This window comes from Rhinichthys klamathensis, unplaced genomic scaffold, assembly GCF_029890125.1.
Source record: "Rhinichthys klamathensis goyatoka isolate OS25496 unplaced genomic scaffold, OSU_Roscu_1.1 h1tg000733l_1, whole genome shotgun sequence".
NCBI classification, from domain to species: Eukaryota; Metazoa; Chordata; class Actinopteri; order Cypriniformes; family Leuciscidae; genus Rhinichthys; species Rhinichthys klamathensis.
In genome coordinates this window covers 70,257-214,435 of record NW_026607146.1, presented here as the reverse complement: position 1 = coordinate 214,435, position 144,179 = coordinate 70,257, and the positions used below count along the sequence as shown (strand labels likewise).

Here is a 144,179-nt window from a genome sequence, read left to right as displayed (position 1 = left end):
AAAAGTGTTGAAAACCTGCTGTTGAGTTACTAAAGTCAGAATGGGTTAAATAAGGGACTGTGGCTCATGTTCTCTATGTGATCCCTACCTTCTGTTTTTTGTATATTTTTTTTATCAACATGAACACAGGTCCACACCAACACATCCAGTACAATGAACAAAGGTACAAACTGTGTTTTCAGTCTTCATCAGCTCATCTGCACTGTACTGATTTATGACGTAACACAGCAAATGAGTGGTGTTAGGATTGAAGATGATAATTTTTAATATTATTTGAACTATTCATGTCACATACTGTTCAAATGTTTTGAAAAAAAGAAAGAAAAAAAGGCCAGTAAGACTTTTTTTTTAAAAATAAATGAATACGTTTATTCAGCAAGGATGCATTCAATTAATCAAAAGTGACAGTAAATACATTTATGTTACACAAGATTTCTATTTCAAATAAATGCTGTTAAATCTTTTATATTCATCAAATAATCCGGACAAAAAAAATATCAACATTGATAATAATAATAAGTGTTTCTAGAGCAGCAAATCATCATAGAATGATTTCTGAAGGATCATGTGACACTGAAGACTGGAGTAATGACAGAGATGGGGGACTCGAGTCGCAAATTTAAGGACTTGAGACTTGCTTGACTAAATCAAAGGCACACTGTGGAATTTTTGGCCACTAGGGTGCGCTCGACCTGTAATTTTCACGTCTAGTGCCCCTAGAGGCCACAAGCGCCGCAGCATTGTCGCGAAAGTCAACAAACAGTCAACCTCCCGTGTCTTTATGTGTGTGCAGACGGCATTTGATTTGTATGTTGGAGAAAGTTAATCGATTCACTACTGATCAAAATAATAATATAAATATAAGATTAATAATATAAATCCTATAAAGAAAACAAATTGAATAAAAGTAGCATACGCAGAAAACAATGTCTGATCAGGTAAGTCGCATTGACAAGGCAAAGGGTTGCCCAATCCTGCTCCTGCCGATCGTCTGTTCTGCACAGTTCATATCCAACCCTAATCAAACACACCTGAAGCAAACAATTAACGTCTTCAGGATCTCTTTGCAATGGGTTGGAGATGAAATCGAGTAGTCGGGAAATCGTGTAACAAAACTGATATAACTCACTACATATTTCCGTTATTTGTAGTCTTCAGTTTGTTTTTCCTTTTACACAAATACAAACATATATGAGCTGAAAGGAAAAAAAAACATTTACATTTACATCTGTATACGGCAGTGTATGTTGTGACTTATATCAGTTTTGTTACACGAATTCGCAGTAAATATTACATTATATATACACTTTTATGCCGATGTTTATTTTAAACTCTCCCTTTTTCTTTTTTTGGTCTCCTCTGACAAAATCTTTGCTTTCTTCGCTTTCTGCCGAGTAGCTGTTGATTCAGCCATGACGACAACATCCAGACGCCGTCAAGCTCTGAGGAAGTTGGGGTGGTGGGGGAAGTGACGTATGCAGTAAAGCGGTCGAATTTTGTAGTTCTTTTTGTGCTCGGGTTCCTACCCGAAACCCGAAGTTACATAGTGCTAGTAAAAGCGATACAGACACCTTCAGGCTTCGGCAGACGTGTCATTCAACATATTGCAAGTCGATGTACCATCTCAATGGGTTTTGGTAATATATTATAAAGGTTGAAAAGTTCCACAGTGTGCCTTTAAGAAAATGACTCGACTTGACTTTGACTTGAGATCCAATGACTTGAGACTTGACTTTACTTGAACTGTATGACTCGAGAATGACTTGATATACATTTTTATATAAATCATCGCAACATTGATAAACAAAATGAAAGCCACGGAACCATTGACGTCAGTCATCAGATTCTGCGCGATTGCGTGACGCTGCACAAGTCCAGAAATAGCCTACATCGCGGTGAGCGCACTAAATACAAAAACATCTCCCTGCATCGTATCTTTTTGGATATAAACACTAGAAAATGACCATATTCATGCAAGAAGATTTGTGGTACGCATAATAACTGGCAAGGGATATCGGACGACCATCACAACCTCGAACAGTCGAACTTCATTCACCACGTCTAAAAGTAAGCTATGGCTTGTAGTTAATTTGACTATCTTTAAATCTAGAGAGAATAATATTGGTCAAAACAGCATGCCTCTTTATACACAATTATGTTTTCAAATTAAGCTTAATGTTGTCAATATTCAAATGATAATTAATGATGGTATATGTTTTGTATAACATTTGCCACATTTCTTTTTAAATCATGCTTTAAAGCCAAAAATTTTGTTCTTTCCAATGACGAAAAACAATATAGAAAACTGTTAGTTTTGTCGTTTATGTTTCTCTTAATGTTATCTGGGGGTTGGTGGCAAAAAATGCCAGCAGAATTAATATGCACCCAAAATTCAAAATGTGGTGGAAAAATGGCCCTAAGTAGCCTATGAGTTAATTTCATAATTATAACATATATAAAAAAATATTTCCAGATTATTGGCGCGATTGCAAATGTGATGATTTTATAAAACAGTTCAGTAAACAAAGAGTGAATATTGTGATGTGACATTTTAGACATAATATTCCAAATATTCTCTGTTTTTGCTCTATTTCTCCAATGACAATAGTTCCAAACAAGCCACAGAAAGAGTTATGCGTATTTGTGATTCAGTGACCTAGTTGCTTAGTTCCAGAACGAATCTGTCATTTTGAACAAATCAGTTGACTGCTTCTATGACTCGTACATTAAGACGGTGATTTGGCGCCACCTATTGGCGGTTTTAACTTCATAATAGGCTAAATGCCAACGGCTGTTATATAACTTATATAAAGGGGATGCCAGTTTGAAGAATGCCATTTGGTGGCATAGGAACCATTATACTTGAATTGTGAATTGTTTAATACCTTTTAATTTTTAATGGTCTTCTGCAATGTTTGAGGCATATTTATTTTTTCATGCTTTAATGTTGGCCTAATTTCAGTTACATTTTAGGCTATGTAGTTTGAAATTGTATTTATTTTTTAGATTTTTATTGTAGTAACCACTCAGCTGTATGTGGAAATGCATATTTAAAAAAAATATGTTGCAAATAAAACCATAGTCCACAACTTATGTAGTTTTAACTTATTTTAATATATAAATTCAGTGAAATCATCAAACGTTTGTATGACTTGCCAGTGACTTGTGACCCAAGCTACGACTTGACTTGACTTGCTTGACATAAGGCAGTGACTTGACTTGACTTGCTTGCTTTTATAAAACATTGACTTGGACTTGCTTGAGACTCGAAGGTTAAGACTTGAGACTTGCTTGTGACTTGCACATGTGTGACTTACTCCCACCTCTGAGTAATGATGCTGAAAATTCAGCTTTACCATCACAGGAATAAATTACATTTGAAAATATATTACAATAGAAAACAATTCTTTTAAATTGTATTAATATTTCACAATATTAATGTTTTTACTGTATTTTTGACCCAATAAAAGCAGCCTTGGTTGACCATAAGATACGTCTTTCAAAAACAATTTCAAAAATATTATTGACCTTAAACTTTTAAAAGGTAATGCCATTTTATCCCTTTTAAATACTATTTAGTGAACAATGATCAAACCTTGTGAATCCAGATTTCTACATACAGTAGGCTACATGCATTTCATATTTTAATCAAACCTTACAATTGAACACTGAAGTTTGAGATTTTTTTGTTTTGTTTTTTTGGCTTGTGGTTCATGTGTGTGCGCTACTCCTAAAGGACCTTTTAGCAAGTAGTATTTAAAATGTCCTTTCTTTTTTGGGGAGAAAAAAATACTGATGAGTAACGCTGAGTAACTTCACAATCAAATGCTCTCTAAAATGAGAAAGTCACTCCACCTGCAGCCAACTAGGAAGTTTCTAATGACACATAAAGTGTATAGTTGCGTGTTGCGTCCAGAGACGTATTATTATTATTGCCATGGTCCATCAGAAGAGTTGTGTTCTTGAATGTGTTTTTTCTGTGTTTCCCCTTTGGCTCCTCCTACTCAATCCATCTGGCAGGTAGCTGATTGCCCTCAGCTGCACCTGCTTACCAGTCACGAGTGAGCCAGCATAAAGGCAGAGAAGAAACTCTCAGATGGAGAGAAACGTTCCACCAAGAGCTTTCTCTAGAGTGCTGTGTTTGTCCTGTTCAGCCTGTTGTTGCAGGTTTGCAATCTTGTTGAACATGATAACTGCTTAACTTGCTTTGTATAACAAATTTATAAAATGTTACATAGTATAAACAATAGTGTACAATAATGTAAACAATAGTATATAAACTGAGAAAGTTCTGTACATTGTGTTTTACATTGTGAGGTATAAATGATGAGATTCAAAGAAGATTAAGGGGGCTTTCACACTGGCAGTTTAGTTCGGAACAGGGCACGGTTCGCATGAAAAATCGCTAATGTGAACGCTGTCAAGCTGGGACCGAGATGGGTCTTGTGCATGTTGCCCTGGGTCCGGCCTAGTACCAAGTGCAATCCTACATGAAATTCATCTGGGCAATTAACATGGGGCCATTATGTAACCTGCGGACAATCCTACATGGGGCCCATTTTTCAGCCCATTTCATACCCATATGGGCCCCACATACAAATGTTGGCTGGGATGGGACCCGGGTGCGCACTGGGGTACCGAACCCGAGACTACCTGGAGGAGGTGGTCTGGGTTCGGTTGCTCCCGAACCGTACCGCGGTTCGCGTGAATGTGAAAGCAGCACGGACTCGGGTGCGCACTTGTTCAGGAAGTAAAGTGACCTGCGCATGCGTTTTTAGCTTATTGTGGTGTATTCAGTTAAATAAAACACTTGTAAGGAATGATAGTGTTGACGATTTACCTTGGGTACGAGCGAGAGTGAGCCTGCAGTGTATTCGTGCATTACGCGTGAAATCTAGGGCACCAAATTTGGAAATACACTGTCTCCTCAAAAGAGTCCGTTTCCAAGCAGCAGAAGGCCACCTTATGTGACACACGCACAGTAAACCTGTATTGTTCACTCAACTGTGCATAATAGCAGCGAATTAATAAAAAACACAACATTGACCCGCGTTCTGTTTTCTATCATGCACCGTGCACGTTTGCGATGACGTAATATGCACGCAAACGCAGCAGAGTTCGATAGAATCAAGTTGAGTGTGAAACCAGACCAACGCTGCGGGGGGCGCCGGGAACAAACGCGCTCGGGCTCAGACCGCAGCAAACGAGCCCAGTGTAAAAGCCCCCTAAGTAAAGCAACCCAAGTGTCTGACATTTATCTTTTGTCTTTATGCACCTCCTGAACAGTGTCATTGTCCCAAGTTAAGCTTTGATAATGTGAACTTATGGGCGACACTATCAGGCTGATTGGATTAGCATCTATGCATTTGAATGACACTGTTATGCTGATGAGATCAGGGCTGGGGAATTTCCGGTAATGAGCTGACTTCGTACTTCATTTACATGCTTTGTTCAGAGTGTCTCCACCTCTATGTAAATCCCTCCCCTTGAAAGGTATTTAAACTACAATGTAGACCGCCTTAGTTAGACTTGATGACTGCAGCTACCGACAGCTCGTGTTCTCAATAAAGAATCCTGCTGAAGATACAACCAAGTCTCCTGGTCTTCGCTTCTGAGTTTCCTAGACTTGCTACTCTGTGGTATTGTATTTTTATTTTATTGTTGTGTCTCCAGCAGTTACTCTTTTCAGTTTAGGTGTGGAGGTTACTTTTATTTACCTTTATCAGTTACTTTCTTTGTTTTATTGTTGTTGCTGTTAAAGTCAAGTTTATTAGGGTGTATTCACACCTGCCTTGTTTGGTTCGATTGAATCGAACTCTAGTTCGTTTCCCCCCTTGGTGCGGACCTTTTGGGCAGGTGTGAATACAGCAATCGAACTCGGGTGCGGACCAAACAACCGAACCGAGACCCAGCTGAAGAGGTGGTCTCGGTACGGTTCCAAACGAACTCTGGTACGGTTCGTTTACGGTGTGAACATGAACCGACCCAATTGCACGAAAGCACTGCGCCTTTGAGTTTACAGGCTTCCGTAGTCGGAGATTTTGGCATAATGGTTTGTGTAATTGTTGTTCAAGTGCGAAAGAGAATTCCATTCCGGCGCGCTGTCTGGCCACACAATACTGTTGCGCGTCTTTCTGCGCGTCGTGTGTGCATCATTGGAATGGAATGAATGAATGAGTGTGTGCATCGGGACATTCACATACAGAGCGTTCTCTTTAGTCTAATCGCGCATAGATGCAAAAAAAGCTTTTGCAGTTCATATAATGTAACGATATACAAGGATGATGCTGCGTTAAACTGGACAAACTTAATCGCAGCGTTAACATTGACAGCACTTGTTATACAATAAGAATCTCATTATTTGAATGTGTGAACATAGCCCCTCTCTATGAATGAAAACTTTATACCTTATCCGTCTTCTGCGCAGTTTCTTCATATTGCGTTTGTACAGAATAACACACAATTAGTAAAATAACAAATATTGCAGTACGAAATATCTCCATGCTGAGCCTTTTTTGCACTTCCTGATTTCCCTACTTGAGAATCCTTGTCCAATGAATGGACGACCTTAGCACACGTGTGGTTTTGTTTACAAATTTTGGTTCACTTGCAAAAAGAGCAGTGTGAAAGCGAACCGTACCAAAAAAAAAAAATTATTTGGTCCGGACCAAAGCAAGTGAACTATCGGACTTTCCTTGTGAATACACCCTTAGTTACCTTATTGGATGTTTATTTGGAAGCTGTAAGGAGGTGGGTGCCATTTGTTGAACTGTTTTCTCCTGTTTTGGGCTCAGGAAGGGAGCTAGGGTACAATTCTGCTATTAATTTTATTTTCTTTGGTAGTTTAGTCAGAAGTTTAAATTCCCCAGTTAGATTGCTTTTTTTATTATTTTGGCCTTTTTCCTCTGAAGCCACTGCTTCCCTTTAAAGTTTATTTTCTATTATAACTTGTTTTGTTCCATGAGCTAAAATAATAATAATAATAAAGAACTTTATAATTTGTGTGCTTGTGGTGCTGTGGCAGGACTCAGATCAACACTCTTAAAATATGAATATTTTGTTGCGTCCACCTTTACCTCTAGACTCATGCGGTACGTAATATTGCTTTCTCAAATTATGCACTTATACACAATGTACTTATACACTATTTACTTATGCTCTATGTACCAACAATGTAGTGTATGAACATTAAAAGGTTATTGATATTTATTTAGGATATTTTATTTAGAAATAAAATATTAATTTCTCCCTCTGCTAGTTAAAGCTGCGACAAATACAAGCTGTGCATAAGTACACAAATTGGGACACACCTTATATTTTATAATTTTATATTTCCTGTCACATGACAAGGGGACTTAATGTAATGTGTCATTTTTACAACCAAACTACAAATGGATGGAGGAGGTTTAAGGAATGGGAGGAATAGGAAGTTTACATACTGGGTGAGAATGGCCGTTTCTCAATACCAAGTACGCAAACTTCGGACTTGCGTCCTTGGTAGTTCGGACTTGCCAAGTTCGACTCAGGAGAACGAACTCCAGAGGACGAGAGGACGAAAGGAAACAGCGTCTTATAATTATTTTTGTTAATGTTAGTTTTTTTTTAGTTGGTGGCACTTATTACAGCAATGTGTAAAATTACCAGCATGTATTACATGGACATTTTAATGTTTAATTTTAATTAGAGCCCGACCGATATGGATTTTTGGGGGCCGATGCCGATACGATAATAAAAAAAAGCCAGATACCGATATATCGGCCGATATTATATATTATAATACAGTAGCAATATTATGTATATGTATTATAGTACAGTACCAGTCAAAAGTTTGGACACACTTTCCTATTGGTGTGTACAAACTTTTGATGGGTACTAGAATACACAGTATACAAACAGAATAAATATATAAATGTTCTGCAATGATCACTCAAATGTGGTGATCAAACACATGTGTGAGTGTGACAAATGTAATGGAGGCAGGGTGAATGATATAATGAGAATGATACATTTGAGCTGTAACCAAAATAGTTTGCCTTGCATGTTATATTATATTATTTTCTAAATACTGTTGCATAATCTTCACTAACGACTTTGTCTTTTAATTTAGTCGCATTATATAAAACATAACTTGTATCAATAAATATATCAAAAGTGTCACTAACAAAACCTTATTATCTTCTATTTTTAGGCTTAATTCCTCTAATCTCTACCAGTGGAGGAAGAACTCAGATCTTTTTACTAAAAATAAATTAATATTCAGACCTGACTCTGAGACATATATCTAAATTGAAATGTTTCTGCCGGTGGGTGCCTACATTTCATAACCCAACCAACATAATCTTTCCATTGTTTTTAATTGGAAACTTTCAAGTGCAAATACTTTACTAACTAAATATCTTTATTCACTTCTGCTTCCATGAGAAAATGATAACTGGGCTAGGCAAGGTGACATACACATATGCAACAAATGCCCCTCTAAACATTTTAACATGCATATAACTCAACAATTAATTATACTTGATCTTAGTTTTTCAAGAGTAATTTTATTTTTCTCTGTGCAAAGCTTTATTGATGAATCTCAATACATTTTTTGATTGGTTAAAATGAATGGAGAATATCTCATGTTTTTCAATGGGTGCTCTGCCATTTCTGTGAATCTGTGCCTGTATGGAGGCATTTTCTCACTCTCTTTTTCAGTGAATTACATAAAAAATATGCTGAAAGTATACTTTCTGATTTTTTAGTTTAAAAGAAGTATACTAATAGCACACTTGAGTAAACGTCTTTTTTCTTAAATTTCAGCCTCTCTGAAATTGCCTACCTTCAAGTGAGGGAACTGGCATAGACGAGACATTCAGCAGTCATATCTGCTGGAATCGTATCAGAAATTATAACATAGCCTCAAGGCATGCTGCTGGATCTGATATAACGGAGGTGTAATGGGTTCCAACAGTAAAGTGGCTTTCTGTTTTTTGATCTCCTTGACATGTCAATTAATCTAATATGCAACCAGTTACACAAATTAACAGTCAGCTCTAGTTAAACTGGAAATCTGCCAATCTTCTGTATTTGCAGGCCCACTCAGTGAAGAAAGTAGGAGAGGTTTGACAGAAATGATGATGCTCTGAAGCATAGCAGAGCGCTTGGGGGTTTATACTTGTTGACATTTACAAGCCTCATGCTGGCTTAATGATGCAGGAACAGAAGCAGCCAGCGCACCTTAGCGATGACCTTTAGCACACTGTGGGAGTGGACCCACAAACCTGGCCAGTCAGATACACCAGACTGTCAGACTCCTCTGAACTAACACTTGGAAGAGGTTAGACCTCGCCAGAGAGGACCTGGTTAAATTGGGATGGCTGGTTTAAGGTCTCAGTGGTTGTTTATGGTGGCCCAGGGTTTGATGGATTTTAGAGAACACCTCTGGATTTGCTGTTAAGGCTTCAACGGTATTGAAATGCCATGAATATACAAGGCAGGGATTTCTGATTCAAGTGCAAGTAATGAGCTATTGATTTCCTGCATCCTATGACATAATCTTGACAGCACATCACCAGATTCGGACCAGGTTTCGCTCACATACGAAAGAAAAGGAGCAATCTTCTCATGCATTCACAAAAGTTACCAAACAAAACATCTAAATCTTTAAACAAGCAGCCCTTATTTATTTTTGGATTTTGAAATGTTTGAAATTGGTAGAATTATTATATGGTAGAATTAAAGGTGAAATTGGTATAATTATTTAGTTAAAGACCTTTTAACTCTAGCAACCTCTCAGTTCTTAATTGATAACCTGCTTTAACCAGCTATGCACTCAGTAAAAGTCTTTTCTTGTGCATGCATTATATTGTATGACTCTTCAATGAAAATCCTGTTATTAACCTCTTTAGGCTGGCCACACTTGAAGATTTTAAGGCCGATTTTGAGCCCAATTTGCACCCCTCAAGGATCTGGGGTGTGTGGCCCGATTTAAGGCTTGTTGCAACCGACTTTTTGTCCAAAAAATCCCCAACTGTGTGGTGTCATTACGATTATTTTACTGCTCCCGATCACGTCAGAGCCTCCACGATATTGAATCTCTTGACCGGGCTGACTCTGACGTGATACCCACGATAACAAATGAGAGCGAGCAAGCTTCACCTACCGGATGTTGCATGCTTCTATAGGCTAACTGAAACTTGGCAGCCACAATCATGCCATGAAGGTTAGTATTGAGATTGAGGAAGATCAGATCACCCATAATCTTTTTTTTTTCTACTTTGTTTTTCACTGTGAAACAGAACGCGCAGCAGGAGAGCCAGCTGACAACGTCAATTGTCCTCCATTTGTTTTTCTTCTCAAGTCACATTTGATCTTGCGAGTCTGTGAGATTTCATCTCACTGTGAAATCATTCCTACAATCAATAAGTGTTGGTCTTTCAGTCCGGCTGAATCATCCAGTGTGTGCGTTCATAGGATTATAATGCTAAAAATCGGTTGAAACTCATGACTGTGGTCTCCCACAGTTTTAAAATCGTTTAAGTTTTGAAAATCGTCTAGTGTGTCCCAGGCTTTAGCGGATGGCCCTCTTTCATGCGGCGGACAGCTGTATCACAGATTCATCTTTTTTTTACATTTTTTAACCAAGATATCTCATGAAGGACCTATATCAGACATCACTGCTGCAGTACTGTAAGTACCTGGTTTCTTGAAGAAATTCAAGGTTACAGGGAATTTTATACAGTTATAAGCCATATTATGCAAGAATATTTGCATATCTCAGTTTTTTTTTTCTTTCTTCTTCATTAAAATACCTTTAAACGTCTTAGACAAGTAAACCAAAGTGAAAACTGCATGTCTTTCTTCAGTAAAAGTAGCCATAACCCAAGCCTCGATCTTTCTGAAAATTAGTATTCAGCAAGGAGCAAGGATACTCTCACAGTATGATGTGTTCTGGACTCAGCGTGGAATTGTTACACTGGAAAAATGGTGAGTGGTCCCTTTAATTGCTATTCACATATGCTCATATGATATTAAAATGCCAATATGCACAAAAAACGACTCGGTTACTAACGTAACCTCGGTTCCCTGAGAGGAGGGAACGAGTATTGCGTAATAGCTTTACGCTATGGGAAAACTCCTTTTCTCGAGAAATATTGAAGTCTTTATGTAAAACGCATTGCAGCTGCACAGCATACAGCAATGAGCGAGGCAGCTCGGTCATTGGCTGTGCTGCGGCAACTTGCACGAAGCAATGACGGGGCGACTCTGAACCCGCTTCCAATGAGCGTGCTTCGCGCCCACGCGCGTCAGAGCCCGCCAAGATGGGCGTGGCCAAGGGCTATATATTGGGCGCCCCGTCGTCTGAGTTCTTTAGGTTCAATCGACTGAAGCAAACTGACCAAGCACAAGCACGGCAGATTACGCAATACTCGTTCCCTCCTCTCAGGGAACCGAGGTTACGTTAGTAACCGAGTCGTTCCCTTTCGAGAGGTTCCTCCTATTGCGTAATAGCTTTACGCTATGGGAACGCCATGTAAAACGCCGTGCGTGCTGACTTCGCTTCTATGAAGCCGGAGGCCGGAGCCTGAGCCTTTGAGCGAAGTAATTATCCAACGAGCCAGCCGAAGGCGGGTTTTATAAAGGACAACGTGGAACGGCCCGATGGGGGTCCAGAGACACACACAAGCACATTTTCATGTACTGTCATGTATGTAAAAATCATCCATATCAGTTTCAAAGATGTGATTCTATGAGGGAGGAGACAATGCTTAGCATGTACACACCCCAGCCTATGATAGCTAGACCGACAGTATGTTAGAATGCAATGAGGGGACCTGTAGGTTATAAAACCTGATAAATGTGGACGGTGAGGCCCAGCCTGCAGCCGCACAAATATCTTGAATGGGTATCCCACTCGACCACGCCCACGAGGAGGCCATGCCTCTCGTAGAGTGAGCTCTGATGCCCAAGGGGCACTGAAGGCCCTTGGCTTCATAAGCCAGCGCTATAGCATCAACTATCCAGCGCGATATTCTTTGCTTTGACACAGCCAGACCTTTAGTGCGGCCGCCAAAGCATACGAACAACTGCTCTGTCTGTCTGAACAGGGCAGAGCGTTCCAAATATACTCTGAGTGCCCTGACCGGGCAGAGTAAATTAGCGTCACTTTCGTCTGCTGGGGACGATAGCGCGGCCAAAGATATCACCTGTGCTCTGAAAGGAGTAGAGAGCACCTTAGGAATATACCCGTGTTTTGGCCTGAGGACAACCCTGCTGTCGTTAGGTCCAAACTCCAGGCAGTTAGCGCTTGATGACAGCGCGTGCAGGTCGCCCACTCTCTTGACCGAGGCGAGAGCCAGCAAGAGAGCAGTTTTGAGCGAGAGCTGTTTAAGGTGCACAGTTCGGAGGGGTTCGAACGGGGCACGCTTAAGTGCGTCCAGGACCGTGGCCAGGTCCCAAATCGGCACCGAGGGGGGGCGTGGGGGATTCATCCTCCTGGCGCCCCTCAGGAAACGAACAACTAGGCAGTTTTTCCCTAGTGTGCGTCCTTCGACCGGTTCATGTGATGCCGCTATGGCAGCCACATATACTTTGAGCGTGGAGGGGGTGCGGCCTGCCTCCAACAGCTCTTGTAAGAAAACGAGCACACTCGGCACTTCGCATGTCTCAGGATTCAGGTTCCTGGATTTACACCAGTCACTGAACACCTTCCATTTCTGGGCATATAAGCGCCTCGTAGAGGGCGCTCGCGCCTCAGTGATGGTTCTCAACACTCCACTGGGGAGGTTCCCGGGAATCCGTTGAGGGGCCACGCATGGAGGGCCCACAGATCGGGGCGGGGATGGAGGATCATCCCGTTGGCCTGCCTGAGGAGATCTAGCCTCAGTGGAATCGGCCATGGGGCAGATTGCGTCATCTGCATCAGTTCTGGAAACCACGTCTGGTTCTTCCAGAGTGGGGCTACCAGGAGCACTGCACATTTTTCCTCCCTGATCCGACTGATGACCTGAGGTAGCATCGCGACCGGAGGGAAGGCATACAGCGGTCGGCTCGGCCAGACTTGGGCGAGCGCGTCTGTGCTCTTTGAAAAGAAGAGAGGGCAGTGCGCATTTTCCTTGGAGGCAAAGAGGTCGACCTCTGCTCTGCCAAAGGTTTGCCATAACCACTGAATCGTCAGGGGGTGGAGAGACCATTCTCCTGGGAGAACTTTGTCTCTGGACAGCATGTCCGCTCCCTGGTTCAGAACACCTGGCACATGCGCCGCTCTCAGCGAGCGCAGGTTGCGCTGGGACCATAGTAGGAGCTCCCTGGCCATCGAGTGCAGGGAGCTCGATCTGAGTCCACCCTGACGATTTATATGCGAGACTACCGTCATGTTGTCCGTTCGGACTAGGACGTGCTCGTCCTTCAGGTACGGGAGCAGGGCTCTGAGAGCCAAAGCGACCGCTTTCAATTCCAGACAGTTTATATGTAGGCGCTTCTCCGGGTTTGACCACAAGCCGGAGACAGGCCTGCCCTCGTAAAGGGCCCCCCAACCTATTTTGGAGGCATCTGTCGTGATCATTTTTCTCCTTGTGTTCACGCCCAAACTCACGCCGGACTGATACCAGTCGACAGCTTTCCAGGGCGTCAGGGCTTTTATGCAGCCGTGATTTGCTCTGATTAAAAAGTGGCCCGAGCGCCATGCGTGAGTGGGGACACGGCTCTTGAGCCAGCGTTGGAGAGGACGCATGTGCAACAATCCTAGCTGGAGTACAGCTGATGCTGAGGCCATGAGACCGAGCATCCTCTGAAATCGCTTGACGGGGGCGCGCGCACCCGCTCTGAACGATGTTGCAAGGCGCCGAATAGTGAGCGCGCGCTCTGATGAGAGGCGTGCTGTCATCTGCACCGAGTCTAGCACTATTCCCAGAAAAGAAATATTCTGGCTGGGGGATAGCATGCTCTTTGCAAAATTGATTTTTAGACCTAGGCACTCTAGATGACTGATAATCCAAGACCTGTGTGTCACTAACTGGCTCTCTGATTGTGCTAGTATTAGCCAATCGTCGAGATAATTTAGTATTCGCACTCCCCGCTGTCTCAGGGGGGAAAGTGCTGCATCCATACATTTCGTAAATGTACGGGGTGCCAGTGACAGGCCGAATGGTAGTGCTGTGTACTGGTATGGCTGTCCCTCGAAAGCGAATCTCAGAAATGGCCTGTGATGAGGCGCTATTGGAATGTGAAAGTAAGCGTCTTTCAGATCCACTGACAGAAACCAATCCCCCGGGCGAACTTGCGCGAGGATATGCTTGGTTGTTAACATTCTGAACGAGCGAATCATTAAAGCTTTGTTCAGATGTCTGAGATCTAGGATGGGGCGGAGACCGCCATCCTTTTTCGGGACGAGAAAATAGCGGCTGTAAAAACCTGCCTCGCTCATAGAGGGGGGCACTGTTTCTATAGCGCCTTTCTCTATCAGTTTGAGCATCTCGGTGCGTAGAACATGTGAAACATCTTTTCTCACTTTCGTCTCTACCACTGCTGTGAAGCGGGGCGGTCTGCGAGCGAATTGGAGCGAGTAACCGTGTTTTATTATGTTCAAAACCCATTTCGGCATGTCGGGGATATTTTCCCAAGCTTTCGCTCGCACAGATATGGGCTGAATGCTGGCCGGGGGCGTGTCGCAGTGACGTATGGCCCCCGCCAGCGAATCGTTCTGTGTAAATACCGAGTTCACAGCTGTCAGCGGTGCGGGCGCGCGCGCGCGCGCTGAGCAGCTTTGTTGAATGACGAGTGCAGGGGTGCGTGTGAGATTACAGGCACGCTCGCTGTAATGCTCACAGAGTGAGATGGGGAAATGTTTAACACTGTGTGTATAGTGCTTATGGGTGGGGGTGCATAGACTGTGGTAGGCACGCGCGCCACTTTCATAAAACTTCCCGCTCGTGGCGGGAGGTTTTTGGCCATATAAACAGTGTTTGTGAGCTGGGGTGCGTGCATAACAGCGGGCACACGCGCTACTCTTATACAACTTCCCGCTTTTACTGGGGAAGTGTTTATAACTGTGGGAACAGTGCTTGTGTGTAGTGGTGCATACGTAACAGTTGGCACACAATCTACATTTATGGGGCGTCCAGCCTGAGCTGGGAAAACATTTGGCACTGAGTTTACAGTTTTGATATGTGGGAATGCGCACTTTGGTGTGGACACGTGACCCTTTAATGACACAGGCAGAAAATAGCTCTTTATGTGATTTCTGTGTGTCGCCGTAAAAACGGCGTTTGTTTGCAGGTGGGCGAGCTGTGTGGCTGGCACATTGGCTGCTGTATAGACATTTCCAGCCGCCCGTGAGGGGACTGGGTAATGCTTTAAACATTTTGGAGAGAACGGTCCGGCTCTTGCGAGACACGCGCTCTCCCTTTTCCTCCCTGTAGCTAGGAGGACTTACGAGGCTCTGGGTTCAGCACAATCCTGGGCCGAGGTCCCCGTCGCTCGGGCGGCTGTTTCCTGTTGGCGGAGCGCGAGCGGCGTCGAAAATCCGTTTCAGGTTTGGGCTGAGAAACGGGGGGCGCCGTCTTAGCTCGCTGCTGCTGAGGCGGCCGTTGGCGGCTCTGCGACGAGCTAGATCGCTTGGGCAGGAAGTGACGCATAGCCTGTGAGTCCTTACGGGCTTCGGTGAAGCGCTCGGCGAACTCCTTCACCGCTGGTCCAAACAGGCCGCTTTGGGAGATAGGCGCGTCGAGAAATGACGCCTTATCTGCATCCTTCATTTCTGTTAGCGTCAGCCACAGATGGCGCTCAAGGACAGTCAGGTTAGCCATAGCACGGCCGATGGATTGGGCGGTGGCTTTTGTAGCTCGCAGCGCTATGTCAGTGGCGCTGCGTAGGTCCTTAAATGCCTCAGGATCGGGTCCAGACTCGTCCATACTGCGGAGAAGTTTGGCTTGAAAAACCTGGAGGACAGCCATAGAGTGAAGCGCTGATGCAGCTTGGCCGGCGGCGGCGTATGCGCGACCGGCGAGAGCTGAAGTAGATCGGCAAGGCTTCGAGGGATGAGAAGCTTTAGCTTTCCATCCAGCGTTGGAGGGTGGACACAGATGATTGGCCACAGCTTCCTCGAGGGGCGGAGTCCCCTCATAGCCTCTTTCTTTCGCGCCGTCCACAGAGGAGAGCGACAAAGAAAAAGAAGGCTTCAGGCGAGCGGAGTGCGGGGCTTTCCACGACTTCGTGAGTTCGTCGTGAACTTCCGGGAAGAAGGGGGAGGGTCTTTGTCGAGGGGCCTGTCGGCGCCCCTGCAGGAACCACTCGTCCAGTCGGCTGCGGGCGGGTTCTTCCGGGGAAGACCAATCGAGCCCGAGGTGTTCCACGGCCTTAGAGAGAATGCGGACGATCTCAGAGTCCATGCTGGAGCCCGCGCTCGTGCCCGCTAATGTCGATGGCGCGGGGTCGAAGGACGAGCCCGGCCAATCGTCGGATGCAGCATCACAGGAAAAACTGTCATCCTTATCATCGTCATCCCCTGACGCGCCAAACGAGACGAGCCCCATCGCTCCGCTGGAGGGGTGCTGGTCCGCCTGTGTGAACTGGACTGGCGGCGGGGAGTCTTCGGGTGGTGGTGAAGCACGCGGGGATTGGCCCGGCGTGACATCACTGCAAACCGCGTGCTCCGGCGGCCTCTGTGAGCGGCGTTTTTTCTTTCGCGGCTCGACTAGAGGAGATGGCAGCACGGAAGAGGTGGGCTCTTTCGCGGTGAAAACGGCGAAGCGAGCGCGCAGCTCGGTGAGATCCGCCACACTCGGGACATCCGCCTCGAGTAAGGGCAGCCTCTGAGTGGTCAGGTCCCAAGCAGCGGGCGCAGATGATGTGACGATCCCCGTCCTGAAGAGGGCCTCGACACGAGGCGCAGGAAGGCATTTGAAACAACGCCTTGGAAATTTGACTCTTTTAGAAAAAGTGTCGCGGGGGCGAACACTGATAGCTTTGTAAAAGGATATAGATGGTGCGCGCCGGATGGCTTAGCAGAAGGGCGATCGAAGGCGGCTAAAGGCGCTGGCTTCCTCGAAGCAGTCCTGCTGTAGGCTTGTCGACGGTGGCGGCGAAAAGACTCCAACAAATCCGGAGGATCCAGCGAAGAGAAGGTTCTTTGCTGAAGGAGATTAAATCTAAAGAACTCAGACGACGGGGCGCCCAATATATAGCCCTTGGCCACGCCCATCTTGGCGGGCTCTGACGCGCGTGGGCGCGAAGCACGCTCATTGGAAGCGGGTTCAGAGTCGCCCCGTCATTGTTTCTTGCAAGTTGCCGCAGCACAGCCAATGTCCGAGCTGCCTCGCTCATTGCTGTATGCTGTGCAGCTGCAATGCGTTTTACATAAAGACTTCAATATTTCTCGAGAAAAGGAGTTTTCCCATAGCGTAAAGCTATTACGCAATAGGAGGAACCTCTCAAAAGGGAACAGTTTTTGCTCTGTTTTTCTGAATTAACGAGTTAATTATCTCAGAATTATGAGAGAATTTTTTCTTGAAAAACATTTCACTCTATTTTTATGAATTAATGAGTTACTCATAATTTTTGAGATAATTAAGTCATTAATTTAGAAAAACAGAGCAAAAACTTTTTCCCATGAAAATTTGTCTTGTAATTCTGAGATAATTAACTCGTTAATTCAGAAAAACAGAGCAAAAACGTCTCTGGTTACTTGCGTAACCTATGTTCTCTGAATAGGGAACGAGACGCTGCGGAAAGCGCAGTGGGATATCCTCTGGACGTGCCGATTGCCTGAAGCCCTATAGAATCACGCCAATTCATTGGCTGATGGCGCTCGCGCAAAGCTAGCTCCGCCCCGACGCTCTTACGTCGTAGCATGATGAACGCGCACGCGCCATCCTCTCCTCAGATTTCTCTGCCGAAAAGAAAAACTGTCGGCAGCACGAGGAGCTTGGCAGCGAACGCAGCGTCTCGTTCCCTATTCAGAGAACATAGGTTACGCAAGTAACCAGAGACGTTCTCTTTCATAGGTTCACTCAACGCTGCGGAAAGCGCAGTGGGAACGAAGTACCAAACTCGCCAAGCTAAGCGCTGCCATAACTGGTACCAGACCAAATAATAATAACAACCATGATCGGTTCAAGCAGATAGAACCTGGGAACCTGGAGTCATGTCAAGATCTAAATTATAGAACCTCACAAAGGTGTGCGGATAGGACCAACCTGCCGCCACACAAATGTCTTCCAAGAGGGCCCCTCTAAAGAGAGCTTGAGAGGAAGCCACACTTCTGGTGGAATGTGCTCTGATGCTAAGAGGTGAAGGCAAACCCCGCACCTCGTAAGCCAGCGAAATAGCGTCCGTTACCCAGTGGGAAATCCTCTGCTTTGATGCTGCAAGCCCGCGGCGGCCAGCACCAAAACATACCAAGAGCTGGTTTGATTTCCTCCAACCGCCTGAGCGATCTACATACAACTTCAAAGAACGGACCGGGCAGAGCAAGTTAAGTTTACTTTCTTCCTCAGAGGCAAAAGGAGGAGGGTGGAAAGCGTTAAGGTTAACAACCTGAGAGCGGAATGCCGTGGAAAGAACCTTGGGTACATACCCCGACCTCGGCCTCAAGGTAACCCTAACCAGGCCAGGAGCGAAGTCCAAGCATGACTCACTAATAGAGAAAGCCTGCAAATACCCCATCCGCTTTACCCCCCTGTCTTCTAACCTCAGTTTCCCCAGGGGAATTTCATCTGATTCTCTATGAGCGGCTATAGCTGCGACATATACTCTGAGAGTGGTAGCAGCCGCTCAGGAAGCAAACTTTTCCTGCAGGAATTCCAGCACTGAGCCTATTGGGCAGCTAATTGGGTTCTTATCATGTGCTAAGCACCATGCCTCGAACACCCTCCACTTGGAGGAATACAGCCTCCTCGTAGAAGGGGCTCTAGCACTCGCAATGGTCTCCTGAACGTCGGTTGGGAGATCAAAGCTGAAAGCTAACGGCCTCTGATAGGCCAAACGTACAGCTTCCAAATGTCGGGGCGAGGATGCCATATCCTGCCCTGAAGCTGGAAAAGCAGGTCCTCCCTGACCGGGATCTCCCAGGGGGAGGATTCCAACAGAGGGATAAGCTCCGAAAACCATGGCTGGGACGGCCAGAATGGGGCTACCAGAAGAAGGCGGACTCCGCTCTCCCTCACTCTGGACAGAACCGCCTGGATCAGCTTGATGGGCGGGAAGGCATAGAGTTTCTGCATCGGCCAAGGGTGGGCGAACGCATCTATCCCCAACGGAGCTGGAGGGCTCAGAGAGAACCAAAGCGGGCATTGGGACGACTCCTGAGATGCAAAGAAGTCCACTTCCGCTTTCCCGAACACCTCCCAGATCAGGGCCACTGTCTGGCGGTTCAACATCCATTCCCCAGACCTGAGTTTCTGCCTCGACAGGAAATCTGCTGCGAGGTTCAGAATCCCTGGGACATGAACTGCTCTCAGAGAGAGGAACTTGTCCTGGGACCACAGGAGAAGGTGACGCGCATGCCTGTCTAGGATGCGCGATCGTGAACCCCCCTGTCTGTTTACATGGGACACTACTGCCATATTGTCCGTTCTGACACTGACATGGTGTCCTTCGAGGAAAGGGAGAAAGTGGCAAAGAGCCAGGAAGACAGCCCTCAGCTCCAAGCTGTTTATGTGCCACGAGAGGGTCTCGCCAGTCCAAACCCCACACGCTGGCCTGCCCTCGAAAACCGCTCCCCAGCCGGTCAGAGAGGCATCCGTCGTAACCATCTGGCGACAGAATACCGCACCCATACCGACTCCTTTCTGAAGGAAGAGGGGGTCCCGCCAGATTGACAGGGCGCGAAAGCAACTGCGCGACACCTTCAATAGACGAAGGGCTGGCCCCGTGGGGAAGGCATAGAGGTAGCACAGGGGAGGCCGCGTCCATAAGGCCCAGAAGTCTGAGGCAGGTGCTCACGGAAACATGCTGGCCTAGCGCAAAGCGGGACAGACATGTCACCAGACTGGAAATCCGTGCAGGAGCCAAACGGGCCTGCATAAGAACAGAGTCCATGCGTACCCCCAAGAAAACCGTGCTCTGAGCTGGAGTAAGAACGCTCTTCTCCGTATTCAACCTCAAACCGAGAAACTGAATATGACGGAGGACAATGTCCCTGTGGTGAGTCACCAACTCTCTGGAGTGGGCTAAAAGGAGCCAATCGTCCAGGTAGTTGAGTATATGGATGCCCTGGAGCCGCAGCGGGGCCAGAGCAGCATCCATACACTTTGTGAACGTCCTTGGCGCTAGAGCGAGGCCAAAGGGGTGGACCCTGTACTGGTACGCTTTTTCTCCAAAGGCGAACCTGAGAAACTTCCTGTGTCGCCGTATGACCTGGATGTGGAAATAAGCATCCTTGAGGTCTACTGTCACGAACCAGTCCCCCAGCCGGATATGAGATATGATGGCCTTCAGCGTCAACATTTTGAATTTCCCTTTGTAAAGAGAGAAATTCAACCGGCGAAGATCTAGTATCAGCCGCAGGCCGCCTCCCTTCTTCGGGACCAGGAAGTAACGGCTGTAGAAGCCCTGTTCGACTTCCCCCGAAGGAATCTCTTCTATCGCCCCCTTCAGCAGAAGGGATGAAATCTCCTGCTGTAGTACAGAAGCCTGAGCGGCGCTGTCGACTACAGTAGGAAAGACCCCGTTGAAGCAGGGGGGGTTGCGACAAAACTGAAGCGTGTAGCCGAGCCGAACTGTGCGAAGGATCCAAGGCGATACCCCTGGTAAACGCTCCCATTCTTGAACGAAATGAGATAGAGGGAGAGGAGTGTTGCAGTGCAAGGGACATACCTGAGGTAGGGTGTCGCGCTGGCTCCCATGGGGAGGCGTAGTTGACCGTGGAGGAGAGCGCTTGGCGTCCTGACACATACTGGGGGGTACCACCACCTGGATAGACGTAACTGGGTCCGCCTGCTCCAGAGGAAAACGAACTGTGCCTCCGAGGAAGCGATTGGCGGGTGTAACGTGCACCGGGAGCGAGGGGAGAAAGCAAGACGCGTCTCCTTCCTCCTGCGCCGGACTGGGTGAAGAGAGTGAAACAGGACCTGCACTTCAAAACACACTGGGTGGCGAAGGTGACAGGGTTGGAGGAGGAGAGCCAGTTGGAGGAGGGCAGAAACGCTTGCGCGGTCTGTCCCAACCTCGTAGATCTGGTGAGGCTCTCCTCCTTTGGGTCAGGAACGGCTCGAGGAGGCTGGAGCGGCCGATTTGTTGGACCGCTTCAGCTGAAGGCGCTTGTGAGGGCGCTGGCGGGGAAATGGACGACCTCGGGCTCCCCAGACCGTAGTTGGTGGGTGGTGAGCCGGGTCACTCCTGCTAGTAGGGAATTAAGCCCTATGAGCAGAGCGTTCTCGGGTTTGTTTTGAAGGGGGAGGGTTGGAGTCTCTTGGCTCTCTAACCCTCCTGGATATAAACTGCCTGAACATGGCCGACTGAGACTTAGCGGCACGGAACTTCTCAACCACCGTGTTGACCGCCTCCCCGAAAAGACCTGAGTGGGAGATAGGGGCATCCAGGAGGAAACTCTTATCCTTGTCTCGGATCTCCGTGAGATTCAACCAGAGGTGGCGCTCTGCGGCAACCGAGCCCGCCATAGAGCGACCTACAGCCCGAGCAGTGTGTTTGGTGGCCCTTAGGGCCAGATCTGTGGCTTTGCGAAGCTCTTTGACAGCTTTGGGCGTCAGTCCCTCTCCTTCATCCATGTCCTTCAAGACGTGCGCTTGGTAGGCTTGAAGGATGGCCATGGTATGCAGGGCCATGCCTGCTTGACCAGCCGCCATGTAAGACTTCCCAATAAGGGAGGAAGTAGTCCTACAATCCTTGGAAGGAAGAAGGGGACGCGACTTCCAGGACGGTGCAGACGACGGGTTAGGCGTGCGGAGAAAGGCTGCTTCCAGGATCTGGAGATCTCGTGATGCAGATCACTGAAAAAGGGTAGCTTCCTTCGCTCTGGCCTAGAATTAGGGCCACGTAGGAACCTCTCGTCGAGTTTGGACGATTGAGACTCGCGGGGCTCATCAGGCCAGTCAATAGAGAGCTTCTCTGTAGCGCGCGATAGCACGTCAATAAGTTCAGTGTAGGCCGGAGTAGGCCGCGCGTCCTGGCCGCTAGGCGGGATAACGTCATCAGTCAAAGCAGGCCCGAAATCCTCGGAGTCGGAAGCTGCAGTGTAAATCACGTTATCCAGACCGAAAGAAACCGATTCGCGGGCTCCCGGGCTGGGGCATAAATAATCATGCGCGAATTCAACCGCACCACGTGCGTGCTCGGGAGAGGGAGGGAGAGAAAGGGCGAGGCCCGTCTGCTCGTACTCAATATCCTCGAGCTCAACATCCGAGCCCCAGGCCGCGGATCCACGAGAGGCCTCAGCAGTCTCGGGAGCGCGAAGGGGGGGAACGAATGACTCCTTCTCAAAAACCACGAGTCTAGAGCGGAGGGTTTTGAGAAGGTGATTGTCACAAAATTTACATTTTGACAATCCTAATACAGCCTCACGCGCATGCGAAAAACCCATACATTTAACACACTTACTGTGAGGGTTGTCGTTCGAAATAAAACGAAAGCATGGCGGAGAGCAGCGTCGATAATCCATGACACTTCACTGTAAGGAGAACAGAGTTCCACATATACCAGTCGCTGAAGTGTCGAGACTAAAGCTGTAGTTGAATTTAGAATTCGGGCTCAGAAAAAAACAAACGAAGGGCAAGATGTGAATCAGAGGAAAAAAGAATTTTGTTGATAGGCCTTACAGTTCAAAAGTTATTAGCATAATGATTTTGAAATTTTGGACAGGTGGTGGCGCTAGAGGCAATGAGTTAGAGACACCAAAATTGGTGCAATTACTGTTGGGACTGTCCTCTATCAGAATGTCAAACCGGAACAACTTTCCCGGATACGGTTCTATGGGCTGCCATAGACGCCCAGTCGGAAGAAGAAGAAGAAGAAGAAGAATAATAATAAGAACCGGAACAGATACAATACAAAAGCTTCGTGAAGGCAGAGAAATCTGAGGAGAGGATGGCGCGCGCGCGTTCATCATGCTACGAAGTAAGAGCGTCGGGGCGGAGCCAGCTTTGCGCGAGCACCATCAGCCAATGAATTGGCGTGATTCTATAGGGCTTCAGGCAATCGGCACATCCAGAGGATATCCCACTGCGCTTTCCGCAGCGTTGAGTGGACCTATGAAAGAGAACTCTTTTTTTCCATGAAAAATGATCTCGTAATTCTGAGATAATTAACTCGTTAATTCAGAAAAACAGAGTCGATTTTTTTTCCCTCAAGTGAATGCAATACGCTTCCGTATTAATGTCCCAAAAAAAGTATACAAAAAAGGCACATGGCTATTTTTGCTTTACCTGAAATGGCAATCTGTTTTAAAGTGTTTATTCTTGACAGATTTTGTGTAATGTGCATGTAAACCGTATTCAAAACATGGAAAATGATGTGCATGTAAACCTGGTCAGTAGCCTATAGGCTATTCAAAAGTGTAGCCTACTTATGATGTCATATTGGTCTATCAAACTAAATATCAACAGTCAATGTGCCCTTCCCTGAAGGGAACATATGACGAATTATTCTCATCTGGGATCATTATTTGGAAACAATCTGTACAGCAGTATTGCACCCTAATTATTCCCTAATAATTTCATAATTAATTAACCCTAATTATTGTACCCTAATCAATGGAGTGAGCTGATTGCTGAATCTATACACCTCTTATCATTGATTGCTGAGTGCACTCCATTCGTGTTAATTAACTGAACGTGCTCCTCCCGAACTTTGTTAATAAAACATAATTTAAAACCAACAACGAACAAACCTCTAAAACACACGGACGCGCGCGCACGCACACGCACACACACGCACACGCACGCACAAGCTGACGGGTACCGGAGTGATTTATATCAACGCCTACCTTTAGCTTGAGCTTGCGGAAGAGCCGTTACCTGGTTACAGGAGCGGAGTGATGGAGCATTGAGTAATGTAATGTTCAGGACTCCACAGATATGAGTTTCTCTCTCGCTCGCCGAGTCAAGCCACCACGCGCTTTTCCTGCGGCATCTCCGGAGCGCGCAACCAACAGCTTGTCCAGGAAAAACTATCTAACCTGTAAATTAAGTTGAAAAATATCTCCACGAAGAGTCTTCAGTTTGTCATATAACCAATTGTAAGGACCAAGTTGGCCGACAAATCTTGTTTTAAGGTAGGAAACTTTGCAAAGAGCAATTTTTGGGATTTGTTCTTTTAGTTTTTGGTCGGTGTATAAAGAGTTATGGATATTCGTCCAATTTAAAATGTTTTAAAATAATAATTATTGTATTATATTAGGCTAAGAGATAAGTACTGTGTGATAGATTCTAGGCTACTTCAGGGCTCATCCGTGCTGCAGTAAACACCGTTGTTTTCCCAGTCAGTGTGAAAGGGGTATTAGAAAGACGGGTGAAGCGCAGGTGCTATTTACAGTAATTACCTCGTTATTAGAGCGTTAATGTTACTTGGTAACATCTTAGTAAAGTCTGCGATTCATATTGTAGCAACTGCCTTGTGGGCAATGATGATTATGGGATATGTAAATACTTTGTAAATATTCTTACTGTTTTTTTAACGTGCAAGGGATTTCAGTGACATGATCATTGCTCCTTCATGGTGTGAAAAACATGCCAATTCTTTATCTAGTTTTGTTTATTCAGATGTTTTCATGACCTATAAATTCGGTATGCAATTTAATAGTTAGTAGTCTATTTAGAAACACATATTATTTGTACCCTTTCCACATCTCTCTCTCTCTCTCTCTCTCTCTCTCTCTCTCTCTCTCTCTCTCTCTCTCTCTCTCTCTCTCTCTCTCTCTCTCTCTCTTTCTATGGAGTTATCAATACGTCTAAATACAGTTTTAAACCCTTATTTTTGTGATTTTTGACATTCTTGCAAAAGTATTAAATGAACAGCAAAATTAGAATAAAAAAATAAAAAGAATAACAAGGTTTCAAATTTTGTGTAAATAAGCTTTCACTTAGTATCTGGTTTAGTAACATTTGGTTTGTAGTAATTGATAAACTTGTATTTGCTTATTGATTAAAGGGGTTATATAATGGTACATGCACTTTTTCAAGTTGATTGTACTGAAATGTGTGTTGGCAGTGCCTGTACACAACCATCATATAATGATAAAAATCCATCCAGTGTTTTTGTTTTAATCTCCTTATATGACACAACGCACGTGCAGTGTTGCCTTGACAACAGTTGAGGGTATATTTTGGAGAAAGAATGGCAGCGGGAGTCTCTGAGGACACATCTGTGCAACCGTATCAGCTTGTACCGGAGTCGGACCCGGAACAAGATGACGGCCGCAAAGAATTTCGACAATTAAGGCTTGAACAGGATGTTTCTGAATGGTTGGTTAACAATGTCACTTTGATCTATCTTTGTGTACTGGCAGGGTAGAGTAACTTAGTGAGATGTACGAACGCTATGTGTTTACTGATGTATACGTACTCAGTTTGACAATAACCAAAACGCGTTGTTCATTATAAACGTGGGATTATGAATTATATTGAGAACGTCGTACATAGAAAACATGACGTAATGTACCCTGAGTGTAAACCTTAGCCGCATTCATCGTGAAGCGTGCAAGCGATTTACAAAGATTAATATAAAGGTTAATAAAACTTTACACTCACTTCTTCTGGAGGTGCAGCAGGGACATGAATAGTTGGTACCGATTCTTTTTTCAGGAGCAGCTTCTTAGCAAAACCAGCTTTATACTGATCCTCGTTTATAAAGCAGTCTGGTGAGAAAAGATTCGCGAATCACGCAAACATGAAAGCATTGACGTTGATTGTGGGGAATATTCCTCAATATATATCAAAATATATATTTGATATATATCAAAACATATAAGGAGATTAAAACAAAAACACTGGATAGATTTTTATCATTATATGATGGTTGTGTACAGGCACTGCCAACACACATTTCAGTACAATCAACTTGAAAAAGTGCATGTACCATTATATGACCCCTTTAAAAAGTAATGTGACAACCATATTTGTGGAACCATATCCTTAAATTCCTATACATTTGGTCCCCAAATCCTGAATATGAGAATACATATGAGGTTGAGTCTTGCATTGAGCTGGATTACTTATACAGTAACAGAACCCCCAACTCAAAAACCCACTGAGTGTAAGCAAAGTATATCGCACCTTTTGCTAGGAGAAAATGCAACTCATGGCTATGACAGCAGTCAGTGCTGTTCACAGAACAAGCCTGCTAAGAAAGGCAGGCATACTAGCCAGTGAGCCAGGAGAACCAGTCTGTTCGATTCTCATTCAAGATGTGTCAGTTTTAACAGCCTGCATAGTGTAACTGGTGAACTGGCTCTGCTTACATGAAGCTATTTGAGAACATCTTGACCACGATCTTTCACAGACTGATAATTCCAAATCTTAGCATTGCAAATGTTTATTGCTACTTAAATGGATGTGCCATTCTTAGTCTTGTGTCCTGTTAATTAGTTAGTTGTTGATAAAGATGACATTTTGTGGTTTTGCCTGGCTGCCAAGCGGGTATATATCCGTTGTCTGTCTACATGAATAAAACAGAGAGAGAGACTGATTAAAAAAAAAACAGAGACCGAGTGAGAGCAGAAGGGCAGGAGTGATAAATATGTGCCCCCATCCACTACCTAATTAACAGCTCCTAGTCCTGTTCCCCTTTAGCTGACAGCCCTGACTGCCTGTCTCTTTAAATCAAATGTTCTCCGGGTATAGCTGTTCATTCCACAAGTCTGTGGAGCATAAGTTTTTGACATGTTTCAATAATACCAGGAGATTTGCACATTCTTGCACTGTTGTATGTTGCATGGTCTGATGTAATCCATTGTGATCTGCTGACTTTCACAAACATGTCTGGGTGTATCGTGTGTTAGTGTGTTATGTTTTATTTTTACCCACAGAACATGTCAGCGCCTCTGTCAGTAGCCTTTCAACTTCTCAGTGAGAGTGTTACTGTGTGAGTAACAGTAGAGCTACATTGTCTCATCACATGCTTCTCTCCATCCTAACACTGCTCCAACTGTTCCACCCACATGCTGCACACACTTTACCATCTATCATATAGAAAGTTAATGCAGCAAACTAAACATCTACCACTTATTTTTCTGCTGGCAGATTTTCTTTTTTAAAGATGTGCTTCCAAAGTGTGAAAAGCAGGGCTTTCAATTTAACATGTTAATTTAATCCCCCGGTCTACAAATCGGGGGATAAGGAAATATCAAGCAATTACAGGCCTATTGCTATCCTTCCTAGTCTCAAAAGTTCTGGAAAAGATTGTCGCCGAGCAATTAGCGGAACATTTAGAGTCTAATCAGTTGCTTTATCCATTACAGTTTGGATTTAGAGACAAATATTCCACCGAAACAGCTAACTGTTATTTGATCAATAAAATTAAAGAATCACTGGATAAAGGAAATGTTGTTGGGGCAGTGTTCCTGGACCTAAAGAAGGCCTTTGACACTGTAAATCATAGTATCTTGCTACATAAATTAAATCAATTTAAAATGTCTTCAGAAGCTTTGCAGTGGTTTAGGTCTTATTTGGGCAGGAGACAGCAATGTGTCAGAGTCAATGGGGTAAAGTCACCTCTGCAAGCCAACAACATGGGAGTACCGCAAGGGTCTGTACTTGCCCCTTTGCTGTTCACAATGTATATAAATGACCTACCAAAATGCTGTCCAGGCGTAAACTGTCAGATGTATGCAGACGACACTGTGGTCCATGTTTCCACTAAAACACCCAGTCTGGCAGGTGAACACCTGACAACAGCATTAAAGAATATCTCTAACTGGCTCGAGTTATCTCATCTATCGCTAAATGTTAAGAAAACAGTCTCCATGTGTTGCTCTATACGAAATAGGCCGGTTAGCGATATGTTTGAGGTACAAATAAAAAATGAAGCAATAGAAGCAGTCAATGAAGTCAAGTACCTTGGGATTATTCTGAATACAAATTAAAAATTTGATAATCATGTTAAGTACATCTGCAAGAAGGTCAGACCAAATATAAATTGTTTTCGGTTTATAAGAAGGGATTTGTCCTGTCACACTGCAAAACTATATGCATGCAATGATATTTTCACACCTATCATATTGCGTCACATCATGGTCACAAATCTCACCAAATAAATTAATACCGATTCTCTCACTCTACAAACAGGCAATAAAAATAATGGACCGGAAACTCATGAGATGGCATCATTGTGATGTTCTAAGAAAGCATAAGCTTCTTGGTTTTGACAGTTTTATTGATTTTAATTATATTAAATTGGCTTTCAAATGTCTAAATAATCATGTTTCACTGCAGTTTTCTATATTAATCAGTATACGCCAAAGCTCTCAGGGGGCGAACACACGAGCCACTATCAGAGGTGACTGTTTAGTCCCAAAGTGTAAGACCTCCTTTGGTCAGTCTGGCTTCTCAGTAAAGGGGCCAAAACTCTGGAATGCTTTGCCTACTGATTTAAAACTAGAGACCGATGGCAAAGCTTTTAACAGAGGACTTAAACAATGGCTAAAACTAAACAGCAGTGCTCGCATGAATAACTAATCTCTGACTCTGATGCTTCTGCTTTATAATTTATGTATGCAATTTTTTTTTTTTTTTCTGTAATTATATGGTATATTTCAGCTATCCTTCTCTGTTAGTATTTTTAGTATTATTTTGCTTACTAGTCTTGTTATTGTATTTTATTTCCAAAAGCCTCCCGTGGACAGGTGTTGAAAATTAGCATTTGTGCTAAAATACTTAAACAAATGCATATGGTTCGTCCAAAGTAATTGTATGTCCATGTAAAAAAAAAAAAAAAATTAGCTATTAATCAGTTATACTTTAAAAATGCATAACAACATTAAGGATACTCCCTGACCCATAATGAGGGATTTTCCTATCATCATAGCAATCTAAATTTACTATAGGCCAGTGACAGGCTTATGTTCATTGATATGGAAATAAAACAAATAATATTTTGACCTGTAAAGCTACTTTTTGTAATGCCTATTCAATGCTTTCATCTGGCAAAATAATGTAAAATTTTATCTTACATATACATATATTACATGTACATATTAAAATAAAAATATATTATAAATTAAATTAACTCAGTTAAAGATTTTAATTGATTGGCAGCCCTAGCAAAGAGTAACATAAAGTACATTCAGATCAATGCTGTAGTGATGCATAGATCAAATGTCTGCTGTCATATATGATGAATTTCTCTTTATTTTTGTCGGTCTATGTCTCTTTTTTGTTCTCTAGCGTACTCATATGCAACCTTAATCTCCTATTTTCTGACAGTGGGCAAAGTTCATCATTCCTTTTGAATTGTGAGAGGCTGATTAAATACAGGGCTGATATTCAAAGATTTGCTTATTCTCCGAGAGGTACAAATAATGCAAGGACGTCAGCTCTTGACGTTAAAAGAGAACACAACTGTGCAGGTGATTGAATGTCTTTCTATGTCTTCAAGGCTGAGATTGTTTCAGATAGGTTCAAGATATCTAATGCTATCAAGGGAGGAACTAATCAGAGCAGTGTTAAAGTAAGCAGGTGGATTTTATCTGGTGATATGGAGTCATTTTTGTTTGAGGAGGTCTTTAGTGTTTTAAATCTGCAGCATTTCAGGGGAGATAACTGTGTTGTTTGTTGGTGCTACTGAGCTCTGAGAGGAGATTGTAAATCTTTTAGAGATAAGTTTAGAAACAGTCTGGCAGGCGTGAACAGGGAATGTGGCCCATAAGATCTAACTGAACCAGCCTACTGGGAGTGATAGAATCTCTCTTAGGACTGGTAACAATCAGTTACCACAGCTTTGGGGTAGGAATTTAAAAAATATCTAGTTCAGTCATGCAACTCTAGAGGGCACAGGCTGAAAGGTCCTTTTAAATTCTATCTGCAAGCAATCACATCATTATTGCACAAGCTGATTGGCCTCTTTGATCTTGCAGCATATGAGATTGCTTGCTCAACATTTAAATAGTCTTTAAGCGACGTAAACACAAATTAATAATGAAATTAAAAGAACCATCTGATCATCCTCCATAACATGGTCGCTATTGACATCTCAAATTGTCTGTAAACTCTTGCGTTACCAAGTCAACGAATGACAGATTTGTATTCAATTCCAAAGAGATTCGAAATCAGCCCCACAGTGGAAAATGAAACCATATGTGTACCGGAAGGGTCAGATCAGCAAGGAATGGAATGGTTAAGCAAACATAATGGTTTGGCCCGATGGTGGAAAAGCTGCTATATTTCCTCAGAAACCCCCCAGCTACCTGCCTAGATCTGTTAAGGGATTTATGTATGTCTATTTATGCAGCAGCAACAGCATATCTTACTTGCTCACAACAGCATGTCTGTATTTATATATTAGCTGTAGCAAGTCCATACTTGCTCTGCAGCAGCAGCAATAATCAACTGCAGCAGCAGCGTAGTAGATCTAGTCCACCAAAACCAAATGCATTAACATCACAATATTCGGTAACACTTTAACTAATGTTAACTAATGAACATTATTGTAATGTATTAACTGAAATGAACTAAGAATTAATCTTTATTAATGTTAGTTAATAAAAATACAGTTGCTCATTGTTTGTTCATGTTAGTTCACAGTGCATTAACTAATGTTAACAAAATTAGAGGTGGGCATAGATTAATTTTTTTTAATCTAGATTAATCTAGATTAATATTGAAATTAATCTAGATTAATCTAGATTAAAATGGCTCATTTGAATTCTCCCGAAGGCATTCAGAATATGTGTGCTACCCAAATAATGACTAAAAGTAAGTCTTTGAGAATAGTTTGCCTCGCGTAGGGATGTGCATTTCTGCCAAAAATGCCATTCGACAATCGAGGAGCAAAAGTCGAATATCGTAAAAAACAAAAAACAAAAAAAAAACGCAATGACAGAAAGGGAGGCCAATTTCATCTTTAGCGATTTGTCATCAAACAAACTGTTTATTAATTGAACAAGTAACATGTTTTCGTCCTTTTTTTAACATAGTAGGCTAGGCTAATTGGAAGAAGAAGGAAAACAATACGCACGACAGTCCGTTTTTGCATCGCCAATGCTCGTTAGATCAAAAAATAATGTCATCATATGTCATAAGAATTTTATGTGAACCTGCCTTGTTACTGCAATAGCCTCATTTTTAAACAAATTAGTTTCAATCAATGTAAACTATTCGTGTGATTATGCCACTGCGCAATACACGCGCAATACACACACAATGTATTACCTGAATGAAATGAAATCGAATGTATCGTCCTGTGGAATCATTCATTCACAGACAGCTTACGAAGATGTTCAACTAATAAAGATCTTCATCGCTGGCAAAAATATGATGCATTTGCAGATTTGCATTCACTAGACTAGACTGTAGATCGGCCACTTCATCCAACGCTCTTGATGCTCTTAAATCTTCCTGTTTCGACTCCGAGTGTGAATTGAAAGCGCTTCAGACGATTCAGTGCGCGAGGAACTGAACAGATCAACTGATTCGCGAACCGATTTAGACAGATCATCTGACAACTTGTTTGATGAAGTCTTTGAACAGAATCGACTCAAACGAGTGATTCATTTGTAAAAGAGCATCACTCATGCCCATACAAAGGACACAGCGCGCTTGGAATAAACTCATTTAACAACGTATTGCATTAAAATAAAGTAACGAGAGGAACGTCGCCCAACGTAACAAAGTAAAAGTACACCTTGTGTCCCTGACAGGAAAATACCCTACTGCGCGATCTGTGACAGTAGGCGCGGCGTCATACTACACATTAGAATTGCGTGAAAATATAACGATATTCGAAAAAGCTATTTATGATCCCAACCCAACTTTGATTAACGGCGATATTTTTTTTATCGCCCGATAAGAGTCTCACGTTAACGCAGCACGTTAACGCCGATAACGGCCCAGCACTATAACAAATACAACCTTTGGTTTTAATAATGTATTAGTAAATGTTGTAGCAATTCTTAGCTCAAATAAAGGGAATATAATTTTAATAACTGGTCATGAATATGTCCAGTAATCGCATACATAGATTAAAATTACCCGGAAAGGGAATAAGTTACCAACGGTCTGTATGGACAACTGAATACAGCGAATTATAGTCAGTTCTCCATACAGGTAGGCAAAATTAGATCAACTGTATATATCAATAATCAAACACAACGAATTATAATTAAATATGAATATGTCAATTGTCTAGGATAGATCGATTCCAAGGATAACCTTTCATGAGGTCAATTTATTATCGAATAATCTGCTTTGTCCAACAAAACTGATCGTCCGATCTTCATCAACCCTCATGAAAGTTATTATAGACGTTCAAGAGAAGTTATTCTCTGGCCATGAGTATTAACTTTCCTGTTCTATAAAAGTACTATTTAAGTATCAACAAATTCATAAAGCTCGTAGCTTGATTGAACATTTAAGGGACCTCGTAATATGAGCAGCAGACAGAGTCAATCAAATGAATATAATGTATTTAATAAAGGAAAAACTATGTATACAGGTGAAGTAAAGTTACACGGAATAAATGTATACACAACAGATTACAGAACAACAGAACAATGAAAGAAAATGAGAGGTAAAAGAGGTAGAAAGTGGTCAACAGTATGGCAAAATCACAGAGACAGGAACCTTGAGAGAGAGAGACCAAGATATCAAATCACCCTAAATGGGGTAAACAAATCTTAAACGATTTGAAAGCTCGATAAAACGAATACTTGCACATATGGTTCTCTTGTGTTGCTGAGTAAGGAAGGCGCGTGTGGTCGTTCCTTCTGAGCGTCACACCTTCTCCGTGGTTCTTCTGGTGTGCGGAGGAGCGGCGGATTTAAAGGTCCCTTGAAGTGAAGTTACTCAAAGAAAAATAATTCAGGCTAAGTTCATTCCACTCGTCTGTGGAAATGAACAAAGTAGAATACGAAACGGGAAACAAAAGAAAACTAAACTAATGGACTGAAGAGGAGATCTTGAAGAAGTTGTTGAAGAGGGTTGAAGACTGAGGACTGAAGACCAGGAGGAACTGGCGTTCCATCCTTTTGAGGACAATGGAGTTCACACCTCCTTTGGGGTGAACGGCCAATCACCTTCGAGAGTTGTGAGCAGGAATATGTTCCTTTGTCTTGTCAGGGCAGTTCATCTGCGTAGTTTACGGCCTTGTTAAAAGATGCAATTTCTAACCAGAAAGCGGTTGCACATAGACTCATACATTTTACTGTAATTTCCTGTATGTGTCTAACTCCGTGAGCTAGAGAGGTTTAAAACGATACCAAGAAGATATACACACATAATAGGAATACAAAGATACACCTAAATGTATAATTACAAGCACTTAGAGTTCCATTGATACACTAGGAAATCATAACTAGACTAATATGAACTGGGAAACATGCATATACACAGGAACGTATCATATACAGTTGGCAATGGCTCATATTCTGAGTTTAATGGAAAAGTCTGTGTGTGTGTGTGTGTGTGTGTGTGTGTGTGTGTGTGTGTGTGTGTGTGTGTGTGTGTGTGTGTGTGTGTGTGTGTGTGTGTGTGTGTGAGTGTGTGAGTGTGAGTGTGAGTGTGAGTGTGAGTGTGTGTGTGTGTGTGTGTGTGTGTGTGTGTGTGTGTGTGTGTGTGTGTGTGTGTGTGTGTGAAGAGAGGAGCTTTCTCTTCGATGACCTGGCATTCCTTTCTCACAGAAATGGGGTGTTAAGGAGATACTGATTTCTTTGAGGCTCGGGGCGTGCTCTATTTTATTGGTGTTTGGGTAAACACTCATGCCGTAAAGGTGTCAATGGGCAATTTTAACTCAGACTCTATGGTGCCAGGCCAGAGTTACGGATAAGAGTAAAGGGGTTAAAAGCATTTTCACATGTAGATATGAAAGAGTCATCCTGACACAGTCCAGATACGCTACAATGTTCATATTAATATTAACTAAGATTAATAAATGCTGATGAAGTATTGTTCATTCTTAGTTCATGTTAACTAAGGTAGTTGTAAGGAATGTTAACTGTAAGGAACTTAGCTATAGGAAATATTAATAATCGATAATAACTTTGATTTATGAGTTATGATTAATTATGCATATTTGGGTCAGTTAATTGGATTAACTTGACATGGCTAAATTAATATTACAATCAATTAATCAGTTCGTCCAACGAACTCTTTTGATTATTAATTTATTCTAAGAAAAGGGTATCTTCCATGGCCACAGAAGAATAATTATTTCTTAGCATGTACAGCGCTTTGAGCATGTAGCAAGATCAAGATCGTAAAAGAGACTTTGTTTGCAAGCAGTGAATCTGAACCAAATACATAAAGTGCACAAGTTTTATTAACTAAATCATAAACATGAATAACTAAACAAACATACATAAATACATGTGTAGGAAAAAGGAGTGAGAGATGGAATGATGTAACGATGGATAAGATCCATCTAACTATGAGAAGAACCAACAGCATTTCATTTTCACATTTCATTGAATTGAATACTTGCATTTGTAGTGGGAACAATTCTTGAATTTGTGGAAAATTGAAGTCGTTGAGGGTTCCAGCAGTGGCAAGTGGAAGTTGTTTGAAAGTTATCTTTCTCCATGAGTGGATGGCTGGTTTGGTCAAGGCCTGGGGCCCTGGGCCCTGTTGAGGCCACGCCCAGCACCCAGGAGAAGTGAGAAAGTCGGAAGAGTGGGTGATTGGAGTCGTTGTTGGTTGGAGTCGTTGTTCCAAAACTCCTGAGATTGTCCTTGGTTCTTTGTGAGAGAGTCTTCTCTCTCCTGCCTGAGCCCATATCTAGTTGGATCAGGGCCTGCTGGGCCCTGGGCCCCCGTGGAGGGGGTTCCCCAGTATCACCAGAAACAGTGTTGCGGCTGGATGAAAAACTAAGAGAGGGAGGTCACATGTGGACTGTCTCTAATAAAGCCTGAGAAAGATCCAACCCCTGAGGGTTGACTGGACCAATAAGCAAGGTGAAATGTCCGAGTGGGAAGGTTGCTCTAGTTAATTTATGAGTCTTTGTCCCAAGCGTGGTTATACCTTCATTAATGCTCAGATAGATATAACACATCAACACTGCATAACTGCATCCACAACCTCCTTCATATTCATGACATGTGTCATGTAGCAAATAAGTAGCAAATAAATAGCAAATGTTATGTTCGTCTCTTTGAAACTACCTACAGATTTGAAAATTCCGTTGGCTAATTACCGGGCCTAACGTAACCCAACTGAAGGAAATAAAAACTGAACAGTTTTGTTGCAAAGCACAATATTATGGTGAAATTAGATCTCGTGTTTGTTGACTTAAAGGGATGGTATAATGCCCCTTTCACAAGATGTAAATTAAGTCTCTGATGTCCCCAGAGTGTGTCTGTGAAGTATTAGCTCAAAATACCCCACAGATATTTTTATATATCGTGTTAAAATTGTCACTTTTTGAGGGTGAGCAAAAACGCACCATTTTTGTGTGTGTCCCTTTAAATGCAAATGAGCTGCTGCTCCCGGAACAGGGGGCGGAGCTACAACAGCTTGTCTCCTTTTACCTCACACACACATGCACTGAAAATTTCTAAAACTTTTAGCCTTTTATGTTCAAACCGGAGTCAGACAATGATGGAGAGACTCAAGAAGAAGTGACAACATGTAGAAGCAACAGGACATTTCTGAATGGTTAGTTTGATGAATTTATGTGTCTATCTTCTAGTCATTGATTATTCTGTCACGATAATCTATAAATCGTACTCACGGGGGTTTATGTAAATTTTAGAGTTAGTGATGTCACTAACAATAATGTTAGCAATTTCTGTAAAAGAAAATATCTCCTTTTGCTTTGCTTTGAGCGTTGTGACTTTGCAGATGTTATTTATGCTAAACCAACAACATTACACACTAAAGTTAGAAAAGTGAAATCATAATCAACCACCCCTTTAAAAACGAATTATTGTTGTATAAGCATAGCAAGCAGCATAGCAAAAAGGCTAACAAACATAATAGTTACTCACAAGTTTTCCTTATGTATGGTTTGCAAAAATGGGAACTGTTACGTCTGTGTATGAGAAAAGCAAAGTGTATGCGCGTTGTGCACACGCTACATTATGGCCAAGCATGCACCCTTAAAATAGTATCTGAATAATGCGCCACTGACTTTAGACTAGGTTTTTCCTGGTCTGTGGCGGAATTGTTTTCTGAAACTGCAAAATAGCACCAGGGAACGTTTGCGCCGGAACACGCCTCTTCTTTTCAATGAACCGCCCCCGGAAGCGCAAGTTCATTCCCTAATTTACCGACGTGCGTCTGTGGAAGGAAAAATCAGCTGTCCGTCAGGTGCAAAATAGGAATGATACATGCGTCGATGTACAAAGTCAATTGCGCTGGGTGCAAGATAGGGCCCTAAGTTTGATACTTGCATGTCTCTCCCATTTGAATTAAACTGTCCTGATGCAATTTGTTGAGGCTCCAGTGTATCTTTGCTGATGTTGTCTTGATGAGAGAGAACCAGTGAGAGTTAGAGGATCTTTGGTGAATGGAAAGACAAGGCCGCAGCCTGGCACAAGTTTGGGGGTCCTTAGAAAACTTCTAGTTCAGCATCATCTTCACATCCGGATTTCAAAAAGGGACTAAGACACTAAGAGAGTAAGAGGCTAAGAGACCAAAGAGGGCGTGATCTTGTGATCAGTGATTTTTAAAGCGTGAAGATGTCACACCCTCTGGAGGGTTGTGAGCCAATAAGAAGTTGTTCCCTTTGGAGGGAATTTCTTTGCGACCTTTTGTTCAAGCAGGCCTTTGAACAAGTAATTTGATTGGGTGTTTAACAAAAGAATCTTCAAGGTTCTTATAATACTAATGCGTCACAAAGTTAGCAAAATGTAATGTAAATTAATAAATGGGGGACGTAGATTGGAGTTTATAGAGACTAAACATGCCACACATATGATTTTGGTTAACCATAGTATGCAAGTCTGAATCATTAATCCAAAAGAGTTTAAAAGAGTACATAGGCCAAACCACATAAAAGGAAAATCATGAGATGGGAAAATTAGATACATGTTTATACATTTCTTAAGTGGTTATATATAGAATATATAGGATTAAAAGGGTTTATTTCTTCTCCTCAGCAAGAATTAAGTGAGATTCACAACTCTCTGCAAATTCCTTTTGGGGTCGTAAAAAGTCTTATCAGTCTTAATGTGTCCTGTAACAGGACACCGGGTTCTGCCAGTGTGTTAGCTTCATTTGGGATGTTAGTTTTGGGGGTAGTTTCATAGACCTTTGTTGGGAGAGTGAGTTTTCTGGATTATTCATTAAATATAATAAATCATTTTTGTGTGTCTGATTGTAAGAAGAGGGATCCATGACCTCTGGAAGGATTTCTTTCGGTAGCTTCTAGTCGGTATAGGTTCTAAAATACATGTTGTTGATTTAGATGATTTAAAAAGTTTAGACAATTATTCCTCTCCTATTGCAACGAATGAATGGAATTTTTCCTCTGGGACACTACAATGCACTGCCTGATGCGATACTGTAGTAGACGGTTGCATAGTTATAATTTTCTCTCTAATATTATCAATCTTGTAAGTAAAGAAGGTCATAAAGTCAGTACTGCTATGCTCTTTGGAAACTTCAGAAGTGGAAGCTTTATTTCTTGCCACTGTATCAAATAAATACCTAGGGTTGTGTTTGTTTTCTTCTAAGTGAGTCGAAAAATAAGCAGATCTAGCAGTTTTTAAGGCTTTTCTGTACACAATCGTGCTCAATCGTTTTGTTTTCTTTCAGTTGTGCTCCATTTTTCTGGCTGCTCTCTTAAAGGGATACTCCACCCAAAAATGAAAATTCTGTCATCATTTACTCACCCTCAAGTTGTTGCAAACCTGTATGAGTTTCTTTCTTCTGCTGAACATAAAGGAATATATTTTGAAGAACAATTGGAACCAAACAGTTGTTTGGCACCATTGACTTCCATAGTAGAAAAAAAAAATACTATGGAAGTCAATGGTGCCAAAGTTCCAATCGTTCTTCAAAATATCTTCCTTTGTGTTCAGCAGAAGAAAGAAACTCATACAGGTTTGCAACAACTTGAGGGTGAGTAAATGATGACAGAATTTTCATTTTTGGGTGGAGTATCCCTTTAAGGCCCCGAGTGTGCTCGTTGTACTACGGCATTAAACTATTTTCTTTAATTTTCTTTAAGCGCAAAGGAGCAATTGTGCCTAAAGTGCTGGAAAAGAGAGACTCAAACGTTTCTGTCGCAATATCGAGTTCTTCTAAGATATCTGGGATGCTGAGGAGATGAAACTGATCAGGAATATTATTAATCAAGCAATCTTTAGTGGCAGAAGTGATTTGTAACACGGAGTCGGCTTTTCAACCTTGGCTAAATGGAGTATACACAAGACTAGATAATGATCTGAGATGTCATCGCTCTGCTTCAGAATTTCAACAGCATTAACATTGATTCCATGTGACAATATTAGATCTAAAGTATGATTATGACAATGAGTGGGGCCTGACATGTGTTGTCGAACTCCAATAGAGTTCAGAATGTCTCTAAATGCCAATCCCAAATTCGTCCTTTTCGTTATCTACATGTATATTAAAATCACCAACAATTAGGACTTTATCTGCAGACAGTACTAACTCCGATACAAAATCAGTAAATTCTTTGATACAGTCTGTTTGGTGTCCTGGTGGCCTGTATACAGTAGCTAGCACAAATGTCAAGCGTGATTTATCATTTACACTGAGCACCAACACTTCAAAAGAATTATATATGAAACTAGACTTCTCAGTAATTCTGAAGATATTACTATAGATTACAGCAACACCACCCCCTTTTCCTTTCAGACCAGGTTCGTTTTTATAACAGTAATCTTGGTGGACTCATTTAAAGTAATGTAATCGTCTGGTTTTAGCCAGGTTTCTGTCAAACACGGCTACTCGGCTAGGTTATAATCTGTAATCATATCATTAACAATAAGTGCTTTATTGTTAGTAAGGGATTGAATATTCAGCAACCCGAGCTTTATCATTTGTTCATCTGTATTATATCTATTTTTTATTTGTAGAACATCAATACAAATTTGACCCTTTTTTTGAGAAACAGTGAACCTTGTCCAGTACGGGTAGGCTACTGTCTGTGGGTTCATTGTGCAAAAACAATTTGCCTTGTGCTATTACTTTCCCCTTAGTCTAGCCTATTGTAATGCAATTATCTAACATTACTGTATTATATGCTGTTGAATACATTTGGTTGAGCTGTAATAAATTGCATTTAAAATACACTCACCTAAAGGATTATTAGGAACACCATACTAATACTGTGTTTGACCTAGGGCTGGACGATTTTGGCTAAAATCATAATCGCGATTAATCGAACAAATTACCTCGATTACGATTATTGAACGATTATTTTAAAAAAAATTCTTTCTCATGTCACTGGCAAGGCTTATACTGTAAATATGTTCACGGTTATTTTTTTCTAATGAAAGAGTGCATAATCCTATCTTTGTGATTCTAAAATAAGGAAACATATTTTTCAAACAATTGAATCAAACAAAGCATACAATGCTTGAAATAAAAATGTCTTATAAAAAAGTCTTAAAAAAAGTTTTAATGTAAAAAGAAAGTTTCCTAAAAATGTAGAAAATAGTTCTTTTTGTAAACAAAATTAATTATTTTAAATATTGCCATCTTAAAATTAAAATATAACTTGTATAAAACTAAAAAACTAATCCTTTTCATATTGTGTAGCATTTGTAAACGCTTGTTATCGAAACCTGCTTTGTGGAGTGGAGGCACTTGTTGTGTGAAAGGGGCTCATGTTGCTTCAGTGTCGCAGACTGGACGGGGCGAAGTTACGTGACTACACACGCGGTAATATGTTTTAAGGGGAAAGTACATTAACACACAGTGGGAGGAAATATTAATAGGATTAAAAAAACGAAATAACCGACATGGTAAAATTACGTCGGTTATAGGCTCTGAATTTCGGTTTAGATTTTTTTTCGATTAATCATCCAGCCCTAGTTTGACCCCCTTTCACCTTCAGAACTGCCTTAATTCTACGTGGCATTGATTCAACAAGGTGCTGAAAGCATTCTTTAGAAATGTTGGCCCATATTGATAGAATAGCATCTTGCAGTTGATGGAGATTTGTGGGATGCACATCCAGGGCACGAAGCTCCCGTTCCACCACATCCCAAAGATGCTCTATTGGGTTGAGATCTGGTGAATGTGGGGGCCATTTTAGTACAGTGAACTCATTGTCATGTTCAAGAAACCAATTTGAAATGATTCGAGCTTTGTGACATGGTGCATTATCCTGCTGGAAGTAGCCATCAGAGGATGGGTACATGGTGGCCATAAAGGGGTGGACATGGTCAGATACAATGCTCAGGTAGGCCGTGGCATTTAAACGATGCCCAATTGGCACTAAGGGGCCTAAAGTGTGCCAAGAAAACATCCCCACACCATTACACCACCACCACCAGCCTGCACAGTGGTAACAAGGCATGATGGATCCATGTTCTCATTCTGTTTACGCCAAATTCTGACTCTACCATCTGAATGTCTCCACAGAAATCGAGACTCATCAGACCAGGCAACATTTTTCCAGTCTTAAACTGTCCAATTTTGGTGAGCTCTTGCAAATTGTAGCCTCTTTTTCCTATTTGTAGTGGAGATGAGTGGTCCCCGGTGGGGTCTTCTGCTGTTGTAGCCCATCCGCCTCAAGGTTGTGCGTGTTGTGGCTTCACAAATGCTTTGCTGCATACCTCGGTTGTAACGAGTGGTTATTTCAGTCAAAGTTGCTCTTCTATCAGCTTGAATCAGTCGGCCCATTCTCCTCTGATCTCTAGCATCAACAAGGCATTTTCGCCCACAGGACTGCCGCATACTGGATGTTTTTCCCTTTTCACACCATTTTTTGTAAAACCTAGAAATGGTTGTGCGTCAAAATCCCAGTAACTGAGCAGATTGTGAAAAACTCAAGACCTGCCCGTCTGGCACCAACAACCATGCCACGCTCAAAATTGCTTAAATCACCTTTCTTTCCCATTCTGACATTCAGTTTGGAGTTCAGGAGATTGTCTTGACCAGGACCACACCCCTAAATGCATTGAAGCAACTGCCATGTGATTGGTTGATTAGATAATTGCATTAATGAGAAATTGAACAGGTGTTCCTAATAATCCTTTAGGTGAGTGTATATCGGTTCCTGTAATAATAATTCTTTATTCGTGTTCTGTGATATTTATTAATCAGGATGCGTTTTTGGTTGGAATTCTATGAAACTTCATGGTATTACCTGGTCTCCACTGTTTATTGTCGCAGCTCTACAATACAGCGAACACCCATGATTTTAAACTATGCTTTTATCTAATAATTGCTGACTCTATTACTCCAACTCTGAACGAACTCTCTGCTCCTCATCATGGTGCGTCTCAGGTGCTGCGGTAATCACTCCGCCCAATTAGCAGTGCTTCGCCTTCTGAGAATATAGTTCCCAATATTTATACGGTTAAAAGATGGCTGTGTCTCATATCGACCTTGTTATTTGTACACTCTGTGACTATACAAATCACAACATGCAAATAGGAAAATGTTTGTGTTATTTTGTCACTTATTGGGATTAGTATGCTAGCTGAAACCATTTACATCCAGTCTTTGTGCTAAGCTAGGCTAGCGGTGGGAGCGTCAGACAGAGTTACAGCACGCACAGAGATGAAAAAGACTTATCTAACTCTGGGGGATACGGTGAATAAGCTAAAGTCCCAAAAAAGTCGGCGTGTTCCTTTAAGGAGGACATACTGCTCATCAGCGCAAACACAGACTTTAGCTGTAAATGTGCTGCAACCCTTCAACAAGTGTTATGTGATCTACTTTAATATGAATAAAATCATGCCTGTGGTGATGACACACACAGTGTAGATTAGCATGCATCTGTGCAATAACAATGCCAGAACCCAGTTACACTGAGTATTTTAACAGATCATGTCATCAGCAGTCTAAATAGCATGAGAATGGTCTCTTTAAGTGTGCAATTTTTTTTAATAAGTAATGCACACAAGGCGGAATGAAAACACTAATTACCAATGCATTGTCCCTTGACACAGAGAAAAGAAACAGAGAGCGCATGGCCTGACATTTAACACAAGTAAAATCCTCCTCCTCATCTTATTTCACAGGGAAACAAAGGTTGACACCACACAGCAGATGTTTATTAAACATTCATAGGCGATCTTTAGTAATATTCATCAGACTTGTTTTAGTAGTCCTGTTTTTCACTGTAGAGAGATCACTTCTCTGTTACTGGGTCTATTTCTCATTACCATTCTTTTCATATAATGAATTATTCTTTTTTGTTCCCCTCAAATTCATTTGGTAACACCTTTTTTTACAGTGTCCTTGTTGCATGTAGTTATTATAGTAATAAAAATACATTTTGCATAATTACATGCAACTAACCCTAAACCAAACCAAACATCCTAAATATAATCCTATAGGTGGTACATGTAGTTAATTAAAAATTACATTTTAAAAAGGGTGGATAAGATCTCAATAAATAAACTGTCCGCATACTCAAATCCTTAAAGCAAATTTAATAGACCAAGCTTTCGGTCAAAAGACCATCCTGTAACCATGGCGTGCTGTAATTTTGCATATTCCAGTGTTGATCAATGCAATATTGTTGTAAAGTTTATGCATAACGTGACAAAACAACATCAAAATAACTGTCAAACTTATTTCAAACTTAATAGTAGGATCCTACAGCAATCTCTCACTGTCTGTATAATGCATGTGCATCTGTTTGGGAATTGGAAATGTTCTTTATTAATGAGGCAGTATCCAGCAGAGATTTTGCTTCTAGGAAAAATGCAAATAGAAATATTTGTAAATATTTTAATTGTCACATTGTGCATGTATGCAAAACTAGGAAACAAATGTTAACTGATCATGTTTACACTGATACAACATGTTTCCACGCCAAAGTTTCTGTCATTTTTTTCTGTCTGACTAAATGTACTCTAGAAGAGGGAACGAGTATTGCGCAAGTTGCTTAGTTGCTTGCCCTCGCACAACTGTATGGGGAATAGGCGGCCAGCAACGCGGGCCAGCACAAGTACACAGGCACGTCATTGGGAAATACAGAGCGGCTCAGCCGGTCTATGTATTGAGAGTCTCACCTCACTGACATGAGAGTGGCCTGCACATGAACAACTGGGCAGAATATACACATCGCTTAGACTGATAAAAGTTTAGCCTGCAAGGCAGGAACTTCCAGGTTATAAAACCTCACGAATGTAGGGGGGAGGCCCAGCCTGCCGCCATACAAATATCGTGAATAGAAATCCCGCTGGACCAAGCCCACGACGAAGCCATCCCTCTAGTGGAATGGGCCCTGATGCCCATAGGGCACTGCATGTGTTTGGACGCATCAGCTGCTGCGATAGCGTCCACTATCCATCTGGACAGGCTATGTTTCGAGGCAGCGAGACCCTTGGTGCGCCCTCCAAACGAAAACAAAGAGCTACTCAGAACGCCTGAAGGCGGCGGAACGCGTGATGTACACTCTCATCGCCCTGACGGGGCATAGGAAGTTATCACTGTCCTCGCTATCGGATGGTGGTAGAGCCGATAGGGAGATAATCTGCGCTCTTAAAGGCGTGCCAATCGCCTTGGGGACATAACCATTTGTCATTTGGTCCGAACTCGAGATACGCGGGGCTAACAGCGCGTGTAGATCCCCCACACGTTTTACTGATGACAGAGCTATCAGAAAAACGGTCTTGAGCGGGAGGTATTTTAGGTCCACGGATTCTAACTGTTCAAAGGGAAAAGCTTTCAGGGCCTCTAAGACCAAAGAAAGATCCCAAATAGGAACCGAAGAGGGCCGCGGGGGATTCATCCTCCTGGTTCCTTCCCATCGCACGGCTGCGCGTCGACTCCGCGAATGCTGCAATAGCCGCAACGTACACTTTGAGCGTGGAAGGGGCCCTGCCCTTGTCCAGCAGCTCTTGAAGGAAGGAAAGCACCCACGAAACCCCACACGTGCGTGGGTCCAGGCTCTTTGTAGCGCACCATTCGGAGAACACTGACCATTTAGACGCATAGAGTCTTCTCGTAGAAGGAGCTCTAGACTGTGTGATCGTGTTCAGGACCCCTTCTGGCAAAGCAACAGGTATCCGTTGATTATCCACGCATGCAGAGACCAGCGCTCTGGATGGGGATGCCAAATTGATCCACCGGCTTGGGAGAGAAGATCTTTCCTCACCGGGATCGGCCACGGGGCTACGTGCCACCAGCCTGGGAACCAGGTTTGGTTCTCCCATCGCAGGGCTATGAAGAGCACTGAGTGGCATGTTTCCCTGATCCTCTTGATTACCCGAGGTAACAGCGAGATTGGAGGGAAAGAGTACAGCGGGCAGCTGGGCCAGGTTTGGGCCAGCGCGTCCTCGCTCTTCGAGAAGAATCTCGGGCAATGAGCGTTGTCTTTTGACGCAAAAAGGTCGACTTCCGCTTTGCCGAAAAGGCGCCATAGTGACTGGACTGTCTGAGGGTGCAGGGACCATTCTCCCGGGGGAATGTCTGTCTGGGCTGACATTCTCGTGGCCCGGTACATGCGCGGCTCTCAGCGAGCGATGGGCCCACACGAGAAGGTGTTCTGTCAGTTTGCAGAGATTCCTGGATCTGACTCCGCCTTGGTTCAAAGTTTTATTGAGTTTTATTGCCATTTGCACAGGTACGTTTCAGTACAGGTACGTTGGAATTCTTGTGCGTTTCTCAAAGTCAGGTTTTAGATTTAAAAAGAATATATATATATATATATATATATATATATATATATATATATATATACACACATATACACACATATACACACACATACACACAAACATATACATCTTCAGGTAGAGCATAGAGCAACAAAACATTTAAAAAATGCAAAAAAAAACTGTATATAAATAACCTTTCTTAAATAGATACACATTATAATAAATAATAATAATATTGTACATACAAAATAAATACTCTGAATATAATAAAATACTCTTACACTAATCATTACAATGTTTAAAAACATGGAATAGGGTACTTTTTGCCCTCCTTAATGTCCTGTGCCACTAGCCTAACAGTGGCTGGAAAGAAGCTCTTAAACAGACGGGCCTTGTGGGTACTAATGCTCACAGGCCTCCGGTGTCTCAGGTTATAGCCCGTGTCCACCCATTTAAACAAAGGATAAGCTGGGTGGTGTTTGTCCTTAAGGATACTCTGTGCTTTCCTTCTGCAGCGCTGGGTGTATAATATCCATGGAGGGGAGGTTAGAGCCGATAACCCTCTCTGCAGTTTTAATGACCCGTTGCAGTGATTTCCTCTCAACCAGGGTGGTGTTACCATACCACACTGTGATACCACTGGTGAGGATACTTTCAACAAGGCTTCTGTAGACATGGGTTAGAGGTTGACATTGAAGTCCAGCCTTCTTCAATACTCTGATAAAATACAGCCTCTGCTGAGCTCTTTTCACTGTTGCCATAGTGTTTTTAGTCCAGCTGAGGTTTTCTGAGATATGAAGTCCTAAGAACTTATAGCTGTCAGGAGAGGGGTTCTCCTCCTAAAGTACAGAATGAGTTCCTTTGTTTTATCGATGTTCAGAACAAGATCATTGTCCTCTCTATTGACAGTGACCTCGTGAACCATATCCCTGTATGATGACTCATCACCCTCTCTGATGAGACCAAGGATAGTTGTATCATCTGCATATTTAATGATGATATTATTATTGTCCGAGTTGGTAACACAGTCATATGTATACAGTGAAAAAAGTATAGGGCTGAGACACCAGCCCTGTGGGGCTCCTGTGCTCACTGTAAGCTCAGCTGAGACCTTCTTTCCCATCCTCACCACCTGTGGCCTGTCTGTGAGGAAATCTGTTATCCAATTACAAGTGGATGTTGGTACTCCCAGTTCTATCAGCTTACCGGTCAGCTTCATCGGCCGGATCGTATTAAAGGCGGAGCTGTAATCCAGAAACAATAGCCGTACATATGTATTATGAGTGTCCAGGTGCTGCAAAATATAGTGAAGTGCCAGTGCCACAGCATCATCCACTGACCTATTCGAGCGGTAGGCAAACTGAAGAGGGTCTACTGTGTCTGGAACCACAGAATTGATATGTTGAAGGACCAGCCTCTCCATACACTTCATGGCAACCGATGTGAGCGCCACTGGTCTAAAATCATTCATTGTCGTTGCGTTTGTTATTTTCGGAACCGGCACTATAACAGAGGACTTAAAAATACGTGGGACTGTTTCTTTGAAGAGAGTGTTAAAAATGTCCGTGTACACCTCCGCCAGCTGTTCAGCACAAACTTTAAGGACTCTCGGGGCCACACCATCGGGTCCCATAGCCTTACGGGGGTTCACCTTCCTCAGAGCTTTAAGGACCTGTGAGTGCGTCACCTGCAGTACAGTCTCCTCTGAGTTATAGGGGATTTTTCAGGGTGTGTCTCTGTTGTTTTGGTCAAATCTGGCATAGAACGTGTTAAGGTTGTCCGGTAGAGAGGAATCTTGAATCACAGTTCTATTTGCATCTTTACTGTAGTTGGTGACTGACTGGATTCCTGGCCACATCCTTCTGGTGTTATATTCCATATAACAGTTCTCGAGTCTCTGGGTATATGCCCTCTTGGCGGCCCTGATGGATTTTTGGAGCTCATATCTGGCATGCTTATACTCCATGATGTCTCCTGATTTGAAGGCTTTACTCCGGTTTCTAATTTTGATACGTACATCCGTATTAAACCAGTGCTTCTGATTAGGGATAACTCTAATGGTTCTGGAGGGGATGCAAATGGAAGTGGACCAGTCAATATAACTGCTAACAGTATCTGTATATTCATGGATATTGTCTGTGGCTTCCCTAAAAATGTTCATATCTGTGGCCTCCAAACAGCCCTGCAGTTCCACCAAAGCATTATCAGTCCACATATTCACAGTTTTAACTGTGTCTGGGTCTGCTTTAAGCCTCCTGGTGTAAATGGGCTGAAGCAGAATAGCAAGGTGATCACATTTCCCAAAATGCGGCTTGGTGGTTCACGTAGGACACCACGGACATGTTGTCCGAGCGGACTAGAACATGGTGGCCCCGTATGTGTGGGAGTAAGCGTTTCAGCGCTGTGTCGACAGCCGGGCCGTCTTTGCCACAGAGTCCAGTTCTATACCCAGAAAAGAGACTGACTGACTGGGCAGTAAGGAGCTCTTGGTCCAGTTAACCGTGAGACCCAGGCTTTCCAGGTGGCTGAGAAGCACCGTTCTGTGAGAAATAAGTTCCTCCTCTGACTGTGCTAGAATCAGCTAATCGTCCAAATAGTTCAAAATTCGCATGCCCTGACTTCTCAGGGGAGCGAGAGCCGTGTCCATGCACTTCTTGAAAGTACAGGGTGCTGAAGACAGGCCGAACGGCAGGACGGTGTATTAATATACCTGACCGTCGAAGGCGAATCTCAAGAATGGCCTGTGACGGGGTATTATCTGAATCTGAAAGCAGGCGTCTTTCAGATCGAGGGAAATAAACCAGTCCCCCGGGCGAATTTGCGTGAGGATCTGTCTGGTTCTCATAAGAGCTTTGTTCAAATATCTCAGATCTAATATCGGTCTGAGAGCTCCGTCCTTCTTGGGTACAAGGAAGTAATGACTGTAAAAGCCTGACTCGCTCAGAGAAGGAGGTACTGGTTCTATGGACCCCTTGCACAGAAGTTTAGCTATTTCTGCACGAAGTAGGTGTGCTACTTCCCCATTCACTCTCGTCTCGATTCGTGCTCGAAAGCGCAAGGGACGATGAGCGAAACTGCAATGAATAGCCCTGCTTTACTGTGCTCAGCACCCATTCTGACGCGCCTGGAATAGCTTCCCATGCTTTTGCATATAAGGCTAGGGGCAGAATGGCCTCTGGGTTCTGATCGCCGCATTCTGCGGGTTCGAGAACCCGATTCGGAGGCGCGGGCGCAGCGCGCGCTCTCGGTGCTCGAATACGGCGGCTCGCAGACAGCGATGGCTGGCCGTTTTTTTACACGATGTCCCGGTGGCTTTGGACGGGGAGCATATTGTGCGAGGAACGGGGCGCGAGAGTGTCGCCGGGGGTAAAGTGCTTTTCAGTAAGTGTGAGCGCTGGTGAGCGGGCACAAGACTTACATCTGTAATGCGACCGGCAGGGAGTGGCCATGAAACAGAGCAGGCAGTGAGTAGGTGTGGGCACCGGGTCGTGGGCACATGTCCTACATTTAACACTCGAGCGGCTTTTGCCAGCTTTATGAGAGTGGGATCTTTGAGAGACGGGGGGTATAGTGCTTGTGTGCAGGGGTGAACACTGAGACGTAGGCACATTTTCTACTCTTAAAACACATGCGGCGTGAGCCGGACAACCAGACATTATGCTCTTTTTGAGATTTCTCTGGGTCGCCGTGACAACGGCGGTTGTGTGCAGGCGAGTGGGTTGTATCACTGGCTCGTTGGCTGCGTAATACACATCTGCAGTAGCCATGACTACGGAGACTGGCAGAGCGGAAAGCTTTGACGCTGGTCTGGCCGCGGCGGGACTTAACCGTCATTTTCCTCCTTTGAGCTGCTAGGAGGACTTCGCGTGCTCAGGTTTCAGCGCGATCTTAGGCCGGGGTCCCCGCAGGGGAAGCATCCTGTGACGGCTGGTCGAGCGCGATCTAGGGCGGCCACCCTGTCGTCGCTGCGAAGACGGAGGCTGAGCTGGACGCTGGGTGGAGCTTCGTGCAGGCTGGTCCCAAGGACGCCGTTCGGCTGAGCTCGATCGTCGAGGCAGGAAAAGGTTCATAGCCTGCGTGGTCTTTTGTACCTCCGAGAAGTGGTCTACGATCCCGCTAACCGCTGGGCCGAAGAGGCCGGTGGGGGAGAGCGGGGCGTTTAGGAAAACAGCCCGCTCGGACTCCCTCATGTCGGCGAGCGTCAGCCAGAGGTGCCTCTATGTGACGGTCAGAGAGGACATGCAACTTCCAAGGGCCTGGGCAGAGGATTTAGTAGCGCGAAGGGAGAGATCCGTTGCGCTGCGCAAATCCGTGATGGAGGCAGGATCCGAGCTTTTCTCATCCAGCTCACGGAGGAGATCGGCTTGGAGGATCTTTAGGACTGCCATGGAGTGCAAGGCTGAGGCAGCCTGTCCGGCGGTGGTGAAAGCAAGCTCTTTAGGCATTGACCACTCGAGGCCAAGTTGGTCGACGGCCTTTGTGAGGAGGTGCCGAGTACGGCCGGCCTCCTGGACTGAGGAGGAGTGGTGTGAACCGGACCATTCCTCGCTGTCAGAAGCCAGGATAGAGCAGCTGTCAGCGTCGGCGTCCTCATCCACTTCATCCCGAGGCGGCGGCGGCGCGGGTGGGAGCCGGCGGCTGCGCGTCCAGGAGGGGGGGCGGGGAAGGAGAGAAAGAAGCACAAGGGAAGGGTTCCTGCGAGCTTCTGGGCGCCACGTCGGTCTCCGGTGGCCTCTGGGAGCGGGGCGCTTCTTTCTGTGCGGTCCAGCAGAGACAGGCAGAGCGACAGCGTCATCGTTGAAGACTTCAAGTCGAGCCCGCAGAGTCGACATTGGAAGCTCCTCGCAATCAGGGCAGCCGCCCGAAGAGAGCGCGATGGCTGCGTGCTCACGGCCCAGACAGAGAGCGCAGATAAGATGGCGGTCTCCGGTGCTGAGCGGGGCTCGGCACGAGCCACAGGAAGAGCGAGGCATTTTGACAAAAACGCCTCGTACTCTTTTAGATAGAGAGTGTGTGTCACAGTGGTGAACACACACAGCAGAAGAAAAAGGATACTTTGTCATCGGACTGCGTGGCAGGCACGGATGGCTGAAGGCAGCGAAGATTGCTGGCTTCTTTAGACGCTTCCTAATCTTGCTGGTCGCTTGTTTTGACGGCGGCAGCTTCTCAAGATCCAGCGATGCGAAGAGTTTCACTGAGGAAATGAAAATCAGACTTCAGCCTGTTGAGCCCCTCTTTATATACACTAGCCACTCCCATTCTGGCGCGCTGTGACGCGTAGAGGGTGTGAAGCGCCCTCATTGGGCGTGACGTCACGCAGGGCTCACCGGTAGGCTGCTGCAGTTGCCGCAGGACAGCCAATGAGCACGCTCATACAGCCTGCTATGGTCTGCTGTCTGCCGCACTGCGTTGACAATAAATACAAAATTAAGGATAATTTTTGGCTTCAGATCTCGAGAAAAGATGACTTTACCTGTAGCGTAAGCAACTTACGCAGAACAATATAAATTTTTTACAACAACATATGCCCTATTTCAAATGCATCCCTTGCTGTCCTCCTCTGAGAGACACTTTGTTGAGCTAATGCCGGAGAGTCTGGAGTCCATAACAGGGCAGGGTCAGCAAAAGTGAGCTTGCTTATGAATCATAACCTGACAAATGGGACACCCTGGTTATTTCACCACATTAAGTTATTTCCATGATAAAGATCTAGTTGAAGTGAGTAGTTGAATTGTACCTCTAGGCAGTAATGATTATCATAATCTCCATATCATATCACATTCACTACAGACATGCATTTCCTAAACAATAAACAAAATAATAAATGACATAATTTTACAGGGACACACAGAAAATTGTGGTTGATTTATTATGTCCATGCAGTTATTTTGTTTTTGATGTTAATTAGGCTGTTATGGTCATAAAACATTAGTTCTGCTTTTCAGCTGATAAATTCCTGCTAAGTAATTTATTTGAAATCAATTCAGTCCCGCATAAATGAGTCATATCTGTGGTTCTCTGTCTATGTTAATTTATCTCCATTTTATTTGGGCAATCAAATCCTCAAATGCAATGAACTATAGAAATTATATTTCCCTATACAGAGGTTAGGTAATTCTACACCATTCCTTTTTGCTGAGTTACGTTGACTGCAATTGTAATCTTGAGTATACTTGCGTTAAGTTGCTTAGAGCATATTTAATCATAGAAATGATTATGTCTGAAATGAAAAATGGTGACAGAAAAGTTCACAACAAATTGGTTTCGCCTTCTATTGCACATACGTGTGATTTAATGTTTATTTTTAAATGGCACTTTTAGAATCTTTTTTAGTCATCTATCTGAAAAGACTTGTGACATAATGACATAAAAACATAAATGACTAATGAAAAATACGACACCATAGTGTACTTGGTGACTTATGTAGCAGACATCATTACAGAGTATGATGTAGTATCAGAGAGAGTGAGATACTTTCAGTGCAAATACTGGCAAAACTGACATCGAAGATAGCCACTCATGCTACCCTCCATAGAATCAGGGGGCAAAAAAACGAATAGACAGTTATTGGATTTTCTCACGAGGAGCATGTTGTTATCAAATACAATTGAGCATACAGTGTCCATTTGAAGTCTGATAAAGAAGTTTGATAAACGTTGAAAAAGATCAAAAGTCATTCAGAACATGGAGGCTGCACGATCATGACATTAATATTCTTCCCCTTGAAATTGCAAATGTTAATTTCAATATTTGCAATCAAATATTTATTGTAGGTGGTAATGGCATTTAGATGATTCCATCCCATTATAATCAGTAAAGCTGCAAGTTTCATGTGACCGTTTGAGACCACAGTACATCATGTACTGTGGTCAAGGTACTGTGGCAAGCTAGCGACGCATGTAACATGGTTCAAATCAAATTACTACCAAATTGCTTTTCACTTCGTTTGTACGCCGTTGTTTGACACGTGGTTTCATCTCAGCCCCCATTAAAATCTGCAATGAACTCAGCCGTCAGCACTCTTGAAATCTGTGATTAGATGATCTCTCTACACCTTTGATAAAAACAGCAGCTGCAGTAAAACTGTTTGAGGTTATTTCACTCCGAATCAATGCCTTAAAGGTTATTAGAATAATTTTTGATTACGAATTTATATAATTTGTATACGAAAGTCATTGTTCTTAGCAATTGTCCCAGGAGAAAATGCTAAATGATCAGATGAATGCCATATGCCCACGGAATGGATGAATGGCTCCCATGAGGCAGTGGGTGCGAGAAGACAGATTAAAAGTGAGCATTTTTTCAAACAATACTGACCTCGCTGAGCAGAGCAGGTCTCTGTCTACAAAGCAATGAGATGGAAGGAGAGGAGAAAAGAGAGGGAGATGGGCTGTAAGGGATCCACTGAAGGCAAGTTGTAGAGAAGAACCCATGCAGTTTATTACAAACAAAACTAAACATGAATCAAAAACATGCCATGGCATGAACTCAAAACAAAAACGTGACGCTTACTAACAGTGGTTACAGGGAAACAAAACTTGACAAAGACACATCTTCTTCTTCTTGTTGCTATTTTACGGCGGTTGGCATCCAACTTATTGGTGCATTTCCGCCACCTTCTGCTCCGGAGTGTGGAACAGAAAATAGGTTTACAGACTAAATCCCCCTCTCCCACTCACACACACACCTCCTCCCATTCATTCTGCATGTTAATAATTATAATAGTAAAAACAACAATTTTTATTACCACCACAATTACAACATCAATATTTATACTTTAACCCTCATCCATACTACCTTTATTTATATTCTATTAAAAAACCCTATTTCTGACAAAGACACATGGCAGACATGAGGGATTAAAAACACAGACTAATGACAAGACAAGGGACACCTGTGAACAATGAACAGACGATTAACCAATGACAAGACACATGGCAGGATCACATGACAAACGGAATCACATGACAAGACACAGAAACACGAAATGAAACGTGACCAAGACGAGACCAAATCGTGCCATGGGCACAGTGTTGAATAATGGATTATGCATTGCTCTCACCATTGTCCATAACCTTTCAGAAAAGTATCCTCCCTAAGTTTTAATTTAAAAATATATATATATTTAGCTCATGTTAAAGGTGGGGTAAGTGATATTTCAAAAATGCTGTTGGAGATAATTGATATTTGAAATTAACCCAAGCAAACACACCCCTCTCTTCATTGCTCCGCCTCCAAAACTCACCATCCAATCCTAACCGCCCTTCACTGAGTCGATCTCGAACCCCGATCGCCAGCATGTGAGGCAAATGCACTAACAATGACGCTAAAAAACACAGCATTCCCTAGCAGTCGTCAGCGTGACTCTCACTAGCTGGCCTCCGTTACGCACGCAATCCAAGAGTGAATGTCTGCTTATCATAGCCGAAGCGCAACAAAATAATCCTTCACGAAAAATAAAGTGCAGATGATGAACGAATGACAAGGAACCACAAAAAAATGTACGTACAGTACACAAAGTTTGTTATTAGTTGACAACAGCACAGCAGCTCCAGACAAACAATGACACTCAAACCCAGTGTTACTCACGTGTGGAGAAAATCAAAGCAAGCTACGAGTCTGTTTTCAGGCCTTCCCGCTTAGCTCTCTCAGTGCTGGAAAGCTTTTATAATATTAACGCAGGTCCTAAAGCTCTTGCCCAGTCATAACCCTTCATTTTCCGACGATTTCTTCTGAGCTTTTCTCTTTTGTATTGTGTCTCATATCTATTTCTGCAGTCTTTCTTCAAATCTCTTGCTGGTTCTCTCTCCTCCACCATCATAAGCCCCCTAATGCTCATTGGCTACACACGTTTCTTGTTTGTTCGACTGTCGGTCCGACTAACTTCCAAACAGCGTTTTTCAAATAACGCTTACCCCACCTTTAAGTGATATTAAAAAGAACTGACTTCTGAGTCTGATGGCTTGTCACACTCCATTTCAACAATATAGTAAAGATCATGTAAATAGACAATAAATGGTAGACATCTAAGCTTAAACAAAAAGTTTCTTTGCTTTGCTTCAAAATCAGCCTGTGGTGCAAAGTCATTATAAATCATAAAGTTTTTTTTCTACCTTCATGTCTAATTCTTCATCCATGTAACTTTAAAACACTCAATTAACTTCAAAATACTTCAAAAAGCGCTGCTTGCACACTTCGTCTTAATGAAATCAATCATTTGATCATCTGAGAAGTTTTTTTAAGCAAAACTGGAGCCAGAAAAATGTTTTTGATGGTTTGGATAGCTATTTAATCATGCAGGTTACGCGCGTGGAGCCGTATGAATGTCAGGGACTTAAAAGATCACAGCCTTTCTTCTCTTGCTTTTATCTCTTTTCACTTATTATTCTCTTTGTTTGACCTGCACTTTTATTCTTTTCTACATTCATTTTCAACATGGCACTGAATACTACTTTCATCTGTTTTGGGGGACAAATCTTTGTAACTATATAAATATTTTCTGAATATTTTCTAATATTATGAATTAGCTTTCATTATGACGTCATTAGAAGACTCTATTCTGAAATGTTTCAAAATCTTCTGCTTTCAATAGCAGGGAGCTTTAAAGAATGAAGCACAGTAATTTTCAATGCATATTTTAGACATTTCTCAATTCTAAAAACAAAACAGGTTAATAATTTAATAATTAAAAAAATTGTTGTTTGATATAAAGTGAGTTATTGCTGGTATACAGTGTCTCCCATTTTAAACTTAACTTATGGCAGCCTATATTACTTTAAACCTCAATATAGAGCATGATGATGGCAGTTTTTCTCAGCATGTTTCCCCCTGTCTCTCTGTATGAGTGCTGCAGTGGTCCAGAGTCAATTTATCTTCCATATATTCTCTAGTTGTAATTGGGAAGGTGTGTGAGAGAGATTAAATAGAAATGGAGAGAGGCAGGTGTGGATATCTAAAATAACAGGCTTTTCTATTTCAAACAAAGAGATGTGGAACATTAGACTGCATCACCTGATCCAACCTAATCTGATCTCATACTGTTAAAGACTATAGTATACAGTATAATATGGGCAAATACTCAACCTTATCCTGTTCCAAACCTGTATGCATTTCTTTCTTGAGTGAATGATGAGAGAATTGAATTTTTTTATTGAACTAGCGTTTAAAGATAACCAAGGACAGTATTCAGTAGCCTATATCCTCAGAATAAATATGCACCACGTGCCACGAGCATTGACCGACTGTGAATGGGCTTCTAATCATCTGCTCAGTCAGTTCTGAGTCCCAGTGGGCATGATAGTTAATAAAATGTCAATTATTAGCCGTAGTGCATACGCCACATGTGGGAGTGCACTGCAGTGTTTGAACTGTCTGAAGAGTGAATGTATACACCAAGACAAGCCAAACACAAATATATAGGGCAGAGTCAGTCTCATTGCATAATTGCAATTGTTTCCTGTCTGACATGAAGTGCATCTCTCATCCTTTATTCATTCATTCTATTTTAATAATGTTGTTTTAAATTACTATTCCCAGCAGAGAAAACCTTGCTTCTGTTCCATCATGCTTTGCTTTAGAATTTAGTAGTCACTGTGCTTATTTGTTTTTCCATATTTCAAGTCTATGCAGTGCTAATGTTTTGTGATGCTTCCATTTTAATGGTTCAGCAAGGTACTGCTGAGGCAGACTTTTCTCTACTGAGCATCACCCATACACTGGATAATTGGCATGCCTGATTGCCTAAGGGACAAAAATAACACCATCCAAAACCCTGTGAGTCATGTGAGTGTTTTTACGATGAAATTTCCTCTGCAATCCCTTTTCATGTATTTTGACCAATGTTGAGTCCAGTAGTTCTCAACCAGGGCATCTCTGGAAAGTAACTTTCAAGGTATAGTCTTAAACCTGGAATTATATGGTAATATATAATTGCATTTCCATGATCATTATATACAATAATATTTAATTATAGTAATAATAATAATAATTTCTATGTAATATATCTGATTTAATTAAAATAAAAAAACTCTAAAATCAAGGTGTTCAACATGTAAACTGAACATATTTCTTACTCCGATGAAAATGCACCACTCTTTTTTTCACACTCTCTCATTTTATTTTACACTGCAGCACAGATGTCTGTGAAGAAACCTAAAAACTCCATACATTGACCTCTGACACATCGGACACAAAGTACAGTCTGATTTAGATGAATGCCGATTGCTGTAAAGTTTAGTAAAGTTTAAAAGAGAAATGAAACAACCAGCCCATCTAACAACCAGCCCAAGTCAGCACACAACCTGTGGACCTATCTGGCATTCAACAACTAGCCCAAACCAGCTCACAGTCTGTGGATCAGTCGGGATCAGTCGGGCATTTAACAACCAGGCTAAGCCAGCTCACAATCTGTGGACTAGTCTGGCATCCAACAACTAGCCCAAGCTAGCTCATAATCTGTGGACTAATCCGACATCCAACAACCAACCCAAGCCGGCTCACAATCTGTGGACCAGTCGGGCATCCAACAACCAACCTAAGTCAGCTCACGGTCTGTGGACCAGTCTTGCATTCAACAAACAGCCCATGACAGCTCACAATCGGTAGGCCAGTCTGGCATCTAACAACCAGCCCAAGTTAGCTCACAGTATGTGGATAAGTCTGGCATCCAATAACCATCTCAAGCCAGTTCACAGTCTGTGGACTAGTCTGGCATTCAACAACCAGCCCAAGTAAGCTCATAACCTGTAGACAAGTCTGGTATCCAATAACCAGCCCAAGTCAGCTCATAGTCTGTGGACCAGTCTAGCATCCAACAACCAGTCCAAATCAGCTCACAATTTGTGGACCAGCCCGGCATCCAACAGCCAGCCAAAGTCAGCTCACAGCTTGCGGACCAGTCTGGCACCTAAACAACCAGCCCAAGTCAGCTCGCCATCTGTGGACCAGTCTGGCATTCAACAACCAGCTTAAGCCAGCTCACAGTATGTGGATCAGTCTGGCATCCAACAACCAGCCTAAGCCAGCTCACAATCTGTGGACTAGTTCGGCATCTAACAACTAGTCCAAGCTAGCTCACAATCTGTGGACCAGTGTGGCATATAACAACTAGCCCAAGTCAGCTTACGGTCTGTGGTCCAGTATGGCATTCAACAACTAGCCCAAGTCTGTTCACAATTTGTGGACTGGGATGGCATTCAACAACCAGCCCAAGGCAGCTTGCGGTCTGTGGATCAATCTGGCATTTAACAACCATCATATACCAGCTTACAATCGGCAGACCAGTCTAGTATCCAATAAACCAGCCCAAGTCAGCTCATAATCTGCGGTCCAGTCCGGCATCCAAAAACTAGCCCAAGCCAGCTTACAAACTGTGGACCAGTCTGGCATTCAACAACCAGCTTAAGCCAGCTCACAGTTTGTGGACTAGATCTCAGTGGTCTGCATGTAGCACAAACTGGCTACTAGTCTGTGGACCATCCTAGTGGCCTGCAGTCAGCATAAACCAGCTCTCAGTCTGTGTCCCAGCCCAGCAGTTTGCAATCAGCACATTCACGTTACCAGTCTGTAGACTAGCTCAGTGGCCTGCAGTCAGCATAAACCAGCTCTCAGTCTGTGTCCCAGCCCAGCAGTTTGCATTCAGCACATTCCCAGTACCAGTCTGTAGACCAGCTCAGTGGCCTGCACTCAGCACAAACTCGTTATCAGTTACCAGTCTAAAGTAAAAAAAAAAAAAAAAAAAAGTTGCCCTCCGAAGAGGGGGGGTGGAGGTGAAAAAAAAAAAGAGAAATGGTAGAAGACAAAGAACTTTGCATAATAAATAATGAACTTATTCAATTGTGTTTTCGACAATCAGTGTGTTTCCCCATACTCATCCAGACCTGGAAATTACTCATATCAAATTACTACTACTACAAGTTTCATTCAACACCTGCCCACTCCTGCGGAGCGGTGCACACGTTCCTGCTATGAATTTAATCCTGTCTGGTCTTGCTTATTTTAGGTCTCATTTGCAGCAATCTTGCATTCCCCCCTAATATTTCACATTTTCTCATAAATATATAGGCTACATTTTTTTTTCTTTTTTTTCTAAAAAGTTTAAATCTCAAAACAGATTTCATGTTTAAATGAAATTTCAAAAGGCATCATTGTCATGTTTGGCTTCAAATAAATGTGGTCCTTTGAATATTGTCTTGGGTCTTGAGGTCAGAAATGTTGAGAACCACTGATCTAGTATTGTATGTTTTCACTTAGTAAGCTATATTCAGATTTGCAAAAACAGTGTGAAACAAACTTGCTAACAATGATGCTTTTGTCTGTAGATTATGCATTTATTGAATGTGAGAGTGCATTGAGAGAGAAATGATAGTTTGTGGTTGTTCTCTGTGCAGGACAATGGCCCCCAGCTGAAGGCAGTGACGGCAAGAGAGTGAGATGGAGCTGACCTCAACAGACGCCTCTGCTGCGCTGGGCTTATGGGGCAACCTCTCCATTCCTGGTTTCCTCTTTAACGAGAGCGTTCTCAATGACACCTGTTTCCTCAATTCTTCAAACTGCACCAATGAGACAGATCCGGAGAACCGAGCAGTAACAAGCATGGCAGGAATCCTCATCCCTCTCATTTACATAATCGTCTGTGTCGTCGGTCTGGGAGGAAACTCTCTGGTCATTCACATCGTCCTGCATTACTCCAAGACAGAGTCAGTGACCAACATCTACATCCTGAATCTAGCTATAGCTGATGAGCTCTTCATGCTGGGCCTTCCATTCCTCGCCGTGCAGAATGCCATGCACTCGTGGCCCTTTGGCTCATTCACGTGCAGATTGGTCATGACCGTCGACGGCATTAACCAGTTTACCAGCATTTTCTGCCTTACTGTAATGAGCATCGATCGTTACCTGGCCGTGGTTCATCCTATTCGGTCCTCTAAATGGAGGCGACCACAGGTGGCCAAGGCTGTGAATGGAACAATCTGGGCTGTCTCCTTTTTGGTGGTCTTGCCTGTGGTGATTTTTGCAAACGTGCAACGGGAAGGAGGAATCTGCAATATCATATGGCCGGAGCCAGCCAACATCTGGGGAGCAGCATTTATCATTTACACCTCCACAGTAGGCTTTTTCTTTCCCTTGCTAGTCATCTGCATGTGCTATCTCCTCATTGTGATCAAGATCCGCAGCTCTGGAAAGAAGGTTCATGCCACGTCAACCAAGCGCCGCAAGTCGGAGCGAAAGGTCACACGAATGGTGGTGATAGTGGTGGCTGTGTTTGTTTTTTGCTGGATGCCTTTTTACGCCCTCAACATCATAAACCTGGTGGAATCTCTCCGTGACGAGCCGCAGGGACTGCATCTATTCGTAGTGGTACTTTCTTATGCTAACAGCTGCGCTAACCCTATAGTTTATGGCTTCCTTTCGGACAACTTCAAGCGGGGTTTCCGGAAGGCCCTATGCCGCTCATCTCGAAGGGTCGAGAACCACGAGCCCACCGAACAGCAGCAGCATCAGGAAGAACGAAGAAGAGCGCTGATGCCCAGGGAAAGCCTTAGAAGAGCAGTGAGAAATGAAGAGGATGAGGAAGAAGAAGAGGACAGGGAGGAAGTGACGGAGATGACGGAAATTTGCAGGATTACTCAGAATGGAAACGGAAGCGGACAACCTGAAAGTACCCGAGCCCTATTCTTAGAGCGACCCTCGGGTACAGGGGTTTCTGAGACGTGTTCGCCAGACAGGAGAGGCACGGGTGGGGATGCTGTTGGTAAAGGACCGGGATTTGGGCTTGCTGCAACCTTGCTGAATGGGGCCAAAAATGGGAATGTGAAAACACTGCCAGAGGAACCGGTGGAAAAGAACGCCTCTCTGGAGATCAGCTACTTGTAAACTTGTGATTGGTGTCAGCTGGAAAAATAGTATTATTGTACCTGCCTCCCTGAGATCTGTTCAGTTTGTAGTTACTTTCTTTCCTGGAGTCTATCAATTTGTCTTAATGTCTGAGTTTACTATGAAGTTTCCTTCTAGTAATTAGACTTAAAGATATGGAAGTGCACAACTTTGAAACAGAACATAAAAAAAAAATCACAATGGGTTTTACAATGGGTTTTCACACCATTCCATGGTATCATAACCTATATGAGACCAGCACCACAATATGTGATACATTTATGTGCCTTTTTCTAAATTTATTTGATCAATGCAATGAATCCATGGCTACGACTGGGCACTAGATCAGTAAGTACATTTACATGGACTTTTGCTTGATTATAACTGTGCATGTAAGCGTACTTAGTGAGACTTGTAGCATATTAATATGTGATAAAATAATGGAGATTTTGTACATGTAAACAGGTAGGTAATTATATACCATACAAATTCCTACATCAGATTGTTGTTTTCTGTAAATATATTTTAAAATATGTGTGTTTTTTTTGCCTTACTTGTAAAAGTAGTCTACACTAACTGAAATCTGCTGCAAACAGGTTTTCAAATTCAATTGAATCGCATTGTTATACTATACAGTTTTGTGCTGTCTATCAGTTTAGTACGGAGCCCCTAAACGGACCTTTGCAAAAATAAAAATGTATTTCTCGTGAGCACGTGAAAGTCTGTATATATATATATTTTTTTGCAAAGGTCCCTTTAGGGCAGGGGTCTCAAACTCGCGGCCCGCGGGCCATTTGCGGCCCGCGGGGTGATATTTTGTGGCCCCCTACTTAACATTAAAGTTTAATGTTAGTGCGGCCCGTCGTTGCGTGTGCCGCGAAAAAAAAAAAAATGTATCCCTTATGAGCTACCATAGATAGTCTCGTGACAGCTTACGGAGGGTTTGTTGTCAATAGTTGTCATAGACAACCGCGAAGTACAAACATACTGCGCCTGGAAAAAATGAGCGCGTCGCTTCAATTATGAGCGCGCTTGCCGCGCGCCTACATTTGAAATTACGAACTTGAGCGCGCAAAATATGTGAGCGCGATATGTGAACGGCCCCTTGGCGAGCTACCACCAATCAGGCCACGAGCTACTGGTAGCTCGCGAGCGACGTGTTGGAGAGAGACCCTGCTCTAAAACAATGTGAGAATAATCACTTTGAGCTTGTAATATGTGTCCAACAGGTTCATAAGAAGGTTTGCTTTGATTTGTGCAGTCAGTAATTTGAGACACTATACAAAGAATTCAATAAGACGGGCAGACATGACTGCAAATATTTGTATTTCAAAAGCAGTAATTGTTTTTCTAAGTATAATAAAAGGAAATGTGCCTTCCAAAAAAAACATTCAATATCATTAATGTGTTGTATAAAGAAAATAAAAAGGACATAAGCAAATATAAATATCACAAATATGTGTTATAGACAAAGAAAGTTTGTAAAATGAACTTCAACTGTCAGAAGGACAGCTCATGAAGAACCAATCATGTACAGAAAGGAATGTTCAAATTCAGAGGAACTGTTCAGAAGAAACGTTAATAAATATTGAGAAGATTGGATCAGTTGTGCTCCTTTTTTGGAATACTTGAATACTATTTTTTTGTGGAATACTTGATGCGGCCCAGCCTGACCCAGACTCCACCTCCAGCGGCCCCCAGTTAATTTGAGTTTGAGACCCCTGCTTTAGGGGCTCCGTAGTACGGTTCTTGTTTATTGGCATTTTTTTTAAATATTACACAAATATTCAACATGACATGATCATCTGCCCTAAAACTGAATGTTCATTATCCAGATTGTCATTTTTGATATATTATTATACTGTTAATGCACCACTGTTTGGACTATTTAACCATTGATAAATTCCCTCCCAACCACCCCTTTACCCATCCACCCAAAAGACAAACACACACACACACACACACACACACACACACACACACACACACACACACACACACACACACACAGGTACTGAGAATAAAGGTTATTTTATTCACACCCCCCCCCCCCCCCCTGAACTAAAGGGATTGTTCAACTAAAATGAAAAGTTCATTATTTACTCATCCTCAAGTCATTCCAAACTTATATGCCTTTCCAAAGTTATATGTCCACAAGGTAAAAAAAAAAATCTTACCATAGAGTAGTCCATATGTCTATTTTATGAATCAATATGACAAGTATGTGTGGGGGACAGACCGAAATTTAAGTTATTGTTCACTGATTACTGCTTTTGACACAGTTATTATATAACTTTCCTATGACTTGGAATATAGAGCATGCCATAGACTACTTTTATGATACTTTTTAATGTATTTTGTCATTTTTGGAGTTTGAAAGACACTTTGAACTTCAGTTGGATGGAAAAGAGCTGTGTGGCGATTCTTCTAATATTCTAATGAAAAAATAACGACATGCAAGTTTAGAACAGCACGAGGGTGAACAAATAATGAAAGAAAAAGAGTTTATTCAATATAGTTAAACAACACCAGGTCTTTGAACCTGACCTTAGGACCATTGGTTTTATCCAACATAAGCTAAAGAGGTTTAAGTGCCTCTTTATAATGTCATTTATGCTCTAATTCCACACACAGACTGCATATGCTAAACATACATTAAAATTCCAAAGTGTCCCTTCCCAGTGCCGTATCATGCTCATGTGACATTCAGATACCCTTTTCTGAGTGTTATAAATAAACGTTAACTATTAAGATCATAGCAAGCACTAACATATCAACTACACTCCCCACTGCCCTACGTCGCCTCCTCCTACGCTCGGGCTTACACTCAGATGGGTTTGGAGGCGTATAGAAAGCCATTGCAGACACATTAGAGAGAGAGAGAGAGAGAGAGAGAGAGAGAGAGAGAGAGAGAGAGAGAGAGAGAGAGAGAGAGAGAGAGAGAGAGAGAGAGAGAGAGAGAGAGAGAGAGAGAGAGAGAGAGAGAACTACCACCATTTCCATAATGACTCTGTGGATTTCACAGCTTTCGTTCAGAACTGATTGTTTAAATATAAAAAACTGAATGTGTAAAAAGCTGTGCGACAATGTTATTCTGCTGGTTATTTTTAATTGTTGTGCTATGTGACATTTATTGCACACTGTGTTTACTATCGACCCGCTCAGAGAAGCTGCCGTTTGTGGCTGTGGGAAGAGAGGCGCCCATCCTGTGACCTTATGATTGGACAGCTCTCCGTATCTAAATGAATCTCTATGATTCACTGGACGCTTGACACCCACCGGAGCCCACCCACACATGATATGGATGCACAAAGAGGCAAATAATGCTGAAGGCTGCTTGTGAACGCTGTGATATTATTCATTTCTTGGCGCAGACTTATATGGGCCTCTTGTGCAAACAAAGCCATTTGCTCAAGGATAAAAATACATAGTTGCCCATGTGTCCTTAATCAGTACTTTATCATTTTCATGTGAAAATGAAGTTTTGTTTTTGTTTTGTTTTTAACACCAAATGTATAATCTTCTGTTAGTTTCAGCTCTTTAAAGTAAAACATTGTCCTTTACTGAAGGGTTATTCATTTTAAATTGTTTAAATGTTTGAACCATGTAAGTACATGAACGCAGACACATCTTGCTACAAAAGCTCGATTTCACACAAGTAGGCTACACGTTGCATTCTCAGCGTTGCCGCATGAGGTGCTATAGAGGAAAACCTGGAAACAAGTTAGCATTTTAGTACTTCTGGTTCCCTCGTACTGAAGTTGGGTTCAGGTTTTTGGTTAAACACCTGAAATAAGGTCTGTGGTTTACAAGCTGAAGATATTTTTACGTTTTGTTCTAGAACATCAAAAAAAAAAACATCTGTAATACCAACCTTTACTTATTGCCAACCTACAGAGCTTGTCGGGGACAAAAAACATCATCATGCAGAACAGGTAAGCTCATCTACTTACTAGATTGCTTTCGTAACCTCATTGTGTTTGCAAATTATTTTAATTGAAACTTTATGGCAAAATATTTTTTAAATAAAGACTAAAACAGTTGTCATAAGTTTAGTGATATTGATGACTTAGTGAGTCATGTGACTAGGGTTTAGTTCATGGGTGTCCACTGTCCAGTCCTGCTCCTTGCAGGGCCTGACGGTCCTGAAGAGTTCAGCTCATTTAAACACACCTGAACCAGCTAATCAAGGTCTTATAGGCATAGAAACTTCCAGGCATGTTTGTAGAAGGTAAGTTTGAACTAAACTCTGCAGAACAGTGGTCCTCCAGGATCGAGTTTGGACACCCCTGATTTATAATAATTGATAAACTGTCAAGGAACAAAGGTGGGTTCTGCTGTTATTTATCCTATTCTGAGTTGATTACAGATTGAACTCCACTTGTGCTAATTGGGTTAATTATCTACACCTGCTCCTCCCGAACCTTGTTAATAAAACATAATTTAGACCCCATGTACACCTGGTATTAAAGGAACACTCCGACTTTTTGGGACTTTAGCCTATTCACCTTATCCCCCAGAGTTAGATAAGTCCATACATACCTTTTTCACTGCTACTTGGGCGGAGTGATAACCGCAGCACCTGAGACGAGCCGTGGTGAGAGCGCGTCTCAGGTGCTGCGGTTATCACTCCGCCCAAGTAGCAGTGCTTCGCCTTCAGAGAATATAGTTCCCAGTATTTATATGGTTAAAATATGTCTGTGTCTCATATGACTTTGTTTTTTGTACACTCTGTGACTATACAAATCACAACATGTAAATAGGAAAATGTTTCCGTTATTTTGTCACTTATTTGGATTAGTATGCTAGCTGCAACCATTTACATCCAGTCTTTGTGCTAAGCTAGGCTAGCGGTGGGTGCGTCAAACAGACTTATAGCACGCACGGAGATGAAAAAGGTATGTATGGACTTATCTAACTCTGGGGGATAAGGTGAATAGGCTAAAGTCCCAAAAAGTCGGAGTGTTCCTTTAAAATGCGATCTGTATCCAGATAAGTTATCCTGATAATAAAAAAACGCATGTTAATGCAAGGTGTAAATACTTTGTGATCGGATCTGCCTGACCACATCTGGAGGTAGTCTGGCTCGCATTGTGTTCAGATCTTTACCAGGTGTAAACGCAAACCGTACGACGTGATGGCATTCGTACCTGCCAAACGTAATTTTTTTTGTCATTTTTTTTCTGGAGGACAGAGATCCGAACTCAATGTGGATAACGAGAACGCATTAAAAATACAAGGTGTAAACGCAAAGGTAAGATCAGAACACTTATTATCCGGAGAACTTATCTGGATACAGATCTCATTTTAATAACAGGTGCTGCCTGGGGTCTTAATGTCAGTGACATCTGGATGTAACTCTATCGCCCCCCTTGAGGTTTGTTAAGGTGCACATTAGAGAAATTTTGCAGCAAAAAAAGTCCATTGTCTATTGTCAGTTGTTTAGTAATGTATGAATCAAAGCTCACACAGAAGTCACTTTCAAACCAAGCAGCTTTCTCTTGGTCAACGCAGTGAATTTTGCATGACTAGCTTGAACCCATCACGAAAATCTTTCGCCCTCACGCAAAATTCCCCATCACATGGATTCCTACTGAAATTACTAGATTCTGCCTTTGCCAGTAAATGTGACTACACATTTGTCTGTGTTCACGTACTTGGGTACTAGCTAAAATTTTCTCTTTAAACAGTTTTGCTAACACCGAGGGTGCATTTTATGTAAGATTAAATGAGTCCTTTCATATAAATCACTGTGTGTAGTCTGAAATGTACCAAATTCTAGATTTATATATAAATAAATATTTTGTCTCTGTGACTGTGCTTTGTATGCTTTGTTCATATTGTTATTTGTTTTTATTTCTTCAAATTAGAATTATTGTTGGCCTAAAGGCCCAGACATAGCCTACTATTTCAAAGGATTTTTTTCTTTTTAATCATAGCTGCTGGATTTGTTGTTTGCATTTGATCATATTGCTAAAATAAATCATAATTATGACATTGATCAGAAAAGAAGAGAACTTTAAAGGCACACTGTGGAATTTTTGGCCACTAGGGTGCGCTCGACCTGTAATTTTCACGTCTAGTGCCCCTAGAGGCCACAAGCGCCGCAGCATTGTCGCAAAAGTCAACAAACAGTCAACCTCCCGTGTCTTTATGTGTGTGCAGACGGCATTTGATTTGTATGTTGGAGAAAGTTAATCGATTCACTACTGACCAAAATAATAATATAAATATAAGATTAATAATATAAATCCTATAAAGAAAACAAATTGAATAAAAGTAGCATACGCAGAAAACAATGTCTGATCAGGTAAGTCGCATTGACAAGGCAAATGGTTGCCCAATCCTGCTCCTGCCGATTGTCTGTTCTGCACAGTTCATATCCAACCCTAATCAAACACACCTGAAGCAAACAATTAACGTCTTCAGGATCTCTTTGCAATGGGTTGGAGATGAAATCGAGTAGTCGGGAAATCGTGTAACAAAACTGATATAACTCACTACATATTTCCGTTATTTGTAGTCTTCAGTTTGTTTTTCCTTTTACACAAATACAAACATATATGAGCTGAAAGGAAAAAAAAAACATTTACATTTACATTTGTATACGGCAGTATATCTTGTGACTTATATCAGTTTTGTTACACGAATTCGCAGTAAATATTACATTATATATACACTTTTATGCCGATGTTTATTTTAAACTCTCCCTTTTTCTTTTTTTGGTCTCCTCTGACAAAATCTTTGCTTTCTTCGCTTTCTTCGCTTTCTGCCGAGTAGCTGTTGATTCAGCCATGACGACAACATCCAGACGCCGTCAAGCTCTGAGGAAGTTGGGGTGGTGGGGGAAGTAGGGCTGAGCGATTTTATCGATTCTGCGATATAAATCGATATTTTTTCTCCCAAGAAAGTATCGATTTTTAGGCCGCGAGTATCGATACATAAGTCCCATTCAAATCCCCCGTGTTAAACCCGTTCGCGTTGCATGAAGAGTGATTTGGTCAGCCAGCCGCTAGTGGCCAGCTGCGCGCGTGCATCGATATTGACGAAAATCCAGCTGTATTCAAACAACAACTTAGCTCTCCTTGTTGGCTAGGCTCCTTGCATGCTGGCTAGTAGCTTTTTTTAAAGCTGGGTCTCCGAAATTGACAGCGCTGTGTTGGACAGATTTGTGCAGCGGTGTTCCGTGAGTGAGAAAGTGCGCGAGGTACGGATGAGTGTGTGTGTGTGTGTGAGAGAGAGAGAGAGAGAGAGAGAGCGAGCGAGAGCGAGGTAGTGCTGCGTGAATGCGCTGCGGCGCTCTGCAATCAAATACGATTTTAAATAGGCTTAGTAAAAAAAAAAAAAATGTAAAAAAAATCGTATTCGGTGGTGGAAAACGCCGGCTTTAGGCGCATGGTGAACGCGATGGAGCCCCGCTATCCTATTCCAACCCGCGAACACCTCATCAAGGTTTGCATTCCCAGGCTGTACACTCAGGCAAGAGCACACGTCAAAGCCTCCCTGGCCAGCGCGGAGAGAGTTTCCCTGACGTGCGACGGCTTGACCTCGCGCACAACTGAAGCACGTCACATGTTCAGTGTCAAGCTAAAAAAGCTGTCAAAGAAAAGGCAGTGCAAAGAAACTGTTCACAACAGGCCACTTGCTGCACCTTTTAACTCTCCATTGAAAAGTAAATAAAGTGCAGTATTGCAATTAACAAAGGCTTATAAGCTACAGTTTGCACTGTTGTCTTTCAATAAATAGAACTAATTTTCTCTACACATATTTGATTCATTTTGTCCAGCATTTGCAAGCTGTACTCTCTGCCCAGTCAGAGACATATATTGTGTAAATGATGTTTTCAGTTTTCAGTTCAATTAATTCAATCCAAGTAAATGGAAGACTCACAAGATGTCACCAAAATCACTCTGTCCCCTTTAAATCTTTCAGAAAATGATGTAAGTGTATCGAATTATATCGAATCGTATCGTTGGCTGAATATCGTGATATATATCGTATCGTCAGCCGAATATCGTGTATCGTATCGTATCGTGAGATTAGTGTATCGCTACAGCCCTAGGGGGAAGTGACGTATGCAGTAAAGCGGTCGAATTTTGTAATTCTTTTTGTGCTCGGGTTCCTACCCGAAACCCGAAGTTACATAGTGCTAGTAAAAGCGATACAGACACCTTCAGGCTTCGGCAGACGTGTCATTCAACATATTGTAAGTCGATGTACCATCTCAATGGGTTTTGGTAATATATTATAAAGGTTGAAAAGTTCCACAGTGTGCCTTTAACAAATCAATTCCTCACAAATCTGGCTTCTAAGAACAACACTGCAGGCACAATTGAACCTGTTTTTTTTATTTGTTTTATTATTTAACAAATGACCTACAACTAAATTTAGCTTGACATAATAGAAACCACATACTGAGTACCATGAGTAGAACATAACATATGCACTTGTTTGTGTGTATTTTTTTCTTTTGAGGGAGATGTTTGAGCATGAACTAGCCAGTGATTACACAATGCCAGCCAAGGACTGTTTTGAAGAAAGGTCAGACCTTTTAAAGCTGAAGTAATGATGCAAGAGGAAAGTGAGATCAATAGTCCTTCTAGTGATAGACTCAATAAAAGCAAAAGCAGTCAATCAATGTCAATGTCTTGCTGTTTCTTTTTTTAAACCCAATAATAAACATGTAATAAGTGTTGCAGCACCCCAAGAAAATCTGTAAGTCTGGCCGATGTTAAGTCTTGACAAGTTTTTATATGAAGGTGTATATGGCTAAGAGACACGGTCAAGCTGCTTTTAGCAATGTCTCAGTGCTGCTCAAAGCCCATTTTGGATGCCTTCCTTACTTGATCCACCCATTTAAGGACATTAGTGCTCTAAATGAACTGATTAGTTGAATTAGGTGTCAGCCCAATAAATAAATAAATAACATCCACAGTATTATCTTTAAAAACATACAATAATCCCTGTCCTGGAGAGACAAGCAAGTATTTTGAAATAATTAATGTTGTCATTCATTTAGTGTGGTTGTTCAGATCACATTGTTCCTAATAACACATTTCCTAATTAATTTATCTAGCCATTTTTCAGTGGAGTGACTCGCTGGCCAATTATAGCGAGGATTTCACTGAAATTGAGAATGTGGGCTGCTTCATCAGCCAGCAAGAAAGGTCTAGTAATTTCTCTTTCAATTAAATGTGTACAAACTCCCTGAACCCCTTTCTACTTTTGTGTAATGGTGTTCATTACTCCAGTGCTGGGGAATAGATGAAAAAAAGAGGCGCTTTGCAGGATTTTTGGAAGCCAAGTATACACACACTTCCTGAAGCTGTATAATGACATGAAAGATGGACAAAGACACAAAGCGGAGGAGTGAAGATTCAAGAAACAGGAAAACAGCTGAGCTGGAGGTCAAGCTCTCGTACTGTAAGCCCTGAAGTGTATTATGTGGAGTTTAATGGGTTTAAAACACAAGCATGACGGTTGACATCAAACCGCATATTTCTCTGCAGGGTAAGAAATGGCACCGAAATGTGACGAAAATGTCTCACTATTACAGTTTTTTACAATCACTTTGCTACTATTTTCAGAACCTTGATGTCATTTTTCAAAACTCTAGACACAAAAACTCAAAACGGTTATCACTTGTAACACAGGCTGTCTAATGTTCAAAACATTGCATTGTGCATTCACATCTTTAAAGAAATCTTGCATTTGCACAATCATTGGTTCAAAAAACAAATTTACTGTGAAATACCATTTAAACATAACTATAGAAAACCCACACACAAGCAACCAATAGTTTCACTGTGTCATTGTTCGCACAATCAAAAAATCTTGTAGAACAAAATAGGTGATACAGGTTTCATTATGGTACTACATGTACAGTAAATAAATCTCTGTAAAAGTACTGCAGTAGTAGAGAGAATACAGACATAGTGGAATCATTGAACAAAGTTTGTAATATATTGATGCAAAACACTACAGTACAATCACAACATAGGTTTATTGGAATCAAAGCAAAAATATAAAATATTAGGCTACATCCATGGATATTGTAGTCTTATTGGTTCATGCTCCACGCTAATTGGTGACAATGAATCTCATTATCTTGAAACTTTCATGATTTACTGTAAACATGGAAGATTGTGTGTCTGTTTCCATTCAACTATGCCTACTGCAACAGTTACTTATCATTTTGAGCAGTTGTATCAATTGATAGTTAGATCATTGTAAGGAACAATCTCTTTACGTCTCACTAAATTACTCTACCCTGCCAGTACACAAAGATAGATCAAAGTGACATTATGTTAACCAACCATTCAGAAACGTCCTGTTCAAGCCTTAATTGTCGAACTTCTTTGCGGCCGTCAGGGGCGGGCAGCCTTACCTATGTTTCACCCGTTTCAATTGAAACAGGCCCCGCCCTCCAAGGGGGGCCCCAACAGACTAGCCAAATCCCATTCAATTTCTTCCGTAGGATATTGATTTTCAGCCATAATGTCTAAACCATTCAAGGTAGATTGACTACGAGGTTGTGAAACAAAAGTTTCTGCTCCTATAAAAGCTACAAGGTATGAAATCAACCTTGTTATTCGCGATCTTCTGGAGAAATACTACACTACCCACAATTCTAAGCATAACTTGTATGAAAATGGCATTATATGACCCCTTTAAGTTGTGTCATATTGAACAGGTGATTTTTGTTGAATGAACAAATGATCTAAGTTTTATGTGTATTGTATCCAAGCAATTGAGAAAAGGGTTTTGAAAAATGTGCATTTTGATCATTGGTTGTGAGTTTTGTGTCTAGAGTTGTGAAAAATGACATCAAGGTTCTGAAAATAGTAACAAAGTGATTGTAAAAAACTGTAAAATGTGGCCTTTAAATGTAAATTTTTAATAAAAGAATCTGTTATCTAACATCATATTTTTGCACTTTATTTTGATAGTCCACTTTAGTCTACTTTGGCAGTTTTCCCCGTGATATCAAAAATGTTATCGCATTTTTATATTTTTCAAGGTATCGTAGTGAAGTTGGAAATTCCAGTTTTGTGACAACACTAGTTCAGACTACAAAAAAATGGACCTGATTTGAGTCGAATAGGGAAAAAAGAAGCAATTTTTGCTTCCTGTATAAACAGTGCCTCCGTCATTGGTCTGGGTGCCATAACGTGTCACCCTTCCTGACTTCCCAAAAATATTGCACAAAAATTAATTGCATTTTGTGCTACAGATAGTCCTGTTGATGGGTGTGACTGCAGCAAAACACACAAGAAAAGAACAGGTGTGCTACAGGAAGAAAAGCTTCATGGAGGCCTTTAATACACAGCAGCTGTTGATCATTTCAATCCTTGGACACGGGAGAGCAGCCAACAACTCAATTATTCTTTCCAATCAAGTATAAATTCTTACATTTTATGCTAAAGCAGGTATAATACTTGCAGGATGTCGAGCCCGCAGAGGATGTTACCTCAATCTGAGCTGCATGCTAATTTTTTCTTCATAGTTATCTCAAAGGTTATTTGGATTTTTCTCCTTGGCAGATCCTCAAAAACACTTTGAAAATTGAGGCTGCATTTATATGAATTTATCTTCTATCTTTACCAGGTATCTTTCTTTGTGAGACAAATTACACCAATTATGCCATTATGCTACATTTCTGCACATATATATATATATATTTGTTTTGTTAAGGACTTGCTTTTAGTGAAACAGGTGCTGAAACAGACATGTATCCAAACACAGAAATATGTTTACCTCTCACTCTAAACATTATTCTCATTACATAGTGATACATTTTTAATAAATCCTCATCATGTCAGGGGTGGTAATAACAGGCTCTGAAGCTGCATTGGCTTTTAGCGAGGTACAGCGTACTGCTGTGCGACCTGTGGGCAACCTGGAAATGAATGACAGGCCAAGATGTAAAACAGCTCATCTACCCTAATTGCAATCCTTCATGAGTGCTGCAAGACACTCCACCAAAAAAGCCTAATTAAATGTCACCACCTCTCATTAGCTGCCTAACACATACTGAGATGGCACTCAAGGTATCTTGTCTCCCAGCAGCTTGAGTATTTGCAAGACCACAGCAACCTTAGAGCTGCAAGGATTGATTGATTTGTCCTTCTTTAGAACCGCAGAGGCTTAGTGGCTCTTATGGGAAGGTACGTCAGAAGGGTGAGGGTCTCCACTGCCGTTCAAGAGATTCAGAAGACTCTTACTCCCCACATACGCACTCAGAATGTTTGTTCATTTCAACTCTGCTGTTCTGAAAAGCTTCAATTCAATTTAACACCATGAATAAATAGAAACAAAAATAATAATAATTTACGTGTGCACCGAAATGGAAGTTGAGATAAAAATCCAAATTCTAAATCACATACACTTTGCAACTAGACAACTTCACTCTAGTCTCAGCGGACGTGAGTCATGTTGCTTGGAGACCAAAAGGCTGCCAGCTAAAGACAAGGAGAAAGAAAGAAAGAAAGAAAGAAAGAAAGAAAGAAAGAAAGAAAGAAAGAAAGAAAGAAAGAAAGAAAGAAAGAAAGAAAGAAAGAAAGAAAGAAAGAAAGTAAGTAAGTTTCATACTAGTTAGAGCGGCAGGTAAGTGGGTGGTTGGTTGGAGAATCAAAGTAGTTGAGAAAGTGAAAGATGGAAAGAAGAAAGTGATGATATGAGCCGGACAGGGAAAAAATTTCATGCCGGGAAATCTCTCAGTCATCCAGGCCATGATCCCATACACAACAAATTTTGAAACCATAGACAACCCTATTTTTTGCATAGCCATCACATAAAAAAAAAAAAAAAGTTTAAAGGTTGGGGCTGTGCAAAACAATTAAAGATTACTTATTTTAAACTAAAAATTTCAGTCTACTTTTTTTGTCTTCTCAGAAATGTACTTTAAATTACACTTAAGTATACTTCACTTATACTGACAGAGAAGTCTTAGTATATGTGGCCTATATAAAAGTATAATCAAGTATTCTATACTTGGCTTGTAGTTGTGTTTACTCTTTTGATTGAGTTGCCTATTAAATACATTTTCACAGTATTTTACATAGCCTACTGTCTTATAAACTTACATTGTTTAAAAATATAGATTTATTAAGAAAAAATATGTTCCTAATTCTGAGTATGTGAATTATTGTGTAGTCCACTGGTAGTGTACATAGGAATTTACTTCTAATAAACTTTACTCTTTCCCCTCCATTGACTGAATTTTCCGGCAATCTATGATTTCACTTTTAAACGGTAGGGGGCGCTATTGCCCTTCTTCTGAAAGTGTACAGAATCTCCAGATCAAAACACAGGTTAAGAAGAAGCAGAAACAAGCAACACACGTAAAATAACATCTTCAAAGTTGTAAAGTAGTTGTGTGCTCAAAGTTTACTACTGCTACATATACTTAAAAATGCTCTTTTATACACTAAAAAAGTGGGCTACTATAGTCCCAAGGAGTATTGAAATAGTAGGCTAATATTAGGCTAGTTAGTTACTGTACTAACGTAACTTTACAATGGATAATAGTGATGTCCTTTAGTATTTTGACTGACGATAGTAATGGGGTGCTACTTACATTTGCTAGCATTTCAATACTTAGCTAAATAAATGAAGACAAAACTACAGTGGCCTATTTACAGATGAAACTGACCTACACTTGAATCCATGAACAGGTCAGTAAATTTGCTATTGCCTATTTCACTATTTCTTCTTGGAGACCTTACCCTCTCTGCTCCACCTGACTGCTATGTTCATCCTCGAGTCTGATCGCATTAATTACTTTGTTGGAAACCGATTGGCAGAGGCGTTGAGCGCACATGAGCCGAATCGAGTCAAGACTAACCGATTCATGATTTATTATCGAATGCTGAATTCGTAAATGATCAATTTAGTCAAGAGCTGAATTCAAATTCAGAGGCTGCACCCTTTGAAGGCCGATTGTGTCACAGCGACGCAACAAAGACTGTCCCAATTCAATGCTCCTTCAAATGCAGCCTTGAAATGCGTACTTCATTTCCTGTGAAATGAAGGATACAACAGATGGATCCTTCACGCCCTTGCCTACCCCAGAATTCATTGCGTGCCAGTGACCACAGGATTTTTTTTTTTTTTAAGAAATACACTTTTAAACGTAAGTAGGCTATTGGGTTTCAACTTACTCAAATATCTTTTAAAGCGGTTTAAATGTTGACTTCTTACTAATATGCAATTATATATAATTTATACTCTTTATTATTTACATAAATGGACCTTGGTGAACATATTTAGAAAGGTTATAAACCCTGTTTTGTTTTCAGACAGTTTAATAGAACTTTCAAAAAAGTCCAGTACTAACGTGTTTCATTCATCAACGGCAGCTGTCACAGTTGCTGGGCGACAAGAACAATCCTCCTTATGGATAGACCGTCCCATTTAACAACGCTCAGTCCGACCTTCATGACCTTCAAAGGATGCAGCCTCTGAACTGGGACGCACCATTTGTCCCTTTCAGGCAAATAATTTCACTTGGTGGCCATCTTTGAAAAAACCTCTTAGGCAGCTATTTCAGTCATGCAAGAGCAGCTCCTATCTCTTTGAATGAGGAAACATCAAATTCCAAAGCTGTTCTCCATGCTTACAATTAAATTTCATATTTGAAATCACCAATGAAATCTGACAAAAACTGTATCATAAATTTTGTTTCTAAACACTCAAATCATGACCAAAAAAAAAAAAAAGAAAGAATTTTGTGTGACTGTTTCTATAGCAACCGGGGCAGCTGCAGTGACCAATAACTTTACCAATTATCTATTGGCTCTTTTACTTAGGAGGTGAGACTTATTCCGCCATAGTACAGTATATATATATATATATATATTTATATATATATATGTACAGTATATATATATATATATATATATATATATATAATATAATATCTACATACATAAATATATATATATATATATATATATATATAATAAAAACTTATTGTATTGCTTGTTGTATTGTACAAAATTTCTGGAGAAAGGTATTGAATATAATGTCACAGAAAATGTCAGTAGCCTCCCATTGATGCCTTGACATTATCTCCAGACATTTTGTGGAACAACAAGCCCACTGCCATTAAACATTATATATAAAAGACGGTAATGTACAGTCATTTAAATTCAAATTAAATATAAATGATTTGTTATCACTGTGATATGTTATCACTGTGAAGCGCTTTGATACAATCTGTATTGTAAAAAGCGCTATATAAATAAAGGTGACTTGACTTGACTTGATTTAAATCATTGTTCCTCTTCATTTCACCCAGCTCAGAGTGTGAGCTTTTATTTTAGCCACATACGCAAACCAGACGGACTTTTATTTTGTTTGTGTCGTAAAATTAGAGTGACGCGTTCCTTTACGGCACGGGCTCTCACCGTACTACCTCTGTAGTCGTGCATCCTTGAATCAATACGAATTCGTACTCCAGTAAAGGTAGGTTTTGCGTGAATTTATCTCAGATGCTTTATTATTTCAGTCAGGAACGGAAAACTGAAGCCGCGGCAAATGACTGATCAGTTAACTTACTTCTCATGTAACTTTACGTTAAGGAGAGCAGCATGTGCGCTACTGCTAAATCCATTAGCTCAGCTGCTTTTACGCGCTCAATCCTTCCTCGCTACTGTTTATCGTTCAGACCCAATTGTTCACACGATGTCACCGTTCTTCGTAGATTAATAGCATCTGCTTCTTACAAAAATAACCTACGTCAAAAGGGAGAGGGATGGGTACATGTGTAAGTTGTGACTTGGTTAGCGGGGACGCTTCTCATCATGGCCGCTTGTAAAATGCTCCAGGATGTCGTACTCAATGGCCGTAGAGATGCAACTGCGGTCCGTGGCAATGAATGATTATAGATTTTAACATTCGAGGCTATTTTTCGCGGCATAACACGAATTTAATAGTTCCATTATGAACCTTCCATGCAGGATTTTTAAAAATAAGATTATTTTCGTAGTGTATTTCGATTTTTCTTGTTCGTCTGTCAAAAGAATACTCACCGACCAATGAGAAGGAGACTTAGGTCATGTGTCCGGAACCGGCATTACCGACTTTTTTATTTTTATTTTTTTACTGTTATTATTGCTAAAAAGTAGACTGTATTGTCCATCCTTTGTTACTATTACATATCATTTTTGTTAATAAATAGTGAAATATGCAATAATACAACTATTTTACTTGCATAAATTATTCCTTTAGTGCTTGATATGTTGGTAATTTCTAGTGTAAAGGCAGTGCTCAAATATAAGAGAAAAAAGGGATAATATTTAGTAGATACATTTGGTATATAGAAATGTACTTGAATGGTGCCTTATGTTATAGACAGACATACTTTTTTTCTTTCTTTTTTTAGGCAATGGCAAAGTTTCATGCACCTGTTATTCAGGACAATCCGTCAGGATGGGGTCCTTGTGCTGTTCCTGAGAAGTTTAAAGACATGCCGTACCAGCCTTTCAGTAAAGGAGACCGACTGGGAAAGGTACATTCTTGTTAATTATTCACTGGCCAACCTTATTACAATTTTATTCCCTAAAAGTAAATTGCAATCATTTTTATATGTAGGTGGCTGACTGGACTGGTGCAACTTACCAGGATAAGAGATACACAAGTGAGTGTTTGCACATTAATTTTTATTCACCCACTGTAATTGCTACATGTGAGCAAAATGACCTTTCTTTTTTTGCTCAAGTCACTTATCAGTCAAAATTGTTGTTCTTCTGTTCTGTGTAGATAAATACTCATCTCAGTTTGGAGGCGGCAGTCAGTATGCTTATTTCCATGAGGAGGATGAAACAAGCTTCCAGTTGGTAGATACTGCCAAGACTCAGAAGACCGCCTATCAGCGAAACCGTATGCGATTTGCTCAGGTAGAGCTGCTTTCTAAACATTACATTTTTTTCTCTCTTACACCAACCTTTCTCCAATCCTCTATAGCTCTCTCTTTTCTAAGTGTTTGTTATTCTGTGCTTCTGTTCTACAGAGGAATCTTCGGAGAGACAAAGATCGTAGGACCCTTACTCAGTTCAACATGCAGACCCTGCCTAAGAGCGCCAAGCAAAAGGAAAGGTGAGTTCTGCTTACCCAGTAGGAAAACAACACAAAAAACTAGTCAACACACACTCAGCCTGATCTTTCTCTGAATAGGGACCGTATGCGCTTGCAGAAGAAATTTCAGAAGCAATTTGGTGTTCGGCAAAAGTGGGATCAGAAGTCTCAGGTATCAAATGCATACATTTTTTTTTCACAATACGCAAGAAAACATCTGTCACTACATCCATTTCAGCATGACTTTAAAACAAACTGACTGTATTTGCATTTAATACCCCACCAAGATGGGCATTTTTAGTATTGAGTTTTAATATCAACTTGGTATGAAAGTATCAGATCTTTTCCCTCTTCTATTTCTCAATTGCCTGAATATCGTTAAACATCTACTGTCTCCTCAGGCCCAGCTCAAGCCCAGGGACTCCTCGGTGGAGGTGCGCAGTGACTGGGAGGTGAAGGAAGAGATGGACTTTCCCAGGCTCATGAAGATGAGATACATGGATGTGGCCGACCCTATTGACGTGTGAGCATTCTGACATCACTCATGTCATCGAGATTGTTACTCTTGAGGGAGTCCTTCATTTTCGTTCTTCTCTTTCTCAGTGAGTGCTGTGGAGCTCTTGAGTACTACGACAAGGCTTTCGATCGCATTACCACACGCAATGAGAAACCACTCAAGAGCATCAAGAGGATCTTTCACACCGTTACCACCACTGATGACCCTGTGATCCGCAAGGTACTCTGAAGCACACTTACACTCGCCCACTTTCGTTTGTCATTGATTGCTGCTGGTTTCTGAAAACGTTATTGATGTGTCTGTCTTTTCTAGTATAAATGGTATTGCTAATTGAGCTTTTTCTGAACACAACTCATCCACAGCTGGCAAAGACCCAGGGCAATGTGTTTGCCACCGATGCCATCCTGGCAACTCTGATGTGCTGCACACGCTCAGTCAACTCCTGGGATATTATCGTTCAACGTGTGGGCAACAAGCTCTTTTTTGACAAGAGAGACAACTCTGATTTTGGTAAGCGTGTGCTTCAGTTAGGGATGGGACGGTATGAAAATTTCATATCACGATTATAGTGACCAAAGTTATCACGATTATCAATATTATCACGGTTTTGTTAAAATGAGATGGAAATGTTCAAAAAGAACTGATGCTCACCCTGAAAATATTTGAAAATCAACAAACAAAAAAATACAATTAGCAAGCTAGCAGCTATGCACTTTTTTTAAGCATAAACATTATATTAACATTAACATGGAGCCCTGAGAGTGAGAGGTATAAGTTTTCCTTGTGCAGATTTTAATGAACCCGTCATTAAACCCTATAATTAATAATGATAATAACACTTATGGATGTGTGTAAGTTATTATGACTGAATATTATTATTATTAATAAATCACTTTCTCTCTCTCTCACACTCACACACACACTTTAAATGAACAAAATATGTTGGTTGGGTCAGGGTGACTAAACTACTGGAATACTTATAATGACTGTTGTAAATAGCAACACACTACACAGCGCACATCCATGTCTCGGATCACCGGGGACGCAATCTCTGGTTTCATTCAAATGTGTATGTCTTGCGTCTCAGTTTTGACTGTTTTGAAAATTAAATCAGAGTAATTTAGTATTAATACTACTACAATATTGTTGTAGTGATCACATTTACTTTACGATTGATTTGGACACTGTAACTTGTATAATGGATTTATAAACCGGCAAGATTTAAAAACATTAAGTTAATCACAATTCAATATTTCATGTCCCTTAAATTATTTCTGTGGTAAAAAATAAAAAAATAAAACTGTAATAAGTTTACTATGAATGAATACAATACATTATCCCTTAAATGTCACCCTTAATAGTTTGAATATGTTCGTTCGTCTTGGCTCAAATCCACTTGCTGTAAAACTTTTCTCTTCGCGGAAGCTTTGCAATAATTACAAGTGAGATAATGAAATAATTCATCTCCAATAAATTTTTTCTAATTATTTGCCCAAGTTAGTTGTTGTATTAAGGTAAAAATTAACTCAGTGGGTGGTTGTCACGTAACGTTAGATGTAGGGATGCACGATATAGAATTTTGGCCGATATTCGATATGCCGATATTTTCAAACTAATTTTGCCCGATGCCGATACCGATACCGATATAGTTGTATTTTTTTTAAGTGCAAAAAAAGCTTATTAAAGCTTCTATTATTGTTCTCAGTCAAGAGCAGTGAGTGATTTCCTCTGTGTTTTGTTGTTTTATTAACATTAACGGGATAGTTCTCCCAAAAATTTAAATTGTCATCATTTACTCTCTCAAGTTTCTTTCTTCTGTTGAAATTATAAAAGTTATTTGGAAGAATGTGGCTAACCAAACAGTTGCTGTACTCCAGTGACTTCCATAGCATATTTAAGCACAAGAAAGAAATGAATCCAGGTTTGAAACAACATTAGATAGACAGAATTTTTATTTCTGGGTGCAGTATCTCTTTAAAGACAAGCGGCAGAATATTATTACTGTCTCTTTAAGAACTGCACGCGAGTGACGCGTCTAATATACACGCATTTGACAAGCAGATTTTCTCAGTTTGCTTTCACTTTAGACATAACCAACTTTGTTTATGTAAACCTTGTGTGTATTTGACAGTATCAGCGCAATAAGACTCGAAAGATTAGTCCAGTATGCAGGCGCTGTGACAGGCTTTAGTTCCTGTGAGCGTCGGGTGTAACGCGCTCAGAAAAGCGGATGTTAGAACAGCGCATCAGCACGTGAATGACATGTTTACCTAGCAAGACTTTGACGCACATGCAAACAATGAACTTTTGTGAATTGCGGTGTCCCGTGAGTGTAACTCTACCTCTGCGTTTACATGTGATGTGATGTGAATGTACGTCGCGTTGTACAGTATGTTGAGATGAAGGCGCCAGAATTGAACTGATAGAATGCACGATACTATGATTTTTCTTCAAAAGCAGATAGTGGAGACATTTTAATCGTCCACGATCAAAAACCGTGAGACGCACGGCACACCCCTAGTTGGAAGTTTAAGTTGCTGGCGCTCATGCTTCGTTCACGGTCGTCACGTGCGCATAGGAAACACGCCACCCTATCGGCAAGGCTCATCGGCAGAAATATTCATATCGGCCGATGCCGATGATGGTCATTTTAAGCTTTTATCGGCCGATACCGATGTTGTCCCGATATCATCGTGCATCCCTAGTTAGATGACTTAGCAGATTTGACGTGTTTCCCCCTTTTGCAGCGACTTTCCTCTTGCAAGATTTGCAGACAGGCTGCCCATCCTCGATTAAATTGCCCTCGGGACTCTTGTAATAGCCAAAATACGACCATACCTCCGATTTTGTCCTCTTGGATGGCTGAAAAATCTCCCGTGCGCTGTCACTGACTTCCGCCATGTCTTCTCGCGCAAAAAAACAACATTGCATCTGCGCGCCTGCTGAGTGCTCGCGCCTGCGTCAGACTGATTCTGGCTGGACAGGATTTACCGCGAGTTTTCAAAATCACGATAATCAAACACGGTTTTTATGATAATTAAATTTTAAACGATAATACTAACCGCCAGGACATTTTATCGTGGTTTATCGTGAAACCGGTAATCGTCCCATCCCTAGCTTCAGTTGAGTGCTACTCATTTTAATGGCTGTCAAAAGGCTGTTAGTGTCTTGATGCTGGCCATATTCTGGTTTAACTATAGGGATTATTATAAATTTGCACTTGTCTTGATATGCAGGGCTCAACAATAAGGATTGCCCCGGGGTCAGTGTGAGAGTGCCAGCTAGTATTGCATTAATTTGAATTAATTTACTTTTTATGCCTTGCTAGTTGTTTAGCATTGTTGTTGCAAATTCTGGAGAATTAAATTTGTCACCAAATTAAAAACGTCAAGCTGGTTAACAACAATGAGGTTTTGTTGAAATTGCAGCAGTTTTTTATAGTCTTTGCTAGAGGTGGAAGATATGATCAAAATCTTATATCACAAAATGAGTAATTTTATTTCATGATAATGATATGTATCACAATGTAGTTATATTTGCTTTAAGTAATATTTTTTTGATAACATTTCACAATTCTTGTCACCATTTTGAATATCACAAATAAAACTAATACTAGTCTAAGTAATAAACTCTCAAGCTTACTGAAGACGTAAATGGTGATAAAATAATAACAAAGAAACTCATTACCAGCAGTAGGAAAACAAACTACAATAGAACAAAGACAAATAGGCCTACCTGAAAAACTTCAAGCACTATCAGAAATACATACATTGTATAAAGTAATCAAATATATATAGACAGAAACAGTGCATAGTATTCAGTGTAAATTAAATGTACATTTATTCTTAGTTACAAAAGTGATTCAGTCAAGAGAAGTGAAACTTTCTCTTTTGTTGTTTTTATTAACGGCAGACGGGAGCAGGTTTATTAGGCTGCTGTCACTTTAAGAGCTGCACGGATCCAATATACTAAGGGCCTGTTTGTACCTGGTCACTTAATGCGTTTTTACTGATCAGGTAGCTATCTGATTTGTTAAAACGGTTCCATTTACACATGGCCACATAAATGTGTCTCCACAAAACGAATATAAGTTCGATCCTCAGTTCACGTCAACGAAAGCAACAAATATGAGCTGCATTTTATTTATCATCAGCTAATTTCAAGAACAAAGACAGCAATAGGAGAGAGAGCAGCATCAGCACTGGTAAGATCATTTAGTCTCACTACTTTTAATGAAGATGATTGTGTTTTGAGCGTCGGTGACACCAAACTTTGTTTCGTTTACGTTAGTTTGTGCATTGACTTGCTGAAGAGATACTGCTCTTCTGCGGCGTCGTGTTGCAGTAGCGCTGTCATACCTGGCTATAACGTGTCACATAGCCTATAACTCTCACACGTTCATTTTTTTAACATTTTGGAGGGAGTAAAATGTACAAATATGACTACACCAGTTTTGTCTGGAATGCGTCTCAGACCAGCTCCTGAAGTGGTTTGAGCGATTGGATTTAAATCTGGCTCGAAATCAATTCTAAGGGCATTTACACCTGGTCTTTTCATGATCTGATAGCTATCCGATCAGAGAAAACACATGAAGTGACCAAGTGTAAACGGGCCCTAATTCACATGCGTTATCTTTTTCAACTGTTTATACGTAAATTACAGTTTACGAGGATGCTTGCAAAGACCGACATTTTGACAGACACGCAAGTATGTGTATTTAACCTTTAAAGCCCAATTAGGTAGCAAAAAGAACTGTTCAGTAATCTCACGCTCAATGAGCAGCGGCTTCATGTGCTCGCCTCAGACAGCACTCAGAAACAGTCTCTCAGACATAGGGGTGGTGAAAAAAATCGATTATTGATTAATCGCGATTATGTTATGGACGAGTATGAATCGATTATTACATTTTCAAAAATCTATTTTTTATTATAAAAAAAAAATTGCATTATTTTATTTTGTAAAAAATGTTATACCGGAAGTTGAACGTCACGAACGCGCCCAGTTCCAGTAGCAAGCGCGTGTAACGGCAGCCAGAGCGAGTGAGAGCAGGTGTGCCGGAGACACACTGGCTGCGTGGCGTGAGCGTCTCAGCTGCGTGGTGTGTCCGTTTTTATTTCGGCTCCCATGTTAACAGGTTAGAGCTTGCACACTGCCTGCATGAGCCGCGCGGAAAACGCGTGCATGCTAGAAATAGAACCGACGCCTATTTTTCACGCGACACGCAAGCGTGTTGGAAGCGTTTCCAGGCTAAATAGAATAGGAAACGATGTTTATGTCATTTTGTACACGAATACATATTAATAAATTACATTTTGATGTTTGAAAGTCTAGGTTTTGATATAAATTCAGATATCAATGTAATTTAAACAAATAATAATAATAATTAAAGCTGCAAGCAGCATTTTAGCGGTGTTCAAGCAGTTAAGGCCTTTCAGGCCGTTAAGCACAAAAGCATCAAAATACATTAAGTTTTATGTAGCAAGCATGATTTACCATGATATACTACATTTCAGTGTGATTTTTCATGATTTACCATGTTCCAGTATGATTTACCATGAATCTAACATGATTTTTCCATAGTTTACCTTGATATACCATGTTATAGGATGATTTACCATGATATAGCACATTCTAGAATAATTTACCAGGATTCTAACATGATTTACCTTTTTTACTATGATTTACCATGTTTCTGGCGTTATTTACCATGATTTACCACGTTGATAGCAATTATGTGAAGCATAAGAACAATTGAAGTGATAAACGCTGACAAAATAAGAATGTGTTATAATAGTAATTGTTATATAAGTGATTTTATAGTGTCTATATACAAAAAAAGACTATTAATAAGAAGAGTGGCCAGCAGAGGGCAGTAGAAGACCACTTATTGGCTCACTTTCATTTTCAACTACTATAGCCGCGTTTCCACCGCAATTGCCCGGAACAATTTGTCCCAGGAACTTTTTTCCCAGGAACTTTTTTTGCCCCAGACCGGTAGCTTTCTGCGTTTACATCGCGGTCTAAAGTACCGGGTAAACTGCGCGCGACTGCTCATTGCTTGCTTGTGACGGACAGTAGACTGTAAAAGACAGTAATCAGTTTTGAGCGCCACATTTATAATAAATATGGAAGAGATTCACACTGTGCTGCAGTTGTTTGAGATGTATTGGTTTACTAACCAGGTAATTAACAAAACGGCAGAAAAGAGACGAGCACTGATACTAAAGCGTGTTCAGAAAGCTCGTAATGCTAACGTTAGATCTAAAATTAGACAGCGTATGTTATCAGCTATTGCGGACATTGACCGTGAGAAGGCTGGGACGAACGCGCAGAAAATTTCTCTTCCGCAAATATGCTTAATAAAGCCTGAATCTCGTCGTCGGTCCAGCTGCCTTTTTTATTTTTATTAAATTCCATATTTGCAGACAGACAACTCTTACTGCATGGAACTTCATTACTGCATGAAGCCACGAACTGCAATAGATTCTAAAAATTCCGGTTAAAATAAAATGCTGCGCGGAGTTATCCAATCATAATGCGGCGTGAACACAACCAATCAGCATGTTCAGCGCACAAGCCCCACCCGCGAAAGTTCCTGAACTTTGAAAAAGTACTACCTCGCGAGCAGGGACTTTCGGAGGGGGAAATATCTACCCGGAACTTCATTTAGACCCTGGTTCCTGCGGTGTAAACACACCGAGTACCAGGCCAAAGTTCCTAGTTCCTGGGTAAAGTTCCTGCGGTGGAAACGCGGCTTTTGTTTCTCCAGTATTCTCCACTGAAGCAAACCATTTTTTTCATGTTAACTCCATAATGCCTGCTTACACACACACACACACACACACACACACATTTTTGGGATATGTTATTGTGAAAATCATATAAAAAAAGATTAAAAATATCTAATGCTGCTGCTTCATCTAGTGGACAACAGTGCTATTACAGCCTACTTATACAATAGGCCATGTTTTCATATAATTTAATCTACACACGCTCATTCTGATGTAGATAGAGACATTTGGAACTTCAGGAGCCAATGTGACTCAATTGTCACTTCAATAGACGATTTTTGACTAAATGTTATTGTAAATGTTAAAATAGTGAATTTATAAAGTCTAAATATTAATTATAGTTGAGTAGTGTGACAAAATGACTTTTTTTAAACAGCAGGGGGCAGTAAAATACCACTTATTGGCTGTTAGCCTTTTTTCAAGCAGTTATAGCTGTTCTTGACCTTTTTTTTAAGAAGCTATGAGCATTTATTGAAAAGATATTGCCTTTCGGTCAAGGTTACATATTGAATTGACCCTATTATAGTCATACAAATGAAGAAGTTATACATTTTTCTATAATTATTGTTCTAGAGAGTACAGAGCAATAGATGAATTTTGACAAAATGTGATTGTAAATGTTAAAATAATGATTTAATAAAGTCTAAATATCAATTATATATAAAAATATTAGAGAGTAGTATGATGAAATGACAGCCGGGGGCAGTAAAATACCACTTATTGGCTGTTATAGCCATCCAAGCTGTTATAGCTGTTATAGCCATCCGATTTACACTCTATTATAGCCATCCAAATTAAGTAATTATACCTTTTCTGATAATTATTGATCTAGAGAGTCCAGATAATTGTACTGCACTGGTTTTAAACATTAAGATATGAAAATTATACGATCATAGATGGAAAAGACCATTTACAGCCAATACAGGCAATTTACCATAGGAAATACATGGTTTTAAAGCTTTTCAACAGTTATAGCGCCACCTATTGTCCGATCTCCATGAAACTTTGCATGCTTCTTCACCATGGTATGACACATATGCTCATCAATTTTTGTGAAGTTCTGAGTTTTTATTTATGATTTATAGGCTTTTGAGTGTGTTTTGACACACCCCTTTTATAAATGACCCTGTTATAGCGAAGCAAAGGGCAAAGTTCAACTTTTTTTCGATAATTATTGATCTAGAGTGTCCAGAGAATTGTCCTAGACTGGTCTGGTTCCAATCGGGCAAAAAACCAGGGACTAGTTTGCAAAAGTAGGTTTTTAACATATTCGTGAATATTTAATGAACGGTTTGATTGACAGCAATGGTTCTAGAGGCAAAGTTGTTCAACATGAGGAGATCTATCAAATGATATGCATATTGTGGGGATGTGTGCAACACCACGTGATTACAGAGCCGTAAAACTCGTTAGCGCCAACTAGTGGCCGATTTCTTTCAAAACTCTTACAGACCTCTTGGGCCATGAGTCGAACATGCCCATAGAGTTTCGTTCCGATTGGCCTCCGTTAACCTCGTCTCACAGGTGCTCAAACTTCATTGGCCGATGGCGGCCATGTTTTTTGAGATACGCCAATATCCTTTTACACATACATGGCACCTTGGACCAAGACACTGCATACCAATTTTCAAGTCAATCGGACAAACGGTCAGGTGGCCACACCCCCTTTTATGTTTTTTTAATGTTATAGCGCCACCTAGTGTTAAATCGACGCGGTTTTTTTACTGTGACCCCAAACTGTCCTCATACACAAGTGTGTCAAGTTTGGTGAAGATATCTCATTTACTTCTTGAGCTATAGACGTTTTAGTAAAATAGGCTCCTCCCACAACGTTAATTTTGCGCCCCCTAGCAACCGGAAATCGAAATTTCAACTTTTTTTTGATAATTATTGATAGTCAGACTCCAGAGAACATTTCTGCACTGGTTTGGTTCCAATCGGGCGAAAAACCAGGGACTAGTTCGCAAAAGTAGGTTTTGGACAAAACCGGAAATAGCGGAAAAATTTGCATACCGGAAATGAAATCGGAGATATACATTTTTTAAGTCAAGAGTCCAGCTTTCCAATGATATACGACACTTGAGTCTACGACATAGGGTCTAGGAGTTATGATCACTTTCGCGTTTTTGTTGCTATAGCGCCACCTATGGGCCAATCGGGCTCATACTCTCTCAACCTCTCCTCGATTTCTGTGCTACCTTAATCCCAAATATCAAGTCTCTAGCTCTTACGGTTTGGTCTGCACGATGCGTTTTAGGGCGGAATAATAATAATAATAAAAATCAGCACAAATACAATAGGTTTTCAGCACTTCGTGCTTGAACACCTAATTATCGATTTTCAAATATTGCCATTATTTTTGCCTATATACAAATTTATTTCATTTTTATTTTTTAAACAATCGAGTCCTGGTGTTCACTACAGAGGTCATAGCATAACATATGAATAAAATATCTCTTTTTTTTCATTTGTTTCTTATGGTCTTAACAATGTGATTACATGAAGAAGAAAAAAAACTTTTGAAAAAAAACGTTCTGGGCCTTTAGGAGGATATAATGATAATAAGCTACAATAACAACATAGTGTGTCTTCTGAGTGACGGTCCACCATCAGGCTAAATATAGGCTCTTTAAAGCTACACAAAATTTGTAAATGTTATTGAAATAAACAGACAGCCCACTTCCCTATTTTTCGGATTTTGGAAGATGTGTGATAACAGTTGAAATTGTTGTCGTAAAGGCAAGAGGCAAGAGTTGGAATTGTTGTAGTAAGGATTAACACACCGCTAACCCAAATGTAGACTGTCCCTCTATGTCACCTAGCAGCAGCGGCGCCGCTTCAGACACGTTTCTGGTGTGCAAAGACACAGAAAACGCGACGCAGCTGACACGCAACAGAAACGCCACGCTCACGCCACGCAGCCAGTGTGTCTTCGGCCTAACGAGCGTTGCTTGCTACAACACCTTGTCTTTCTAGAAGAAAATTGTCCAATTTCTACAGTATGTTGGTTCTGATCTACTTCCTAAAGGAAATAAGCCTTTCATTTATTTGTTATTGTTTAGTTCAACTTGAGTCACAACACAATGTGATGTATTCATTTCTGTGTTCTACAGAACATAAGCTACATACAAATAATTCTGAAGTTATAACTACACGACACAGAAAGTGCTTTGAGTTGTTGTTACTCAATAAAAGAGTTAAGTAATTCAGCAGCTGACTTTTTTTAATACTGCAAACACTTTGTAGTGTATTTTCGTTTACTGTTGTGAAATGGAAAATCAATAATCGCTAATCGAGAATCGTTAATAATCGAAAATCGACTGTAATCGAATCGGGACTTCAATAATCGTAATCGAATCGAATCGGGAAATCAGACAGATTAACCACCCCTACTCAGACAGCGTGGCCATATAGCCAAATGTGTTCTCTTTCGCTGCTTATTGTGCTTCAACGGTTTAAAATCACTTGTTTTTAAACCGCAATGCTTGAAAACGCATGCAAATGATAAGCTTTCGTGACAGTGCAGCACAGCAACGTCACGTGAGCGTAACCACGATAGAGACAATAGTGCAAAGACTAGGGGTGGGCAAAAAAAAAACCTAGTGTTTTTAATAGACTTTAAAATGTACTCAACGTTTAATGAAACGTTTCAACGTTTATCTCTAAAATACCAAAATGTTGCTAAAATGAAATGTTAAAAATATATATTTATTTTTAGCAACATTTTTATAAATGACAAAAATAATTTTTTTCAGTTGGGCCATTGAAATTATTGGCCTAAAAACTTCTAACTACTTGTGAAACAATCTAACCGTTAAGCCCTGATATACCAGTTATTTGTGTTTTTGCTGCATAAAGTAATAAATGTAAAGTTTTAAAGCTTAAACTCATTCTCCCTTGTAGACCTGCTTACTGTGAGTGAGACTGCGAATGAGCCGCCTCAGGACGAGGGCAGTTCCCTCAATTCCCCCCGAAACCTGGCTATGGAGGCCACCTACATCAACCACAACTTCAGCCAGCAGTGTCTTAGAATGGTACGCTTGTCTTTCCACAGTAAACCGGCCATTAACATGATACATTAACATCCATATTCTGTTTCAGACAAAGACATTTGTATGAATGCATTTTTGTTGCTTTGGTGTCAGGGAGGAGAGAGGTACAAGTTCCCCAATTCTAACCCATTTGTTGAGGAGGACATGGAGAAGAGTGAGGTGGCATCTGTTGCCTACAGGTATGTCCAGACCTCTGCAAATAAAATAAGTGTGTGTGATATTATTATTATTATTATAATTTGTTTTGTTTTGTTTTGTTCAGACAGGTGAGGCAGCTATTTTTCCCAATTATTTTTTCTTTTCTTGTCTTTTTTTCTTTTTTTTTAATCTTATTTCCATATGTGGATTTACATATTTATACATGTGTATTATTTACATAATACATAAATCAGATTTGATTGAAAATGTATTTCATTCTGATCAGTAACATTGAATTGTTCTCCTAAAATTGACTCGTTCACTCTTTTTTGATACAGTATATACATGTTTTTTGAGTCTTAACATTTTTATTTAAAAAACAAATCATATTTGAGTGCTGTTTGAACAAAACCTAAGAATGAAGAATACATTTATTATAAGGGACATTACTAAATTTTCAGTTACTTGCTGAATTCAAAATAGTGACCTTCCCTGACCGATTCTTAGGTACCGGAGGTGGAAGCTGGGGGATGACATTGACCTCATGGTCCGCTGTGAGCATGATGGAGTGATGACCGGAGCAAACGGAGAAGTCTCTTTCATCAATGTCAAGACCCTGAATGAGTGGGACTCCCGAGTAAGAAACAAAAAGAGAGATGGATAATTGCATTTAGCCATTTCAGAGATACAGGTGATATAATTCTTTGCTCTGTACAGTACTGCAATGGAGTGGACTGGAGACAGAAACTGGATTCCCAGAGGGGAGCGGTTCTGGCCACAGAGCTGAAGAACAACAGCTACAAATTGGCCCGTTGGACCTGCTGTGCTATTCTTGCGGGATCCGAGTACCTCAAATTAGGGTGAGTACAATACCAACGTCTCTACATTTTTTGTTGTGTTATTTTGGTTTCTTATATTAAGTCTTTTCCTGTCTGATTTCTCACTACATGTCCTTTTCTCTTTAGGTACGTCTCCCGTTATCATGTTAAGGACTCGTCTAGGCACGTTGTCCTTGGCACACAGCAGTTCAAGCCCAATGAGTTTGCTAGCCAAATTAACCTGAGCATGGAGAATGCTTGGGGCATCCTGCGCTGTGTGATCGACATCTGTCGCAAGCTGGAGGAGGGCAAATACCTCATCCTCAAAGACCCGAATAAGGTAAAGTGAAAGATGTTGCATTGCAGAATCGAGATATTTGACATACTTAAGCACAGCAAGAAGCTCCAAATGTCTATCAAACTTTTTTTGTTATAAATAGGGCTGGGTATCGTAAAACAAAATTTTCGATACCGATACCATATTGATACCTTGACTTCGATACCGGTTCCTGAATGATACTTTTTTCTATACCAATTTTATGAAATCCGTTTGAACAATATTACATAACCTAAAAAAAACTTGTTGACATTTTTACACTCATATTTTGCGTCTGTAAAAAGCACCAATGCTAAAGTTTTCTGTTTCCTAATCATTTAACAACATGTATTCTTTACTTCAATGAGCTCATTGTTTCTGCCTTAACTTAATGCATTGTTTAACAATGAAACTGAATGAAAATTAATTTAAATGCGTTACACAGTCACCTCTGATAACAGATCACTCTAAATTGTAGTTTAGACACATGTATTTCTGTGAAGCTGCTTTGAAACGATATGTATTGTGAAAAATGCTATACAAATAAATGTGAATTGAATTAAATTAAATATAGGCTACTGGGGTGCGGGACATATGCCTTACGCTTAGCACACATATAGCTTGCCGCAAAGCACTGGCGAAAGTAGCCTAATGATTGTGGATGTGTCGGGAAAAAATAGCGAGGAGATATTTTAATTGTTTATTAATCAATCAAAGTGTTTTCTGAGTGTGTTGGCCGCAAAGACGAGATGCTGACTCGTCATTCCTGCAGTAGTGAACACGTGCACCAAATGGATTACATAATCAAACTATTTATTTCTAATTGTTTCGTTTAAAAGTAGACATATTTTGACCGTCTATAGGCCTATTTCTCATGTATGTGAGGCAAGTATCCTATACGCTGAGTTTCGGTTCATTTGTGACGCGCTCCAGTTCTTGCAGTCGAATACGGATACATTTTCTACTCTGAAGTGTATTCTGTGCACTTTTAAGTGCCTTATCAGATTTATCTTGTTGCCGGTCTTGGCAGCAATTATCTTGTCGAAAATATTGCATCGTGTGCTTCTGGCATTGAGTCTGGTACATTGGTACAGGTACACTTTTGATATTTTCCACATATTTTCACTTATCTGTCTGGGTTGGGACGCTTACACACACACACACACACACACACACACACACACACACACACACACACTACAACCTCGCGTGCGACGAGCCACGTCTCTGGGCAACCGTGTAAACTAGTGTTTTCCGCCACAGCCAATCATGCTGCATGCTTATTGTTTCACTGACGTTGACGAGATTAACCCCTTAGGTATCGAAATTTGGTACCGAAAAACAAGACATGTTTCGATACTCGATAGTATCGAGGCAATTCGGTCGGTACCTAAAAAGTATCGAACTCGATACTCAGCCCTAGTTATAAACGTATCTTGAGTAGAAATGAATTGTACTGTTTTACACACCTGCATGGTGTTAATTTTAGCTGTAATGCTGTGCGAGTAGGAATCACCTTGGCAACTTCAAAGTATTTCTTTGCCATAATCTACGTATATGCATAACTCTTTTTTGTGTTCCTTAACAGCAAGTAATTAGGGTGTACAGCCTGCCTGATGGAACCTTCAGCTCAGATGAAGACGAAGAGGAGGAGGATGAGGACGAGGAAGAAGATGAAGAGGGTGAGGATCACTTCAATATGTTTATCCATATTTTTTATCTGGTTACCTTTTGTTTCTTAAATATTTTTAAATTTCTTCCAACAGATGAAGACAATTAAGGCGTCATTAACTACCACAGCTGCCAGCATTATGTGTTTCAATGCTGTAAGAGCTGAATAAAGATAGTTGATTATTCATGTACTGTCTCTGTCTGTTTAAAAATGAGCATGCTCAGTTTAGGTTGCCTTTGCAAGTTTAATTATTATTATAGATTAGGGCAATACAAATGGCCTTTCTTTTAAGAATTGATTCTGAAAAATCTTGCTATTTAATCTTATTTGTTAAAACATGGTGCAAGGAATGCAGAGGCCATGGGTTAGATTCCCCGGGAATAACATACCTTGAAGTGCCTGTGAAGTGAAATGCATAAATATAAATGGTCTGTAAATGGTCTTTTCATTTTCTCTTTAATGGTTTGCAATTGACAAGTCATAAAAAAAAAAGCTATATTTATTGATAAGGGGGTATAAGAAATAGTAAAGGCATAGATTTTTAATTAGGTTTTCTTTAAAGAAAATAACAGTAATAGTTACAATTTAACTTATTATTTTAGTATATTTTAAAGTGTATTTTATTCCTGTGATGGCAAAGCTGAATTATCAGCATCATTACTCCAGTCTTCAGTGTCACATGACCCTTCAGAAATCATTCTATTATGATTTGCTGCTCAAGAAACATTTCTTATTATCGGTGTTGAAAACCGCTTAATATTTTTGTGAAAATTGTGATGCATTTTTATAGGATTCTTTGATGAATAGAAAGTTTGAAAGAACAGCATTTATTTAAAATATAAATATTCAAGGTTTAACTTTATTAAGATCACTTGGCAATCTGGATGTAGCGTAGTAGACATACATAATATACACACCACAATATAAAACGAGACAAATAAAAGAAATAAGAACACCCAACAGTACATATAAATTTAAAATACGAATATTTACACGTCAGAGTATGCTGTCATTTTAAATCTATTAAATGTCCTTACTAATAAAAGTATTAATTTCTTTAAAAAATAATCTAGTGTATAAACCAGTTTGGGGTGCATAGCCAATGGGGCTCTTCAGAAACCCTGATGGTTTGTTTGGAAGGTTTTAGCATTTGAATTACCATTAAATAGTGTTTGATTTCCACTGGGAGAAAAAAAAACAATTGTTCTGTTTCTTGTGTGACTAGTTTTGCTTTGTCTTGGTGTTCAAGTCCCAGATGAAGCGCAGTTTTCCATCCTTTCTTTGAAGATCTGGTCACACATCTCCTTTTGTGCCACAGTGAATGTGTTCTTCCAATCTCCAACAGTACCTGCAACGCAAAACAAATATAACAACAGCATAAGTGAAGGATACAGCTTGTTTACACATTCCACGATTGTGATCTTTGAACATTGACCTTTGTGCATGATTTGGGGCTTAAGTAATAGATCTTGTGGGATGAATTCATAGTTTGCCTTTGGGTCCTGCTTCATGTTTTTAAAAGTGGCCATCTCCACAATACGTGCGACAGCATTATCATCCAGATTTTTTCCCAAGAACATGCCGAATTTCTCCACTGCTGTCCTGAACGTGGAGCCAAATGCATCAGTATCAAAATAAATCTTTAACAATCTGTATTAAAGAGCATTTTGCAAATACTGAGATATTTTGAGGCTGTGATTACCATGACCATGTCCTCATGTGTCAGGAAAAGGATGTTGTACTGCCCTCTCTCGGATGCGATTAAACCAAGATAAACTGCCAGCTAAAACACGAGGTAAGAATTGATACTTTTACACCTTACACACCCTTTGTGTCACATTAGGATCGATGAGGCAGAAGCCTGAACTTTAGGAATACCAAGCCAATGTCCAAACATTTTTTTTAAAACATACTCTGATGTGCTGTTAGTCTAACTGTTTCCTGTTGGATACTGCTGGTGAAAGTCTTCAAAGCTCTTGGGAGTATCAACTTTGTCCCAGATGTGGGAAAAGAGGAAATATGACCACATTGTCTTTTAAATTTCTAATCACATATGATCTGTCATTTAAAAGACATGAGGAGCAATGATGCTTAGACCAAACAAAAACTTTTCTAACATTTGATTATATAACCAAACATGTGGCTTACACAAACACAGGAATAGCCAGGTTCACGGTACTCTAACCACGGCATCTTCTCAAGATTGTTGGGACATTTTTTTGTCTGTTGTGTCCTCACAAATTAATGTTATGATGTTCTGTGTCCAAATTGTAAGCCTACCTGCAAAAAAAATGGTTCTGTATGTAAACAACCAAATAATTCACACACACATATCTTTATGGTTAGCAGCAAATTCAGCAGACGGGGACCAGTTGTCATGCAAGTTCCAGGAGTTTGTCTCGTGCAATAGTAAAAGTTTTATCTATTTTATAAAAAAAAAAAAAAGTCATAATGCGTTGTCATTAGAAAGGGGGAGAACAAAGGTAATTACAAAAGTGGTGATAGAACATGTTAGTTCTTAAACTTAACAGCATAAATGTTCAATAATAAATGTTCAGTAACAACAGGCTTGGTCTTAGTTTGTACTTTGGATATGACAGTAAAAGAGGTTGTAAACAGCCTGATCAGAACTGACGCAGTATTGCGCTGACAATGTACAGAGAAAATAACATTTAGATAAGAGGACAGATGAAATATGTCACTGTCCAATCGAATTCTGCTGAGACGTAGGCTACCTAACAGTAATCAGGAAATAACGATTTATTTTATTTTATAGAGAGCAGCAATTTGACTGAACAGACTGGACGAGAATGGATCAGATAGAAGTATCACACAGTCATGGTCAGTAAACTCTAGATGTACAAGTTCGTGCATAGTAATGAGTTAAATATGGTTTCGTTGTAAGAGTATCCACAGGAAAAAACATAAATTACCATGTTTTGTTCAATGTAGCTATTTTTTATTTTTATTTTTTATAGTGCCTATAATGTCTTAGAAAGTAGACTTTAACGGTCACAGATATACTAGTTAGACTACTGATCTTACCAATTTGACTACATTTTCTTACGGGATTGTTTAGAGATAATAGTAAATTTAAGACATGTATTCGTCAAATTCAGATTCTGTCATGTTGATTTTCAGTGACAGCTAGCAGTACAGTAACACTGTAATAATAGTCAAAAAGATTGGTCTTACTGCTATCAAATTTACCTAACAGCTTTGAAGTCAGTCGTGGCAGTGAAATAAGGCCAAAGTTACATTCATCAGATGTTTGGTCAACAGAGGTAGACCTATAGTATGTCATATTTGTAACACTTAATGAAATAGACCTCTAAACCTCCAAATCGATAAGTCATGCACCAAATAAAAACTTAATGAAGCAATTAGTGTCTGTCTTCAGACCTGGTGTGTGCTCATTATACAATATTATTATCGAGGGAGCAATAATGTCAATAGCCAGCAGCAGCTGATATTCACAGAGCCTTTTTATTACTGTCTTTATTGCTGATTAAAACCAAACAACACAAAAAGTAATGTAACTTACACAGTATGGTAAATGAAACCACTCATATGGGAGGTGGGAGAAGATTATTTATGCATACTATTTCCTAAAATAGCTACAGTGGCTTTAATATTACATTTATTTCAGCTTTCCCCTCATACAGTATACAGTCAGCTAGTCATTATTGTAAAATAAACCCGACAACAAATATAAATATGTGGGAATTAAATATTGATTTGAGGTAAAATTATTTTATAATTTTACCTGGTATACTATCTTAAGGGAAAAAAGGTTAAGAAAAAATAGCCCATTGCAATATACTAAATCGTCCTTGTAACAAGACAAACACTATATTATAATAATATTAATACTGAAATCCTCATCACAATCAATAATAAAGATGCAAGATGGCATCAGTTGGATTTGTATGAAATGAGAGAGCGAGTTAGCAATGTGATATGAGAGACATCGAATAGCGCCAGTTTCAGTTATACCCAAATGATCATGTTGCAAGGACAATAGGGATATTAGGACATATCTGACCTTTGAATGAACTGTAATCAAGTATTCTACACTCAAAAGATGTATGTATTTGAATTACATATTAAAATGTCCATCTATGTGTATAGCAGTTTCAACATAAACAAACTAATAAACTGAATGTAGTGCATATTTACCAGTCATACATAAATGAAACGTGGGACTGGTCAGATTTCTGTAATAATACTAATAAACTGAATGGGTTTTAAATACACAGTAGCCAGGTTTATATTTATCATCAATAAATCCAATTTGTTTCAATCTCATACATTTAATTGAACATTGCTTGTTTTCACATATTAGCCATACTTCTCATACTTTTTAGTTGTAAATTCATATTTTATTTTCAAAATGAACAGATGTATGTTGATTCTAAGCAATTTGATTAAATTAATAAATACAAATAAGGTTATTTAAATAAAATCAGATAGATGAAAATAGTTGATTTTTTTGAGTGAATCTTATGTGTCTTACCTATTTCGTTACAATTGACAAATATGCATCACTTTAGTTTATTAGTTTATGTTAAAACTGTAATCCAAATGGATAGAATTTTTATATGCAATCAAGTACATACATATTAAATTTAGGTCTAGAGTGGTGTAAAAAAAAAAATCAATTGGCCTGTTTTTTTTTTTTTTGCTCTGACAATAATTTTTTGTTATGTCTATATCTTTCTTTTTTCCACAGAAGAAGGGATTAATTTATCTTACTCTCCCAAACTGAGATTGGTCCTGGTTGGAGTGACAGAAGCTGGGAAAAGTGCTGTTGGTAATGCCATTCTGGGCAAGAAAGCCTTTGATGAGGTTGGGGTAAAGACTCGAGTGAGTTTCCCATGTCAGGGTCTGGTGAGAGGACAGCAGGTGCTTGTTGTTGACACTCCGGGGTGGGAATGGTTCAACGTCAATGGCTCCTCTGCATCAGTATGGACGGTGAAGAAGGAGATAATGAGGAGTATGAGTCTGTGCCAGCCTGGTGCCCATGCCCTGCTGCTGGTGGTACCACTGTCATTCTCGTTCTCCCAGCGTGAGTGCCATGCCGTGGAGGAACACGTTGAGCTGTTTGGTCCAGAAGCCTGGAGTTGCAGTTTGGTGCTCTTCACAGTCTTAGACAGAAAACAGTTACGTGGTTCCACCCTAAAGCAAGAAGTGAAGTTGAACGTGGAGCTAAACAGGCTGGTTGAGAAATGTGGAGGCCGTTTTCATGCTCTGTACAGCAATCCCACAGAAGGCGAGAACCAGGTGGATGAACTTCTGGCCAAGATCACGAAAATGATGGCTACCAATGGAAGGACTATGCTCTACAGTGAGAAGGTATTGGAACAGGCCAGAGAAATGGAGAAAGAAGAGGAGAGAAGATTGGAGGAAGAGCGAAAGAAGAGGGAAGAGAACATAGAGAAAGTGAGAGAGGCATTGAAGGCAAAGGAGTTAAGAAGGTCGAGAAGGAGAACAGACCAACATATATTGGACGGTAAAGTACTGAACACAAGTAATATGAGAATAAAAACCTCAAATATGTCTATATTTTATTATTTATACTTTTATATTTTAGCTTGATAATGACATTTTTTAGATAATTCATAGTTCAATGCTTTCAAAAAAATACAGATAGATAGATCTGTTAACTAGTGTGTGCTGCTAGAAAACGCCAGTGGTTGATTTTGTTTAGATTAGTTCGGAATAATTTTCGTTTGGCGAAGCAAAAACAGACGAAGTAACTGAATATTACATAAAATGTGAGTATACAAAAACATTCATTTGTGTTATAACAAGTTTATGAAACTTACTGATTAACTGCGGCTTCATGACTACAGCCAAATCACGAACAGCAGCACTCTTGCTCGTGTCAAAGTCAATACGCTGAGGATGTTTTTCTTGTTTTCTACAGATGAGGAACAGAAAGCCTCAACTAGATACAATCATAACAATGACCTGCCTATCAGTGGCAGAAGTAACTTTCTTCAGAGCTGCAAACAACAATGAACAATGAAAAGGACCCCAGGATAAAACAGTCATATCCACCCCTGCAACTTCCACAACTCACCACCAGAAGCCAGGCCATCATCATTTCTCATCTGTAGTACCTGATCCAGACACTACAGAGTTAACCTGTAACATCCAAAGCAACTTACAAATGAGGAACACAAACATGCTTAGGCACTTTATTTACATAATTATTGTTAATGATTTACAATATCAAAGCTCATAATACATTGTTGTAATGTTTTGCATTCAAACATTTCCTTTTAAACAAAATGCTCTGTCATGGTAACAAAAGAATATAGGCCTATCATGACATTTTTAACAATTTAAAAGTGTACAAATAGTATGACTTCCACAATGTTCTGCTCTGCTTTTACCAGTTTTGGGGTTTCAATTTTAAATTGAAAAATAAATTAAAATTGTAAAATTGTGTGGTGCTAAATTAAACCAGGGGTTTTCTGTGACATTTTAGAAGTGAAACTGTTTGTCATTAAAATTTATTTAAATTTCCTTTAATATGTAAAAGTTGTTCTTTTCATGCTTGTCTTTGACAAAATGCTTTGGCCAGAATTACTGTAAAAATGCTAAAAGTGCTACATTCGTTTTCAATCCTCTGCTACAATCAGTCTGCATCTTTCAGAATTTCCTTTTATGCTTATACACTCATTTTATTATATCACTTGATCTGTCAGTGTTTAACTGAAGCACTCGAAACTCTCACACCCTAAGAGCAAATAACACGTGTGATAAACAGCAGATACATTCACGGTGATACAAATAAGGTGTAACCAGACCACTTATCCATAATAAAAACAGTCCATTATGATTGACAGATAAGACACACACATAAGTGCAATTACCTTTTTTAATAAACAGTGTGTAAATCATATGTACACGTAAAGTTTTCAGCTCAGACTTCCACCAGTATGCAAGGATTTTTAACTCCCAAAACATTCATTCAAAACATTCATTTGTGCTATATATCAAGAAGATATCAGTAATGCTGTTATTTTGCAAACATTAATTATTACCAAACCAGAAAGACTGAAATAAAACTGTAGGTGCTAAGTTGATCAATTAGTGTTCGAGGACAGCAGGTCTAACTGTTGGTCTAAATTGATGCTCATCTCAGCTCTTCTCAATCTTGAAACATTCTTTTTAAAGCTTTTTAAGGAAGAAAACGTTGCTCCAACACTTCCTGACTCTTTCTAAACCTCCAAATTCCTATGCATAAGGAATCATGGATCTGCTGCCAGGCCTCCAGTTCAGATTTCCATAGAGCTGCTCTGGAGCGGATAAGCAGAGAGGCCTCGCTCTTGCTCCCTTTGGCCAGACTTATACTGTCTTTGCAAATAAAAATGACATCTAACCCAATAAAGAGGGCATTTAGAGTGATGAATCCAGCTCTAGCAGACTTTGAGAGAGCTAGTGGGGTCCCTTTTGCCAGCTGGCCAATGTCGGGAAGGTCTGCTGCCAGTTGGGGAATGCTACGAGCACTTTGTGCTTCCTGGAGCCCGACCTTTGTTGCAGTCGCAATCACCTCGTCAGTTTTGAGTACTTTAACAGCTGAAGCTGCATCTACCAGAACATCAATACCTTTGCCCACACCTCCTGCACAAGCTATCAACTTTCCTGCTTTAAACATATCCACAACATTGGGTTCCTCTATATGCTCCTCACTACAGGCCTGCTCGAGACAGTCTAAAATCTTCCCCACATCATCCATGTATCTCTGAAAAATGTTCTGTGCATTTTTCCCATGGTGACAGTTGACTGCTGCTTCAGTGATGCCTGTGACTAAGCTATTGACCCCACTGGTCACCCCCAGACCGACACCTGTCAGAGTGAGAGCCAATGACACTCCTGCAGTGACAGGGACAAGAGCAAGACCAACAATGGACAAAATACCCCCTGCTATCCCAACCGAACTTCCAGCCACAGTGGAGATACTGGCCCCCATCTTCATCTTGTCCAGCTGAACTGCATTCTCCTCCAGGTCTGACAGGAACTTCTCCATTCTAGAGCGACACTTACTGAATAAACCAATGAAGTGCAGAGCGTGGTCCTGAAAAATGAAGGTCAGCTTTGTGTTCTGGTCCATCCTAGACATTAATAGAAAAAAATACAGTTTACAGCCACATTTCACACTGCACCAGAGTGTGAAGAAAACATCGGATCATAAAAACAGGTCTCACCTTATTTTGCACAACTGCTTCAAATGATCAAGCATTTTTTGCATGGAGTCCTCACTTAAGTTCAAGCTGAACTTCACAGGTTGAGCCTTCTCATATCTGTCAAGAGTTTAAGTAGGATTAAGAAAGACTATATTTTAGAGATTATCAAAAAAGCAAATAATCTTTGAATTCAGGTTGAACGATTCCACCCAGTTTGGCCTATAGGTTATGATGAATAATGAAGATGTTTAAATCTTACCTCATTATTACCCCAATATTTATAATACTTACCTATAAGTATCTTCAGTCCACAAAAAACTCTTGGATCTGTGAGGGGTGAAAATGCCATTGAGATTATTGTGATAATCTGTGTGTTTTAACATGTTTATCAAATTACTATCCTTTTAAATGAACATTGCATGAATGCCAGTACTAACTTTTTCTCCATTCTCTCGCAGATCTTTTCTGTGATACGTATGTATTTGTCTAATTGAAAGGCTAGGACGTCCACGTTACTGAGTGAAGGAAGGAAGAAGGTTTCTGCATTTCGTTTAAAGTGGATAAGGAGAGGAGAGGCCATTCTGGCAGCTGTGATGACTGATCGCACACTTTCAGGACTCTCACCCTTTGGCAAGAAGCTCCGTCCAGTGAAGACAAATAGTGAGGTGACTGTGAGCTTCTCCACTGCATCCAGGAAGTGGTCAAGTTTCTCCAAACCCTCAAGTGTGTCCTTCAGGACAGCACCCAGTTCCTTCTCCAGCTCCTGGAGTCTGGAGTCAGCCGTTACCTGAGTTAAACCACTCCACAGGTACTCCCCAAAAGCCTTGGCTTTGTTCTCGGAGCGCTGAACATGGTCAAACTTAAGACTGACTTTATCTGCTTGGTCCTTGATGTCTCTCATCTTCTCCAGCTCTGTCTCTCTCTGAAGGGTCCATTTTTGTTGTTTGTCACAGAAGTCCCTCACTGTCTGAATGTAGTTGAGTGTGTCCACTACATACTCCGACAGGAGCTCCTGTAATTGTTCCCTGTGTCAAAACAGAGCAATTTACATAGTAACGATGATATTTCCTATCTAAATAAATATGTGATTAATGCATTTCAAAATAATTTAATCAACAGTTTAAACTACTTAGTAGGTAGTTTCTGAGCAGGCAGAGCAGATTTTCAGAGAAATGTTTTTCCAGCCATTCAGAAGAGCTATTCTTGGTTGGTGTAGTTCATATTGAGATCTAAGTTAAGTTGTTGACTACAGTTTGTTGTGGTGTGTTTAAATTTTTAAACTAACTCTAAAAATCGCTGGGTTAAAAACAAATCAATTTGGCAACCCAACACTGGGTAAAATATTGGACACAACACATGGGTTACACATTTTAACCCAATGTCAGCTCATTAGACTAAATTTTTGACCCCATAAATGGTTATTATTTCCATCTTTTTTGTATCAAATGTTAGGCTAAATATATTTATTTAATTTATATAAATAATTTTTATAAATAGGCTAATATATTGATACAATTTATTGAAGTCTATTTTGGAAATGAATGGAGATTACACAAATAGTCTATATAAAATAAATTTATTCGATGGAAAGTAACAACATAAAACATTTAGGAAGTGGCAGGAGCAGTAGACTCAGTGGCTGGCATTTGTGGGAAGAAGAAAACTGGTATCAGTACGTGAATTGTATATTCTAGTTTAACAGATGACAATATATTGTGTTTGCTATATTAAAGAAGATTAACGAGTTCCTTTGCCCATAAAATCTTTAAGATATTAGATTAAACTTATTTGGCTTGCTGTCCACTGGAGAGGGGCTCGATGAAGCAGCTTCAACTCGAGCTCTGATATATAAAAGGGCGAGGTACCAAAGATGAAGGTGGAGTTTGGGGATGTGGAGGGATACTGGAACAGCTGATGCTAGAGTGAGGTAAGCGGCTGCTTATATACTCAGGCTGTTGATTGAAAGATTAGATTGGCTCACTCCTCCCTAACTTACGTTTAGGAACTTCATAAAATGCTTTCTGTCTCCTTTGTCAGATTTAAGCCTCACCTTCCGTCAAACACTCCCATTATATTCAACAATTTAAGTATGGCAGTGGTATCCAATAGCGTCTGGCTGCAGACTTGCACTTGCACTATCAGACTTGCACTCTCAGTCACCTGCGCTTCCTCTGCAAGTGACGTCACTTACTATATAGTTAGGGTAGGATTAGGATTTGGTTTAGGGTTAGTTGCATGTAAATATGGATAATTTACTGTTATTGCAATGGTAAGTACATGTCTGAGAGCGATCCGGTTTAATCCAGTTTGGCAAACCAGCAGTGGGTTAGCTATAACCCAGCAGGCTGGGGGTAGTTTGTGAGGAGGAGCATCGTTTCTACTGTGAGTGAAACTTAACCCAGCAGTTATACAACAATGTGAAAATAACCCAACAGGCAGAACACAGAATTCTAGGTAAAAACAACAACAACAACCCAGCACATTTTAGAGTGCTGCACAACCAGGTTATGGAACTCTGTATTAAGAGCTTAATAAGAACATTAAATTCCCGCACCCAAACAAAACTGATGGAAAGATACAAAATTGCCAACTTGTTTTTCTGCATTCTCGGCTGTTGTTTTGTGATAGGCTATCTCATCTGAAGATAATTGTTTTTGATTACTAAACCCTCCACAAACTGTTTATAGCCTAATGTTCTTAATTCACGTTGAAAATAGAATTTAAAGTTGCTGTCTTTTTTCTGTTTGATTACATACTGACATGACTTTTTATTTTGGACGTAACTTTGTGTAATTATAAATTAAGGAAAAAAGCTGATACAAAACGATAACAAATAGCCTACTAAATGTACCCACCTGGTGCCCATTGTAGCCTATTTCAGAGTAGTCTACTGATGCTGATGGTAAGCTTTGGTGATGAAACTTGTCCAACTGAGTTGAGAAAGCAAGAGGGAAATCTTTTGTTTTCGCTCCGGACGGAGGTTTAAGTTTCGCTTTCCTTTCTCAGTTTTCTTTGCTCCGCCCCTCAGCACAGAGGTTCAAGGGTTCAAAAGAATTGTGCGTTAATAACCGGTCAAATGCAATCTCAACAGTAACTGTGCGTTCACACCGGACGCGAATAGCGCGTCAAATTCGCGTCTACCGCGTCTAGTTTGACGCTTGACCACTTTGTGTTAATTCGCGTGTCAATGGCGAATTCGCGTCAAACGCGTGAATGCACAAATAGCACTAACTAAATCATTCGCGCGTAACGCGCTTAACGCGCCAGACGCTCAATTCGCGCGAACTTGACGCGCGAATGAGGCGTATTCGCGTCTACCGCGCCGCGCTCTACGCCTCATTCGCGCCGCAGGAATTTTTTACGCGCGTAACGCGTCTTTGCATTGACTTAACATTGAAATCACTCGCGCCTGACGCGCTATTCGCGTCCGGTGTGAACGCACCATAAGGCTACTCTCATGAAAAACACTTTCTCATGTTAGCATCGTGTTTTCGGTCGTCACGTCACCGACCCTTGACAATATGAATGGCGCATTGTATGGATGTACCCTGATGGTGATGACTCAGTCTGACATTCCAAAGCTCACATGCCTTTTGGGATAATGTGTTTGTTCCATCCAGCATCCACGCGAGGGCACTGTAAGCTAAAATGTCTACACTCAGGGCTATTGGGTTCCATGTTTTCGGAGTTATGGTTATGAGCTGGATGGCAGAGGCAGGCTAAATACACATAAATTGCACAGATATCAACATAAATAAATACATAATATTCAATAAAAATAAACATAAATAAGACTTATAATGGCATCTTTTTATGAATGAAGGCCACACTGATACTAATACTGATGTATCAATGAAATAATATTTCATTGACACTTCAATGAAATAACAAATTAACATTTTTCAAAAAATTACTTTTAATTTAAGTGAACTTAAAACCAATCCTCACATAAACCCATTATAATAAATGTCATATTTACCTGTGCCCTTCCTACCTGTCAAACAGGTAGGAAATATACAGAAATTGAAAAAAGTTATCAAACAGTTTGCACTGCATTAATTAGTCAAGAGCAGTGAGTGATTTTCTCTGTTATCTTTGTTCTTTGATTAACATTAATTGCAGACAGCATGGCTGCTGTCAAGTGGCTGCTGTCACTTTAAGACCAGCCACTGCTGACAGAGAAGTAGGCCTATCTCACACGCGTCTCATTCATAGACTGTAAAAAAACATAGGGTGCTTCTCATTTCTTATTTGTGCATCCTCGTTTCCTTTCCTCGCTTCCTTTCCTCGCGTCTCAGCTCCACCCCCTGTAGGACGCGAGGGAAGGCTGCAAGGAAAAAAAAATGAGGACGGAGGAATTGAATGAAAGCTTTTTTATACATTGGAATACTTGATCACTCGAACGTCACTTCACTGCGTCATCAGCAGCGCTCAAAGGATCTGCCCTTATGTTGTTAAAGTTTGTTTATTTAAGAAATTAATAATAAATAATAATAAAGCAAGATACCTTGTTGAAATATGTGAGTTGTGTGGTTAATGTAAACTACAAAAGTAAAGTATAAATTCAAATGATTGTGACAGATGTGATGGGGGAGGAGAATTGATACGTGCGTCATGTTTAGTCGATAAAACTCTTCCGCAAAGGGTACACCTGTGTATCCTCGCTCATAGCTCCTCTGGAAGCCTCCTCACTCCTCGATCCTCGCCTCCTCGCGGTGCAATTAGAGAATTGAGATGTCCTTCAAGATGGCTGAGCTCGATCGGTTTCCGGGTCATAGGATGGCCGGACGGAGGAGCGAGGAGACGAGGAGGGATATTGAGAAGCACCCATAGACAGTAAAAGAAATGGACACAGCGACCCCATAGATTTCAACGGAGAAAGTTGAAGCCCATAAAAGCACTCACTTCCTGATAGCCAAGCGCACTGCGCAGGCTCAAAATGAGCTTGACGACGTAGAGGTCACGTGAGCAACCGTTCTGACCTTCTAGTAGCTGTGCCGAGACAAATCTGAATTGAAATCTGAAACAAATCTGTTGTTGAAATATTTTGTCCCGTTGCTTTTATTAACTCTCTATCTATGGGCTTCTCCCTTGACTTTATGCCTCCATGTCCACCCGATTGCCTCATAGACAGTAAACGATTGCCTACGAGCTTCTACTTCTGTCTATATGGTAATTTCTCTACTGTGCGACAGAGCGTCCCGTGGTTATGACGCAATCGTAAGCCTATTTTTTACAAAAACAGCTTCTACGGGACCTTAACGTAAGATACAAAGTAATGGAGCCTTTTATCCATTGTCCCGTTTCTTAAGAAATAAATAATGGACATATTGAGTCTTTGGACGTCTCAGATGTAAATTTATTCGCTGTCAAAGTGACGCCAAAATGAATGGGAGTCAATGGGATGCTAACAGAAGGTGATAGCCAGCTACAATGGCGGCCTCCGGAGGCAGCTTCAACTTCCGGCTGATGGATTACCCCCTTGTAAAAAAAGAGGTCCATGTCTGATATGTAACGTAGATGGTTACGGGCATAGCATATTTACGTCCAAAGGCACAGCAGAGTTGTGCTTTTTGCCGTACATGTTAAAGAATACAGGATCGAAGTGCGCATGCGCAACATGGGTTTTTCGCTTGTCTGCAATGAATGGACCGTAAAAGCACTGCTTATTCTACCATTTGGTTTTTATTTGATTTTGCGTAACTGCTACATTTGTCATCGTAACGTCTAAACAATTGGAATAACACCCATATTGCATATATAAATCACAAGAATAAACAGTAAAAATACAAATACAAGTTTATTATTTATTAAACATTTTTATTTTTTTATTTTGGCAGGTTTGCCTAGTTTGACTGTGTTGACCCAGATCGCACGTCACTGATGCAGTGTCATAATACATCTCTGACATTTATAACAAACCAAACCGTTTGAAAATCGGTAGAAAATTGAGCATTAAGTTATTGTTATTTAAAAAGCACCCTTAGATTAAATTTGTATTAGCACACATGTAAACGAGATTTTGCCAACAAAAGAAACACAGATGGATTTCACACTCATAGGCAGCCTACATATAATACACAAAATAAATCCATTAACTCGATTTTTCAAATCAGAAATTATTTCATTATGCTTTCATGTAACATGTTTAATGCATTGGATTGGTTGTGTCCTTTCGCGATCGTGATACGCATAGGTGAAGCTGTCTCTTTAATTGCCCACTTTGCTTGTGTGTGTGCGTCCCGCTCAGGAAATTTGTTAGCTGACTTTCTGACATGGCCGGCTGCCTTTAGCCTTAAAATATGAATTGTCCATTTTTAATCATGGGCATACGAAATTGGCTCAAGAAAGCTCAAACCTACATCCGAGAGCGATCGCCTCGTCGTCGGCCTGGTCTAGAGGTATGTCTATACAGGACTTGTGTCTAGCTGCTGGCTGGTCTTCGTAGAATACATTCGCCAGGTTTTATAAGTTGGATGTACCCTCTGTGGCGTCGCGAGAGCTTTCGGTGAGTTAAGTTTTCTCATTGTAAGATTATAGTAGCTACCTTTTTATAGCTAACTCTGTTATGGTTCTTCGTGAGCCTGTCCCGCTGTGCTTATGGCACCACTCAAAAAAATGATATGTTGGAATTAATTAACTTTTTAATGTAAACAGGTTCCACATAACTGGGTTACGTTAAACAAACATAATGTGTTCATGTAACTTAAACATAATGTGTTCATGTAACTTAAACAGAATGGAGTTAAGTAATTCTAAGCGACCTAATTAAACTCTGAGCTGAGTGTTAAATGAACACTGAAGCGGTGTTAAAGTTAATGAGATAATTAAGTGAATAATTGAGTGATGATTGAGCATTATTGAAGACACCTGATGATAACAAGCAGAATCAATGAATGAGAAAACCAGAATTTAAAGTCACCATTATGGATATCAGTGTGTGTTTTAGTTGGGCTCTTGACCCTCACATCGTTATCTTTAGATTTTGTATGGTTGCTGTACATGAGTTATAACAGCCAGATGAACAAATTAAAAAGGTGATCTGATGGTGTTGGTTGTGTTTTAACATAATCATTATTTCACAATCATTTTACCTGAACTCATATAGAACCCAATTTCTGAGTTAAGTTTACCTTATTGATTATAGCAGCACTGCCATTATAGAGCATACCATTTTTAACCTTTTCAATGAAATCCAAATGATCAAATCTAAACAAAAAACAAACAAAAAAACATTTGTATGCAAGCACACACAGACATCAATATTTAGCGTATGAATCTCAGCAATGGTGACAAACAGATCACCTCTAACCATAAGCTCATTATTTATTCATGCAGAAATGCATGATGGGAGCCATGAATGAGTTTTGATTGGTGGCACCCAGAATGCACTGCAACATGCTTTATAATTGTCACCATTGTTGAGATTCACAGTCTGATTCTTGATGTCTGTGTGTGCCTACATCATTTTTTTTTTTTAAGTTTCTTTTTGTTTCTTTTTTATTGATTTGATCATTTGGATTTCACTGAAAAGGCTAAAAATGGTATGTTCTACAATGGCAGTTGCTGCTATAATCCATAAGGTAAACTTAACTCAGAAATTGGGTTCTGTATGAGTTCAGTGATTCAGGTCAAAGGATAGTGATATAATGATTATGTTAAAACACAACCAACACCATCAGATCACCTTTTCTAATTGATCATCTGGCTGTTATAACTCATGTACAGCAGTCAGACAAAATATAAAGTTAATAAAGTGAGGGTCAACATCAATAGCCCAACTAAAACAAACACTCATCTCCATAATGGTGACCTGAAATTCCGGTTTTCTCATTCAGTGATTCTGCTTGTTAACATCAGGTGTTCATGATTAATGCTCAATCATCACTCAATTATTCACTTAATTATCTGCTTCACTGCTTCAGTGTTCAGTGTTTGTTTAACGTAACCCAGTTATGTGCATCCTGTTGACATAAAAAAGTTAAAGTCAACATATCAGAACCTGTTGTCATAAAAAAGTTAATTAAAGCCAACATATCATTTATTTGAGTGTGTTGAAGCTACATGACCAAATTATGTTTGTTTAACATAACCCAGTTATGTGCATCCTGTTGACATAAAAAAGTTAATTTATGGAACCTGTTGACATAAAAAAGTTAATTAAAGCCAACATATCATTTTTTTGAGTGTATGTTTATGCAGTTGTCACCACTGTGCTGTTGATACTGTGTTTACATTGCTTGAGTTGTGTTGCTCTGAGCCTTCAGTGCAGCCTTACTCTAGTTCATTGCTTTGGGACATGCAAATTTTGACAGGGTTTAGACGGCGCGCTTGGCCCGCTTCAGCCTATCAGATGCTTGTATTCCTAGCAGCGCGGCTATTGGCTGTGGGTTCTGTCAGTCTCGAGTGGGAGGGCTTCACTGCTTCCACGGCGGGATTTTATACAGTTCCCATATACGTCACACAACGTAATGTTGATATGACTGCCTTGAAAGGGAACGTCTCCGGTTACTTTCGTAACCTCGGTTCCCTGAAAGGCAGGAAACGAGACATTACGTCGTCCGCCGTGCTCGCTTGTTCAGTTTCTAGCGTTCAGTCGTGATTCTGATGCAATTGTATGCGCGCATGCATTTTATGCTGCCAGAGGGCTTGACAGTATTTGCATGCTTTGCGTCAATTGGCCAGCTGTGTCAGCTGGCGTTAGCCCATAAGATTTCAGCAGAAGTGGAGGAGGGAGGAGTTCCCATATACGTCACACGACGTACTGTCTCGTTTCCTGCCTCTCAGGAAACCGAGGTTACGAAAGTAACCGGAGACGTTTTGTTTGACAAATGATGTCACCCAACATCACTTAGAGCACCTTTAAATGATTGCACATACTTTCATGTTAAACAGGTAATTTCATTTTTTTTCTAGTGATAATGTTTGCAAGCTTTAATTCATAAAATGTAATAAAATAGGAATTAAAATAAATAAAATAAAACTAAATCCATAAAATTATCCCATAATGGGAACCTCTAAAAGGTTATATGTGAAGCACCTGACAGAACCCAACCTAAAGAACCTTTTCTTCTAAGAGTGGATTATGATTGGTGTTAAAGGGGTCATATAATGCCATTTTTGTACAAGCTAATATGATTCTTTTGGGTCTAAATTAAAAGTTTGTAATATACTTTAATTTAAAATTCTCATTAGTATTGTAAGAAAACAGTTATTTTACCTGGTCAAAAACAGCTCTGTTTTCAGCACGCCGTTTCAGTGCATATGCCTTTAAATGATCATGAGCTGTGCTCACTCCGCCCCTCTGTTCTGTGCGTACACGTTTGTAACACAATAACACAATAACCATAACGCGTTGTTCATTATAAACGTGGGATTATGAATTATATTGAGAACGTCGTACATAGAAAACGTCTCTGGTTACTGGTGTAACCTATGTTCTCTGAATAGGGAACGAGACGCTGCGTAGCTTAGGACGCAGTGGGAACGCCCTCTGGGTGTGCCGATTGTCTGAAGCCCTTATAGAATCACGCCAATTCATTGGCTGATGGCGCGGGCGCCGCCCCGACGCTCTTGCGTCGTCACATTATATTAGTGCGCGCGCGCCATCTGCTCCTCAGATTTCTCTGCCGAAAAAGGAGCTTGTCGGCAGCGCAAGGAGCTTGGCAGCGAACGCAGCGTCTCGTTCCCTATTCAGAGAACATAGGTTACACCAGTAACCAGAGACGTTCTCTTTCATAGGTTCACTCAACGCTGCGTAGCTTAGGACGCAGTGGGAACGAAATACCAAACTCGCCAAGCTAAGCGCTGCCGTAACTAGTACAAAGACCAGATAACTCACACGACTGGTTCAAGCAGATAAAACTTGGGAACCTGGAGTCATGTCAAGATCCAAACTATAGAATCTGACAAAAGTGTGCGGAGAGGACCAGCCTGCTACACAAATGTCTTCCAGGAGGGCACCTCTAAAAAGTGCTTGAGAGGAAGCCACGCCTCTGGTGGAATGTGCCCTGATGCTAAGAGGTGAAGGCAGACCGCGCACCTCATATGCCAGTGAAATAGCCTCTGTAACCCAGTGGGAAATTCTCTGCTTTGATGCGGCAAGCCCGCGGCGGCCAGCACCAAAACATACTAAGAGCTGGTTGGATTTTCTCCAACCGCCAGAGCGATCCACGTATAACTTCAATGCTCGGACAGGGCAGAGCAAATTAAGCTTCTTGTCCTCCTCAGAGACAAAAGGAGGAGGATGGAAAGAGTGAAGGTTAATAACCTGAGACCGGAATGCTGTTGACAATACTTTGGGCACATATCCCGGTTTCGGTCTCAAAGTCACCCTGACAAGACCAGGAGCGAAGTCTATACAAGTCTTGCTAACAGAAAGAGCTTGTAAATCCCCCACCCGCTTCAAAGAAGCCAAGGCTAACAAAAGAGTAACCTTGAGAGTCAGAATCCGCTCTGGAGCTGACTCTAAGGGCTCAAAGGGAGCTTCCGTTAAGCCCTCCAGGACGACCGACAGGTCCCAAGAGGGAATTCCAGGGGAGCGTACTGGTTTCAGGCGCCTAACCCCACGCATAAATGCTGAGACTAACCTCAATTTACCTAGGGAGATCTCATCCGACTCCCTATGAGCGGCAATAGCAGCAACATATACTCTCAGAGTAGTAGCGGCCGCTCCAGAAGCAAACTTCTCCTGTAGGAATTCCAGCACTGAACCGACTGGGCAGCTGACTGGGTCCGTAGCGTGTGTCGAACACCACGACTCAAAAACCCTCCACTTGGAGGAATATAACCTTCTCGTGGAAGGGGCTCTTGCACTCGCAATGGTCTCCTGGACGTCAGCGGGAAGACCAAAGCTCAAAGCTAGCGGCCTCTGATGGGCCATACGCATAACTTCCAAATTTCGGGGCGAGGATGCCATATCCTGCCCTGAAGCTGGGACAGCAGATCCTCCCTGACCGGAATCTCCCAAGGGGGAAGTTCCAGAAGAGGAACCAGCTCCGAGAACCACGGCTGGGAGGGCCAGAATGGGGCTATAAGTAGGAGACGGGCTCCGCTCTCCCTCACTCTGGACAGAACTGCCTGGATCAACTTGACAGGCGGGAATGCATAAAGTTTCTGCATTGGCCACGGGTGGGCGAACGCATCTATCCCCAATGGTGCTGGGGGGCTCAGGGAGAACCAAAGTGGGCATTGGGACGACTCCTGTGATGCAAAGAGGTCCACCTCTGCTTTTCCGAACACTTCCCAAATCAGGGCAACTGTTCGGCGGTTCAACATCCATTCCCCCGACCTGAGCTTCTGCCTCGACAGAAAATCTGCTGCGAGGTTCAGGATCCCAGGAACATGGACTGCCCTCAGTGAAAGGAACTTGCCCTGAGACCACAGGAGAAGGTGGCGCGCATGCCTGTCCAGGGTGCGCGACCGTGAACCCCCCTGTCGGTTTACATGAGACACTACTGCCATATTGTCTGTTCTGACAATGACATGGTGTCCTTCGAGAAAGGGGAGAAAGTGAAGAAGGGCCAGGGAAACAGCTCTCAGCTCCAAGCTGTTTATGTGCCAAGAGAGAGTCTCTCCAGTCCAGACCCCACATGCTGGCCTGCCCTCGAAAACCGCACCCCAGCCGGTCAGAGAGGCGTCCGTCGTAACCATTTGGCGACGGAAAACTGCACCCATGTCGACCCCTTTCCGAAGGAAGAGAGGGTCCCGCCAAATTGAAAGGGCGCGGAAGCAACTGCGCGACACCTTCAACAGGCGAAGAGCCGGTCCTGTGGACCGGGCACCTGAGAGTTTCATCCACCACAGAAACGGTCTCATATGGAGCAACCCTAGGGGAAGCACAGGGGATGCTGTGGCCATGAGACCCAAAAGCCTGCGGCAAGTGCCCACAGAAACACGATGGCCGAGCGTGAAGTGAGCCAAACTTGTCAAAAGACTGGAAATCCGGGCAGGAGCCAAACGGGCCTGCATCAGAACGGAATCCAGGCGCACCCCTAAGAAAACTGTGCTTTGAGTTGGGGTAAGAACACTCTTCTCCGTGTTCAACCTCAAACCGAGAGACTGAATGTGACGGAGGACAATGTCCCTGTGGTGAGTCACTAATTCCCTGGATTGGGCTAAAAGGAGCCAATCATCCAGGTAGTTGAGTATACGGATGCCCTGGAGCCGCAACGGGGCCAGAGCAGCATCCATACACTTTGTGAACGTTCTCGGCGCTAGAGCGAGACCAAAGGGAAGGACCCTGTACTGGTACGCCCTCTCTCCAAAGGCAAACCTGAGGAACCTCCTGTGTCGCCGTACGACCTGAATATGAAAATATGCATCCTTCAAGTCTACTGTCACGAACCAGTCCCCTGCTCGAATTTGAGATATGATAGCTTTCAGCGTCAACATCTTGAATTTCCCTTTGTAAAGGGAGAAATTTAGCCGGCGCAGGTCCAGTATTGGTCGCAGACCTCCGCCCTTTTTCGGGACCAAGAAGTAACGCCTGAAGAAACCTTGCTCGACTTCCTTCGGAGGAACCTCTTCTATTGCTCCCTTGAGGAGAAGGGACGAAATCTCCTGCTGTAGTACAGAAGCCTCTGAGGCGCTGTTGACTACAGTTGGAAAGACTCCGTTGAAGCAAGGGGGCGGGCGACAGAACTGAAGTGTGTAGCCGAGCCGAACCGTGAGGAGGATCCAAGGCGATACCCCTGGCAGACGCCTCCATTCTTGAAAGAAATGAGAGAGAGGAAGAGGAGTGTTGCAATGTGGCGGACATACCTGAGTTAGGGTGACGCGCTGACTCCTGTGGGGTGGCGTGGTCCAACGTGAAGGAGGGCACTTGACGTCCTGACACGTAGCGGGAGGTACAACTGCCTGTTTGATCAAGATCATAGGGTCTGCCTGCTCCTGAGGAAAACCGAAAGTGTCTCCGAGGATGCGAGCAGCAGGTATCAAACGCGTCGGAGGCAAGGGGAGAAAGCTGAACGTGTCTCCGTCCTCCTGCGCCGGACGGTTTGAACGAGGTCGAGTAGTTACTGCACTTCGAAACACGCCGGGTGGCGAAAGTGACAGGTTTAGAGAAGGAGAGCGAGTTAGAGGTGGGCAGAAACGCTTTCGCGGTCTGTCCCAACCTCGTAAATCGGGGGAAGCTCTCCTCTTTCTGACCTGCGGGTCAGGAACGATTCGAGGAGGCTGGAGCGAAGGGTTTGTTAGACCGCTTCAGCTCCAGACGCTTCTGAGGTCGGTGGCGGGGGAACGGGCGACCGCGGGCTCCCCAAACCGTAGCAGGTGGGGGATGAACCGAGTCACTTCTCCTAGCAGCAAAATCCGGCCTATGAGACGAACGTTCTCTGGGTTGAGCCGGGGAGGGGTTAGAGGATTCCCTAGCCCTCCTGGGCATAAACTGCCTGAGGGCAGCTGACTGGGATTTTGCAGCCCGAAACTTGTCAACCACAGTGTTGACCGCCTCCCCAAACAGTCCAGATTGAGAAACTGGGGCGTCCAAGAGGAAAACCTTCTCTTTGTCACGGATCTCCGTGAGATTAAGCCATAGGTGGCGCTCTGCAGCAATCGCCCCTGCCATAAAACGACCTATAGCGCGTGCGGTGTGTTTGGTGGCTCTTAAGGCCAGATCCGTGGCCTTACGAAGCTCTTTGACAGCTTCTGGCGTAATTCCTGTTCCCTCGTCCATCTCCTTCAAGACATCAGCCTGGTAGGCTTGGAGGATGGCCATAGTATGTAGGGCCATGCCTGCCTGACCAGCTGCCATGTAGGACTTTCCGATAAGGGCGGAAGTAGTCCTGCACGGTTTAGAGGGAAGGAGGGGGCGAGATTTCCACGACGGAGCAGACGACGGAGAAAGGTGAGTAGCCAACGTGTCCTCAACCGCTGGAATGGCGGAATAGCCCTGCTCCACAGAACCAACGAGGTTGGTGAAGTCAGCGGCTGCCGCGTTTGTTAGACGCGCGGAAAAAGGCTGCTTCCAGGATCTGGAGATCTCGTGATGCAGATCACTGAAGAAGGGCAGCTTTCTCCGCTCAGGCCTAGAATTAGGGCCACTTAAAAATTTCTCGTCGAGTTTAGACGATTGTGACTCGCTGGGCTCGTCGGGCCAGTCGATAGAGAGCTTCTCCGTAGCGCGCGAAAGCACGTCGATAAGCTCCGTGTAGGCCGCAGTAGGCCGCGCCTCCTGGCCGCTAGGCGGGAGACCGTCAGTAGCTAAAACAGGCCCGAAATCCTCAGAGTCGGACGCTGTAGTGTAAATAATATCTTCCAGCCCGAAATAAACCGTCTCGCGCACTCTCGGGCTGGGGCATAAATAATCATGCGAAAACTCGACTGGCCGAACACCGCGTGCGTGCTCGGGAGAGGGAGGGAGAGAAAGGGCCTGGCCCGTCTGCTCGTACTCTATATCCTCGAGCTCTACATCCGAACCCCAGGTCGCGGATTCCAACGAGGCCTCGGCAGCCTCGGGACCGCGACGGGGGGGAACGAATGACTCCTTCTCAAAAACCGTTGCTCGTTGACGTTGCTCTTGGGGAATAGTCCCTTCGAAAACCTTAAGGCCGTGTGTCCACCAAAGCGTTTTTACTTGCGCCTGGCGTACGTTTTCAATTGTTTTCAATGGGAGCGCCGCGTTTTTTAAACGCCATGAGCACAACGAGGCGCTGAGCGTGTATTTAACGCTTAAGCGCTGAGCGTTCGGCGTTTTTTACAAGCTGAAGCGCTGAGCGCCCGGCGTTTTTACTGGTCGCCGAGAGTTGAAAAATGTTCAGCTTGGGATAAAACGCAGCGCTCATCACTGTCACTTTTACCCAGCCGTCCAATCACAGTGGAGGAGGGGCAGGACTAACACCACACCGACCAACTGTCACAACATTCTTTCTGTACAACGACATCAACCAGCAGAGCTAACCGAACAAACTGGATAAAAAATACATTTTCAGTATGAAACAAATTATCTGCGAAATCAGTTACAAGTAAACTGTGCTGCGGATATTCTGTATCATAGCAACGAAACGTCTCAACGGAAAAAACACTGCGCTGCCAAAACGCTCTCAAGCGCCCACTGCTAGGCGTTTTCAGCAGAGCGTCAAGCGTTTTCAGCTGGCTAAAAACGCTTTGGTGAAAACAGGGGAAAACATATAAGGAGATTAAAACAAAAACACTGGATGGATTTTTATCATTATATGATGGTTGTGTACAGGCACTGCCAACACACATTTCCGTACAATCAACTTGAAAAAGTGCATGTACCATTATATGACCCCTTTAATGAATTTTTATCTAGTTTCCTATTACATATGAATATCAGTTCTTTGTGTTCCACAGGGGAAAAAAAATCAAGTTTAGAACAGCATTTGAGTACATAGCCTAAATGATGATAGAATGTTACATTTTGTGTGAGCTATTTGATATCTGAGTACATTTAATAAACAGCAAATGCAATCACTCTAATCTACAAATGAAATGTAACCAGACTGCTCTCATAAAATATAAACATATCGGATTATGAATTCTACGGGTTTGACACGATACCCAGTTTAAAAAAACACACAAGATATTGCAGTTACGTTTTTAAAATTAATTTAATAAAACATTTTTTTTATCTATTTTTGATCTAACAAAAATAATTAGTATATATGTAGTGTTACATCCCTTACAGTGCGTGCATAAATATTATGCAAATTGACAGAGGTGGAAAGGGTACTAAAATATTCTACTCAAGTAAAAGTACTATTACATCAATAAAATTTTACTTAACCCTTTCACACGTAAGTTTAAACAAAGTCCTTTTAGGCAAGTCATGTCACTCGGCCGCCATCTTGGCAACGCCTCCGGGCAGCTATTTCAGACTAACAAGACCAGGCTCCTATCTAAATGAATGGGCAGAGAGTCAGAACTGCACTTTCACTGGTCACCGGGACAAAAAATCTGCATGTATAGAAACAGCAGTAAAATATGATAAAAATCGCTGAAAAAGTTTGATGACTTTGCCCCAAAATAAGGTTTAAAAGGCCTTTTTCCCCACAGGTTATGCTTTTACTATGCATGCGCAAGGGTTCTCTCCCTCGGTCGTGCGCGCGCTACACAGTTTGAAGCACAGTATGTGCGAGCTCTTGCTCGCTCGCTCTAGATTCCGGGAGATTTGAACTAATTTGCGGACATCAGGGAGCCACTATCAATCTGCGGGAGACTTCTGATGTCTGATATTACACAACTCACACATACACTGCATAGTAAATCTGCCGCCTTTTCAAACAGTAACGTATGTTGCGCTGTCGCAAACCTCAACTGTGCGCATGCGTCAGTGGAACCAGACGATAGGCTTAAATGTTTCCCGGCTTGACTGTTAAAAGCAGACGATTGGCTTTCCAGCGGGAGGGGCGGGACATATGCATACAACCGCCATCTTTGGCGTTACGGGTTTTCCCTATATAGTTGTATTAAGGATTGATGAAATGGCATGTCTCTATACAAATAGTCTCTGGTTTAAAATATTCTAACTGACCCCCCAGCGTGAGTTTTTCAAGGCGACCGTTATTTAGAACTTGTCACTTTAATGTTTCCATGGTGACGCGTCATTGCTTGTCACATAACACAGCGCAACCACAACACAGCGCTGAATGAATGATGATCTGCTTTTATGTCATTTTTCCTTTTTTATTAAAAATATTCACAAATGAATTAGCTATAGCATGAAACACTGATATTCCGATTGTCAAATATGTGCAAGTGGATGGGTTTTGCTGTTTAAACATCTTTATAACGATCGCGTTAGTTGAGCTGTATGCACGATGGGCAGCGCCATTTTAGTTTGTTTTACAGTTCAGAGAATCGGATCTGTTGGATTTACAACACGTCAATTCCTCCACTTCTCACGAAATACATGAAAGTAAGTGGCCGGTGAACTGGGAGAAGAATAGGGTCAAATGTAAAGCTACTTACACAATGTGCATCTGATATGAATAAAACGTGTCGTCTTATTATAATAGAAAGGATTATTATTGCCGCTTCCATAGACATCAGTGTGTATTTTACAAACTCAAAATCATTGTTTTGCTAGTACTTATGTGTATTTAAATGTCTGAAGCCTAAAATAAACATTATGTGGTTGAAAACACTCAATAGTTGTGATATATGACAGCACTGAGTGCGTCTGTCTCTGGCTCAGCGCCAGCCAACGCGCGAAAGCACGTTTGAATTTAGCAGTTGATCACGTGATGCACTGACCGTTCTAATCACACTGGTGTGATCGTACGCTCCAGGGACCAGCCAAGACTGATCACACCGGTGTGATCGTACGCGTGAAAGGGTTGCAGTTCGCAGTTTTTTCTCTTTGTCACCATCTTTGTTCGAAATCTGCAATTGCAGTCTGTGGTATTTTGTCAAGTATTTAGACACGAGCCGAGAGACATGTAATCCACTACATACAACTTTATTCTTCTTCTCTTTTTCATCACAATCCCAGCCTGTCTCCTCACTAGCGCCCTCAGTGTTCACTAACAGTTATTAACAGGACACAACATTTCCCCTACACAAACACGGTACCCGCAACCGCTGTAAAATACCCCCGTTAAGGATCATAGCTGAAAACCAAAAAAAATTAATTTAACAGGAAATTAGGCTATTCTTCTCTTAGCTATTATAACTCAGACCTCAAAACAGTATGACATTTTCTCACATAACAGAACAGTATGAGTTAAACAATCTGAGTATATATTTTTTTCAATTTGCACAGTTCACACGTCAGTATTCATCTCTCAAAGTCTGTTAACCACCGAGGTGGGTTTCGGACTCTGGGGGTGCGTCTAGGGCCTGGTTCTTGCCCAACATGCACATTCTCGGTCCCAGTGAGACCATCCAGTGTAGTCTCATTGTTCTCACTGATGCAAGCTAGAGCCTCCTTTGAGAAACGCGCCAGTTTTGAAGCATTCCATTTCCGACCATCGCTAAGAAGATAAGTACCTGGTCCGACCTTCTTTACGACTGTCAGAGGTTCTGTGTATTTGGAAGACCCCTTGTAAACGTGTTCCGGTCTCCTGACTCGCACAGCATCATTCACTTGGAAGGTGGGCACTTTTGCTCCTCGCTTTCTGTCTGTATACTCCTTACTGTTTTGTTGATTTTGTTTCACAGTTTCTTTGACTTGCTTGTGTGATGTAATTTTGTGTGAGACAGGAAAGATGTTAAGTTTAGTGCGCATCTTCCTATTTCTCAGCAACTCAAATGGAGTAGTTCCAGTAGTAGCGTGCGGTGTAGCTCGGTAGATCTGTAAGAATTCTGTCACTGTTTGTTTCCACGGCTTGTGTGCTCTTTCTGCCGTCTGGAGACACTCTTTTAATACCCTATTAAATCTCTCAATCGCCCCATTGGCTCTTGGGTAGTAGACGCTGGAGCGCAGATGCTTTATCTCTCTCTCTCTCAGAAAGTTTGCAAATTCATGGGAAGTAAATTGACATCCATTGTCAGAGACTAGGTAGGTCGGATTTCCTTCACGACTGAACACTGTAGCTAAAAAACGGGTAATCACCTCTGTTGTGACTGTAGAGGCGAATGCCACTTCTGGCCATTTGCTGTAGTAGTCTGTGAGAGTGATGGCATAACGACAGTCCCATGTAGCACGTTCAAAAGGACCGGTTATGTCAATGGCCACCTTTTCCCATGGTCCCTCTGGCAATTTGACGGGTGTAAGTGGTGCAGGTGCAGTCTTCACTGTTTTGTCATTGTATTGGCATGATACACATGAAGCTATCTTACTCTGTACATATTTGTCCATTTGTGGCCACCAGTACAGTTCTCGCAGTCTCTGTTTAGTGCGCACCACTCCCTGGTGCCCTTCATGTGCCAAGTCTACCACTTTGGATCGCAGTGATGTAGGCACGATCAATCGGTCAGTACCTCTCATGACAAATGCTTTGTCTACAGCCAGTTCGTCTCGTACATTGAAGTATGAAATCAGCTCGTTTCTGACGTTCTTTCTGCATTTTGGCCAGCCTTTCTGTATTTGCTGCCGCAGTTGAGTCAGTTCAGGACAAGTGTCACATGCGGCGGTGAACTCTGACCAGGATATAGCATGCAAAGATTCCATGAAAACGGTCGCTACTATGTCCGGTTCCACTTCATCTTCTCCTGTGGTGGCCAGTGGAAGCCTGGACAGGCAGTCAGCAGTCACATTCAGTTTCCCAGGGCGGTAAGCAACATCATATGTAAAGCAAAGTAGTCTTGCAGACCACCTTGCAATTCGCAATCCAGCACGGCCAGTACCCCTGGATGTGAGCAGGGTAGTAAGTGCTTGATGATCTGTGCGTAACACAAAGTGATGTCCCCATAGATATGTTCTCCACCTTTCTACTGCCCAAACGCATGCCAGTGCTTCACGTTCCACAGTGGAATATTTTCTTTCAGCCGGAGAAAGTGTTCTGGATGCAAACGCCACGACTCTCTCTGTGTTATCTGAATGAAATTGGCTAAGTACACCCCCTAGCCCGGAATCAGAGGCATCTGTAGTTACATATGTAGGCAGTTCAGGGTTGTATAGTGCTAGGGCAGGGCTACCAACAATCAGTCTCTTGATGTCTGTGAAACTATGCTCTGCCTCAGCAGTCCAGTTGAACTGCCGTTCTGTTGACTCCCTGAGTGTTTGACGAAGCGGTTCAACAACAGTAGAAAAATCAGGAATAAATTTACTGTACCATGATGCCAGGCCTAGGAAGGATCGCAGCGAGGATGTGTCATGTGGGGCAGGTGCATTGGCCACAGCTTTGATCTGATCTTGATCTGGGTGAAGCCCTTCTTTGGATATGGTGTGGCCTAGGAACCGCAAAGAAGTCTGGTTGAGTTTGCACTTCTGCATATTTAGCTTAAGTCCTGCCTCGTTCAAGGCATGCAGCACCCTCCGTAGGTTGGCATCATGCTGCTGTTGAGTGGTTCCGTAGCAAATCACATCATCCAGGTATGCCTGTACTCCTGGTATGCCTGCTAGTATGGTCATCATCATCTTCTGAAAGGCTGATGGAGCTTAAGCAAGGCCAAATGGGACCCGACAGAAACGGAAAAGACCATCATGTGTGATAAATGCAGTCATATCACGGCTGTCTGGGTGCAGTAACATTTGGTGGTAGGCGGAGGCCAGGTCAATGGTAGAAAAGACTGTGGCTCCTCTAAGTTCAGAGAATAGCTCGTCCATGTGTGGTAACGGGTAACAGTCACTTACAATGGCTTTGTTAGGTTCCCTGAGGTCAACACACATGCGCAGTTTTCCTCCATCTTTTCTCCGCGTCACCACTATCGGAGAGACCCATGGAGATGCATCAATGCGTTCTATGACGCCCTTTTCCTGTAGGTCTTTGAGCTCATCGCTCACGGCCTGCCTCACCGAGAAGGGAAGTCTTCTGAGTTTTTGTTGTATTGGCACAGCCTCTGGTTTGGGTTGAATTTTGTGCACAAATCCCTTTGCACAGCCAATCTCCTGTACCTGGATCTCAGGTGTCATCTGTGGTATTGTGACTGGTACAGAAGGTGCCCTCTGTGCAATAGGACCCTCCGAGCTGTCAGCTGTAACAACTTTTGTGCCCTCAATACGCATGTGCAATGCCACAACTAGATCTAGCCCTAATAGAGCAGTGCCTGACTTTACCACTATGAATGAGCCTATAGTAGAATGCCCATCATGATTAACTGTGGCAGTCATACACCCTTTAACGGGTATTTTCTCTCTTGAATATGTAAACAGGTTCACTGTAGGCTCAGAAAGTTGACATGTAGGAAAAAAGGTCTGATAAGTACTCTCTGGAATAATAGAGACTGATGAACCTGTGTCTACTATTAGCTCAACGTCATGACAATGACCATTTGCGTTCACTTGCACAGTACAGAGAATTTTATCTTGCACAGTATCAGTCATATAAAGCACTGTCAGTTCGTTTATCACTATTTCACGCACCTCCTTTTGTCCGGATCGACACATTTTGGAAAAATGTCCCACTTTTCCACATGAATTGCACGTCACTTTAGCAGCAGGGCATGAAGGTTTATTTGCTAGGTGGCTGGTAGATCCACATCGATAGCATGAGCGGCGACTCGTTGTAGGCGCCATTGATGAAGGAGGTGTCTTTTGTTCTTTTTGGCGGGCCTTCCTATGCTGTTTATGTATGGCCCTCACCGACGCAGTAGTAACCGCCGTTGCGCTCGCGGCATGAGTAGTACTGTCGGAGAGAACGCCCGCATTCCGTAGCCCCGCCTCAATCTGCAGAGCCAGCGAAGTAGCTTTAGCCAGGGTCAGATCCGCTTCTAACAAAAGTCTGTCTCGTACGCGTGTATTGGCAACACGCTCTATCAGTTGATCTCGAAGCATTTGCTCCTCCATATCACCAAACTCACACAGTGCAGCCAGTTCTCGCAATGCAGCTAGGTACTGATTTATCGACTCATCTGGTCGCTGTGCCCTCTGACGAAATTTGTGACGTTCCGCAATCACATTTACTTTAGGAACAAAGTGATTTCTAAGTCCCTCCACTGCAGTAGCATATGTGGTACCTGTATCTGGTAGTGCGTAAAACAGTCGTTGTCCCTCGGTGCCAAGTGCATGGAGAAGAACAGCACGCTTTCTCGCCTCTGGCCACTTTTCCCCATTGGCATCGATTACTAACATATAGTTCTCGAACATTTTCAGCCATGTAGGGAAGGGAATAGCAGGTTCGCCTGGGCAAGGCATGAACGGTGTAGGTAAAGGCACATTAATAGCCATCCTCGTCGCCAAAAATGTGGTATTTTGTCAAGTATTTAGACACGAGCCGAGAGACATGTAATCCACTACATACAACTTTATTCTTCTTCTCTTTTTCATCACAATCCCAGCCTGTCTCCTCACTAGCGCCCTCAGTGTTCACTAACAGTTATTAACAGGACACAACACAGTCATTCGCGGAATTATCAACTTAACGTGTTGTACTTCGACACGGCACAGCGCGGAAGAACACAATGTTTGAGGAGAGTGTGCAAATGTCAGTCACAGCGCCGATGTGGATACAGTCATTCGGAATCACAGATTATTCTTTTTGGAAGTATGACCAACATAATAATTTTCACCGGAAAATGTCATATGAACAAGTAAGAAATATCCACTTTTGTTCTGGTTCTGACAGTGCAGTAAATCGCACTGATTAAATCTAACAATCGCTTGACGCTTATCATATCACGCAAAACCGTGCAAAGTATACTTTGTTCGCAAATTGTTAAAGTTAACAACGTCAGCATTGCGTGACTACATGTAATGTCCTTCCGATATGTATCCTTGTTTTCGCATCCGGTTGCTGTCTCTTTTTTCTGTAGCCACTCCGAAGTCCGAACAAAGTCTTTTGCATTTTATAACGGGTGAATCTGTTGTCACTGGTGATTGTCGCTTAAACTTTCTGGATCCGCCATCAAATTGATAAGTTTAATTATATCAAGTGCTGTGAGAGCCTGTAAATCTCCACCTCCAGCATCCTCACACGCAATATGACCCTACTGGTCATCGTGATTTTGCCAAGTAAGACATGGTCCTGGATCTACATATTTTGTTGATCCTGGATCAACATTCCTGTCCCAAAATGTAGTCCTTACCCAATCCCTACCCCTAAACCATTGAGTTTTTTTTTCTTCCCTGAGTTAAACACTAGAGGGCCTCAGTTTTCACGGTGTCTATGCATTCTCACTTAAATTCCCATGATCCTGTCTGTCACTGATTGTTCATTGCCTTACAGCTGTTTCTCGTCACCCTGTTAGCACTTGTGTATATACCCTGTCTGTTTCAGTGTTTGTCACGGAGTCCTTGTATTTTGTCCCCACACTTCCGGCAGGATGAGTGCTTCTCAAATAGCGCATCATGGATGATGTATTGTTGCAGTAGGCTAGCTGCCCATCACAATACACACATCTCACTTTATTTGGGGTTTAAATGGAAATGCTACCACACCACATATGTACGGCATCTCTTCTGTGGAGCCTCCATTTTTATCTATCTATCTATCTATCTATCTATCTATCTATCTATCTATCTATCTATCTATCTATCTATCTATCTATCTATCTATCTATCTATCTATCTATCTATCTATCTATCTATCTATCTATTAATCTATGTATCTATCTATTATATCTGTCAATATATATTTCTATCTATGCATCTATTAATGTGTCACTATACTCTATCTGTCTCTCAGTCAATGTGTAGCCTACATTTAACAGGAAGCCTAAATATAACTAAACAAATCGCACTATAAATGTCACTATATCACCAAAAATCTGCTATCTCAAAACCAAATTCCGCTCACAAAAACCCACGATGTGAAAATGCGTTGACTTCACTTTTATACTGTGTGATTGTGTGATCTGTTCCCGACCGACCTATCAATCAAACCCTGACTCGGCGGACCATGCCACCTGTTGAAACACTCAGAAGCTTCATTTAGCCATAGTCACGTGACGTGGGTGTTTTGAATCACGCATCAATCAATCATCTGCGCTTCGGGATCTCGCAAAGCTTCGGAACGTTTGTTTCACGTCAGCCATCCCTAACATAAATAAATGAAACATTTGTTCAATAAAACATATCTAATCAACTAATTTCAATAACTGATTATGAATTAGATTAACAACTTATTTTTATCATTAATAACTTATTAAAATGTTTTAAAATAATTCATGTTTAATAATTATTTTTATAATTAAAAATAACAAGTTCTATGAAATGTTTTTTATTCAGAATGTTTTTCTTTTTATGTATTTAATACAAATATATTATCAAAAATGGTGGTAATCAAATAGAAGTTTAGCAAACGTTTTATCCTTTTAGTTTTTAGCAAATTGCTGCAAAACAGATTTACTCAATAAATCCATGGACAAACAATATATATTCCTTAAATAATGTTTACATAAATTGTAGTATTATTATTGTTAATATTATTATGAGAAGTGTACATGTAGGCCTAAAATAGTAATATATCTGTCATAATTTCTTCTAGTAAAACCGAACTTTTATTTTGACGGGTTGTGAAGTCCTGTTTCAGAGTGTATTTGACAATGGTTTTTCTCAAATAAAATGATGAGAATGCTCATTAGGCGTTCTCTCGGAGCAGCTCTGGAATGTTCATGTATTCATGTCATCCTATTGTTTGTGAGACGCTGAAAACACCATGAGCACGTCGCGTACTTGAGTATGTAGTAAGTAGACGAAACAACACAGCTTATTCACACAGAGATACGCAGAACAAGCAGATTATATATTTACATAGCAGCAGTCGTTTGTGCTTTAATATTCACAAATCATATCACGATTTGAATTATTGTACAGCTTTACTTTGGATTTATTCATCCATACATCAACCAGTTTGCGTTATACTGTAAATTCCATTTTTTCTATATCCAAAGTATTCCCACACTGGCCAGGGCTTCACATGTGTGTGCGTGTGAAGAATTCGACAGCATTTCGCTTCCAGCTGGGTCTGCATCACTGGCGTCTGTCTTGTCCGTCACCTTCTCCATATTAGTTTGTGATTTTAGTGTGTATGTTCTCCTGCCCTTCAACAAATCAATGCTGTAGTTTCCGGAGCGCGATGTTTTCACCCAAAGTATTTTATTTTTTGTAGTATTATTTTTTTACTCAGTGATTTAAAATGTAGCGAATTACAATACTTCAAACAAAAAATACTTAAGTAAAAGTAAAATTACAGATTTTAAAAACGACTTAAAGGGTCATGAAACCCCCCTCTTTCAGCTCAAGTCTAGCTCACAATCTTTTTGAAAAATGCAACTTAAATGGGCGTGGATGGCTGTGAGAAGAAGGGAGTGGGTGTGGTATGGCATGGCAGGGGAGAGGCGAGGGCGGGATAACTGCCATCGCCAGTGGCCCATGCATACCGCAGTATTTTGAATACTATTGTGTACACATAAGATATAGAATATAAAACTAGCTAGTAGATAAATTATATTATGAGTAGTGACTAAATCATGGGTCCTGTTTATTTAATACAGACCAGGTGCGAACAGTTGCGGGCCAGTTGATGATTATTACCTGGAACAGAACCTGCCAAGTAACATCATCACCCTTGTGGGGTTGGTAGGAGGCTGTTGTAGTCTGCTCACCCCCTCCACTCTCATTCTCACACACACACACACACACACACACACACACACACACACACACACACACAGCCATTCGCTAAATGGTTGAACGCTAAACTCTGGCTCATGGACTATTTGCGTCCCACGGACCATTTCTTGTTGAACCAAAGATATAGTTCTAGAGTGTGTTGTGGACTACTTTTAATCTTGAGTTTTCTCCAGTTTCTGAGTTATATTTTGTTTTCCTATGAACTACTGAACCTTTCTGCAGATTGGAAAAATTATGGGTATTGTCATTGTTGTTCTGTCTTTGTGTTTCACTTAATACATGGTACCAACACCAAATCGAACTATCCGTTTCGGTGTTATTATTTACTCTCTTCAACACCTCCCTGAGATGAACTCTTATCTTCTGTAGCCAATCATTATTTACCCCTTCTTTAGCCATATTTATTTGCTATATAACACATATATCTTCCCTCGTATATGTTACATAAATGGCGAGCCAACCAGGAGGCAATAGTCCATCTCCCCAAAGGCCTGGTGGGGTCAAGATGCACCGCTGAAGTTGCTGTCTCTGGTCACACCTGTCAGTGCCTTCTTGCTACTGGTTCGCAGGTGACCACTGTATCTACCTCTTTTTACAATGAACATTTGCAAGATCAACAAATTAACTCTCTACATAATCTATTATACATCGAAGGTGCTGCTGGAGAGTCAGTCCCTTACCTTGGTTATGTGGAGATGGTGGTAAAATTTCCGAAAGACTTTAAGGGCAATGAGTTTGAAGTTTCAACCTTGGCTTTAGTTGTCCCTGAAGTCTGTCCTGAAGCTCCGTCCACTGTTCTGATTGGGATGAATGCGCTTGAACCCCTCTATGAGCAATACCTGCAGAGCAACTTGCCAACATTCCAACCTAGCTCGCAGGGTTATAGAGCCGTGTTAAAGACCCTCCAGTTGTCACACCAGCAGAGAGACATTGGCCATGTTGGAGTAGTGAGACTCCTCAGCAAAGTCCCAGTGCGTGTTCCGGCCGGCCGCACATTCATCATCGAGGGCTCTGCTAAAGTCGCCTCTCCCAGCTTCAGCCAGTCTGTCCTCGTTCAGCATCCTACGTCCATCTTGCCTGGTGGTCTATGTGTTAGCAACTGCCTTCTCACTCTTCCGGCTCATGCTCCCTACAAAGTCCCAGTGGTCGTAACAAATGAGTCAGAGCAGGACCTCTACATTCCATCATTGAGTGTCATTGCAGAGCTCAGAACGTACCACTGCATTCTGTCACAGCATCAGGTAAAAAGCTATCTATCAGAACCTGCACTTACCTCTCTCAATTTTGATTTTGGTGACTCTCCCATACCATCAGAGTGGAAAGAGCGGATCACAAAGAGATTAAGCGACATGTCAGAGGTCTTCTCACATCATTACCTTTGGATGCACGAGCAAGGTAAAGCATCACATCACGCTTCATGATGGAACTCTGTTCAAACACCGTGCTAGACCAATCCATCCCAGCGACATAGACTATAAAATAGTTCGTAGCCATCTGAGCGAGCTTCTGAAGGCTGGTGTCATTCGTGAGTCCACATCACCCTTCTCTTCTCCTATTGTCGTGGTGCAGAAGAAGAATGGGGATATCCGGTTGTGCATCGACTGTAGGAAGCTTAATCTCCAGACCATCAAGGACGCCTATGCTCTTCCAAAGTTAGAAGAATCCTTCACGGCGCTCACCGGTACAAAATGGTTTTCAGTCCTGGACTTGAAGTCAGGCTATTACCAGATTGAAATGCACGAAGCGGATAAGCCCAAGACTGCTTTCGTGACACCCCTGGGATTTTGGGAATTTAATAGGATGCCCCAGGGGGTCACTAATGCTCCAAGTACGTTCCAGCGGTTGATGGAGCGATGCATGGGCGACCTCCATCTTCGTGAGATGTTGGTGTTTTTGGACGATTTAATAATCTTCTCCAATTCCCTTGAAGAACACGAGAGGAGATTGATACGAGTGTTGGACCGGTTGAGAGAGTATGGATTAAAATTGTCACCAGAAAAGTGCAAGTTTTTCCAAACATCCGTCCGCTACTTGGGTCATATTGTGTCAGAGAAAGGAGTAGAAATGGATCCAGAAAAGATAAACACCATCAAATCCTGGCCAATTCCCACCAACCTAAAGGAACTACGCTCTTTTCTGGGATTTGCGGGTTACTACCGGCGTTTCATCTAAGATTATTCCACCATTGCCAAACCTCTGAACGACCTCACCCGTGGGTACTTACCTGTACGAAAGTCCAGAACCAAGCCATCAAACGCTCAATACCAAAGTCCAAAACAGCCTTTTGGAGAACGTTGGAGTTCCAGTTGCCAAGTTGCTTTCACCACATTGATTGAGAAACTAACCACAGCTCCAGTCCTTGGGTTTGCAGATCCATCCCAATCGTACATACTTCATACAGACGCCAGTACAACAGGACTAGGAGCTGCACTCTATCAGGAACAGGAGGGGAAGCTGAGAGTGGTTGCTTATGCAAGCAGAGGCCTGTCTCAGAGCGAAAGCCGTTACCCCGCCCACAAACTGGAATTCTTGGCATTAAAGGGGAGTGTTACCGAAAAGTTCCAGGATTACCTGTATGGAGCCATCTTTACCGTTGTGACAGATAGCAATCCCTTGACTTATGTACTCACCTCCGCCAAGCTGGATGCTACTGGTCACCGCTGGTTGGCCGCGCTCTCCACATACTCGTTCAAACTTTTGTACCGGGCTGGGAAACAAAATATAGATGCAGACGCACTCTCCCGACGTCCTCACCAGTGTCCTGATGAATCGCCTAAAGATCATGAGCTCATACAACAGTTCCTGGAAAATCGTCTTGCCGACTCGAACTTGATTTCTCCAGAAATTGTTAACGCCATCTGTCAGGGTTGTCTCGTCCGAGCTGCTCAGCCTGTCAGTCCTGGTCCTGAGGGCATTACGCTGGTTGAGTCTCTCTCCATCACAGCAAAGGCAGTCCCTGACAGCTTCGGCACTGAAGAGGGTGAGCTACCTCCAGCCCTGTCTCATCTCCACATCAAGGAGGAACAGAGGGCTGATGCAACCATCCGAGAGCTGGTGCATCAGATGGAGACTGGAGAAAAGATCCCTCCAATGGCAAGAACAGAGCTGCCCGAATGACCTCTCTTGTTGAGAGAGGGGGCAAGATTGGAGTTGATTGATGGAGTCCTATACAGGAGACGTCAAGACAATGAAGATATTACTTACCAACTTGTTCTACCAGAGTGTCTTCGTTCGGCTGTGCTAAAGAGTCTCCATGATGAAATGGGCCACATGGGAATTGAGCGCACTTTAGACCTTGTTCGCACCAGATTTTTCTGGCCCAAGATGGCTAATGACGTTGAGCACAAGATCAAAACGTGCGGTCGCTGTGTGCGACGGAAAGCTTTTCCTGAACGAGCTGCTCCACTGCTCAGCATTAAAACATCTCGCCCTCTCGAATTAATCTGATTTCCTGAGTCTTGAACCCGACACAAGCAACACCCGTGATATCCTCGTTTTGACCGATCATTTCACCATGTTTGCTGTGGCCATTCCAACGCCAAACCAAAAAGCAAGGACTGTAGCAAAATGTTTATGGGACAGCTTCATTGTCTATTATGGAATTCCCGAACGGTTGCATACGGATGAAGGTCAAGATTTCGAGTCAAAATTGATTAAGGAGTTGTGTGACATCTATGTTGTGGTCAGAAGGGCTGGTGAACTCCCAGTTTACACTGTAAAGCCAGAGGATAGAGATGGACCACTGCGTACATTACATAGAGATCTCCTCCTGCCATGTAGCTTCCTACCAGCAGCTGAGAATGTCCCGTCGCCAGAGCGTGCCCATGTTGCCAAGCCGCAAACTCGCCAGCAAAAACAAAAATCAGACAACTTGATCGACGTACCTGCTAGTGATGATCACATTGAAGATGTGGATACACTTACCTTCAATCCATCCGTATCTCGATTCACTGTAGAAAGACACTGCAGAGTTCCAAATGCTGTTCCAAATGTTGCTGACTGTAGTTCTTCTATACCACCTCTTATTAGTCCTCATGTCGCGCCCTGAATGCTCTTCCTCTTCGACAACTCTCTCCATGGTTGACGGTTGCCCGCCTACGGCTATCGGCTTGAAGTCTAAGGCTAGTCACCCTCCAAGCCCTGCAGGACTTAATAAGCACTCATCTCCAGAGCATTCGCCGCTGACAGCCTCTGCACTCCATACAATGGTGGTGCCTCAAGTTTATCAGGTCAAACTTCTCCATCACATGGATAGTCTGGACCTGACCCGGCAATGTTTAAGGATTATTAATGAGAATCAATTAATGGCCAGCCTAGTGGTGCTCGAGCGCCATGTGTGGCTGAATCTCACATAAAGATGCTGGCAGCACTCGACTCCTCGTCAAGCCATGCCAGGCCATTTCCGAAGTGTCAAGAGCCTCGCCCCAAGCTAGAGCTAGATTCTGTGCAGCTGAAGCAGACGTGCAGTCTATTTAAGACAAGAGTCAGAATTATAATAAATTAAAGCATTTTTTTACTGAAGATAATTTGCAGTTTCATCAGGCAGAAGCCAGCTTCGCGACTCACAAGGAGTTCGTAGGCCGCCCCACTTACAGTTACAAAGATCACAGCAATTATAGCCTACACCAAGGTCTAAGCTACAGCCTTGCTTCATGTTAAATGATTCTGATTGGCTAACATTAACAGATATACTGAAGCATACCTCCATTGATTATGCGGTTGATGCTCGGACCCTGAATTTAGTCACGTCGTGACCTTCCAGGTTGCAGATCTGGTTTGCTGGGCACCAACATGTCGAAGAAAACAAGTCAGTCAATCTCCAATAATGCCACTTGTTCCTTAATTTTGGCCAGGACTCCCTGGAAGAAGAGATTTTTATCTTAATGGGACTATCCTGGAAAAATAAAGGATGAATAAAAATAAAATGAAAATAAATTAACCTGTAACCAAGAATACTAACACACACACACACAGACGCACAGCTTCTTCAAGGTTGGATTTGGTCAGGCTCTAACTATAAATAGGAGAGTCTTCTCACAACATCAAGATAACATGTTCTTTCCCTCAAGGAGAGGACACTTTAATCTAACAGTAAAGTAAAGACTTTAGCTAAGAAATGGTCACTTAAACTATTGGTTCCAATGACCATTTGTTTTAACACATGTTGAAGACCTTTCTCAAACAAAGAAATTACCTTTCTCATTTCTGGGAGCCGGGCTAAATGAGCAAGCACTGTAACTGCATTCCTGGCATGGGCCAGACCCTTCAGTCACCTGTCAGATATTTAATGCAGACATTAGAGAATACATGAAAAGAACATTTCAGTAATCACACTGGTAACTTCTATAAGTAAAATATCACAAGCCTAGATAAGTCATTCAACTCATTTTGTATTTAGAAGGAAAATATTTATTAATACCTTGATTATATTCACTCATTAGATATACATTGGATTCCAGAATTCACCCCTTATAGCTAACATTAACAAAGATGAATAAATACTGTGACAAATGTATTGCTCATTCTTAGTTCATGTTAGTTAATATATTAACTAATGTTAACTTATTAACCTTATTGTAAAGTGTTCCCATATTTTCTTTTAATTTATAAGATAAATTAATAAATGCACACATATGGTCATATGAGCAGCAGTACCGGATTTTGAGCAAAATTTTAATGTGTGATATGGCACGAGGGCCAACCTACTCGGAATTTGTGCTCTGCATTTAACCCTTCCAAGCTAGTGCACACACATTAGGAGAAGGGAGTAGTGAACACATAGCAAAACGTGGACACACACACCGATAGCAGTGGGCAGCCATTCACCACGGCGCCTGGGGAGCGATTGGGAGTTTGGTGCCTTGCTCAAGGGCACCCCAGTCATTTCCTGCCGGTTTTTAGACTTGAACCTGCAATCTCTGAGTTACCAGTCTGACTCTCTAACCATTAGGCCACGAATGTAATCAACTCTCACTCTGGTAAACACTTTGAATCACGTCTGTATTCCATGATAGATTCATACTTTCATTAAACGTCAAGACAGAGATTCAAAAAAGAAAAGAAAAAGTCAGTTAAAAGTCAGTAAATTTTTCATATGAAATGTACATAAGTTTCTCTTTCTTTGTTACACCACGTCTGACCTCAATGAAAGGGAGATCCTTACTGAATTGGACTGTAAAGTAAAGACAATACTGACCTGTACAATGCAGTCCACACGAGGGCGCTGTTAAACAACTACACAGCAGCATTGCACCACAATTGTTTTAAAACATTGACTTCGAAGTTCAATATTCCATCATAGTCTTATAAACATGATACATTTGTCATTGCATTCATTAAATAACCACTGTTATAAACAAGTTTTTTTCTTAAAGCCTTGAGGTCCAGAACTCACAGCACCTCAATCACTCTCCAAGAACTCACAAATCAGAAGTGGCAGAAAAGAGTTATGACGGAGAAACATGGAAGACTCTTGAATTACACTTAAACTAAATGAACTGTGTGTGAATAACTGCCTATACTGTGTGAAAGTATGTGTGGAGGCTTCTAGCTGTGTGTTTATAGTGCTCAGAGCTGGTGTAGTGGCGACACACTGTTAGGCTAATTGGATTGGATTGAGAAGTCTTCCTGGGAAAGGAGCAGTTGGGAAGGTCAAGTATTCCAATATCACTGAATCAAGCAGAATTTGATTAGTTGCAGCCTGTGTGCATGTTAGCACCCCCCACCCCCCACAAAACCCCTACCCTCCTCCTCCTCCTTGTTGTCGATCTTCTTATTAATAACATGCAAATAAACGCAGGTCAGCATTAGGGATTAGCTGTGTGACTATCATGCATTACTTTGGATCACAGTCATCAATACTGGGTTTCATGAACTGAGATAAATGGTTATTGAGAATCTTTCTTTCTATCTTTCTTTCTTTCTTTCTTTCTTTCTTTCTTTCTTTCTTTCTTTCTTTCTTTCTTTCTTTCTTTCTTTCTTTCTTTCTTTCTTTCTTTTGTTGTACATTTTTCCTTCCTTCCTTCCTTTTCTCTTCCCTTTTCCCTTCATTCCTTCCTTTCTTTTTCCTTCCTTTTTCCTTCATTCATTCATTCATTCCTTCCTTTCTTTTTCTTTCTTTCTTTCTTTCCTTTCTTCCTTCCGTCATTCTTTTCTTTCTTCCTTCATTCCTTCCTTTTTCCTTCATTCCTCCTTCCTTCCATCCTTTTTCCTCCTTCCCTTCCTTTCTTCTTTCTTTCTGTCCATCCATCCATCCTTCCTTACTTTCTTTTTTCCTTCCTTTATTCCTTTTTTCTTCCTTACTCCCCTTTTCCTTAATTCTTTCCTTCCTTTCTTTTTCCTTACTTCCTTTTCCTTCATTCTGTCCTTCCTTCCTTCCATCCTTTTTCCTCCCTTCCTTATTTATCTCTGTACATCCTTCCTTCCTTTCTTTTTTCCTTCTTTTCTTCCTTTTCCCCCACTTTCCTTTTTTCCTTCCTTTATTTTTCCCTCCATCTTTCCTTCATTCTTTCCTTCCTTTTATGTCCTTCCTTCCTTTCTTTTTCTCCCTTCCTTTTTAATCCATCCTTTCTTCCTTCCTTATACTCTTTCCTTTTTCCTCCCTCCCTTCCTTCCTTCCTTCCTTTCTTTTTTCTGTCTGTCTTCTTTCCTTCCTTCCTTCCTTCTTTCATTCCTTCCTTCTTTTCTACTTCCCCCCCTCCTTTCTTCCTTTTTTCATCCCTCCTTCATTCTTTCCTTCTTTCCTTCCTTCCTTTTTCATCCCTCCTTCATTCTTTCCTTCCTTCCTTCTTTCCTTCCTTCAACATTGTGGCAGATGGTAAATGATGGAAAGTCCACATTGTTTAAAAGCAGAGACAGCATTGCAGATGGACAAGAGCGTGGAGGCTTTAATTAAACATCCAACCTCATGTTTTTGCATGCATATTGTGCAGCAATGGGGGTCAGCTTAATCAATTTAGTCAACTTAATAAAAAACGAGGAGACAGCAGGAAGGATAAAATCCTGAAAAGCCACTCTCAGTCTCATACCAAGAGGCATCATTAATGCCATGAAACACTTTTACAATCATGTTGCACACCCGTAAAGATATTCTCTCTTGGGGGATCAATGCGATTAAAGTACAAGAGTGAAGAGATCCTTTATCCGAGGTAAGCTTTATGATACACACAAAGTAGCATGTAAAACCTGGTATTTATCAGTGTGTGCATGTGTGCAGAGGGGTAAGGTTATGGCTGCCATTGCCATGGAAACAGAGCCCTTGTGTACATTTTGCCTATACTTATGCTTTATTTCCTTGTTCCACTGTTCTCTCTCTCTCTCATTCATACAGAGTCACAGGGCAGCACCACAAGTCTTGTCGGCCTGGTTCGGTTTGTTACTTTACTTCCATAGTGGCTATGTATGTAGTCAGTAGACAGAATGGATTTCGTAGATAAATATGGAAGCAAAAAATACAACTTAAACTAGTCTTAAGAAAGATAGTCTTAAACTTTATTATTATTGTTTTTATTTTTACACTTTTTGTAGAAAATGAGATTGCCCATGCAAAATTCACGGACATAGTGCTAGGGTGTTGTGGGTGGTTGTTAGGACATTGTTTTTTTTCTCAGGTATTGGCTGCTAGACATAAATAGGTGGTTGCTACGGTATTCTAGGTGGTTGCATCCAACCGGCCTCACAACCGCAGACCACGTGTAACCACACCAGCCCAGGACCTCCACATCCAGCATCTTCACCTCCAAGATCGTCTGAGACCAGCCACCCGGACAGCTGCTGCAACAATCGGTTTGCATAACCAAAGAATTTCTGCACAAACTGTCAGAAACCGTCTCAGGGAAGCTTATCTGCATTCTCGTCGTCCTCATCGGGGCCCTCGACCTGACTGCAGTTCGGATGAATCCCGGTTTTCACTGTACAGGGCAGATGGCAGACAGCGTGCATGGCGTCGTGTGGGTGAGCGGTTGCGGTTGTCAACGTTGTGGATCGAGTGGCCCATGGTGGCGGTGGGGTTATGGTATGGGCAGGCGTATGTTATGTACAACGAACACAGGTGCATTTTATAGATGGCATATTGAATGCACAGAGATACCGTGACGAGATCCCGAGGCCCATTGTTGTGCCATTCATCCACGACCATCACCTCATGTTGCAGCATGATAATGCACAGCCCCATGTTGCAAGGATCTGTACACAATTCCTGTAAGCTGAAAACATCCCAGTTCTTGCATGGCCAGCATACTCACCGGACATGTCACCCATTGAGCATGTTTGGGATGCTCTGGATCGGCGTATACAACAGCGTGTTCCAGGTCACAGCCATTGAAGAGGAGTGGACCAACATCCCACAGGCCACAATCAACAACCTGATCAACTATATGCGAAGGAGATGTTTGACACTGTCTGAGGGAAATGGTGGTCACACCAGATACTGACTGGTTTTCGATAGATAATAAAATGGTTCTTTACGGCTGTTGGAAACAGGGAAGTGATCATTGAATAATTACATAATGCAGTTATGACCTCATATTCAACACAGTTGAAACCTACTCCAACAGCTGGATGTTTCAGAGATGCTGCGAATGGTGGTGGCACAGTGGCGTCTCTCTCCCTCGTTCTCTTGCTGAGAGACTTACAAAGAGCAGAAGCTGTAATTAGAATGCGAGGGAGCAAGTCGCTGCTGCAAATTGAAAACATATTGATTCTCCCTCAGCTATGTTCTCCCCAGCCTGAGAACAGGATGGAGATTCACACACAAGGTAACAGGGAGCAGGAAAGAGGGGTTGGTGGGTGGGGGAGGAGTTTTGGAAATCGAGAGAATATGAAAGAGAGAGAGAGGGGGAGGGGGGGGGGGGGGGGGATTACATCATGCACTGGACATTTTTATTCAGAAAAATAAATGGCAAGGATTTTTAATTAAAAGTTTGGGCTGAACCAAATCTAGACAAGCAAATAGCTCCGCCTATTAATCCAGCTAAATTCTGCAGCACATAAGATTAAAAGAGGGCATTCTAGTCCACTGTACGGGAAGATTGCTCAGGTCCAATGTGTATGAATGTGTCTGGGTGTGAGCACTAAAATAGGAGCTGAATAGTTGAAGGCAGATGGTAAGTCAGAAGTGTGAGCCTGTCAAATGCAGTCATATACTGTGTTGTATGTCGGTGTCTCCCCTCAGGCAATACAATAGCTTTCTCATCCAGAGCAGTGTATCACAACCTCAGCATTCAAATGACAAGAAAAATTATTTTTCCACAATTTTAGCATATGATTTGTATTCATTTATTTACAAAAGGAACTGAATAAAGCATGTTATTGCAATGCAAATATGTAAAGAACTGCTTCAGGGTACTGCTGTCAGAGACACACCTACTGCGCCCTCAGTAGCTGATGTCAGTGTGCAACCTGTTGATGGAGCCTTGCACTTAATGCAATGCCTCAGCATAGATGAATGCTTGGTTGTTTCAGCTTGTGCATGCAGATTCACAGCAATAATTCTTTCATAATTGTTACGTTTCAGATGAATAGTAGGGGAGACCGGGTATGGTCGTAACATGGGCATGAGTTGTAAGACGACCAATTCCACTAATCGGGGATAAACAAGCAGTCCTATGATCATTTCAGTGTTTTTACCCACTTCCTTCCAGATCCTGTATGAATCACTGCCAAGGCTGTAAATAGGCACATGAAGATTTTGTAAAGAAAAAAATGATTTTTGGGGCCAAAACCAGATTTTGTTTAGTACATGACCTTTTACATAGTTTCTTTAATCATTAACTGAATTCTCAGAAAATTACAAATAAAGACAGATAGAGTGCCTGCCATTGTTTAAATTTGAATTGAATTTTTATCTTTAGCTGAACTGTCCTTTTCACATTTTTCATCTTTTTAATAGAGTTCAAGTTTCATTATCCAAAAATGAATCAACATTTAAAAATATTGTAACAAAAATTCATGTTCCTATGTTTAAGGTTCATACAGGCTAATTTTAGTTTTCTACTGTCATTTTATCCAATCGAAACCTGTATTTCCTAAAAAAAAATTGAAAGGCAAATCATCTACGTTGCTTACATAGAATAAGGGGTGTGCCACTAATGCCTTGCAGGCACTAGTTCCAGAGTGGTTTATTCAGACCTCAGAAAGACTAGATCTAGACTCCGGTGTTGGACGTGAGAATGTGGCAGCACAAAGACAAGGTGTATTCAAACCAGTGCATCAATTATCTACAGGACCTTCAGCAGAGGGAAAGAGTGTCTACCCCAAAGACAGAGTGTGCCCTGAGGCGAGTTCTAAAGAGACTCCACATAATCACATCCAATTAATGAAACCACAAAAAAGGAGGCAGTTCAAAGAGCTACCTTATCCTTTGTGTTTCCACGACTCACTCTCGCTCTCTCTTTTGCTTAAAATTCACTTTAAGCTTTGCTTAAGCTAATGCTCAAGGGGTGTTTTAACAAGCAGTTGATTAGCGCTGTTTTTTTTGTAGCCCAATGTTTAGCTGACATTTAAGTAGCCTGACTGCGTCAGACTTCGTACTTCCGCTCTATTTCAGTTCGCTTCAGTACTCAGTCTGAGACATCGACATGTCTCTCAGTTTTCCTCCGGCCTGAAAACAGCCGGCCAATCAACGAACAGAGGGCGGGCTGAGAGCCGTGACGTAGACGCTAAGCACCGAGTTTAAGATTGTATTTTAGGTTGGGGAAATCGAAAACGACCGCGGATATGGAGACACGGGATGCAATTCGCTCTGTTGTGGAGAATATTCCCGGCATTTGCAAACTGAAGCCCGAACAAGAAGAGTGTTTGTTAAACATTTTGAATGGGGCCCTACTCCCGACAGGTTTTGGGAAAAGTGTAATTTATCAACTATTACCGATCGTCAGCGAGAAACTGAGCAGGCCAAAGGCCGGCAAGGCGATAGTTGTGATTGTGTCCCCCTTGGTTGCATTCATGGAGGATCAGGTTAAGGAGGCAGCAAAACTCGGTCAGCCATGTTCACTCCGGTATTTCGCTCCATGGTTTCGTTTTCGCATCATACATGTGTTTACAGTGGAAGTTCGATGCGGCTGAGCTGGCGAATAACACACGTCATAACCAAACGTTATGTGATTGGCTTACGGGTAACCAATGATTTTATACTTCAGACAAATGAGAAAGAAAACACTTTTCAATTATGCCATGCCAGACTCTGTCTATGAAGCAAAGCGAAGTAGCAGAGTTTGGTATTACCAGGCTAACATTTAAGGTCCACATGTTGGTAATACACTGACAACCACCAAACATAGTGATGATGAGAGTCAGATGATGATGAATCAAAGCTCACCACATTCAGCTTTTCCACATGCAAGAAGGACAATATTTTTTTACAGTATGCACAGTGTCATTTACACAAACACTAAACACCATCAAGGTAACACATGAAATTTAAAAATGCAATAAACATTAATTTAACAACATTAGATGTAACATAAAACCCTAATGTACCCTAACCCTAACCCACCAAGAAAGAAACACTTATTTCAATGAAAATACATCATATGTGAAGTGTCAGGCAGGGAATTCTGGGAATGTCAACTGAATTTTTTTTGCTGTAAATTATATAATGAAGTTAATTTTCACTTCCAAAAACAAAATTATTTTACCGTAAAACTCCATTGAATACATGTTATTCACCGTATATAGTATGAAAACATTCTGTTAAAGGGGCATTATGCAGAAATCCCGTTTTTGTCAAACAGCGACCCCTAGAGTTACTGTGGAGTACTTGAATTTAACGTTACTGTCGTAAATACCACTCACTCAGAGCGTGACATGCCTGTTACATAGTATACAATAGTACATTGTGTTTAATTTGTCGTTTAATGAAATATAATATATGTTGTTAGTGGTGAGAATTTTCACGTGATTAAATACATAGATCCGACAATTTTAATGGTCCAGAGGCAGAACTTTTGCCAAGTGTGTTAGAGGTTCTGGGTTCTAATCGGTACTAGCTAGTAGTATAGTTTATTTTCCTCATCAAAACCGATTGTTTATTAGTGGTTGTATTTCAAGCAGGGACATGTTTTTTGTGCATTAGGTTTTGTGATTTCACCATAACAAAATATAGAGAGTCTCTCAGTCCCCGCAACGGATTCAGGCGCGCGTCACAACAGAACACTGTAACTTATCTGCACCACTGATCGCAGAGGCAACGAGCACTTTGGTCACTTGATTTCAAAAATAACACATTTCAGATCGCCTCTTATTTAACAAACGAACGAAAGGAATGCTCTACTAGAGTTACCTGGAGATGTTTTATTTGTTTGTAATGGTAACGTTACATCCGTGCCGCGAGAAGTTTCAATGGGGACATAACACACCCGCAAATTATGCCTATGCTCGTGTCCGACTCCTCGCTCGGTCAGTCTGCCGTTTCCTCTTTCTCTGTTCCTCCGACAATGCTTTCCTAGCTTTCTGCATCTTATATGCCGGCTCAGCCATGACGATAGTGTGACAAACTCCATCCATCTATACCTTGTTCCTGTGTGTATGTGTGCAGTTGCCGTAAAGGAATATGTTACATCGCGAGAGCTGATATCACGCGATACTTCCTGACGCGGCCCGCCGCACCGAAGTTGCAAGTGAGATTTTTTCGCTCACAGGCACCAGGGGGGGTCGAGACGCCCACCATTCAACCCGAAAGAAGTTATATAACCATTTCAATAACTCTGAAGCTGTTCAGTTAAGCTAAAAAAGCTGCATAGTGTCCCTTTAAACATGTCTTTTACCGTTAAAATCACAATAATTTTTTACAGTGTGGGATTTAAGATCATACGTGGATGCTACACACCTCTTTGATCCCTAGCTGGCGCTTGGTCTGGATTGGCTCCTAAGCCCGTACGCTGCTGTGGGTGCCAATGGTTGTCGAATCTCATTCACGAGGCGTTTCCATGCGGGACGATCCAAGGCGGTCGTTTTGGCGTCGTCGATATTTAATCTGCGATTTCTAATGTCCTCCTCAACCTGTTTGAGCCACGTTTTCTTTGGTGCCGTTCGCTGGATTCTCCACTGGGAGGGTAGGTTACGCCAGAGGAGTTGGTGTGGTAGTCGGATCCCACTCATTCTGCAAACATGGCCAAACCATCGCAGTCGTCGTCTTTGGATTTGTTCCTCGATCAGTGGTTGTTGGCATCTGCGCCGGATGTCCTCATTTCGAAGGCAATCTCGAAGTGATACTCGCAAGATCTGGCGCAGGCATCGCATTTGTAAAGCTTCGAGTTTGTTGAGGTCCGCCTTCAGCACCATCCACGTTTCGGATCCGTAGAGTAGAATCGGCAGGATTAGCGTCCGGAATAGGCAAATTTTGGTCGGGATGGAAATATTGGTTCGCTTCCACAGACACCACTTTAGCGAGGCGAATGCTTCGGTTGCTTGACCAATCGACTGTGGGTCTCCGCCGTAGACGCAACTTTCTTCTCTTCAATCAGTAAGCCCAGGTATTTGAACTTCTGAACTTGCTCAATCTGGATGCCGTCAAGGTGGACGTTGGCCGGCGATCCATCTGTTGTCAGTACCTTCGTTTTGTCAATGTTAATTTTCAAACCATATGATTGGGCAACGCGGGCGGTCTCGTAGAGAATGTCCGTGGCTTCGGCATCGTCCTCGGCCAGCACACCACTGTCGTCGGCGAACATAAGATCCGTTACTGATGAGCCATCTTCGTCGAACTGCACTCCTCGCCTACCCTCGAAGACTTTCCTCATGATTGCATCGACAATGATGTTGAAGAGCAGTGGTGAGGCGACGTCTCCCTGGCGGACTCCCGTGTGAATGGTGAATTCCGCAGATAGCTCGTTTCGGATGCATATTTGGCTTAATGATCCATTGTAGTTTTCCTGCAGGAGCTTGATGACTTTCGGTGAGATGTGCTCGGTCTCCAGCGTCATCCAAAGTGCTGGCCAGTCGATGCAGTCGAAGGCAGATCGAAAGTCGATGAAGACGATGACAGTCCGCTTTCCACATCGAATTTGCTCTTCCATCACCTGGCGGAGACTGAATATCTGGTCACAGCACCCCCGTTGCGGTCTGAAGCCGGATTGCTCCTCTGCTACGCACCTATACACACCTATACACTTCAGCATTAATCACACACTTCTATCTCTAAAATACCCATTCATTTATGTCAATTTAATCATTCCCTGCTGATTCACATTAGATCACACACTCATACTCAGGCCGAAGCCAGAACTCCTGTTTGCTCATTGTTCATTCCAGTGATCATGACACAGCTAATAGAGGCTGGATTAGTGTGCAGGAACAGAGTGGGCAAACACACAGAGACTAATGATGGAGACCAGCCAGTCTGCACCACTTTCTCATGCTCTAACACCACCTCTATCATGTTTGCCCCTACATTTATCGGTGCATATTATGTTTAAGTAGTTCACTAAGGTGTTGACATGCACCAAGCTCGTGTCTACTGATCTATTTTATATTGTCTCTTTTTAGATGGTTATTTCTATGTTCTATTTTATAGCTATACCCATTTTCACCCATCGATCTACCCCCACTGATAATCATACTGTAGCTTTGGATGCATTCATATGTTATTTTATTTATCCTTGAACACATAAATTTCCTATACTCTTTATCTTTTCTCTGCAAATCTAAAATCACAGTCCCTAATTCCCTGCTTCAGTAAATCTACTCCATATATTCCCATCCCCTTCCTCTTTGTATCTGTCAGTGTGCTCTCCTCATCTGTCGCCTGCGCTTTGAATCCGGAGTGGTCCGCACTGTACCAGACTAGAATTTTAAGCATGTCCTTTGGTCAGGAGAAGGTGGGGGTGGGGGGGAGCTTCTTAAAAGGGCTCTAGCATGGTAACGTTATATATTATGAGACTTTGGACTTAACGGAGCTGGTGCAGATTTCTCACTCCTGTTTTTACTAGTCTTAGCTATATACAGCGACATGGCTACTGTGTGTTATTTTCATCGTAATAAATTTATTGTAAACCATTGAACTAACTGATGAAAGGAGAGAAATGTATGCTTTATAAAGTTGCCAATGGGATGACTTAAGGATAAGAAATTAAGGACATGCAATGAACATGAATTGCAGTCAATGAAGTCAATGAAAAAATGCACAGGTAGAGGTGCAAAAGGTGGAAGAATCAAAATGAAATGGCTTATAATACTGCATTGTGTGAATGGCATCAAATAAATATCCAAGCTGGAAAAGCAAAGATGACAATATTCTTTAAACTATATATATATATATACACTCACCTAAAGGATTATTAGGAACCCCATACTGTGTTTGACCCCCTTTTGCCTTCAGAAATTGAGCGTCAGTGTCAGTTCTGGCAGGCCAGGTAGTCAAGATGCTGCTAACGCTATCGGCTGACTACACGGTCTCATCAGCGATCGCTCAGCTGAGCTGCATCAGCGCATCTGCTGTTCATCTCCCCTCGCTGCTAATGCCTACGCTCAAATCAGGGCGCCCTATTTAAGCAGATTCAGTTCGCTCCTAACTGCTCGCTCTCTGCAAGCGCTGCTCGCTCTCTCCAACCCACCTCCTCCCCAGCTCCTCCTTGTCGTGTATAACGTGGCATTTGCTTTTCTGTCATTGTTGCTGCTCTGTTCATATGGGGGAATAGTTCTGCTCTCCCAGTACTAAACTGTGAGCGTTCCCTAATGCTGCTGCTGTCCTCTGACTCTCTGATATTTCATGGTGCTCATGAAAGGTCAGAGGACTCCCTGAACAGAGCCATACCACCAAATTTTAAGTATCAACTTGAATTGCAATTTATTCAATACAATTTCCTAATCATTTATTGTCATGTGTGTTCTTGGCTTAATGGACCTGACAGAACTGCCTTAATTCTACGTGGGATTGATTCAACAAGATGCTGAAAGCATTCTTTAGAAATGTTGGCCCATATTGATAGAATAGCATCTTGCAGTTGATGGAGATTTGTGGGATGCACATCCAGGGCCTGAAGCTCCCGTTCCACCACATCCCAAAGATGCTCTATTGGGTTGAGATCTGGTGACTGTGGGGGCCATTTTAGTACAGTGAACTCATTGTCATGTTCAAGAAACCAATTTGAAATGATTCGAGCTTTGTGACGGTGCATTATCCTGCTGGAAGTATGCCATCAGAGGATGGGTACATGGTGGCCATAAAGGGATGGACATGGTCAGAAACAATGCTCAGGTAGGCCGTGGCATTTAAACGATGCCCAATTGGCACTAAGGGGCCTAAAGTGTGCCAAGAAAACATCCCCCACACCATTGCACCACCACCACCCGCCTGCACAGTGGTAACAAGGCATAATGGATCCATGTTCTCATTCTGTTTACGCCAAATTCTGACTCTACCATCTGAATCAACAGAAATCGAGACTCATCAGACCAGGCAACATTTTTCCAGTCTTCAACTGTCCAATTTTGGTGAGCTCTTGCAAATTGTAGCCTCTTTTTCCTCTTTTTCTGCTGTTGTAGCCCATCCGCCTCAAGGTTGTGCGTGTTGTGGCTTCACAAATGCTTTGCAGCATACCCCGGCTGTAACGAGTGGTTATTTCAGTCAAAGTTGCTCTTCTATCAGCTTGAATCAGTCGGCCCATTCTCCTCTGACCTTTAGCATCAACAAGGCATTTTTCGCCCACAGGACTGCCGCATACTGGATGTTTTTCCCTTTTCACACCATTCTTTGTTAACCCTAGAAATGGTTGTGCGTGAAAATCCCAGTAACTGAGCAGATTATGAAATACTCAGACCGGCCCATCTGGCACCAACAACCATGCCACGCTCAAAATTGCTTAAATCACCTTTCTTTCCCATTCTGACGTTCAGTTTGGAGTTCAGGAGATTGTCTTGACCAGGACCACACCCCTAAATCCATTGAAGCAACTGCCATGTGATTGGTTGATTAGATAATTGCATTAATGAGAAATTGAACAGGCGTTCCTAATAATCCTTTAGGTGAGTGTATGTGTATAAAAATTATATTTCAATAAGGCATTAATGTATACATTACAAGTACTAATAAACAGCCAATATCCTAGTAATAGGCATGCTAATAAGCAACTAGTTAATAGTGAGAATACATATCTCTATAGTATATAATGCATGTATATTCAACTGCATTTTTTAAGGTTTCAGAAAGTGCAAATATAGGTTAAACTGCAGTAGCCTACACTAAAAAAAAGAGTGCGCTAAAGCTGCTTGAGAACAGAAGGAACAATAGCAAAACGATCATACAAAAAGTCCTATCAATATAATTTATTTAAAGCTGCAGTCCGCAGTTTTTCCTCTTTGTCGCCATCTCTGTTCGAAATCTGCAATTGCAGTTATTCGCGGAATTATCAACTTTGCGTGAGTTGTACTTCGACACGGCACAGCGTGGATGAACACAATGTTTGAGGAGAGTGTGCAGCTGTCAGTCACCGCGCGGTGACTGACAGTTGCACACTCTCCTCAAACATTGTGTTCATGCCGGTGTGGATACTGGCATTCAGAATCACATTATTCTTTTTGGAAGTATGACCAACATAATAATTTTCACCGGAAAATGTCATCTGAACAAGTAAATAACATCCACTTTTGTTCTGGTTCTGACCAACTAAGGGAAAAAATAATTGCAGAAAATCGCGCTGATTAAGTCTAACAATCGCTTATCATATCACTTACTTACAACCGTGCAAATTATACTTTGTTCTCAAATTGTCAATGTTCAACATCAGCATTGCGTGTTTACATTTAATGCCCTTCCGATATTTATCCTTGTTTTCACATGGCTCCTGTTGCAGTCTCTTTTTTTCTGTAGCCACTCCGAAGTCTTTTGCATTTTACAATGGGTAAGTCTAGTTGTCACTGGTGATTGTCGTTTAAACCTTTCTGGATTCGCCATCAAATTGATAAGTTTAATTATATCAAGTGCTGTGAGAAAAGGCTATAAATCTCCACCTCCAACATCCTCACGCACAATATAGCCTAAACTAGCCGAGACTCCTTCTTTATGTGACGTAATGACGCAAAGACGTGCTCGAATTTCCCGTGGAAATCCACCAGTACCACTGGAATTAAAAAGATTATTACAAGCTTACTGTTTTGAATCGAGCTAAGGCAAGCAGATAGTTTTGAACACTGGCTGGTTATGTATTTGCTCAATTTTATTTTGGATATTTTTTAACTCAAAAAAGCTGCGGACTGTAGCTTTAATATTATTTACAAATAACAAAGACATTTTTTGTTTAAAATGCTAGTGTTAGGTAGTTGACGAATAGCTACTGAACGTGACAGTGTCTAGAGGTTTGGTGTATTTTAAAATATAACGTAGGCTATTCTAATTAAAAGAACTTGATTTTTTTTAACTCGATTACATAATCCACATAACATGCAGTCCGATATAACCCAGCACTGTCACTCAGCATGCAAGCATCGATTCAAATCTAGCCTACTATATTGGTTCGAGAACGTGAGTTAATATCCGAATGTTTCGCTCCGTACAAATGAGAGTTTTAACTGCACCCTTTTCTGTCGCCACACATATCCCTTCTCTGTTGTATAACTCTCTCTCTCTCTCTCTCTCTCTCTCTCTCTCTCTCTCTCTCTCTCTCTCTCTCTCTCTCTCTCTCTCTCTCTCTCTCTCTCTCTCTCTCTCGCCACAGCACGCCTGCCTACATCCCTCTCCCAAATCTTCACTAGCACACAAGCAAAGGGGACCGAAGCAGACCCGTATCCTCCTTTCCCAGCACACCACGTTCCTCATTCT

The 144,179-nt window shown here is 41.7% G+C and overlaps 5 protein-coding genes across 5 annotated transcripts; 3 read left to right on the top strand and 2 right to left on the bottom strand.

Moving 5' to 3' along the window:
* Nucleotides 1-23,859: 23,859 nt before the first annotated feature.
* Nucleotides 23,860-59,980, top strand: sstr3 (somatostatin receptor 3). The gene is made up of 2 exons (XM_056242619.1): nt 23,860-24,208; nt 58,222-59,980. Exon 2 carries the CDS (start codon nt 58,265-58,267, stop codon nt 59,705-59,707), a length of 1,443 nt encoding a protein of 480 aa, XP_056098594.1. The 5' UTR covers nt 23,860-24,208; nt 58,222-58,264; the 3' UTR covers nt 59,708-59,980.
* Nucleotides 49,563-91,273, top strand: eif3d (eukaryotic translation initiation factor 3, subunit D). The gene is made up of 17 exons (XM_056242618.1): nt 49,563-49,574; nt 75,131-75,175; nt 76,095-76,220; nt 76,304-76,349; nt 76,472-76,608; nt 76,722-76,807; nt 76,886-76,958; nt 77,188-77,309; nt 77,390-77,522; nt 77,666-77,813; nt 87,998-88,128; nt 88,240-88,325; nt 88,792-88,921; nt 89,002-89,144; nt 89,250-89,442; nt 91,007-91,100; nt 91,185-91,273. The coding sequence occupies exons 3-17, from the start codon at nt 76,098-76,100 to the stop codon at nt 91,196-91,198; spliced, it is 1,659 nt and encodes a 552-aa protein (XP_056098593.1). The 5' UTR covers nt 49,563-49,574; nt 75,131-75,175; nt 76,095-76,097; the 3' UTR covers nt 91,199-91,273.
* A 1,038-nt stretch (nt 91,274-92,311) lies between these two features.
* sult3st1 (sulfotransferase family 3, cytosolic sulfotransferase 1) lies at nt 92,312-93,401 on the bottom strand (the record flags this gene model as incomplete). The annotated part of the gene is given in 9 exon segments (XM_056242615.1): nt 92,312-92,355; nt 92,358-92,438; nt 92,526-92,701; nt 92,794-92,844; nt 92,846-92,873; nt 93,026-93,114; nt 93,116-93,180; nt 93,239-93,308; nt 93,310-93,401. Coding segments are annotated over 9 exon segments (696 nt in total), but the record flags the coding sequence as incomplete, so codon positions are not given.
* Nucleotides 93,402-93,852: 451 nt separating this feature from the next.
* On the top strand, nt 93,853-97,639 carry LOC130077385 (GTPase IMAP family member 4). Its single transcript, XM_056242621.1, has 3 exons — nt 93,853-93,931; nt 95,823-96,602; nt 97,020-97,639. Exons 1-3 carry the CDS (start codon nt 93,901-93,903, stop codon nt 97,112-97,114), a joined length of 906 nt encoding a protein of 301 aa, XP_056098596.1. The 5' UTR covers nt 93,853-93,900; the 3' UTR covers nt 97,115-97,639.
* A 557-nt stretch (nt 97,640-98,196) lies between these two features.
* Nucleotides 98,197-102,316, bottom strand: apol (apolipoprotein L). The gene is made up of 5 exons (XM_056242617.1): nt 102,144-102,316; nt 99,726-100,313; nt 99,580-99,615; nt 99,310-99,405; nt 98,197-99,216 (listed from the first exon to the last, which is right to left on the bottom strand). Exons 1-5 carry the CDS (start codon nt 102,152-102,154, stop codon nt 98,283-98,285), a joined length of 1,665 nt encoding a protein of 554 aa, XP_056098592.1. The 5' UTR covers nt 102,155-102,316; the 3' UTR covers nt 98,197-98,282.
* Nucleotides 102,317-144,179: the final 41,863 nt, after the last annotated feature.

Excerpts from the sequence above, each read along its gene's own strand:
- sstr3 (XM_056242619.1), top strand. The coding sequence starts at position 58,265 with ATGGAGCTGACCTCAACAGACGCCTCTGCTGCGCTGGGCTTATGGGGC.
- eif3d (XM_056242618.1), top strand. The coding sequence starts at position 76,098 with ATGGCAAAGTTTCATGCACCTGTTATTCAGGACAATCCGTCAGGATGG. Across the intron at positions 76,350-76,471 it reads CCAGGATAAGAGATACACAA|ATAAATACTCATCTCAGTTT; the intron begins GTGAGTGTTTGC and ends TGTTCTGTGTAG. Across the intron at positions 89,145-89,249 it reads TCCGAGTACCTCAAATTAGG|GTACGTCTCCCGTTATCATG; the intron begins GTGAGTACAATA and ends TTTTCTCTTTAG.
- LOC130077385 (XM_056242621.1), top strand. The coding sequence starts at position 93,901 with ATGGATCAGATAGAAGTATCACACAGTCATG. Across the intron at positions 93,932-95,822 it reads AGAAGTATCACACAGTCATG|AAGAAGGGATTAATTTATCT; the intron begins GTCAGTAAACTC and ends TTTTTTCCACAG. Across the intron at positions 96,603-97,019 it reads AGACCAACATATATTGGACG|ATGAGGAACAGAAAGCCTCA; the intron begins GTAAAGTACTGA and ends TGTTTTCTACAG.
- apol (XM_056242617.1), bottom strand. Across the intron at positions 99,616-99,725 it reads TGCGAGAGAATGGAGAAAAA|ATCCAAGAGTTTTTTGTGGA; the intron begins GTTAGTACTGGC and ends CACCCCTCACAG. Across the intron at positions 99,217-99,309 it reads AAGCAGTTGTGCAAAATAAG|GATGGACCAGAACACAAAGC; the intron begins GTGAGACCTGTT and ends ATTAATGTCTAG.